The 144,179-nt window shown below is 39.7% G+C and overlaps 3 protein-coding genes, 1 long non-coding RNA gene and 1 other non-coding gene across 7 annotated transcripts; 1 reads left to right on the forward strand and 4 right to left on the reverse strand.

Annotated features, from left to right (window-relative positions):
* Positions 1 to 4,605: 4,605 nt before the first annotated feature.
* Positions 4,606 to 9,243, reverse strand: LOC133802119 (uncharacterized). Its single transcript, XR_009877147.1, has 3 exons — positions 9,048 to 9,243; positions 8,890 to 8,947; positions 4,606 to 5,001 (listed from the first exon to the last, which is right to left on the reverse strand). It is a non-coding gene; the product is annotated as an uncharacterized LOC133802119 (long non-coding RNA).
* Positions 9,244 to 13,387: 4,144 nt separating this feature from the next.
* On the reverse strand, positions 13,388 to 14,795 carry LOC133799594 (uncharacterized). Its single transcript, XM_062237596.1, has 2 exons — positions 13,968 to 14,795; positions 13,388 to 13,873 (listed from the first exon to the last, which is right to left on the reverse strand). Exons 1-2 carry the CDS (start codon positions 14,793 to 14,795, stop codon positions 13,388 to 13,390), a joined length of 1,314 nt encoding a protein of 437 aa, XP_062093580.1.
* Positions 14,796 to 50,260: 35,465 nt separating this feature from the next.
* Positions 50,261 to 50,367, reverse strand: LOC133802858 (small nucleolar RNA R71). The gene has a single exon (XR_009877605.1). It is a non-coding gene; the product is annotated as a small nucleolar RNA R71 (small nucleolar RNA).
* Positions 50,368 to 66,146: 15,779 nt separating this feature from the next.
* On the reverse strand, positions 66,147 to 88,259 carry LOC133802144 (twinkle homolog protein, chloroplastic/mitochondrial). 3 transcript variants are annotated; one of them, XM_062240415.1, is made up of 21 exons: positions 87,744 to 88,258; positions 87,426 to 87,553; positions 86,645 to 86,700; positions 86,506 to 86,560; positions 86,283 to 86,393; positions 86,044 to 86,127; positions 85,229 to 85,309; positions 84,720 to 84,785; positions 84,521 to 84,637; positions 83,206 to 83,253; positions 83,041 to 83,126; positions 82,901 to 82,961; positions 81,502 to 81,684; positions 80,745 to 80,876; positions 75,075 to 75,136; positions 68,614 to 68,697; positions 68,140 to 68,271; positions 67,501 to 67,597; positions 66,852 to 66,986; positions 66,641 to 66,708; positions 66,147 to 66,481 (listed from the first exon to the last, which is right to left on the reverse strand). In XM_062240415.1, the coding sequence occupies exons 1-21, from the start codon at positions 87,991 to 87,993 to the stop codon at positions 66,433 to 66,435; spliced, it is 2,085 nt and encodes a 694-aa protein (XP_062096399.1). In that variant the 5' UTR covers positions 87,994 to 88,258; the 3' UTR covers positions 66,147 to 66,432. The 3 variants fall into 3 exon arrangements, with proteins under 3 accessions (XP_062096399.1, XP_062096398.1, XP_062096400.1); XM_062240414.1 differs by having other exon boundaries at positions 86,506 to 86,563; XM_062240416.1 differs by lacking the exon at positions 66,852 to 66,986 and having other exon boundaries at positions 86,506 to 86,563; positions 87,744 to 88,259.
* Positions 88,260 to 90,408: 2,149 nt separating this feature from the next.
* On the forward strand, positions 90,409 to 94,951 carry LOC133799595 (uncharacterized). Its single transcript, XM_062237597.1, has 5 exons — positions 90,409 to 91,762; positions 91,875 to 93,394; positions 93,476 to 94,527; positions 94,631 to 94,699; positions 94,855 to 94,951. The coding sequence occupies exons 1-5, from the start codon at positions 90,409 to 90,411 to the stop codon at positions 94,949 to 94,951; spliced, it is 4,092 nt and encodes a 1,363-aa protein (XP_062093581.1).
* Positions 94,952 to 144,179: the final 49,228 nt, after the last annotated feature.

The raw sequence follows: 144,179 nt of genomic DNA on the forward strand, positions 1-144,179 counted from the left end.
AAACCCATTTTTTCCCACGTGGACCAGAACAGTAGGTTTACCGAGCTCCCATTATCGACCAGTACTCTCCTAACCCTCCGGTTAGCGATCTGAACGGCTACGACCAGAGGGTCGTTATGAGGGAACTGGACGTGGCTGGCATCTTCCTCGGTGAATATGATTGGTTGCCTCTCCAATTGTTGCTGTTTGGGTAGATGCTGCTCAGGGACGAACTCCACTCCATTATGAGCCTTAAGTTCGTTGACGTATCTCTTCTGGTCACCTCTGCTCGTGCCGGCCAGATGGGGGCCATCGGAGATCGTGGAGATCTCCCCTCCTATCACGGGAGGAGGACCGTCCTGATCCACCCGAGATCCGGGCTGACTTATCGGGACTTCTGGAGCTGGATGGCTGGTGGGAACTCTATTCCGTGCATACTGAGCCAAGGGTCTGGCTCTGATGAGAGTTTTGATCTCATCTTTCAGGTGCCTACAATCATCGGTGTTGTGGCCAATGTCGTTGTGGAACCGACAAAACTTGGAGGGGTCTCGCTTACCCTTCTGGTGCTTCAACGGTTTCGGCTTCTTCCAGGGGAGGCGAGCAGAGTTTGCTAGGAAAATGTTCTCCCTAGTGTGTGTGAGCTCGGTATAAGTCGCGTAGACCGGCTTAAATTTTTCTACGTTCTTGTTCTTCTTTGGGTCGTGCTGGCCACCCTCGCTGCTCCCTTTTCTCTTGCCTCCACCAAACTGGTTATTCTGTGTAACGGTTTGTGTCACTGTCATGACCTCCGTTCCCACTCCAGCGGGCTGCTCAGGAGCCTGGCTGGTCCCTGCGGCTGATGCTCGCGCCTCCTCCAGGTTTATCCATCCCTGGGCCCTATTTAGGAACTCGTTCACGATGCTGACTCCCTTTCTCTGCATCTCTTCCCAGAGTCCTCCTCCGACGAGGATCCCAGTCCTCAGGGCCATGAGCTTGGAGTTGTCATCTGCGTCTCTGGATCGAGCAGTGACATTTGCGAATCTACTCAGGTAAGCTTTCAAAGGCTCGTCGGGCTGCTGCCTTACGTTTGCCAGGGTGTCGGCCTTGACACAGGCAGCCTGAGAAGCTCGGAATGCTCTCTTGAAGTCAGCAAAGAAATTTTTCCACGAGCTGATTGATTACTTTTTACTCTGCTTGAACCATTGCCTGGCCGGCCCACTCAAGGTGGAAGGAAATATTAAACATCTCATCTCGGGACCAATGTTATGGGCCATCATCAAGGTGTTGAACATACCCAGATGATTTGACGGGTCCCCGTCTCTGTTGAATTTGGACAAGTGAGGCATACGGAAACCAGGTGGATACGCCGTAGCCGCTATGCTGGGGGTGAAGAGCTCGAGTTCATCCCCCGAGTCGTACTCATCTTTTTCTTTTTCTGACAAGAGCTTCCTCATCAGCTCTTCCATTTGAGCCAGACGCTCAAGGGTTTTGTCCTGACTTCCTTGGTTGTTCTGGGGCTGTTCAACAGCTCCAGTTCCATGGTACATGTTAGGCGGGTTATTGTCCCTCCTATCTTGAGATAGGTTATATGGGACGTTCCCGCTATCACGTACTTCGGACAGGCCTTCCCCTTGGCGAGCTCGACTGCCATTTCCAACTGGGTCTCCTCTTTGAGAGTTTAGACGATCTCGGAGGTCGCCCCTCGGGGCGGCCTGAGGGCTTTGCGCCGAGCTCAAGTGATGGCGCAGGTCTCCCCCGGAGATGTCACTTTAACGACTCCCGGTCCAGTAACTTCCATTTGAAAAGCTCGGAGCCTGCCACTGGCGGTGAGGATCTAGGACTTCCCTGGCCGCCCGGCTACGATTGGAAGGTCCAGCGGAAGGAGGATTTCTCCTGCTGCTCCCGTGTGATGGAATGTCTCGGACTGGCCAAGGTGGAGATGGGTATCTTATTGGTGAGGGAGGATGCCTAACCGGGGATGCGATCCTAGTCCCGTCAGGACGGATCAAGTTAGGTCGCGGCTGCTCCGCTCTACCATCCTCCGCGTCCTGCGCCCGGCGGTCTGAGCGGGGTGCAGGACGGCTAGCCGGGGCGGGCTGTCGTCGCGAACCCTCCCCAGATCTCCTTCGCGAGCTTCCTTGAGCCCTCCTGGGTGCGCTTGAGGGCGGAAGTGAGCTGGGAGTTGAGGTCCGAACCAATCGACTGAACTGCTGCTCGGCCCTAGGAAGTTCCTCAAATGAGGTCTCCCAATGGTGTGACGTGGGAGTAGAATTTGATGTTGGGGGTCTGACCGACCGACTGGGCCTGGACCGGTTACCCTGGCGAGACTTATGAGTCTCGCCATGCCTCTTTCCGATGTTGGCGCCGGTTGTAATAGGGGGTAGTCGGACCAAAACCTCTTGAATCTGCTGGTTCGATTTCGCCAGCTGACTCCTCAACTGTGCATTTTCCATTTCTACCGCCGTGTAGAAATTTGGGTTCGGATTGGGCGGCCGGGGAGCCGAACTTCTAGTGTCGTCTTGGCCCATTGGCTGCTTGCCCGACCGCTGCTGAACCTCAAGGTTCTGATCATCGGTCATGGCGGCATGATGGGCCTCCTGCCCATCACATTGGTTTGCCTCGTTACCATGTCTTGAGCGAGTGACTACCATGGTTGGGTATTTACGATAGCACCAATCTAACAGCTCTCAACTAAAGCACCAAACTGTTGACGCGGTTCTTCGGCAACAGATAATTATAAGAATAAGGAGAGGGATTAGTGCTAAATAATGAACTGTAATAGACGAATGATCTCAAAGGAAAATTATAACTCGAATACTTTTTTTAGGTGGTTCAAATGTTAAAATCCTTCTAGTCCACCAGCCAATATTATTGATATATCTCTGATATTCTTTACAGGGTATTTCCTTACAAAATAGAGGCCAACCCCTTGCAACTCCCCGGGTCTCCATATTTATAGGGAGAGGGCACCTAGGTGTTGGCAAAGGAGGTCATCCCGTGACCTTCTTACCCATCATGTCACTTCTGTGACATTCATGATTAATTCCTAAAACCTAACAATGAAGTGTGGTCTAATCAATAGGTAAGGGGGATAATGGGCCGCATGGCCCAACCCAGTCGTGGGTGCCTGAACACGCACGTTTATGTTGCGTGTCTGACAATTCAGGAATGGAGTAGACACGTGATGTCTGATATATGCACATTTACATTGCGTGGTTGACTTTATAAAAGGTCAGAGGTGTCATCTCCAGCTCGTACCCCGAGCTTGATATAGTCTCAGCCTGTGTCGTCCACACTGCTGACCCGACGCCTCAGTAATCTCACTAAACCTTTGGTTACCTCGAGCTAAAGAGGTAAAGCCTTGTAACAGCAGCTCCGGGTAGGTAGCTTCCACGTGGCTGATATAATTATGCCCTTTTCTAGCTCGCTAATAACCCGTGGATATTTAGGGCGTACAAAAACGATCACTATTATTATTATTATTATTATTATTATTATTATTATTATTATTATTATTATGCCTATACATTCTATATGATAGAAAATAGAAAAAGAAGTTTTTTGAAGCATCAGAAAAAATGATCACCTTTTTTTTCACAAAAGAGAAACCTTTCTCTCTAGCTTATAATCAAGAGTCTCATGTGTTGAGAATACTTTTGATTCACAAACTTGATTCTTGTTCTCTATGTGCCCACCCACATCTTGAGGTGTAGAGAATTTCTTGGAAGATCTTGGTGTGAGTACTCTAGCGATGATAAGAAAATCAAATTATATACGAAAAGATTCAAGAACTCTTGATAGGCTACAAGAGGTATATCATTTTGTATCAATTTTGCATATGCATATTTTGTTGATTAACATATTGCATATTAAATTATCCTCATATAAAGTTTTTTATATGAAAATTTGTGTTGTATACAATACTACCATAATCGCAATTTCTGTTGCGCACTAGGAACAGTTCCTCACAAAATTTTGAAACAGACTCTAGTCCTCTACTGTGGACTCGTCCCCTGAATTTTAGTTAAAGATGTCTTCCAAAATATGGAAGTAATGGGGGGCGCTAGCTATCGTTCTCAGCCTGATGCTCAATTTTGGTATGGCAAATAATGCCTCTTGATGCGCCATTTCCCCTTCTAGATCGTGTACCGTCTCAAAATGTTCCTCCAAACCTCCATCCTCATTCTTAATTAGGACCGCCTCCAATCGATGGAACTCATAGTCATCCACGAGGTCGTAGATGGTGTACTTGATAGTATCAAAATCCAAGTCATCCTGGACTACGCCATGCCATGATGCGATCAACTAGAGAAGAGCTTCGGGGTACATCGCCAGTGACTACCTCAACACCAAGTATTTCTCAATAGGCCAAAGAAGAGCTCCTCTCTTTTTGATCATTTCTTGTATACTCTCACAAACTGTTGTGGTCATCTTTATTACAGTGATCCTCCAGTCTTCGTTGTCTTCATCGAATTGAACCTTTGGTATATTCCAGATCTCTTTAAGTAGATGTTTCTTGGTGGTCCTAATAATTGGAGGTATCTTTTCTATACTGTAGTTACAAAACTAGATATTTAAGAGAATAATAATAAACAAATAACAATTAAAGCAGATACTTATGACACGGTGAGGTGAGATTTTCTCGTCTTTAGCATGTATGTGGAGGGTCCTTGGAAACATGAACGACCATCTCTGATACTATTTGTAAGAACGTCCTATTCTATTTACTTTGTAAAACTTCGCTCAGTTCATATTTATTAGAAAAAAAATTACCATCTTAGAAAAAGGTTCAATGGGGCCTTCTCAAAACATGCAATTTGAGCCCAATAGTTTAAAATAAAAATTTAGTCTTTATGCAATCTTGAAAATAAAATATAAAACCCCACTGTAGCATAATAAAAACATAAGTCATAACATAAAAGTTCATAAACTTTCTTGGTGTTCGTCTAGATCGTCAATCGCTCATGAGACACCCCGCGTCATACATGTCCAGACATCAGAACTTCCCACATCACTGTGCGTGCCAAGGAGAAACCCTATTGCCTACTTGAAAGAGGGAAAGTAAGGGTGAGCTAAAAGCCCAGTTGGGAAGTATAAAAAAAAAAATACAACAAAATTACACAAATCACAAGGGGATCTATATACATATCATAAACTCATGGCATGCCATATCATAACCACATCATAATCATTTCATAATCATATCATATTCATATCATAATCATAAGCATAATCATAATCATACATCATGCGATCATGACACCCCTATTGTCTATGTCACACATGAGGTAACCAGCAAAAGCATAAACTGGTAAAACCTCATTTGTCAGTAAATAGGAACTCTGGGACTCGAATAACTTTTGCGCGTCTGCCCTATGAGTTACATCATATTCTTAGTAACTCATTTGTTGTGTCGCGTTCAGCATGCTAACAACCTATTGCTTTTCATACAACATACAAGAAGACATACAACAACTCATATCATAACATAGAAGCCCATACTTTTTATAACACAATAGCTTACCATAGCTCATACTTTTCATAACATAATTCATAGAAAATTCTTGCTAACTTCCTTACCTCAAGTCGAAGCAAAATAAATTGTGGGGTACTTCACAACGAGCCTAGAATCACAATCAAACGTTCGTCTTAAAATCATGTAAGATTATACGTGCCCAACACACATACCCCACGTGTTCATGGGCCATGCACACGTGACACATGTTACACCACACTACAAACAATCAATAATTTCACATAAAATCATCACTACTACAAAAACACCTTTTTAGGACACATTTTTAGGACACTCACATAAATGCAAGTCCTAAAAAGGTCTCCTGGACCTTTTAGGACTCGCGTTGCGAGTCCTTAAAGACTTTGTTTTAGGACTCGCGGAACGAGTCCTAAAAACTATGTGTGTCCTAAAAGTTTGAGTTTTTTTTTAAACAAACACCTCCTGAACTTTTTTAGGACTCGCAAACTTATGTGTATCATAAAATTGTGAATTTTAAAAAACTGGGGTTTTTAGGACTCGCAAAAGAATGTTTTTAGGACTCGCGTTGCGAGTCCTAAAAACTATGTGTATCCTAAAAGTTTGAGTTTTTTTTTAAACAAACACCTCCTGAACTTTTTAGGACTCGCGAAGAATATTTTTAGGACTCGCATTGCGAGTCCTAAAAACTTATGTGTATCATAAAATTTTGAATTTTAAAAAATTTCGAATTCCCTCCAATTTTTTTTTAAAAAAGTTTTATTATTATATATTTAAAAAAAACAAAAAAATCACACAGCCCATTTTCACTCTCTCTCCTCGGTTCCCTCTCTCTCTCTCTCTCCCGAAGTGCCAACGCCGAACGCTGTCGTCCCATCTCCGGCCACCGCCACGCGCCAGACCAGTGGAAGCGCCGTCCCCTGAAACCCTCGACCCCCGGAGATGGCGACCTCACGTGCGGCCTAAGGCCCTCAACAGGGCACTTGAAGTTCGGTCGTTCATGGGTTTCTCCCAAACTTTTCGAGCATATTACGGCCACCTCGAGCCACCACGAGCTGAACCACCACCACCACCATACTCCTTGCTTCTTGGGCTTTAAAACCCAATAGTTTGTTTTCCGAACCACCACCTTTTAATGGTGGCGCCGCCACCGTCGCCGGAGCCCCGCCGCCAGATTCAAAACCCACCAATTAATTTTTTAAAAATAAAAAATAAACTTTTCAGGACTCGCATTGTTTTTAGGACTCGCAATGCTAGTCCTAAAAAACCCCAGTTTTTTAAGGCTCTCAAATAGAGGACTCGCAATGCGAGTTCTAAAAAGCCTTTTTTGTAGTAGTGCATAAAAGAATAATCTCAAGTCTGCTAGTGAATCCTTAATGTTTGCAAAACAAGAATCATACACTTAATCAAATGGTGTATATTTGAACGTAAAACTTAGCTTGCATGTAACATGCATACGTGGGATGATTCTTAAAGCTTGTTTTGAAGTTGATAATATTTATTCCTTTATTTTCATGTCAATTTCACAAAAATTCAGCGAGCATAAAATAAATAGACAATTTGATTATTGCTACTTTATTCATTCGAATCATACATTTACTATACATAAATTTTATTACAAAAAATTAATTTACTAAAATAATTCTTTAGCCCTAATTGTATAAAATAATAACCTCATTTATTATTTAATTACAAAAAAAAATATAAAGTGACCAAATTCTGTAGTTGATTATAAAATAACTAATTTGGCATGATAAATTTATTTCACAAAAGTCTCTTTTATCATGGTAAATAAAATAAATAATAAGACGTGACACATTAATTTCTTTTTAAAAAGATAATATTTCTAGATCACAAAAATTTACATTTATGTCATAAAATATATAAAAGTTGGAAAAGTCCAACTACATTCCCATTTATTAAATAAATTCTTTGGTTACCTTTTGAGAAATAATTTTTACTTAATTATTTTGTAAATAAAAACTGCATAAATATATATGAGAAAAATACCCATTAAAGTATGGAAAAATCATGTTTATCATATATAAATATGGTAAGACATATTTGACATCTTTTAATTTAAAGAGATTTTCCATGAATTTAAATAAAATCAGCAAGCATGTCATTGCACTAATTTTAAGGCATGAGTTTTCAAAACATATTTTTACTATCATTTTTTTTTAAAAAAAAAACAACATTCCATAATACTAAACAAAATTTCAGCAAATAATATATATTCATAACTCAAAATTTTCTATAAAACCATTTTAACAAATTAATATAGTATGCTTGGCAAAAGGCTTACATCATGTACATGTTTTTAAATAAATTAAACCTTAAGCATTCTTGGGTTCCAAAATTTACAACTTTTAAAATTAAAGTTTCAACACATGTCATTTAAAAAGTGCAAGAACACATATACAAGAATAATACATTTTCTCACTTTAACTTATAGCATGAACTCAAAACATAATTTATTCTCTTTTAAACCATTTTTGCAAATTAACATTTTAAATCAATAAAAAAAATCAACAAGCCTAGAAATCACTTAATATTCCAAAAATGCTCATAATTAAATAAAACAAATGAACCCTAAACCTCATATGCCATAGTCGAAATCCTATATACCATAACAACTCTATGAATCACAATTTTAACACAAGTGTTGTTTGGTAACACTTAAAAAAATAGTTTTTTATTTAATTAATTAAAAATTTGACAATTAAACATAAAACAGTATTTGGTAACTCTATTTTTATTTATTGTTTTTAAAATTTTTAATTAAAATAGAATTTTTTAACTTTAAAAAAAAATTAAACCGTTTTCGACTTTTCGTTTTTTTTTCTTCTTCTTCAAATCAACACATCATTTTATATTATTAAAAAAAAGATAAAAATAAAAGTTATCAAACGCATTTATTATTTTTTTTAAATAAAGAAACAAAAATAAAAATAATATTTCCATTTTTGTGTTTAAAAAATTCAAAAACAAAAATTTTACCAAACACAACTATAGCTTATCACCATACACCAAACTCATAAGCATGCTTATCAAAATTCAAAAAAACTTATGAAACCCTAACATGTTTCTATTTTCAAAACAATGAACATACATAAAGTCAATATTTGTGCTATACATAAAAACCCTAGATTACCCAAAATGTAAACACATGTATATAACCCTAACATGCATTAATCTATTAGTACATCATAACCATATACCCAATTTCATAAGCATGTTTATCAAATCAAAAAATTCAACAACAAGAGCCCAAAACATGTACTAGGCCGAATATACACCATCAAAACTACCCCTCAAGTTTTCCAAAATCAACATATCACATATATCATAATCATGTCTTCTCACAACAACAACAATCAAAACATAACAAGAATTAAAATAACAACAAAACAACAATAAGGCTAGAGATTCACTACCTCTTTTGATAGTAATCAAAAACCCAAAAAGTTGATCAACCTTTTGGCACTTCAAAACCTATGTTAAGAGAAAACCCAAGAAAGACATGCTATTGCTTAGAGCTTAGATGGGGAGGAAGATGAAAGAAAGAAAAATAACATCAGTACTAGAACATTACCCTAGGATTTTTTAAATCCCTTTCTTCCTCTTCCTTCCTCTCATTTCTCTCCTCTACGAGCTCTCTTTCTTCCTTCTTCCTCTAGGTTTCGGCAGCCACAATGCAAATGAGCTATCAAGCTCAAACTTTTCATTTTATTTACCCTAGTGGTCGCACCCTACTCTTCCAATGGGAATGGGAAAGTTCACAAACTCATTTCCCCTAATCTTGCCTAAAATAAATTTAAAATAAAGAAAATAATTCAATGTAAAAAAGATGTCAACAACCAAATAAGGAAACTTTGCTCCTTGCTCTTCCAAGCCTCTACAAGCCCACTCATTCTCTCTCTTCCTTCTTACTTGTTTCCTTTTCTCTATATGAACACTAGTCCTAGAATATCTCATATTTACTTACCTCAATTTCTATTTTCTTTAAATAATAAATAAAATAGAGAGGAAATACATTATGCATGGAAAACTAATGCATCCTCACCATGCAACCATGCACACACGCAAGTGTTAAGAGTGCATTTCTACTAACCATGCACACACGCAAGTGTTAAGAGTGCATTTCTACTAACCATGCACATTGGTGCATACAACCAAATCTCAAGAACTCACAAATTAAAAGAATTAAATAAAATAATTAACAATTTTAATGCACATAATTTATACCAAAAAATTCAAACAATAAAAGTAAAGTTCTAACACTTAACAAATATTAATAAAATAAATCACACAATTTAATAAAAAAAATTGGTGCGCTACAAATTTTTAATTATGATAGTGTATATTGTAGTCATTTAGAACATCCCACAAAGTTTTTCAAGAAATTCTGAATAATTTACGGAGTCGAAAACAAGGTTCAAATAGTTTGTTGCATGCTTATACTCAAAAATAGGCACGTGTGAAAAATTCAATTGTTTGAACATTGTTTTTGGCACCGTAAATTATTTGAAATTTCTTAAAAATTTGCGAGATGTTTTAAATGACTACAATATACACTGTGATAATGAAAAATTAAAATTTATAACTATTCACACTGAAACTAACTTTTGTCAACAGCGGTGTTGACAAAACACTGTCAACACCATAGTCTTTCCCTTTATATATATATAAATATAACTTAGGCCTTGGTTGACTAGGCTTCCAAAGCTTTTTTTTTTTTTAATTTTTAACCAAGAAACTATTTTGGAGGTTGGCTAGATTTCTTCTATAAATTAGTTTTTTACTTTAAAAAGTCATTTTTCAAGGAACAACAAATAGGAGCTTCTCCAAAAAGTGTTTTTAAAAATCTAAAACCTAAAAGCTAGAAATTAGAAGTTAAGTCAACCAAGGCCTTAGAGAATTGTTTTCTCCTTTTGTTGTTATTATTATTAGTTCGTAAATGGAATTAGAAGTTTTTAAAAGGAATATTATTATAAGTATCTAAAATCACGTGTTGTGTCATATAATTATTGGTGTAATTTAATATTTAAATATTAAATTATAATAATTACTTATCCAATAATGATATGTGTATTAAAATTATACACCAAAATATTACACTTAGTAATGTGTCATTATTTTTTAAAACAATAGGTCTCGTCTCAAATAAATATGATTGGTTAAAATATGTAATATTAAAGTACAATAATCATTTATGATGTTGATCGAAACATAATTCTAAGATGAATCTTAAGATCAATAGTTAAAGATGGAAGAGAAAATTATGTCAATTTTCTTAAACATTTTAGTAAAATCAAATGGGTAAAAATAGGAGACCAATAATGTAATGTACCAACTGAACTTGTTTTTTTGGCCATTGCTCTAGAAAAGAAGTTCAATGTGTGATGTGTCCCAGTTACGTAGCTAGCCCGTATAGCTGCCATGTGGCACCGTATTATTTGGGTTTGACTAAGTCATATAGTCCCACGTGAGTAGTTGGGAAAGCTACACTCCATGTGTACATTTGCTTTTGCAAGACATATCATTCTTTACAAGTCTTAATTATAATATACTGGGCGAAATTTATGAATACAGCCGTTTAGTTGTCATGGCCATGCTTTTAATGTAGTCCATTGAGGAAATTTGATTATTGCTGGTGGGTCCTTGTAATTCAGCATATTTATTACAATGCACGTGATTGAGTTGTGAGCGGTGGGAACCTCAAATACTTCAAAATTTCCTCAATTAATTGAGGTGTGATCTAATATGACAAGAATCTTGAACTTTTAGTTTTATTTTTACTAATTGAATTATTTATTGATTTCACTAAATCAAAATAGTCAACTGTTGAGGACCATGTTCTTGTTGGCAGATATAATAATTATTTTGGAGAGAACATTTGTTAAATGTAATTTAAGTCCTGTCTTTGTTAAATAAGATTTATATAAAATCAAACAAAATCAAACAAAATCTATATCTATATAAAGGTGGGTCTCAAGTAAATGGTGTCACACTTTAAGATTGCTCTAAAAAAAAAAAAAATTCATATTTTTTATTCTTTTTTTTAAAATTTATGATAAAAATACAAAAATATCTATCTAAATTTAAAGAAAAAATAATAATAAAAAATATTTTTAAATTTTATGATTATTAATTATTAATTAATGAAAAAAATATATATCCAATTTGAATTCCAATTCGACTAGATATTTAATTAAAATTATTTTTTATTTTATTTTCTCATTTTTTTCATATTTTTATTAAAAAATTATAAGAGGGGCCCAAATTATAATAAAAAAACCAAAAATATATATTTAAATTAAAAAAAAAAGCTATTAATTAATACTTAAATATCTAACTATTAAAAAAATTAAAAATAAAAACGTAAAAAGTTATTAATTAAAACAAAAAATCGATCTTATTTGAATTCCAATTTAATTAGATATTTAATTAAATAAATTTTCTCATTTTTTTTCTACATTTATAAAAATATTCTTTTATTCTACTTTATTTTCATTAACCAAATATATCAATTATCTCATATTTATAATTCAGCGAACCTCCTGTTGTTTTGATCAATTTTCTCCTTTTTTATTCTATTTATTTTAATTTATAGTTATTAATTAATTGAGAAAAAAAAAATATATTGTCTCCTATATATAATTCATTAAGATTTTTTGTTCAGTGTTTATTGGTTTGATATTTCAAATTCAAAATCAAGATATCTTAACAATTAAAAATAGCAATATATATACACATAATATTAATATGATTAAGATTAAGATTTTATTTAGCTTCATAACTTAGTTATCAATTGCTTAAGAGAGTAGTAATCAATAATAATAATTTTAAGTTCAAAGTAATATATATCTATATATATATATGAATATATATATATGTGTGTATATATATAAAATTGATAGTTTTTGTATATCATTTCCAAGTGTACCAATTTTTTCTTAAATTTTTTGTGTATCATACACAAATACATTTTATTAATTTCTTGAAATGAGAGAAAAATAAATAATTGATTAGTTATATACTTTTAATTAATACAATTTTACTATTAAAGCATAGCATTAAAAAAAAATGGAGGAATTAAAAAAGTATAAATTTCTCACTCATATTATACAAATTATAAAAATAATCAAACAAATATAGAATTATGCTAAATATATATAGTTGAATTACAAAAGGTATAAATTCAAATTATAATATTTATCAAACAAATATAAAATTATCTTAAATATATATTTAACATTATTATAAAAAAAAATTGTGAAGTGCGGTTATATTTTCTAATCTATATATTTATATAAATGAGAGTCTTAAGGGGGTGATGTAATACTTTAAAATCTCTCCAAATCACTCTATTTATTTTCTCTTTTTTATTCTATTTATCTAATTTATAAATATTTAATTAATTTATTAATAATTATATAGCCACAAAAATTATTAAATAATTAATTAATAATAAAATTAAAAATGACAAGTATCATATTTATATCTATATCAATATTTATATATTATATAAAAAAGAGCCCCAAAGAGATGATGTAACACTCTAAAATTGCTCTAAATCACTCTCTATCTATTTTCTTAGTTTTTCTCATTTTTTTATTCAACTTTTTCTAAAAAATATTTTTTTATTCTACTTTTTTTTGCCACCTTCAACTTCAGGAACCAAACGGGGGTGCCATCACAACCCTCCAACTTCCTCGGTCTATTGTTGTCAATCTCACCGAGTACCCATCGGTTAAAAGTTGCTAAAATATCTTGATCCAACACCTTTAAAGGATGGATCGTAATTGGGTCTTTGAACTTTGGTTTCTTAGCTGCTGGAGTATAGTCCTCGTACCTTACTGGTCTCTGTCTAGTGCGCTTACCTGTAACAGGAGTAATTAGTATACAATCTCTTTAAAAAAATGTAATAATTCATGGATTAGTAGTACCTAAGACCGTCTGCACTGGTTGAGGAGGTGTGGCTTCTCCAGCAGGAGGCTCGTAACATGTGGGGAGAATGTCATACTCTACATCCACTGCTGGAGTAGGTGCAGGAGTAGGTATACCACTAAGTGTTGCCAGCTTGGCCTTAGCCTTGTCCACTACACCTGATAGTCTAGCCATCTCACCCAACACAGCCTCATAAGCCCCAGGAACAGGAGCAGAAGTAGGTTCTACACTAGTATCTGAAGCAGTCTCCGTCGGGGCATCCTCCACAAATATGCCAGCCTCCACAGCTATCTCAGCCACTGCAGCAGCCTCCGCCTCAAGATCGTAAGGTCTTCCATCCTTTGGCGCAGGTTGGATCATATCCTGCAGCATCGTATACCTAGGAGCATCCCCATTTGTCCTCTGATATATGGTGTCGAAGAAGTCTCGCTCATCTGGTCGAGGCTTTAGGATATAAATGCATGACAGCTGTAATGGAAACAAAACAAGCAAATTAGAAACGACATAAGTTGATTGGTATAAGGAAAAAGTTTTTTAATTATTTAAATTTAAAATAACTTACACGTCTCCTCGCAAGTACATCCTTCACATGCGAATGCTTCAGCTGACCTGTGCTCTCCCACTGTAGCATCATAGGGAACTTGAATCCATAGGGCTTGGTGTATTCCTTCTGCAAATCAAGAATCATCTCGTATGCCCAATATTGCAAGGCTGGTGGATACCCCTTGCAGGTGTACTTTGCCTCCACCTGAACACCCTTAGAAGACTCCACCTCAGTGGTCTTCTTCACCTTCTCACCAGGAATTGTAGCACCAATCGCTTTCATATCTCTACTGAATTGTTTCACAGTTGTATCAAATGAAAGGGATCCCCATGGATACCTCTCAAAGTAATCTAAATCCTCGACCATCGACAATGAATCTCGCCAAATAGCATTGTCGTTCTCAGCGGCCAATAGTATCCCCTCCACAAAGTAAACCAAACCGAGCTTGTACAAATCATCAGGTACATCGCACATACTAAAAGCTCGTTCCAACATATTGAACTTAATGTCTTTCTCAGGTTCCACATTGAAATATGTATCGAGTAGGTGGGAGGACGTAAGGTGAGGTTGAATGTCAGCGGCAAGGGGTGGACAGGAGCAGCTCAGGCCAATCATAATGGAAAACTCGTGCACCCCAAACTTACATAATTTTGGGCCCATCAAGAAGTGTACCTCATTGCCATGCGGAGACTTCACCTTTCGCAAAATCAGTGTGTGCACCAATGCCCCAGAGAACAAAAAGGCAGGGGATGTGAACAATGATCCAAAAACAGACTCATTCACCCTTCCCAACAATCCATGCTCCTCAAACATTTTCTTTAATTTAGTTAACCTCCCGGAACCCATATAGGTCATACGACCGACATAATGATCCTCTATGGGGATCTCAAGCAAAGCAAAAAGTAAAAATAAACATATATAAGTATGCATCGAAACAATATCGAAATACTATCGATATACCATCGAAACTAATTTTACAAATCAACAAACAAACTATCGATATGCCATCAAAATGGCATCGATATACATTTAACAAATAACAACTTAACTAAGCCACCATCGAATCAGCATCGAAATAACATTGAAATTGCATTGATTATATACAAAATAAAATCAACAAACAATGTATCAACATGCCATCGAAATAGCATTGAATATCTTTCAAGAAGATAACATATAAAATCGATCGACATCGCATCGACATAGCATTGATTTAACATCGATACATCACCATTAAATTAATGTGACCGAACAACCATCGAAATATCATCGAAATAGCATCAAAATTAATAGATTTATCAAAAGAAAACAGAAACCAAGAAAGCATCAAAATATCATCGAACTAAAATCAAAATTTCATCGATGGACACTTAACAAATAACAACTAATACTAAAAAAACATCGAAATCATCATCGAAATATCATCGATTTTATACAAAAAGAAAACTGAAAACTATGCAAGCATCGAAATGGCATCGATATACCATCGATTGAGCATCGATTGACTATCACCTTTATTTAATGATCCATCAAAATACCATCGATTGAGCATCGATGATACAATATTTTTATTATTTAAAAATATACACATGCACTGAATTTCATCGATATACCATCGGAATGGCATTGAAAGAACATCGATGGACCCAAAATTTTGCAGAACTTAAACCCAATCTTCCAAAATGATGCACATAAAATCAAACCCATTTCAAGCTATATTTTTTCAAAATAGAGATTAAAATCCTATATTAGGAATAAAATCAAACTCATTTCATTGATTTTATACATATGATTCAAATTTTAAAAAAAACAAAAAATTAAGATTTGAACATCGACCTTACCGTTGCCGAAGACAGAGAAGATGGTGGCGACGGTGGTTGTGACGAGGAGAGAGAGTTTCTCCTGAGAGAGGGTTTCACCTGAGAGATAGAGTGAGAATGTGAGGGGTTGGAGATTGAGAGAAAATCGCATGAGAGAGAAAGGAGAGAGTTCGGTTGTGAGTGTTTAATGTTAGGGGTGTTTTTGTCCAAAAAATTGGAAATGTCATATGTTTGGGATAGTTAGTTATATTAGCTGTAGCGTCTCAGAATTTGACTTGGCTAGATAGTAGTAGCTTGTGTTGTAGTATTTTAGTTTTCGTGGTTATTTGTTCAAGCTGAGATTTAGTTGAAAACTCATAGAGATAGTTATGGATTTTATAAGTTTATCCATAGTTTAGAAATATTAATTTTAACATAAGGTTTGATTAATATAGCTGGTCCTATAAATGATATTTATTATAACCTAAAGTTTAGATAGAATAATTAAGAACGTGACACTTGTCACATGCATGTTTATTAAGGATTTAAGGATTTTAGATGAATAAATTAACAAAGGATAAACCTAGGAAGTGTGCTGAAAGTGTGCAAAAACGTGTTTGATATATTGGCAGCTATAGGAGCCGATATATCACCTATGTTTGATATAGAAAACACATCGAATTTGCATGAACAAAACCACGGAGGCTCGGGAATATGGGGAGGTGATATATCGCCTACAGGGGGCGATATATCAGCTCCACACACATATTTTGAAAGTCCGTGGAATCCGAGCTAAAAACAGCCCTCAATAGCTTAGACTTGCTCTTGAACATTTTTGACCGAGTTCTAGGCATCTCTTGAACAAAAAATTCAAATTTTATTCAATTATTTATTCATTTTAAAAGGAGTTAGTTTTACTCCTTGAACTCTATAAATAGGACCTTTCACTCAACCATTTGCATCATCATTCAAGCATTCTTCAGAGCCTACAAGTTGCTAAGTTCATTCTAGAGAGAAACACTAGGGTTTTGGGGTTAAAAGCTTTCCAATCTAAGCTTTTCTAAACACTTGGGAAGTAAGATAGAGTGATATTTCGGTATTGAGGTGTAGATCAAAGTTCTAATCTATCCAAGGTACTATTTATCCTCAGGTTTAGTTCAATATAGTTCCTCTTATTCTTTTCATTTTCTTCAAAATCCTAACTTGTTATAATGACTTTTGGTTAGGTGTTTCAGTTTCTTGAAACTAAAGGTTTCAGTAATTCTTATCATGATGGTTTAGATCTTCTTTTCATCTCCATCTCTTTAGAAAACTTATGATTTTTATTGTTTGGTTTTAGGAGTTTTCAATCCCGTTCTTGTCTCCAATATCCTGATTTTTGCTAAGGAAAATATGTTAGATTTTGTGTGTTATGATTATGATTATATGCTATGTAAATGTGTGTGTATATGTATATGTTTTATGTTGTAGTCGCTTGGGAAATATAGTTTCTTAGATAGCAAATAAGCAAATCCCAAGATTTTTATCATTATCGTAGACTATAGTTATGATTTTAACCACCTCGAACAGTAGCAAGAGGACCTAGATGGTTTATCATATACTATATTGTGTTTAAACCTACCTCGAATAGTATCAAGAGGAGCTAGATGGTTTCTATCACATAGTACGATAATGAGTTACTGGCCATTAATAGTGTAGTCCTATGTTTTATGATTTACGTTTTTACGTCATACGTTTTATGATTTATGATATGTGTTAGTAAATTTTCCTTGCTGTGCATTAGGCTCATTCCTTTTTATTTTAGATGGTGTAGGAAAATAAGCATGGAAGAAGGGATGGATTCATGGCACCTTTGACATGTGTATTGGGCGAGAACTGAATGAATGGACTGATGGGAAATATCGAGGATGACGTTTTGTTTCAAGTCTTTTTTATCATGTATTTATGTTTTTCCGCATTTATTATTTGAACAATTAATTGAAGGTTTTGTTTTCCTTATGATTTTATGTAATAACAATGGGTTCCCATATTTTGGATTTTTTAATAAATTTCTATTATTTTATGTATGTATTCCAAAATAGTAGTTATGTCTTAGTAGTTTTAACGGTCCGAGGACTTTGAGTTAGTCGGGTCATTACAGTTGGTACCAGAGCCACAATTCATATGCATGAAGTTCTCCTTGATACACACGCAAAAGCTCCAGATCTAATCGCCAATGTAAGTGTTTATGTTAATAGCTAACGTTTTAGTCATTATGTTTTTAGTCAAAATGAATGGAGCTTTGACCTATCATGATATCCGAGCCATTAAGGCATTGAAAAAGGGTTAGAGAGCCAAGGGATACAATAGGAGTGCTAGAAAGTATCACTCAGAGATTGATCATATTTCACAAGGATATAGTTCACCTTCAAATCACTAGGCAAATCATGATGAGAGCCATGGAATAATATGTCTTAGTAATTAAGCTTTTTAAGGATTTTCCTTCTGTAGTTTCAAAATTGGAAGAATTATGGGAGAGTTTGGATGATGAAGATGATTTACCGGTAGCCATGAGATATTATTTTCTTATACTTAGATTTTCCTATAGGTTTGAGTTTCAATTCACTAATGAACAAAAGCATAACATCCTAATGAATATTCCCCAAGGTAGTTTTGAGGCTCATGATAATGATGAAATAAATGATGATATGCTAGATGAAGGATCAGATGTAGAAGATCCTGATTCTTAGAAATTTTACCCTAGTTATTATTAGTGTAGTTTCTTTACTTTGAATTTATGATTGTAATAAGTGAAAATCTTTTTCCAAATGAATAAAGTTGTTATTTTTTTGAATGGCACGTATGAGTTTGATTTTTTTTTTACAATCATAATAAATTTAGAATAAACTCAATAAATAAATATTGAGTTCAGTGAGGGTGGATACAAATTAATGGATCGGCAACTGTATTGAGAGTTTATAGTAGTGGGAACGATTTTACTGATCCCAGCCCTCCCTCAATATGGTTAACTTTGGGACAACGACGAGTTTCGAGCATGAGAATTAAGTCATATAGGGTGATTAGAAACAGACTTAGAAAATAATAAAGGTGGTTTAATAGTCTAAGTATAGAAACACACCCTAATTTATAAAGATGGCTTACATAATTTTTCATAAGAAGTCATAACTAATAGGCCAAGTTATGTTTGCTTAGGCTAAGTTTTGCCTTAGAACCTTTTAGGGTAAGTTCTAAAGTGTTTTCTTGACTGTTAGAACTTTGCTGAAGATGTCGCTATGAAGGTTTGCACACACGAACGACAATGCTCCCAACGCCGCCAACGAGACTCAGGAAGCCCCTCCAGTCCGAAGAAGGGGAACACATGCTACTACTGTTGTTGCTAATAGGAATGCACCACCACCAGTTGACAACACTGCTGAGATTATCCGGTTACAACAACAAGGGGAAGAACTGCTGCAGCTACAACAACAATAGCCTCAGTCGCAGCCTCAGCCGCAGACTCAGCCACAGCCTCAACCAGCGGCTCAAGCACCTCAGCAAGGGAAGAACATAGGATATCCATATAGGGGATGGCCGGTGGAAAACTATGTGCCTTATCCAGCTCAGTACATAGAGCAAATCTACGAGTGTTTCCGTAAGCAGCACTCTCCAAACTTTGAAGGGATAACCGACCTTTTTGAGGCTGAAGAGTGGCTCAGGAATGTAGAGCCTATTCTAGCAAACATGAACCTCGGCAACTCGGATCGCATATCCTGCATTTCCTCTCTACTGAAAAAGGATGCTAGAATCTGGTGGGATTTGGTACAACAGACTCATGATATCACCACCATGACTTGTGCTAGATTTGTGGAGCTGTTTCACAAAAAGTACTACAACTCGGCAGTTATCTCTACGAGGGTGGAAGAGTTTGCCAGTCTAAAGTAGGGCAATTTGATGGTAGTCGAGTACGCCCGACAATTTGATCGTCTAGCCAAGTTTTCACCAGAGTTAGTCCCAACCGATTACTTGAGGGTTACCAAGTTGACCAGGGGACTCAGACCCAAGATTGAGTTAGGAGTCAAGCTTGCAAACCCTGGAACCACTTCTTACGTCGATATTCTGGCAATAACTATAGAGGTGGAAAGGCTCCAACCAAATGTTAGTAAGGAGGAGGCCAGCAAGTCTAAACCCAAGCAGCAGAATCAGACTCAGAATGGTCAAAACCACAACAACAATCAGCATAGCAATAATGGGCAAAAAAGAAAACATCCTGATAATAAGCAAGCCGATGGTGACAAAAGAGCACAGACTAACAACGGAAATAATAGGTTGGGTTATGTAGAATACCCTCAGTGCTCCAAGTGCCAGAAAAGACATCCTGGGGAGTGTCATACGAACACCAAGGGTTGTTTCAATTGTGGCCAGGAAGGTCATCAAAAAAAGGATTGTCCGCAGCTCAAACAAGAAGAAAAGAAGGACAGCAAGATTGTTCTAGCCAGAGTCTTTGCCTTGACCCAGGGAGAAACCAAAGCTAGTAACAAAGTGGTCACAAGTCAGCTTCCTATCCTTGATAATATATGTTCAGCATTGTTTGATTCGGGAGCAACACACTCATATATCTCATTAGGAATGATAGAAAAATTAGACAAACCTTGTGAAAGATTTAGAACTAGGTTTGTTATGGAATTGCCTTCAGGCGAAGTAGTTCTATCATCACGAATAGTGTGAGGAGTACCGATCAAAATCGAGGGCACGGAACTAGAAGGAGACCTAGTAGAGCTAGAGATCAAGGGCCTTGACGTAATATTGGGGATGGAGTGGCTAGCAAGGCATGGCGCAACCATCAACTGTAGACGCAAGCGAGTGATGTTAGAAACTCCTGACAGTCAAAAACTATGTTTTATGGGAAATGTTTCAGGACTACAGACACTGCTTATCTAATCTCTCAAAGCTCAGAGGATGATAGAGAAAGAATGTCACACATTCTTAGCAAGCGTCACGGATGTGGCACACGAAACACCACTAAAGGTTGGAGACGTCCGCATTATAAAGGAACTTCCAAAGATATTTCCTGACGACTTAACAAGGTTACCCCCTACTCGGGAAATTGACTTCACAATTGAACTAGTACCAGGAACCGAGCCTATCTCAAAAGCACCATACCAGATGGCACCTACCGAACTCAAGGAGTTGAAAATGCAGTTACAAGAAGTCTTAGACTTAGGTTTCATCAGACCGAGTCATTCGCCATGGGGAGCTCCGGTTCTATTTGTGAAGAAGAAGGAGTGAAGCATGTGGATGTGTATCGATTACTGCGAGCTGAACAAGGTGACAATTAAGAACAAGTACCTGCTACCTCGGATCGACGACTTATTTGATCAACTCCGAGGAGCGACTGTATTTTCAAAGATTGATCTACGGTCCAGTTATCAACAACTCAAGGTAAGGGAAGATGATATACCAAAGACAGCTTTTAGGACTCGATATGGACACTACGAGTTCCTAGTCATGTCTTTTGGTCTTACCAACTCTCGAGCCGCATTTATGGACTTAATGAATCGGGTCTTCAAGGATTACTTGGACAAATTCATTGTATTGTTCATTGACAATATTTTGGTGTACTCCAAGGATGAAGTCGAACACTAGGAACATTTAAGACTGACCATGCTGCGACTAAAGGAGCATCAACTTATGCCAAGTTCAAGAAATGCGAATTTTGGCTATCGCAAGTGGCGTTCCTCGGCCACATAGTATCCAAGGATGGAGTCACAATAGACCCAACTAAGGTAGAGGCTGTGAAGGATTGGCCAAGACCTAAGAATGCGTCAGAGGTTAGAAGTTTTCTCGGGCTAGCAGGTTATTATCAGTGATTTGTAGAAGGCTTTTCTAAGATAGACACTCCGCTTACCAACCTCACCTGAAAAAGAAAAAAAAGTTCATCTGGACAGATAAATGTCAAGAGAGCTTCTAGTTGCTAAAAGATAAATTATGCTCAGCACCAGTACTTTGTGTACCGACACCCAACGATAATTTTGTCGTATATTGTGATGTGTCCAAGCAAGGTTTGGGATGTGTGTTGATGCAAAATGACAAGGTGATAGCCTACACCTCAAGGCAGCTGAAGGAATACAAGCACTGCTATCCAACACATGATATGGAGTTGGCAGCGGTGGTCTTCGCATTGAAAATCTGGCGCCACTATCTTTATGGAGAACGATGTGAGATTTATACGGACCACAAGAGCTTAAAATATTTCTTCACGCAAAAGGAGCTCAACATGAGGTAGCGCAGGTGGTTAGAACTAGTAAAGGATTATGTCTGGGAAATCCTATACCACTCAGGAAAAGAGAATGTAGATGCAGATGCGTTAAGTCGAAAGAGTTACAGAAATCTGGCAACATTATCCGGAATAGAAAAGCCACTACAGCAAGAGCTGATTAATACCAAAATAGAACTAGTCATGGGTCAACTGGATAACTTGTCCATCCATTCGAGTTTACTAGATGATATACAGATCAAGCAAGGGCATGATGACACGTTAGTATCGCATGTGGTTGCAGTCAAAGAAGGCAAGACTACAGATTTCTCTATATCAGGACAAGGGTTCTTGAGATATAAAGGTCGAGTGTGCGTGTCGAATGACTTTGGGATTAAGATGAAGATTTTAGAAGAGTCGCACACTACTCCATACTCAGTTCACCCGGGGTCTACCAAGATGACTCACGACCTTAAGGCACTATAGGTGGCCAGAAATGAAGAAAGACGTAGCAGAATATGTGTCCAAATTCCTTATATGCCAGCAAGTGAAGGCGGAACATCAGCGACCCGCAGGCTTATTACAACCGCTTAGTATACCAGAGTGGAAGTGGGAAGACATAGCCATGGACTTCGTGCCAGGATTACCACAAACAAATAAGCAACACGACTCGGCTTGAGTTGTGGTAGATAGACTCACCAAGTCAGCTCACTTCATGTCTATCAAGACTATGTACACTGTGGACTAGTACGCAGACATCTATGTTCGAGAAATTGTATGACTGCATGGAATCCCTAAGACCATAGTATCCGATAAAGGATCGCTGTTTACATCGAGATTTTGGGGAAGCATGCAGCAAGCCATGGATACCAAGCTAAGTCTCAGTACGACATTTCATCCTCAGACCGACAGACAGTCCGAGCATACCATACAAATTTTAGAAGATATGCTGCGTGCTTGTGTACTAGACTTCGGAGGATCGTAGAGTAAGTATTTTCCACTTATAGAGTTCTTCTACAATAATAGCTACCAGGCAACGATCGGTATGACACCCTATGAGTTACTTTATGGAAGGAAGTGCCGATCATTGTTACATTAGGATGAGGTAGGAGAAAAACCACTTCTTGGACCCAAAGCTATTAGAGAGGCTCAAAACGCAGTAGAACTGATTAGAAAGCGTATGCTCACTGCTCAGAGTTGACAAAAGAGTTATGCGGATGACAAGCGACAAGATATGGAATTTAAAGTTAGAGATCAAGTCTTTTTAAGAATATCTCCTATGGAATGAGTGAAGCGGTTTGGGAAGAAAGGCAAATTTAGTCCCCAGTTTAAAGGTCCTTTTGAGATATTAGACAAGGTGGGACCAGTAGCATATAGATTAGCCCTACCGCCAACTCTAGCAGATAGCCACAATGTGTTTCACATCTCGATGCTGCGTAGATATGTGTCAGACCCATCCCACGTTCTCAAGTATGATACGTTAGCACTTCAGAAAGACCTAAGTTACGAGGAACGACCGGTTAGCATCCTAGAGAAGGGGATGAAGAAATTACGTTCTAAGAGTATTCCAATAGTCAAGGTCTTATGGAGTAATAGTACAGAACAGGAGGCAACGTGGGAGATGGAGGAAGACTCCGAGCACGGTATCTGGAATTGTTTGGTAAGTAAATTTCGAGGACAAAATTCTTTTAAGTAGGGGAGAATTGTAGCGTCTTGGAATTTGACTTAGCTAGATAGTAGTAGCTTGTGCTGAAGTATTTTAGTTTTCTTGGTTATTGGTTCAAGCCGAGATTTAGTTGGAAACTCATAGAGATAGTTATGGATTTTATAAGTTTAGCCTATAGTTTAGAAATATTAATTTTAACATCAGATTTCATTAATATAGTTGGTCCTAGAAATGATATTTATTATAACCTAAGGTTTAGATAGAATAATAAAGAATGTGACACTTGTCACAGGCATGTTTTTTAAGGATTTAAGGATTTTAGATGAATAAATTAACAAAGGATAAACCTAGGAAGTCTAGAACCTTCCCTCGGCTGTTAGGATCACATTTTACTCAGTCAAAGTTGTTTAAGCAAACTTCAAGTGTGCTGAAAGTGTGCAAAAATGTGTTTCATATATCAGCGTATGCCGATATATCGCAGCTATAGGAGTCGATATATCGCCTATGTTTAATACGAAAAAACACATCAACTTCGTACGAACGAAACCACGGAGGCTCGGGAATACGGGGGAGGCGATATATCGCCTATAGGGGGCAATATATCGAATCCACACACATATTTTGAAAGTTTGTGGAATCCGAGCTAAAAACAGCCTCAACAACTTGGACTTGCTCTTGAACGTTTTTGACCGAGTTCTGGGCATCTGTTGAACAAAAAATTCAAATTTTATTCAATTATTTGTTCATTTTAGAAGGAGTTAGTTTCACTCCTTGAACTCTATAAATAAGACATTTCACTCAACCATTTTCACCATCATTCAAGCATTCTTCAGAGCCTCCAAGCTGCTAAGTTCATTCTAGAGTGAAACACTAGGGTTTTGGGGTTAAAAGCTTTCCAATCTAGGCTTTTCTAAACACTTGAGAAGTAAGATAGAGTGATATTTCGATATTGAGGTGTAGACCAAAGTTCTAATCTATTCAATGTATTCTTTATCCTTAGGTTTAGTTCATTATAGTTCCTCTTATTCTTTTCATTTTCTTCAAAATCCTAACTTGTTATAATGAATTTTGGTTAGGTGTTTCAGTTTCTTGAAACTAAAGGTTTTCGGTAAGTTCTTATCATGATGGTTTAGATCTTCTTTTCATCTCCATCTCTTTAGAAAACTTATGATTTTTACTGTTTAGTTTTAGGAGTTTTCAATCCCTTTCTTGTCTCCAATATCCCGGTTTTTGGTAAGGAAAATAGGTTAGATTTTGTGTGTTATGATTATGATTATATGCTATGTAAATGTATGTATATATGTATATATTTTATGTTGTAGTCGCTTGGGAAATATAGTTTCTTACATAGCAAATAAGTAAATCCCAAGATTTTTATCATTATCGTAGACTATAGTTATGATTTAACCTACCTCGAATAGTAGCAAGAGGACTAGATGGTTTATCATATATTATATAGTGTTTAAACCTACCTCGAATAGTAGCAAGAGGACCTAGATGGTTTTTATTACATACTACGATAATGAATTAATGGTCATTAATATTGTAGTCTTATGTTTTATGATTTACATTTTTACGTCATACGTTTTATGATTTATGTTTTTAGACTTATGATTTATGATGTGTTAGTAGATTTTCTTTACTGGGCATTAGGCTCATTCCTTTTTATTTTAGATGGTGTAGGAAAATAAGCTTGGAAGGCGGGATGTATTCATGGTAGCTTTGGCATGTGTATTGGGCGAGATATGAATGAATGGACTAATGGGAAAGATCGAGGATGATGTTTTGTTTCAAGTCTTTTTAATTGTGTATTTATGTTTTTTCGCATTTAGTACTTGAACAATTAATTAAAGGTTTTGTTTTCCTTATGATTTTATGTAATAACAATGGGATCCTGTATTTTGGATTTTCTAATAAAGTTCTATTATTTTATGTATGTATTCCAAAATAGTAGTTATGTCTTAGTAGTTTTAGTCGGGTCATTAATTGGCATTTTAAAAAAATTGGATATGTTATAGGGCATATAGTGTAAAATTTCCCTTCTATTTTCACATTTTTTAATTCACCATTTTCAAATTTATGACTATTAATTAATAATTAAAGGAAAAAAAACTAAAATGTCTAATTGTAAAATTCATAATAGAAGTGAGCATCAAGGAGATGATGTGACACTTTGAAATTGTTTCAAAACACTCTTTCTATTTTCTCATTTTTTTCACATTTTTTAATTCATCTTTTTAAAATATATGAATATTAATTAATAATAAAAGGAAAAAAACTAAAATATCTAATTATAAAATTCACAATATAAGTAAATTAATTTTAATAATAATAATTACTATATAATGATAATTTAATACATTTTAACAACTTATATAATTTAAATTGAAATTTTATTTATTTAAACAATATTTAATTTTAATTTTAATTTGATTAAATATTTAATTACGAGAACTATTTAATTAAATTGTAAATATAAATCTACTAATAAATGTCATTTTTTTCTCTTTTTTTATTTTATTTTTCTATTTTATGGCTATTAATTAATTAAGGAAAAAAACTCAATCTATTTTTTCTTTTTTCTCATTTTTATTTTAATAATAATTATAATAGATGCCAATTAAAAATATTTGTATAATTAAATAATAATAATATATTCATTAATATTTTTTTACTTTTTGACAAAACAAATTGTCCAAATGTTAGTTTTTAACATTAATCGATCTAAACAGGTAATCAACCAAAATACATGTGGTTCAAATAATCTATCTATATATTCTTATTTTTACTCTTTTGACAAAACACAAAGTCCACATGTTAATTTTAAACAATAAAGGTTTCAAACGGATAATCAGCTAAAATATAATGTTCAAAATAGTGTGAACCCTTATAGAAAACATAAATTATATATATGTATTTATATAATTTACTTTTTATAAATATTTTTTAACATTTTGAATAAATATACGGTCCAAATGTTAATTTCTAAAATAAAGGGTCAAAACAAGTAATTTGCCAAAATATAATGTTCAAATAATTGATCTATCTATTCTTATTTTTAACTTTTTGATAAAACTTGAGGTCCACAAGTTAATTTTTAGAAATAAAGGGTCACGACGGATAATCGACTAAAATACAAGATTCAAAATGATGTGAACTCTTACAAAAAATATAAATTATACAAATATCTATATAATTTACTTTTTATAAAGTACTTAATAATCTTTTGAATATATACATGGTCCAAACGTTAATTTTTAAAAAGAAATAGTCAAAACGGGCAATCGGCCAAAATACATTGTTCAAATAATCAATCTATCTATGTCTATTTTTAACATTTTAACAAAACATAAGGTCGAAAAGTTAGTTTTTAAAAATAAAGGGTTCAAACGAGTAATCAGCCAAAATAACTCTTACACAAAACATAAATTTTCTTATACATAATTTAGACTTTTTATATAAAAAAAAACTACGCAAAACATATGATAATAATAGTAATAATAATAATAATAATAATAATAATGAATAAATAAATAAAAGCACACGTGCAACTGATAAACGAGTTTTAGGCTCGTTTATGGTCTAATTTTTAGGTTGGTTTTCGTTAGTTTAGGGTTATTTTATTGCAGAATTATGCTCGTTTGTTCATGTTTCAAGTTTTCCATGATATGTTGGTGAAAAGAGTGAAATGAAGTGAAAGTGGAAGAAAATATAGTTAATTTGGAGAAAATTGTGTTTTTCGAGGTCGATATGTATGAGCTTTGATACTGTCAATAGCACTACAGCACTATCAAAGTGGCGCCACAGTGCTAGGATATGATGGAGCCTGTTGAATCGGTAAGTAGCGGCCCAGCACTACAAAGCAAGTGCTTCAGTGCTATCAAGACCAGCAGAGCAATGCCCCAGTGCTACATCAAGGGCGCTACAGCACTAGTGAAATGGTTTTAAGTGTATTTTTTGTTCTGACTATAGCGCCACAGCGCTATCAACGCGTTTTTCAGATTTTAAACCATTTTTTGAATGGAAAAACAGTCTTTCACTTGGGAACCTTGGAAAACTATTTAAGGAACATTATTCTGCGATTTTTGAAGGGCAGTTTTGATTTTGTAAACCCTAGATCTAGAAAAGACTGCTGTATTTTTATATTGTTTTTTTCTGGTTTTAACTTTCTAGATTTTTCTTTTTCATCTGAATTCCTTAGGTTATTTTCTATGAGTAATTATTTGAATGTTATTTTCATCATGCTATCTATAAACTAATTTCTTTTATCTAGGGATTAATGTAGTCACTGGGATTTCTATTTAATTTTATTATGATATTCTATTGATACTTCTTCTCTATTCTAATCTATATGATGTTTGTTTATTGCTGGTAAATACTTGATCACTATTTACTTGATTTAATGATTTTGATTCAAAATTTGAAATATGAGAATTGAATATGCTATCATTATATAGACATAGGTTGCATATTGGACGAAAGTACCTGTATGGAATCGATTATATTAACCTGCTATTAGAATAGGATGAAGAGATTAGAATTGATTAGTAAAATTAATAGAATGAAAAGTTTATGAAATTAATTCCTAGGCTATTTATTATTGATTTTTAATTAGTTGATTCATTGTTTTGTGTATCGTTAATTAAATTCTTTTTATAATTTAGAGTATTTGTTTACCCAAAACGGCCTCTGATGACGTGGCAGGGTTAGTCTACACGTGGGAGGAACATGGATGTTTATAGTAAGTGTATCCTGCTCGGCCATCGACCAGAAGACTGTTGGTTTATCAAGCATCATACTATGTGCAACCAGCCTGGTCGCAGACATCCATTTATTTCCTTTATTTATGCAATCTTGTAATTATGCATTAATTGTAATTTCTATTATTACCTAGATACGCAAGTCTTAATTGTAATTAAGATCCATTGGCCCATGTAACCTTCCTGGAGCCTATAAATAAGAATCAAAAGGCTCAAGGGAGGGGACTTTTGGACTGGGCGAATTCAGAGAGAAGATTATAGTGTTATTATTCATCAAAATTGTAACCATCCTAAAGCTTGTGAAACTCGTGAACCCTCAGTTCATTGATCACGGTGTTGGGATCCTACATCAATAAGAACACTAAGTGGACGTAGGTCATTACCATCCAATTGGGGCCGAACCACTATAAATTATTTGTGTCGTTTACTTTTCCATAGGAATTTCTTCATGTTTTCATCTCATTTTATATCGTTTATCTGACTCCGTGTCGTTGACCAAATCGAGGGTCAACATTTTGGTGCTTTCATTGAGAGTTGAACTCAAGCCTTCCAAATAAATCAAATGGCGAAAACATCCAGAAAGGCGGGATAGACTTCTGGTGCTGCATCCACCGAACCTCCTCCACCAAATGTGGCTGAAATGAACCACAATTGGATTTTGAGGAAGAGGAGATGGATTCCAAGACCTTGAGGACAACACTGAGTGTGTTGCAAGAGGAGTTGGCCAATCTAAGGGCCAATCAGGAGAATGCAGCTGAGACGATGGCGTTGCAACAAAGGGAGATTGATTGTCAATGTCAAGAGTTGAATGAGCGGCAGGCTGGCATGGACCGCCGACAAAGAGATTCCACCGCCAGCCATCCAGTTGGCACGGGGACGACCTATCCCAACTTCTCAACCAGATCAGCCACCAAGTGCACCACCACAACAAGGCCTAGACCCAAGCCCTCCACCTCAGCCGGCAAGCCCTTATAGGCCGGAGCAACATCCTGCTGCTCAACAGGATATTCCATTTCAAAATCCTAAGCAGAAGCCACCTTCCTGTGCTGGTCGTGATAATCCCCAGCGTCAAAGGTAGAGTAGGGCCAGGTAGCCTCCCCGAAGTCCTAGACGCCAAACTGCTGAGGAACCAAATCCTCCGAGCAGGGGACAGCGCCCTTCTTCTAACAGAAGGCATGCTGAATCAGGCTCTGCGGTCAGGGCCCCCCCCCCCCCCCCCACAACATAATAATGTCCGGGGACCCACCGACCAATGCAGGCCTCCTCCTAGTGCTCGGGAGATGCCAGTAAGAGGAGGGAGTAGTGCAACCAGTCGATCGCGCCACAGTCGGTCGCATTTCAGGGACGGCCATGACTATTATGAAGCTGATTCCAGCCGAGGGAATGCTAGTCGAGGTCAAAGAGAGAGAGGTGGAGAAAATAACCCCCCACCAAGAGAAAATAGGCCTGTGAGCCTAGGCAGCCTAACATTTTTGATCGGTTGGACGCTAGCGAGCAAAGGCACAGAGATGACGACTTGAGGGATGTGCTCAACGACAGGCGCGAAAGGCACGATGAGTACGCTCCTCCGGCACCAGTCGCCCCAGCGATCCCAGACGTCGTGCAGGCTCAGATCGATGCACCAAACCAGGCCGTCCAGCAGCTGGTGGGGAGCTGGACATCCCACATCAAGTATGTTTGGAGAAGTGGCACTCCATTCATACAAAGAATAGTCGTGGCAGAATCCCCCAGCAAATTAAAGATAGCAGTACTGCCCAACTTCGATGGATATGGGGACCCAGTATCTCACGTGAATAAGTTCGAGATACAGATGGACATCCAGAAGGTGTCAGATGATGCTCGCTGCGGAATCTTTCCGGCCACCCTATCTGACACCGTTCATGAGTGGTTTTTTAAATTCCCTCCTGTTAGCATAGTGTCATCGGAGATGTTCGTGAAGGAATTCTATGGGCAGTTCTATGCTGGTCGTGTGCACCCAACTGAAGCCAACCAACTGGTTGAGATACGCCAGAAGGAGGGAGAATCCTTAAAGGAGTATTTCCAGCGTTTTATGCGAGCAGTAGCTGGAGCTAAAATAGTTGGCGATGAAGGGAAAATGATGGCCCTTACTGCTGGAGTAAGGCGCCACTCTCCCCTCTGGAATAGTTTAAGGAAGAATGGGGTGAAAAGTACCCAGGATTTCCTTGATCGAGCAAACCGGTACATTAAGCTCAAAGAGGCGATTGCCAACGAAGGGAAGTTGCCAGCGAAAGACAAGGGACCAAAGGAAGACCCCGCTAAAGCCGCCAACGGTTCGGGTAAACCCAATGGCAATAGCGAAGGCAACGGGAATGGTAAAAATGGTGGAAAGAGGGCAAATAATGAGTCGTCTACATCTAAGAATAAGCGCCCTAAGGGCAACAGGTACGAGCCAAGATTCACCAACTATACGACCCTTGTCAAAAGTAGGGCGGAGGTGTACCAGGCGACCAGCTCCAATGTCCCTTACAAGCGACCAACGCCTATAAGGAAGGATATCTCCAAGAGAGATACAATAAAGTTTTGTTGTTTCCACAACGACTATGGTCATGACACTAATGAGTGTAACCAGCTGAAAGATGAGATTGTCTCCTTATCAGACAAGGACACCTGAGGAGATACATATGAGCCACTGGAGGTTCTCAATGAGAGGCTCAAGGAGGCAACGAGCAGGCACCTGTACGCCAACGCTCACCACCTTTACAGCCAGCTCCTATGGCTGGTACGCTGCTAACCATCTGTGGCAGCCCACACCTTGAAGGAGATAGTGGGAAGGCAAGGGAGCGAAACGCCATGACCAGGACATCGAAATGCTGAATGTGGAGGAGTAAACTCCCAAAAAATCTTGAACAGAGGAAGAGCTAATAACTTTCTCTGAGCTTGATGCTTAGCATGTCTGATTCCCTCATTCAAACCCTCTCGTCGTGGACGTCCAGATAGCCAACATGATGGTTAAGAGGGTGTTAGTTGACACAGGGAGCTCAGTAAACATCTTGTACAAGTCTTCACTGGAAAGAATGAAGTTGTCAGTGAAGGACCTAGAGCCATGCAACCAAACCATTTATGGTTTTTCTGGCGAAGGGCTCGCGCCAACATGGTCGATTAGGCTGCCAGTTACAACAGGAACTGCACCTGCGAACAGGACATTACTCACTTCTTTTATAGTAGTTAATGATTCTTGTATTCAATCCCCAAAGCGAGGGAGTGCAATAATTCCCCGATTACTAAGGTGAAGAGGGATGGATCGAGGGAAGTCGCCGGAAAAGAGTTGCAGTTGGCCGATGAAATACAAGCCCAATCAGGTGAGCGCGTCACCAAATAGGGTGTTGCCCAAAGTGAGGATAGGGATTTAGATCCTTGCTTTGGGGATTGTGATGAGGAAGTAGGACCAGTCAAGGACCTTGAAGAGGTCCAACTCAATGAGGCAAATCCGACCAGGGTTGTGAAGGTCGGTAAAAACTTAGAGACAACAACAAACAAAAGCTGGTGGAATATTTTAAGAAGAACCAGGAATTCTTTGCCTGGTCGCATAAAGATATGGTTGGGATTGACCCAACAGTTATCATCCACGTCCTGAACATAGATAAAAGTTTTCCACCAGTACAACAAAAAAGAAGGCTGCTCAACAAAGACAGATCTAAGGCTTTAAAGGAAGAAGTCGAGAAGCTAAAGGAGAACAGATTCATTAGGGTAGCGTTTTATCCATTGTGGGTCTCTAATCCCATACTAGTTCCCAAGCCGAATGAAAAATGGAGAACATGTGTGGATTTCACAGACCTTAATAAAGCCTACCCTAAAGATTGTTTCCCGCTCCCAAGAATCGACCAGCTGGTCGATGCCACTGCAGGGCATGAGATCCTATCATTCATGTATGCGTACTCTGGATATAATCAGATGAGTATGCACCCACCTGATGAGGATCACACTAGCTTTCGAACCGATACAGGACTTTACTTTTACAAAGTAATGCCTTTCGGTTTAAAAAATGATGGTGCGATTTACCAGCGATTGGTCAACCACATGTTTAAAGAGTTGATCGGTGTAAACATGGAGGTGTATGTTGAAGATATGCTGGTTAATTAGAAGAAGGCAGAAGAACACATAGGGGACTTGCAAGAGTGCTTCAACGTCTTGAATAAATATCAAATGAAGCTATATCCCCTTAAGTGTTCCTTCGGAGTTGGATCAGGGAAGTTTTTGGGATTTATAGTAAACTCACGAGGTATCGAGGCTAATCCCGAAAAGATCAAAGCCCTGGTCGATATGAAATAGCCAACAAAGATAAAAGATGTTCAAAGTTTAACCGGGAGAATTGCCACTCTAAGTAGATTTATTTCTAAATCTACAGACAAGTGCGTCCCATTTTTCAATCTACTTAGGGGCAATAAAAAATTCGAGTGGACAGAAGAGTGTGAGCAGGCTTTCCAAGCTCTAAAGTCTCATATGTTGCAGCCATCGATCCTATCTAAGCCAATTGAAAAGGAAACTTTGTTCATCTATTTGGCGGTCACAGAATATGTTGCTAGCGCTGTCTTGGTAAAAGAGGAAGAACATGTGCAAAAAGTTGTATATTATATAAGCAAAAGGCTAATAGGAGCAGAATTATGGTATCTGCCCATTGAGAAATTAGCCTACTGCTTGATTTTAGCCTCCAGAAAGCTGCGACCATACTTCCAAGCTCACCCCATTGCAGTACTCACCGACCAGCCCCTACAGCAAGTCCTACGTAAACCAGAAGTCGCTAGTCGATTATTGAAATGGGCGGTTGAGCTTGGACAGTTTGATATTTATTATTCGTCGCAAGCAGCAGTAAAGGGACAAGCTCTAGCAGACTTTGTCGCAGAGCTCACTGGGCTTCCAGACAATGAACAGATAAAAGAGCCTGAGCCTCAAAGCCAAACTCCCTCTTGGAAGTTGTTCATAGACGGATCTTCTAACGAGCACCACGCTGGAGCAGGTGTGATTTTGGTAACCCCTGAAGGACATCGATTCCACTGTGTAATCAGATTTGACTTCACAACATCCAATAATGAAGTCGAGTACGAAGCGCTGCTCGTAGGTTTAAGATTAGCTAGGGACATGAACATAAAGTCACTTGAAATCTATAGTGACTCCCAGTTGGTGGTTAATCAAATTACTGGAGATTATCAAGCCCGGGGTCTGAAGATGGTCGCTTACTTGAACAAAGCAAAGGATTTGCTAGCGCAATTTGAAAAATATACTCTCCAGCAAGTACCTCGCGACCAGAACTCAAACGTTGATGCTTTGGCCAAATTAGCAAGTTCAAAGGATGTTGACACCTTGAATATAGTGCCTGTTTAACAGCTGTCTGCACCAAGCATCAAAGCAGAAGAAACCTCTCTAGTAATTCAGGCAGCAAACACATGGATGGCACCCTTCATTAAGCACTTGACGCATGGAGTACCGCCAACAGATAGAAACAAAGCAAGAGCCCTCCAGAGGCAATCTGCTCGATTTATCCTGGTCGACGAAATTCTATACAGAAGGGGGTACTCAATGCCACTCCTAAGGTGTGTTTCAAAAGAAAAGGCCAAAGAATTAATGTGAGAATTCCTTGAAGGTTTCTGCGGGGATCACATTGGGGGGAAAATTTTATCAAAAAAGATCCTAAGATAAGGATACTTCTGGCCAAAAATGAATGAAGACTCTGTGGAATTTGTTCAAAAATGCGACAAGTGTCAAAGATTCTCCAAGATTCCACGAGCAGCCCCTAATGAGTTAAAGCAGATGCAAAGCCCGTGGCCATTCGTAGTGTGGGGAATAGATTTGATTGGTTCTTTACCCACAGGAAAAGGCAACGTCAAGTATGTTGTGGTTGCTGTTGACTACTTCACAAAGTGGGTCAAAGCTGAGCCACTTGCAACCATAACAACCAAAAAAGTGATGGATTTTGTGGTCAAGAACATAGTGTCTCACTATGGATTGCCAAGAAAATTTGTCTCAGACAACGGCACACAGTTTGATAGTGATTTGTTCATGAATTTTCACAACGGCATGGGATTATCAAAAGCTTTTCTTCAGTAGCTCATCCGCAGGCAAATGGACAAGTTGAGGCTGTCAACAAGACACTAAAGGATACTTTGAAGAAAAGGCTTGAAGAGGCAAAGGGGGCATGGCCAGAGCAGTTTCTTGAAGTCCTCTGGTCATATAGAACATCCCATCAAACAGCAACATCTCATACTCCATTTTCCTTGCCTTATGGATATGAAGCTATGTTGCCTGTTGAATTAGATCGGCCATCGCATCGAAGGATGGCATACGATCAAGACTCCAATAATCAGTTATTGATGGAATCTTTGGATTTGGTCGATGAAAGGCACGAGCAAGCCCAACTCCGAGTAGCAGCTTACCAGCAAAAGGTCGCCCAGTATTTCAACTCTAAAGTACGTGAAAGAAAGTTTAATGTGGGAGATCTGGTACTTAGAAGAGTTTTTCTTAACACCCGCGATCAAGCTACTGGAGTGCTTGGACCTAACTGGGAAGGACCATACCAAATTGAAGAAGTCCTTTAACTAGGCACTTATAAACTTGCTCGCTTAAATGGAGATCTCATTCCTCACTATTGGAATGGAGAACAAATGCGCAAGTATTACCAATAAACAATTATTCTTAAAGAATTGGCTTGTGTTAATTTTCCTTGTTACAAGTTTATGAATAAGGGTTAGTCAATCATGTGACTGATCGCTTATAAGTGTAAGATCAAATTTTTGATCACTCGTATAGACATGATTGTCCATTTATTACGAGAAATAAAAAGGAATGGGCGCAGCCAGTCAATCTTTCCAATTATTGTATTTATTACAAGTATTTGCTCATTACGTGTGTTTTTTTGCTATATTATCATTTTTTATAAATCCCTATTACGAGCAGTAATCTTCGAACAGGTCTTGGTCAAGGTAAGTGACCGAGGACCTAAAGCTCCTCAATCACTTGGGGGGCATATAAGGTACCTAGTAAGCAAAGCATATCCACAAGTATATGTAAACACACGAGAAAAATAAGTGAAAGCATACTACGGTAGTTAGAGTATTTTTCAAAATTTTGTTTAAATTTTGTTAAATCAAAACAAAGTGTTATGCTAAGTTCGGTCATGCGAACAGATGTTATAATAAAATGCAGATATTATAATATCAAAAGAGAAATCCTTTACACCACGAGAATTTTCTGCTCAGATGTAATTGTTAGTTAAAAGGAAAAGATGCCCGTGCAGCAAAAAATATATTGTCTTGACACTACGAACAGAGGTCCGTGTGTCCCAAAATACAATTTTAAATAAAAAAACAAAAGGAGTTAGGAAGCAAGAGGATCTTGAGGAATTTGCGGTCGACGGAGGCCCAATTTCTTCATCTGCGCCATTAATGCCCGTAGCCAAAGAGATTTTAGGGGAGGCTGGAACTTTCGCTCTTTCCTTCTCTTCAAGGCGAGCCAGACACCTGTTTATCTCAGATTTCCTCATACGCTCTGATAGATAGTTGAAGTCCGCCCCGCGGTTATGCTTCCAGAACATATAAAAGCATCTAAAGGTGGCTCCCTTATACCTCTCCAAGTTACTGGCATTGGTCTCCTATAGCTCTATGATGTGTTCCTCCAATCCCATAGTCTCATTTTTGCTGATGACCAGATCATCTTGAAGCTTAGAGGCTTAAGCAAAGAAGCCTCCTTGTACTTATCTTTAGTTTTGATGGCTTTGATCAAAGTAGCCTGGTGTTGTTTCAGCTCTTCGGCCAGCTTGGTCTTCTGTTCGAGCAGTTCAGCATTTTTCTTTTCGGCTCCCTTGAGCTGCTCGGTGTATTTCGCCTCAGCCATCTTAAGCTCCTCGACATGTCTCTTCTCGTATTGAGCATTCAGGGCCACCGAGCGGTGCTAGCCAGCGCCCATGGTCAGAACTCCCTACGATCAGCAAGAAGGTAAAACTATTAGTAGGAATAAAATGACAAGATAAACAAATAAAGCTCAGCAAAAAGCATCAACTTACACTGAGCACTTCGTTCAACGTGTGGTTGATGATCTGATCGACCTCCATGGAATCGGTACCGATGATGGTCTCTCAGCTGCATCGGTGCTTCGATAGCTTAGTCAGCCTATCTATGGCCGAACTAAGCACAATGTTTGTCAAAGCCTCTCATGTCTGATCAGGAGGTGTCGAGCTGGAGGAGGCGGGTTAACAAGCGCTGGAGGACTTGTCTGGTTGGCAGGGGCTGGTGGAGATGTATGGTCGATGGGAGCTGGAGGAGGTGTTGTTTCCTTGGAAGAAACTGGTATTGGAGGATTCGCAGTCCGGGTCTTTTTTGTCAGAGGGTTGTTGTTGCTCTCTCCGCGATGTTGCCTGCTCCCCTTTTTCTTGCTCGAATGAGCAGCGGGTTCAGGTTCGTTGTACAGGTCGAATAGATCTTCAGCTGACATGACTGAAAAATAGAAGTGAACGGTCAGACAATACAGATGGAGATACCTACTAAATCAAGGAAATAAGGTCAAAGAAATTACAAGTAAAATACCTAAGCTACAACTACTGGTCACTACATTATTTATTGTACTACTGCTACACTCACTCACTGCCTTGAAGAAGTCTGAATTTAAATTAGGCGTGTATTTAAAGTTGTAATCCCAGTCAAATAAATGACGGGGAATGGGCAAACTGTCTAGGAGTGAGAAGTCAGTACTGTTCTCATCTGAAGATTCAATAATAGGCTCGGGGTGTTCAGAAGGCTTCTGCCATCCCTTCTCTGGTAGACCAGGGGCAACAGCTGCTCGTGGGGTGCTGGAGGGTTCCCTGATGGTCACTCCCGTTGTCCTCCTCCTCGGAGGTTGTGACACATCTTGGTGCTGCTCGGGAACTTCTCCACCGGTAGCACTCCCCGCAGTTGATTCCCTCACGTCCTGGTGAGGTGCCAGAAGACCAACCAGCCTTAGATTATTCTATGTGACCAGCTCTTTGTCGCTTTTTTTCTATATTGGTCATGCTGGCCAGGGATGCTGCTCATATCTCCATTTCTGGAGTAGGAGCTAGTTGACGTCATGGACCTGAATGACACCAAATTTCTAAGGAATGTGCATAAAAGATAAAGGGAATTGAACGACCAGTGAATAAATAATTTACCTCCTTCATTGAAGGCCAGATTGCTTGCAACCAGATCTGGCGTCAAAAAGCACTCCTGAAAGTACTTTCCCATGTTAGACTTATGGGTAATGTCACTCAAGAAGGTGCGAGCAGATTCCTGGTGGTAGAAATGGAAGAACCCCGTGTTGTTGTGGTTGGGGTTAGACTTGAGATCGAACAAATAATTGATCTCGTGTGGCGCAAGAACAGGCCACTTCTTGTGGTTGTACAGGATATAGAGAGCAGAGAGCACTCTATATCTGTTTAGGATGATTTGGAAGGAAGCGACCTCGAAATAGTTGGCCACCCCCTGGAAGAATGGATGAAGAGGCAAGGTTGCCCATGCCTTAATGTGATATCTCGACCAGGAGTTGAAGGCGCCCCTCGATAGGTTTGCCCGCTGGTCAATTGTAGGCTTGATTAGGGTTATCCCAAGAAGACCGTACTTCTTGAGATAATTCCCTACCATCCTAGCTGTAATGTTGCTAGGAGGTACTACGTACCATTCGACCTCTGGTTGAAGGACGTCCCGAGGTTGGTGTAGCGTCCCAAATTTGCTAATAAGGCTTAGGGCCTTGATTAGCGTCCCTAGAGGGCAATAATTGATTTATTTTGCTAATATGTGAATTTGATAAAATGTGATTAGAAATGCATGTTTAGGTGAATTAAATATGCATGTGGGCCCCATTTGGTTGCTAGGGGCATATTTGTAATTTTAGCCCGTTGAGGGCATAAATGTAATATTTGTATATATTGTGATTGACACCACGTGTGAGTGGTGATATATTTGTGATGCACGATCCGAGACGGTCCTAGGGATTTGTTTAGCTAGAAAGTCACAACGGGGTCAAATACCCGGCTCGAGAGGAGCCTAGGGGTATTTTGGGAATATAAATTGTGTTCGAGAATTATTGGGTAATGGTTAGTAGCTTATCAATAATTTGATATGTCAGGATTAAATGTGGATTTATAGGAATACTTGAGGACTTAGCGGGATTTAGGTAAAATGACGAAATTGCCCTTGAGGTTAGTATAAGAATTTTATTAAGGGAAAGGGCAAAGTGGTAATTTGGCCTTAGGAGAAGATAACCTTGGCTGAGGAGAAGTCATTCACATTATTTTACACTTAGGCTTATTCAAGAGTTTTTTGCTGGAAGTCTAGAGAGAACCAAAAGCTAGAAGGAAGGAAAATAAGAGCTAGTTTTCTTTGAGATCAAGGAAGGAATTCAGGGATGAAGTTGGGGCAACTAGAGTCAAGCATAGGTCAAGAGTAATTCAGAGGTAAGGCTTCATCTATGATTTTGAGTCTCCTTGCATGTTTCAAGAGTTTGGGTTGAATGCTGAAAATTGGATTTGTGGCTTAGTGATTGTGAGGATTCAACTTGGGAAGCAAAGAATATAAGCTTGGAGTTGGACTTGAAAGTAGCTCAAGGTCGAATCCCTGCTTGAGGTAAGAATTTCATGTATCTCTGAAGTTTATTTGCTGGTGTGGTTTAATATTTCTGAAAGGTAGTTTAAATATTGTAAAGTGTGGTTTAAGTTTGTGGAGTTTTAAACCACTAGGTGATTCTTGGGTTTGACTGTTGTGTTTGGGCTTGTTTTTGTTGTTTCTGGGTTGCCATACTGTTTATCTGGGATTTTAGGTCGAATTGGGACTTGGGTGTACCTTGGTATTGATTTGGAAGAGTTTTGGCTCGGGAAAAATCCAGCTTTCTGGGTTCACGTATGAGCGTTGCGGCCCTGTTCTTCCATGCTGCGGCGCTAGGTTGAATCAGGACAGGGGAAGCTTGCTGAGTGTCGCGGCCCCTGTAGGGGCGCTAGGCCAATTCCAGGAGATGGGATTTTGGGTTTTTAGGGTTTTGGTTCAGGGGGCTAAAGGGACGCTTTCACTACCTTGTGTGGGGAAACGGGAGGTCCCGAGAGCACGGGATTGGTTCCAGGGGATGATTATGAATTGGTTAGTAACGAGAGTACTATGTATGTGTTGTGACTAGGCTTGGGCTAAAGGACTGTGCTTGGGATTTCGGTGCTCAAGAAGCTCAGGACACAGGTAAGAAAACGGTTGTACCTGTATAGAAGGGCGAGGCCCCATAGTTGTGTTGTAGGGCACGGCCCTATATGATTGTGTGCAGGGCGTAGCCCCATTTATTATGTTAATACATGTTTAAGTATTTGTTTAATTATGCTTTGTGTGCATATATGTGAATGAACGGCAAGAGCCGGGAATGGTGAAGGCCGAGAACGGCAAAGGCTGGGAACGGCAAAGGCCGAAAACGGCAAGGGGCCGGGAGCAGCGTTTAGCACACAGAGTGCGAGTTACCAGGGTGAGACCCTAAAGGATACCTGGGATATCCTCACGGTGCAGACCGCGAACCCAGGGCCTGGTAAAGAGCCTGGGACGGCGTGGCCGTATGTGTTTAGCCTGTTGGCGGATTTGTTATATGTTGAATGATTGATATGCATATGTTATTTATTTGTGTGGAGTTTTCTTGCTGGGCTTCAGCTCACGGGTGCTCTGTGGTGTAGGTAAGGGCAAGGGGAAAATCGACCAACCATGAGTACGGAGAGCGTGAAGCGACGCATACATGTCTGGTCTACCTGGCTGCCAAGGCCAGGGATATTTTTGGGAGATGTTTTGTACTAAATCTTATTTTGTTGTGTAGTCGACTTTAATCATATTTTGAGTTGTAAATATTTATAAACAGTATTTTGGGATCCCGAATGTTAAACGTTTTATAATTTTCAATGAATGACTACATTCTCAAATTATGTGATTGTAATACAGTTTAGTTACACTGTTGACCTAAATTCTTGATTAGCAAGTTAAATGCACATTTTAAACTCACTTAGTAATGGCTCTAAGGTAGTAGGGTGTTACAACTTGGTATTAGAGCGAGCCGAGGTTTATGGTTCCTGGAGATTGACCGAATATGTACGCTCGCTGTCAGTGACAAGCTCGACTCAGGGTTGGTTGGTAGTAATTGACTTATATTCTTGAATATGTGCGTAAATGCCTTGTTTGCCTGCTTATTTTATATAGAGCTTGATGAATGAGTTAACATATGCATGATGCCAGGGCATGGTCCGTTAAGTGTTATATTCTATTTGTGTTATGTAGATTGTCGTTATGGTTGGCTAATGTGAATTGGGAGGTGGTTTTGGATGCTGTTATCATGCCCGATGAGATGTGTCGTTGATTACAGGCATATTGTTGAGATGCCTCGACAATCATCTAGACTCCGCGGCAGTAGGGCCGAGGATGACAACCAGAGTCAGGACCCTCCACCTGCTCCACAGAATTGGCAACAGATGTTTGCTGAAATGGAAGCAAGACTGCAATGAACAGAGGAAGAACTTCGACAGTTGAGGCAGCAAACCCCTCCTCAGGCCACTGGGTTGCCAGTTCAGTAGGCTATGGCGCCAGTGCCGATTTAGCCTGTTATGGAGAACAGGTGGGAACCTTTGCATGAAAGGTTCAGGAAGCAGCATCCTCCCACCTTCGAGGGTGGACCAGACCCACTGCGGGCAGAGCAGTGGATGAATATGATTTCCTCCATCTTGGATGTTATGAGGGTGGAAGGGAACAAGAGGGTAGTTTGTGCCAGCTACATGTTCAGAGAAGATGCTCGCATCTGGTGGGATGTAGTGACTCAGAGGAGGAATGTGGCAGTTATGACTTGGGAAGAGTTTAGAAATATCTTCAATGAGAAATACTACAGTGTTGCAGTCCGAGCTACGAAGGTTGGCGAGTTCATCAACCTGACTCAGAACCGATTGACCGTTACAGAGTACGCCTTGAGATTTGACCGGGTGGCGAAGTTTGCGCCGAATTTGGTGCCGACTGATGCGGCAAGAAGAGATAGATTTGTACGGGGGTTCAATGTTATGATCGCATGTGATGTTAAGATTACCTTGGATCCAGAGACTTCTACTTATGCTCAGGCAGTGGACAAGGCCCTTACTACTGAGGGGGCCGAGGATCAGATTTGGAGAAAGGCGCTGCTAGGCGCAATGTCAGGAGGACGGTGCCTCCTTCTATTGGATCTAGTCGGGGTAGCGGCCCCAGGGAACAGAAGAGAAAGGCCCCCGATTATTTTATTCCTCATAGCTCGGATAGGAGGGCATGGGGTGCTTTTGGCGGCCGTCAGGGTGGAGGTGACAACTGGAGGAATTTTCCAGTATGCCCTCAGTGCAGACGACGACATCAGGGGGAGTGCAGGATCAGGGCCTGCTTTATCTGTTGGAGTGCCAATCATCTGAAGAAGGATTGCCCACAAGCCAGGAAAGAGGAGCCAAAGCAGGGCGACAGTCTCGCTCCTGCCAGGGTGTCACCTTGACTCAGATTGAGGCGGAGGCTAGCCCCTCGGTCATGACAGGTCAGATTTCTAGTGCTGGTTCATCTTTTACTGCGTTGATTGATTCGGGAGCTACCCATTCGTTTGTGTATGCAAGATTGATAGATCAGCTAGGTAGACCTAGTGATTTGTATGCTAGGGGTTTTCAGACTTTGTTTCCAACTGGGGAACTGGTAGTCTCTAGGAGATGGATTAGAGCATTGCCAGTAGAGATAGACGATAGGGAATTTTCGGTGGATCTGATTGAGTTTGTGATGGATGACTTCGATATGATTCTAGGGATGGATTGGTTATCAAAGTATGGGGCGACGATTGACTGCAAGCACAGAATGGTGACTTGTGAACCAGAAGGGGAGGTACCCTTTGTATTTATGGGGACAGTTAGTGGATCGTGGGTACCTATGATCTCAGCACTGAAGGCTAGAGACCTGATGCAGGAAGGTTGAATAGGATTCCTAGCGAATATTGTGGATACTTCTAGGGTGGTGTTGGTTGGACCGGGTGAGACCCGATTGGTATGTGAGTTTCCAAACTTATTTCCAGCAGACCTGCCAAGGTTGCCGCCGCAGTGAGAGATTGAGTTTGTATAGAGTTTGCGCCAGGGGCAGAGCCAGTATCTAGGACACCTTACAGAATGGCTCTGGCAGAGTTGAAGTAGTTGAAGATTGAGTTGCAGGAGTTACTAGATTTGGGGTTTATTAGACCGAGTTTCTCACCATGGGGTGCTTCAGTGTTGTTTGTCAAGAAGAAGGATGGATCTCTTAGGATGTGTATTGACTACAGGGAGCTGAACAAGTTGACCATTAAGAACAAGTACCCATTACCTAGGATTGACGACTTGTTTGACCAGTTACAGGGGAAAACAGTGTTCTCTAAGATTGATCTCCAGTCAGGTTACCATCAGTTAAGGATTAAAGAGGAGGACATACCAAAGACCGCTTTCCGCACGAGGTATGGACACTATGAATTCCTGGTTATGTCCTTTGGATTAACCAATGCCCCAGCGGCTTTTATGGACATGATGAACAGGGTTTTCAAGGACTACTTGGACAAGTTTGTGATTGTGTGTATCGACGACATTTTGGTATATTCTTAGTCAGAGTCAAAGCATGAACAACATTTGCGTTTGGTGTTGCAGAGGTTGAGAGAGCATAAGCTATATGCTAAGTTCAACAAGTGCAAGTTTTGGCTACCGCAAGTCATGTTTCTGGGCCATATTGTCAGTAAGGAGGGGATTCTGGTTGACCCAAGTAAGATTGAGGCAGTGAAAGATTGGCCTAGACCGAGCAGTGTTCCGGAAGTTAGGAGTTTTCTGGGATTAGCAGGGTATTATCGGTAGTTTGTTGAGGGATTCTCCAGGATAGCTACACCGTTGACTGAATTGACGAGGAAGAAGACTAAGTATGTTTGGACAGACAGGTGTGAGAACAGTTTTAAGGAATTGAAGTGGCGACTGATCACCACGCCAGTGTTGAGTCTGCCGACAGACAATTAGAAGTTTGTGGTTTATTGTGATGCTTCCAGACAGGGTTTAGGGCGTGTGCTGATGCAAGCTGGAAAGGTGATAGCCTATGCATCAAGACAGTTAAAGGAATATGAGCAGAGATATCCTACGCATGATCTGGAGTTGGCAGCGGTGGTATTTGCACTTAGGGTTTGGAGACATTATCTGTATGGTGAGAAGTGTGAAATATACACCGACCATAAGAGCTTAAAGTACTTCTTTACTCAGAAGGATCTGAATATGCGCCAGAGATGGTGGCTGGAGTTGGTAAAGGATTATGATTGTGATATCCTATACCATCCTGGGAAGGCTAATGTAGTGGATGATGCATTGAGTCGGAAGGGCCCAGGACTATTGTTTAATTCGAGGCAGATATATGATAAGTTAGATGAGGAGATGACTAGAGCTGGTATAGAGTTGGTGGTTGGTCGGTTAGCCAACATCACTCTTCAGTCTACACTACTTGAGAGGATCAAGGAGGCGCAGGGGAAAGATTCCCAGTTGAGAGGGCACAGAGAGAGTGTCTTAGTCGGAGCGACTAAGGACTTTTCTATCTCGGAGATGGGGTTACTAAAGTACAAGGGTCGGATCTGTGTTCCGATGGATTATGATATTCGGCGAGAGATCTTGGACGAATTGCATACCACTCCCCACTCTTTACATCCGGGTTCGACGAAGATGTACCCAGATTTGAGAACCTTGTATTGTTGGTAGGGAATGAAGAGGGACGTGTTGGATTATGTGGCTAAGTGCTTAACTTGTCAGCAAGTAAAGGCTAAACATCAGAGGCCAACAGGGTTATTGTAGCCTCTAGCGATTCCAGAGTGGAAGTGGGAAGATATCACCATGGACTTCGTGGTTGGTTTGCCGAAGACTGTGGGACAGCATGATTCGGTGTGGGTGATCGTGGATAGGTATACCAAGTCTGACCACTTTTTACCTATCAGGACGACTTATACTATGGAGCAGTATGTCGAGTTATATGTGAAGGAAATCGTTCGACTTCATGGGGCTCTGAGGTCGATAGTATCTGATAGGGACCCCACCTTCACCTCCAAGTTTTAGGAGAGTCTGCAGAAGGCTATGGGCACGCGGTTGCGGTTTAGTACCGCTTATCATCCTCAGACAGATGGATAGTCTGAGAGGATGATTCAGATATTGGAAGATATGCTACGAGCCTGTGTGCTAGATTTTGGGGGATCTTGGAGTAAGTATCTCCCTTTGATTGAGTTCTCGTACAATAACAGCTATTAGGCAACTATAGGAGTGGCTCCATATGAACTGTTGTACCAGAGGAAGTGTAGATCACCTATCCATTGGGATGAGACGGGTAAGAGAAGGTACTTAGGTCTTGAGATAGTTCAGAGGACCAATGAGGCGATTGAAAAGATTAGAGCTCGAATGCTCGCCTCCCAGAGTCGCTAGAAGAGTTACTCAGACCTGAAACACAGGAGCGTAGAATTTCAGGTCAGTGACCATGTGTTCCTTAGGGTTTCACCTTTGAGATGAGTGAAATGGTTTGGTGTTCGGGGCAAAATGAGCCCTAGGTTTGTTGGCCCCTTTGAGATTCTGGAATGGGTTGGAGAGGTAGCTTACATATTAGCAATGCCTCCAGCTCTATCGGGGGTTCATGATGTGTTTCACGTGTCCATGCTCCGGAAGTATGTATCAGATTCTACACACGTGTTGAGTTATGAGAACTTGGAGCTAGATCAGAATTTGTCATATGAGGAGAAGCCAGTTCAGATTCTCGACCGGAAGGATAAAGTCTTGCGGAAGATCATCACCTTGGTGAAAGTGCTATGGAGGAACAGCAAAGTAGAGGAGGCGACGTGAGAACTTGAATCAGATATGCGGGAGCGGTATCCTGAGTTGTTCAGGTAATTTCGAGGATGAAATTTCTATAAGGAGGGGATAGTTGTAGGATCCCAAATTTCTATAAGGCTTAGGGCCTTGATTAGCGTGCCCGGAGGGCAATAATTGATTTATTTTGTTAATATGTGGATTTTATAAATATGTGATTAGAAATGCATGTTTAGGTGAATTAAATATGCATGTGGGCCCCATTTGGTTGCTAGGGGCATATTTGTAATTTTAGCCCGTTGAGGGCATAAATGTAATATTTGTATATATTGTGATTGACACCACGTGTGAGTGGTGATATATTTGTGATGCACGATCCGAGACGGTCCTAGGGAGTTGTTTAGCTAGAAAGTCACACCGGGGTCAAATACCCGGCTCGAGAGGAGCCTAGGGGTATTTTGGGAATATAACTTGTGTTCGAGAATTATTGGGTAATGGTTAGTAGCTTATCAATAATTTGGTATGTCATGATTAAATGTGGAATTATAGGAATACTTTAGGACTTAGCGGGATTTGGGTAAAATGACGGAATTGCCCTTGAGGTTAGTATAAGAATTTTATTAAGGGAAAAGGAAAAGTGGTAATTTGGCCTTAGGAGAAGATAACCTTGGCTGAGGAGAAGTCATTCACATTATTTTACACTTAGGCTTATTCAAAAGTTTTCTGCTGGAAGTCTAGAGAGAACCAAAAGCTAGAAGGAAGGAGAAGAAGAGTTAGTTTTCTTTGAGATCAAGGAAGGAATTCAGGGCTGAAGTTGGGGCAACTAGAGTCAAGCATAGGTCAAGATTAATTTAGAGGTAAGGCTTCATCTTTGATTTTGAGTCTCCTTGCATGTTTCAAGAGTTTGGGTTGAATGCTGAAAATTGGATTTGTGGCTTAGTGATTGTGAGGATTCAACTTGGGAAGCAAAGAATTTAAGCTTAAAGTTGGACTTGAAAGTAGCTCAAGGTCGAATCCCTACTTGAGGTAAGAATTTCATGTATCTCTGAAGTTTATTTGCTAGTGTGGTTTAAGATGTCTGAAAGGTGGTTTAAATATTGTAAAGTGTGGTTTAAGTTTGTGGAGTTTTGAATCACTAGGTGATTCTTGGGTTTGATTGTTGTGTTTGGGCTTCTTGTTGTTGTTTCTGGGTTACCATACTGTTTATCTGGGGTTTTAGGTCGAATTGGGACTTGGTTGTACCTTGGTATTGATTCGAAAGAGTTTTGGCTCGGGAAAAATGTTGGGAAAAACCCAGTTTTCTGGGTTCGCGTATGAGCGCTGCGGCGCTAGGTTGAATCAAGACAGGTGAAGCTTGTTGGGTGTCGCGGCCCCTATAGGGCTGTGCCGCGGCGCTAGGCCAATTCCAGGAGATGGGATTTGGGGTTTTTAGGGTTTTGGTTCAGGGGGCTAAAGGGATGCTTTCGGTACGTTGTGTTGAGAAACGGGAGGTCCTGAGAGCACGGGATTGGTTATGGGGGATGATTATGAATTGGTTAGTAACGAGAGTGCTATGTATGTGTTGTGACTAGGTTTTCAGCGAGGCTCGGGTTAGAGGACTATGCTTGGGATTTCGGTGCTCAAGAAGCTCGGGACACAGGTAAGAAAACTGTTGTACCCGTAGAGCTGGGCGAGGCCCCATAGTTGTGTTGCAGGGCACGGCCCTATATGATTGTGTGCAGGGCGTAGCCCCATTTATTATGTTAATACATGTTTAAGTATTTGTTTAATTATGCTTTGTGTGCATATATGTGAATGAACAGCAAGAGTCGGGAATGGTGAAGGCCGAGAACGGCAAGGGCTGGGAACGGCGAAGGCCGAGAACGGCAAGGGGCCGGGAGCAGCGTTTAGCACACAGAGTGTGAGTTGCCAGGGTGAGACCCTAAAGGATACCTGGGTTCGTCACGGTGCAGACCAAAGCCTGGTAAAGTGCCTGGGACGGCGTGGCCGTATGTGTTTAGCCTGTTGGCGGATTTGTTATATGTTGAATGATTGATATGCATATGTTATTTATTTGTGTGGAGTTTTCTTGCTGGGCTTCAGCTCACGGGTGCTCTGTGGTGCAGGTAAGGGCAAGGGGAAAATCGACCAACCATGAGTACGAAGAGCGTGAAGCGACACATACATGTCTGGTCTACCTAGTTGCCATGGCCAGGGGTATTTTGGGAGATTTTGGTACTAAATCTTATTTTGTCATGTAGTCGACTTTAATCGTATTTTGAGTTGTAAATATTTATAAACAGTATTTTGGGATCCCGAATGTTAAACATTATATAATTTTCAATGAATGACTACATTTTCAAATTATGTGATTTAAAACAGTTTAGTTACACTGTTGACCTAAATTCTTGATTAGCAAGTTAAATGCACATTTTAAACTCACTTAGTAACGGCTCTAAGGTAGTAGGGCGTTACAGTTGGGCTTTTGTTTGGATTTCGGGCTGGGAAGTGTTTTCAGGTTGAGGGCTAGTCGAAGGATTTTCAGCCCAAGGAGCAGGCTGTTTGACAGGATGAGTGGTTGTTTTCTTTTTCTTTTAAGCAATGGATTTTACGCGACCCATGTTGGTTGGGCTGGTCGAAGATCTATTTGAAGGGTTATGAGAAAAGGAATTTCTGGGATTAGCAGCGACGACTGTTCTTGATCTTCGAGTAACTGCGTGAGCAAGTCGTCGTCGATCGGCCTCTCACCTCCCCACGGGTCGTGCATAAAAATCTGCGAACAGAGAACGGGAGATGAGAATCTACGGCCAAAAGACCAAGAACGTGGAAAAAGTTGGAATAACATCGCTCGTGTATAAAAGTTAAGCTTTTATACGACCAGCAGCATTCTAACAAAAACACTAAATTCTATGCGAACAGTTTGGAAAATGGATTAAAAAGCAGAAGTGAAAAGTTTTTCAGGAAAAACTTTTTGACTCTGTGAAAGGGCGGGAAAAACCTAGTTTTTTTCTAAATGCTTAAAAATCAAATTCTTACAATCAATGATCCTAACTCCCAAACCGATTCCTAAGTCTCATTTAGTGTTTTTCTCCTTATCCTACCATGTTCGTACCTACATGCCCGACTACCCCAAATTATTTCTTCAAGAACATTCGAGAACCCAAAATCTGAAACAAGCTAGAAACTAAATATTGCATGACATCTCAACGACGGAGAAGTTTGAGAAATTTACTTGGATGAAAATGAATGCAAATTCCCGAGACGTAGAATGGCTGGACAGAAACTTCGTGGATCGTTGGAATCGTTTGGGTCGTCTAGGTTCTGAGTGCTCTGTTCTTCAGTGTTCTTGAGGAAAGATAGAAAGTAAAAGGTAAAAAGTAAATTTCAAGAGTTATATATATATTGGTCGAAGCACGGTTAGTGAGGTGGTGATGGGGGGTTATTTCTCGAGGCTTGGAAAACTGTGATAGTCGTTAAACCACTTCTTTGAAAACTGCAATGATATGATTGGTTGCCTTTTTCAAGAAGGCATGGACGGTTCTGACAGATTTTACAGGGCATACGAAAGGTATGTTGTTTAAGTTTACTTTATGCTGGTCGCAGTAAAATAAACTTGGGGGCAAATGTTTACCCAAAAATGGCCTCTGATGATGTGGCAGGGTTGGTCTACACGTGGGAGGCACGTGGCTATTTTTAGTAAGTGTATTCTACTCGGCCATCGACCAGAAGACTGTTTGTTTATCAAGCATCATACTTATGTGCAACCAGCTTGGTCGCAGACATCCATTTATTTCCTTTATTTATGCAATCTTGTAATTATGCATTAATTGTAATTTCTATTATTACCTAGATATGCAAGTCTTAATTGTAATTAAGGCCCATTGGCCCATGTAACCTTCCTGGAGCCTATAAATAAGAATCAAAAGGCTCAAGGGAGGGGACTTTTGGACTGGGCAAATTCAAAGAGAAGATTATAGTGTTGTTACTCACCGAAATTGTAATCATCCTAAAGCTTGTGAAACTCGTGAACCCTCAGTTCATTGATCACAGTGTTGGGATCCTACATCAATAAGAATACTAAGTGGACGTAGGTCATTACCATCCACTTGGGGCCGAACCACTATAAATCGTTTGTGTCGTTTACTTTTCCATAGGAATTTCTTCTTGTTTTCATCTCATTTTATATTGTTTATCTGACTCCGTATCGTTGACCAAATCGAGGGTCAACAGTATTCATTTTAATTTTAATTATTCTTTTAAGTTTAAATTCACCAAATAGAAAGTTAAAGAACAATTAGTGGTATTTGGAAAACAGTCTTCGTGGGATCGATACTCTACTTATCATATATTACTTGAATTGACCACGTATACTTGCGTGCTAATTTTAACAGATCAAGTTTTTGGCGCCGTTGCCGGGGACTTAAATTCCAATATCACAGTTAATTTTTATTTGTTCTAATTTGGTTATTTTATTTTATTTTATTTTTGTTTAACATTTATTTGGATCAAGGTTCTATTGTGTTTTAGGAATTGCTGGTATATGCGAAGCAATAAACAAAACGAGATTATACCAATAGATCTAGAAATTGAAAGAACGTGCAGACAAAACTGGAAAACAAAGAGGAGATTGGAGTTTACCATGGCTGACAATTTGGGAAACGATGCTAATAATGGTCAAGGGGTTTCAGAGGTTCCAAGGGAGCAAGGACTAAGAACATTGAGAGACTATGTACTTCCTACTATTACAGGTGTGCATTCATGCATCAGACCTCCAACCATTGCTGCAAACAATTTTGAGATTAAGCTAGCAATCCTTCAAATGGTCCAATCAACTGTTCAGTTTGGAGGTATGCCAACGGAGGACCCCAATTTACACATAGCTAATTTTCTGGAGTTATGTGCTACGTTCAAGATGAATGAGGTGAGTGATGATGCTATAAGATTGATGCTATTCCCATTTTCACTAAGGGATAGGGCGAAGAGTTGGTTGATATCCTTATAGGCGAATTCTATCACTACATGGGAGGAGTTAGCTCAGAAGTTCCTTGCCAAGTTCTTTCCTCCAGCGAAGGCTGCAAAACTAAGGGGAGAGATCAATAATTTCTACCAGATGGAAGGAGAGTCATTGTATGATTCTTGGGAGCGATTTAAGGAGTTGTTAAGGAAGTGTCCACATCATGGAATAGAAAAAGGGATGTTGGTGCATAATTTTTATAATGGATTGAATGGAACAACTAGAAAAATTATAGATGCTGCGGCGGGAGGTGCTTTTATGAGTAAGAATGCTAATGAGGCGTATGAGCTATTAGAAGAGATGGTGATGAATAATTATCAATGGCCAACTGAAAGGGGACAACCAAAGAAGGTGGCTGGAATGATGGAATTGGGCGCTATATCAATGCTTACAACTCAAGTAGCAGCCTTGACCAAGCAACTCCAAAAGGCTGCACTCCCATCTCAAGCTATGCAAGTTCAAAACCTATGTGAATTGTGTGGTACAACCCATCCACCCAACCAATGCCCTACTCTAGATATGAATAACATGCCCATGGAAGAAGTACAAGCTATAGGGAATTACTAGAGACAACCCAATAATCCCAATTCCATGTCCTACCACCCAGGTTGTAAAAACCATCCTAATTTTTCCTGGTCCAAGAATCAAAACACTCTACAACCTTACCCTCCACCTCAGCCACAATATCAACCTGCCCAAAATAAACAACCATATCAACAGCAACATGCATACCAACACCCTCCACCTGGATATTATCAACCACAAAATAGACCACCACACCCAATGTAAATGAAAATAGTTGAACCTCAACCTGATGCACTTAACCAATTTATGACTGAAACCAGGGCATCCATAAGGATTTTGGAGACTCAAATAGGGCAGTTGGCTACTTTAATGTCTAATAGAGCTCAAGGAAATTTTCCTAGCACTACAGAAGTTAATCCTAAAGAACAGTGTCGAGCTATTACTTTGAGGAGTGGAACAAGGTATGAAGGGCCAAAGAAGAATCATTCAAAAGAAGAAGGTCAGAAGGGAAATACACAAGGCATAGAAGAAGAGAAGTCTAATACAAAAGGTTACTGAAGACCTTAGCAAGGAAGAAGAGGTACCACCTGTGAGTATTGAGCATCATGTTAGAATTCCATATCCACAAAGGCTTCACAAGCATAATTTGGATACGCAGTTTGCAAAGTTCTTAGAAGTGTTCAAGAAGCTACATATTAAAATACCATTCGCAGAAGCATTAGAACAGATGCCCAGCTATGTGAAGTTTATGAAGGAGATTCTGTCTAACAAGAGAAAGATGGGTGATTATGAAATAGTAGCGTTAACAGAAGAGTGTAGAGTAATTTTGCAAAGGAAACTTCCTCAAAATTTACGAGATCCTAGTAGTTTTACTATTCCATGCACGATTGGGGAGTTTGAATGTAAGCATGCACTTTATGATTTGGGGGCAAGTATTAATTTAATGCATTTGTCAGTATTTCGTAGACTTGGTTTGGGTGAAGCTAGGCCAACCACAGTAACATTGCAGCCGGCTGATAGATCTGTGAAGCATCCACGTGGTATTATAGAAGATGTGTTGGTGAAGGTGGATAAGTTTATATTTTCAGCTGATTTTATAGTTCTTGATATGGAGGAGGATGAGAATTTCCTATTATTTTGGGGAGGCCATTTTTAGCAACTGGGAAAGCATTGATAGATGTGAAAAAATGAGAGTTAAGGCTAAGAGTACAAGGGGAAGAAGTAGTATTTAATGTGTTCAAGGCTATGACTTATCCTAAAGCAACTGATAATTGTTTTTTCAGTGGATGTGGTAGAAGAGGTAGTAGGGAGAAGAAAGTTAATTGAAGATCCTCTTGAAATTAGTCTTATAGTTGATGATGTAGATGGTGAGGATAGTGAAGAGTCGTTGAGTTATTTGAAGTGGATATAATCATATGAGCCGTGGAAGCATAAAATTTTGAAGAATTGGGTGAGGGACCAGAAAGACCATTACCATCAATTTTGAAGCCACTTGTGTTAGAACTGAAGGCTTTACTAGAACATCTACGCTATGCTCATCTTGGAGAGAAAGAGACTGTTCCGGTCATAGTTTCATCATTTCTTTCGGAAGTAGAGGAGGAGAAGTTGTTAAGGGTGTTAAGGGCTCATAAAACTGCTATAGGGTGGACTCTTGTTGATATAAGAGGAATAAGCCCATCGACAGTTATGCATAGAATTCTTATGGAAGATGATGCTAGACCGACTATTGATGCTCAATGAAGACTTAATCCTACAATGAAAGAAGTGGTGAGGAAAGAGATCATGAAATGGTTAGATGCAGGAGTGATTTACCCTATTTCTGATAGTGCTTGGGTAAGTCCAGTACAAGTAGTACCTAAAAAGGGTGGCATGACTGTAGTGAAGAATGAGAGTAATGAACTGATTCCAACAAGGACTGTGACGGGTTAGAGGATATGTATAGATTATCGGAAGTTGAATAAAGCAACTAGGAAAGATCATTTTCCTTTTCCTTTTATTGATCAGATGTTGGATAGGTTGGCGGGGCATAACTACTATTGTTTTCTAGACAGGTACTCAGGATATCATCAGATTGTAATTGCACCGGAGGATCAAGAGAAGACAATGTTTACATGTCCTTATGGTACTTTTGCTTTTAGAAGGATGCCATTCGGGCTATGTAATGCACCAGTCACATTTCAACGGTGTATGATGGCGATATTCTTTGATATGGTTGAGGAAGGGATTGAGATTTTTATGGATGATTTTTCGGTTTATGGGTCTTCTTTTGAAAAGTGTTTGACTAACTTGGAGTTAGTTTTGAGGAGATGTGAAGAGTTGCATTTAGTACTTAATTGGGAGAAGTGCCACTTTATGGTGAATGAAGGAATTGTATTGGGGCACAAGATTTCTAAGAAAGGCATTGAAGTGGATCTGGCCAAGATTTCTACGATAGAGAATTTTCCACCTCCATTTTCAGTTAAAGGGGTGAGGAGTTTCTTGGGCCATGCGGGATTTTATCGGAGATTTATCAAAGATTTCTCCAAGGTCTCGAAGTCGCTGTCCACCTTGCTAATGAATGGAGTTTCTTTTGATTTTGATGAAAAGTGTCACCAAGCTTTTAAGATACTTAAGGAGAAATTGATTTCAACACCTATAGTTGTAGCACCTCAATGGGATTTGCCATTTGAATTGATGTGTGACGCCAGTGATTTTGCAGTTGGGGAAGTGTTGGGACAAAGAGTTGACAAGGTATTTAGAACGATTTATTATGCAAGTCGTACCTTGAATGATGCTCAAATTAATTATGCAACTATGGAGAAGGAGTTGTTGGCCATAGTGTTTGCCTTTGATAAGTTTAGGCCATACTTGATTGGGAATAAGGTGGTTGTTTACACAGATCATTCTGCGATAAAATGTCTTATGACCAAGAAAGATTCCAAGCCTGTCTTATTTGGTGGATTTTGTTGTTACAAGAATTTGATGTGGAAATTAAAGATAAGAAAGGCACAGAGAATTTGGTGGTTGATCACTTGTCTAAATTGGAGGTTGATGAGGAGTCTCTTGATAAAGAAATTCAGATTAATGATGATTTTCCTGATGAGCAGTTGGTTGAAGTAAGTGTTTGTAAAGATGTTCCATGGTTTGCAGACTATGTTAATTTTTTTTGCTGCAAAGGTTATACCTCCTGAGATGACAAGGCAACAATTGAAGAAATTCTATTCGGAGGTGAAGCACTATTACTGGGAGGAGCCTATTCTGAATAAACATTTTCCTGATCAAGTTATTAGAAGATGTGTGCCCGAAGAGGAGATGTTGTCAATCTTGACTCACTGTCATACTTTGCATTGCGGGGGTCATTTCGGAGGAACAAGAACAGCAGCAAAAGTTTTGCAGAGTGGCCTACATTATTTAAAGATGCTAATGTCTTTGTCAAAAGTTTTGATCGTTGTCAACGGAATAGGAATATATCAAGAAGAGATCAAATGCCAATGATTGGTATTTTGGAAGTTGAGTTGTTTGACGTATGGGGAATAGACTTTAAGGGACCTTTCTCGTCATCGTATAATAACAAGTACATTTTGCTTGCGGTGGACTATGTTTCTAAATGGGTAGAAGCTGCAGAAACTCCTACTTGTGATGGGAAAGAGGTACTTAGATTCCTTCACAAAAATATCTTCACTCGGTTTGGCACCCCAGAGCAATTATTAGTGATCGGGGAATTCCTTTTTGCAACAAGTCGTTCACTGCTCTTTGTGCTCGCTATGGTGTTCATCATCGAATGGCATTGTTTTATCATCCAATTGCGAATGGCCAAGCTGAGGTCTCAAATAGGGAGATTAAAGGTATCTTGGAAAAGACTGTAAATATGTCAAGGAAGGATTAGTCGAAGAAGCTCGATGATTCACTTTGGGCTTATCGCACTGCATTTAAAACTCTTATTGGTATGTCACCATATCGATTGGTGTTTGGTAAGGCATGCCACTTACTGGTGGAACTTGAGCATAGAGCTTACTGGGCTGTGAAAAAGTTGAACATTGATCTCTTTATGGCAGGACAAAATAGGCTTATGGAGTTAAACAAGCTTGATGAATTTCGAAATGAAGCTTATGAGAATGCGAGGATTTATAAAGAGTATGATGAAACTAGGTTTATAAATTTTCAAGCTCAAGAGAGGTATGAATAGTTTGTGCGAAAAACCTTGATTCCGGAAAGAGAAGTAGAATATCAATCTGACCCTTTTGATCATCAGATTTTTTAATTAGTTAGAGCTAATCTCGCGGCTCGGAAGTGGGACAATTTTGTTACAAAACTGGCACAGGCAAATGTATCATTGGTTTATGAGTTCTATGCGAATTTAAGAGCTAAACACAATGATAAAGTTTTTGTTAGAGGTAAGCAAGTCCCTTTCACTGTCGAATCCATTAAGAAGGTTTTCAATGTCCTGCATATAAAAGAGCAAGAGGAGGAATATACAAGATTTGTTAAGGGATATATAGATTATAATGTTGTGGCTGAAAAGTTATGCTTTGGGGGTGCTCATTGGAACTTATCTGGCTCTTTACCTAAGAGTATCGTGTCATGTCAATTGAATATTGAAGCTAGATTTTGGGCTTTCTTTGTTTGTGCTCGGTTCATGCCAGTAAGTCATGTGTCTGACATGACTAAGGATCGAGTACTCCTAATGTATGCATTGATGACAGGGATGACTATTAATATGGGTTCATGGATTAAAGAAAATATAGAGTTCATTGAAAAGGGCCATACCACTGCAGGTTTGGGCCATGGATCTATCATCACAATGTTATGCTATAAGGCTGGAGTTCCTGAGTTAGTTACTGATATTTATCAGTCGTTGCAGCAACTTTTGTCGATTACTTTGATGAAGGATTATCCCGAACCTGCTCTATATGTGCCACAGGCTAGGAAAAAGGGTAAACGTCGTGTGGAAACGGAGGTGGAAGAAGAGGCTGATCCGGTGTTGCTGGGGGGTACTAGTGACCATAACATGAAGAACGTCAGTGATAAGTTGGATTATCTTATCCAACAAAATCAGTATATGGTTCAGCAGCAGCATATGATGAATCAATACATGGGCCAACGATACGAATACGAGGTGAACCATGTGGCTCGCTTAAACAACTTGGTGAGTCGGTGGTCTTTAAACGAGGCAGATCAAACTTATTTTGCTCCACCACCACCATATCCACCGTATTCTCCGTTTTACTCTCTGCCTCCGCCACAGCCATTTGCTGGATTTCCAGAACCACAGCCTCTGCCGTCTCAACCTTTTGGAGACCTTCGTCCCAGCTGCCACAACCACCATATTGATATGGTTGGTCAGGTAAGTCTCTGTTCTCATTCTTTTTGCATTATAACATTGGGGACAATGTTAGGTTTTAAGTTTGGGGGAGAGATTTATTTCTGGTGTTCTTTGATGCGTTTGCGTTTTATGGTTTGTTTGTTTTTATTTTCGTTAGTTGTTTTGAGTCATGTTTTAGAGTGTAAATTAAGTTGATGATAATTGCCATTTTGATATGATTGACTGTTTTGTAGTATAATTTGAAGGAAAAGTTGATGTGCTTATGAAAACAATCTGTGTGCTTGGTTAGATTACTTTGTTTTTTTTTTACTGTGATTTGTTGACATTAGAGATCTATTGCTCATACATTGCAAATTTTATAATTGAGTTATTTTATGCATGTCAAATTTGGATTGTGATTTGAAAAGATTGAAATAAATTCTAAAACCTGTTTGCTTACTATTTGAGATGAAATTTGAAACAATGCACATTTTGGGGAAAGGATATAGGCAATTTTTTTTACTGGTTGTGCCTTTCAAGCTAACCCTATTAAATTTTATCCTTAGTTAACCCTTTTGAGCCTTACAATTGTTTTTCTTGTTAACACATTCTTTTGAGCATACATGTGAATTGGATTACCATTTACTCTTTTTGACCCATACTGTTGACGGTGAGAACTTGTCAACTAAGTTAAGTTAGAAAAATTGCAATGTGGAGATTATCAAAAGAAAAGCTTTAGAAATCTAAGTAGGAACTCCAAGAATAATTGCAGAAGAAAAATGGTGAAATCAGTTTGTATTGATTATGGTGCAATGCTACAGTAATTTTTCCAACCCCCTTCAATGTTGAAGAGGGGTTCCCTTTATAGGGGGCTCTTATGGCCCCTGATACATTGTGGTCCAGGGGACTAGATTGTACACAAGTACACCATCAGGAGAGTGGTATCAGATGTAGTGGTGTTGGCTCTAGTACATGGTCAGAGCTTGTGGGAACACCTCAGCTTTTGTACTCGATTATGCCTCCACTACTTTCCTTGTACGGGTGTCAGAGATGGGCTGGTGAGGATCACAACAGATACCTCATTTGTACGACCACTACCTATCTGGCATGAATATTATGTCCGTACTCTGACTCCTTCTAACTTTGCATGAACCACTATGAGGCTCCCCCACTTCGTTCTTAAGGGTGCATTAAAGATGTCCTTGATCTTACCTCATGTTAGACCCACAATAAGAGTGGTATCCCGTCACCAGCACCTATCTCAAGGGGAGAGACTAGGCCCCTCCAACGAGGCCCACTATGTAGGCAACCCCTAGTGGCACAGATATGACGTGCTGAGGTGGGGGCGTCTCTCGCGAGGCCCCTGGCGCGGCCGGTGCGTGGGCGAGGCGTCGGTCTCGCGAGGCCCCAGGCACGGCTGGTGTGCGGGCGAGGCGACGGTCTCGCGAGCCCCTGGCGCAGCTGGTGTGCGGGCGAGGCGACGGTCTCACGAGCCCCTGTGCTCTGGTAGACTCTTCTTCTTGATTCTTATAAATAGGCCCCCATGCCAGGTCTATTAGTTACACTCAATCTTCCTAGCCTAGTGGTATTTAGTCTTTTGCTCCTTTCAAGAGGTAAGGGGTACAATCCCCCACAACCTCACTTTTATTATAGTTTCCCCTTTCGTCTGCAAAAATAATCAGAAAAGATGTGTTAGCATTCAAATATATGAAGGGACATAAACATACCAAAAATTAGCCCAAATATATATATATATATAAAGGGGGAAACTATAATAAAAGTGAGGTTTTGGGGGATTGAACCCCTTACCTCTTGAAAGGAGCAAAAGACTAAATACCACTAGACTAGGAAGATTGAGTGTAACTAATAGACCTGGCATGGGGGCCTATTTATAAGAATCAAGGAGAAGAGTCTACCAGAGCACCTAAAGGTCCTCTCCTAGACTGGGGGGCAAGTGTGGATGCTCAATATTCCATGCTTGTAAAAGATCTAACGCAACAATGTTTGGAACCCTTTTTATCCCTCGAAAGGATGCCTGAACCAACCGTGCTCCAAATGACCACCTCGCCTTGGGCACCCACGAGCGCCCCAGACATCTTGAAGTAATGCCATGCTCATGGGAGAAAAATGCGAGACGCCCCCATCTCATGCACATGCCTCCAATCCGCATCCCCCCACGTGATGCCTCCGTCTCGCATGAATGGCTCCTAGTCATGCCCCTCGCGAGATGCCTCGCAAGTGTGCTCCCAGCTGCATCGCACCCGCGCGGAGTCATGGTACAAGCCTCGCGAGACCCCCTGTCTCGTGCATGCGCACCCAGCTGCGTCACGCTTCGCCTCGTGCCTCAGCGAGGCCATCTCTCCTCGTGCCTCCGTGAGGCCACCTCACCTCGTACCTCAGCGAGGTTATCTCGCCGCGTGCCATCACCTCGCCCCTCGCCTCGCCCACGCACCAGCCGCGCCAAGGGCCTCGCGAGACCGTCGCCTCACCAGCGCCTCGCCCCTCGCCTCGCCCGCGCACCAGCCGCGCCTGGGGCTCGCGAGGCCGTCACCCCGCCAGCGCCTCTCCCCTCGCCTCGCTCGCACACCAGCCGCACTAGGGGCTCACGAGACCGTCGCCTCGCTCGCACACCAGTCGCGCCAGGGGCTCGCGAGACCGTCGCCTCACCCGCACACCAGCCGCGCCTGGGGCCTCGCGAGACCGACGCCTCGCCCACGCACCGGCCGCGCCAGGGGCCTCGCGAGAGACAACCCCACCTCAGCACGTCATATCTGTGCCACTAGGGGTTGCCTACATAGTGGGCCTCGTTGGAGGGGCCTAGTCTCTCCCCTTGAGATAGGTGCTGGTGACAGGACACCACTCTTACTGTGGGTCTAACATGAGGTAAGATAAAGGACATCTTTAACGCACCCTTAAGAACGAAGTGGGGGAGCCTCATAGTGGTTCATGCAAAGTTAGAAGGAGTCAGAGTACGGACATAATATTCGTGCCAGACAGGTAGTGGTCGTACAAATGAGGTACCTGTTGTGATCCTCACCAGCCCATCTCTGACACCCGTACAAGGCAAGTAGTGGAGGCATAATCGAGTACAAAAGCTGAGGTGTTCCCACAAGCTCTGACCATGTACTAGAGCCAACACCACTACATCTGATACCACTCTCCTGATGGTGTACTTGTGTACAATCTAGTCCCCTAGACCACAATGTATCAGGGGCCATAAGAGCCCCCTATAAAGGGAACCCCTCTTCAACATTGAAGGGGGTTGGAAAAATTACTGTAGCATTGCACCATAATCAATACAAACTGATTTCACCATTTTTCTTCTGCAATTAATCTTGGAGTTCCTACTTAGATTTCTAGAGCTTTTCTTTTGATAATCTCTACGTTGCAATTTTTCTAACTTAACTTAGTTGACGAGTTCTCACCGTCAACACATACCATGAGCGTGAAAATTATTATATGAGGGGAGTGAATGTGTAATGGGATGTTTGTATTATGTGTTATTCAAAAAATTACTTGTGATTGAGAAAAAAATTAAAGAAAGAAAAAGAAAAGAAAGTGAAAAATGATTATTCTCCCAAACAATTATCTATTGAAAAAGCAAAGTTTGGGGCATTGTATTAAAATATATATATATATTCTCAATCATTGCACAGAAAAAGGGGTAACAAGGGATGAGTGGTGTACAATTGCTGGGAAAGTTTGCTTGTGGTATAATTAAGCCTAAAAATGTCTCTTTATCTACCTATACATAAGCCTTTTATTACAACCCTTATAAAGTCCTATTGATTCTTGTTTGTGCATTTGTTTATATTAATGGAGAATAGTAAGTAATGCAGGCATATGGAAATATTTGGTTATGTGGTTAGTTGGTGAGAATTTGATGTGCATAAAGTGGTTCAATTATTTATTTGCGAGTTATGAGTAAATGAGCTTTGGTGTTGATAGATTGCAGTGAAAGGGTGAAGTAATTTTGACTGAAAATCTAGATTAATGTTTTAAATAGCATGATTGTTTTTCCTGAGAATTATATGTGCATAGCAGTCTTGAGTGTTGGAATTGGTTAGTTATGTCAATTTGGTTTGTTTAGGTTTGAGTCTAGTTAGATTCTTTACTTGAGGGCGAGTAAAGGTTTAGTTTGGGGGAGTTTGATAAACGAGTTTTACGCTCGTTTACGGTCTAGTTTTTAGGTTGGTTTTCGTTATTTTAGGGTTATTTTATTGCAGAATTATGCCTGTTTGTTCATGTTTCGGGTTTTCCATGCTAAGTTGGTGAAAAGAGTGAAATGAAGTGAAAGTGGAAGAAAATATAGTTAATTTGGAGAAAATTGTGTTGTTCGGGGTCGATGTGTACGAGATTTGATACTGTCAATAGCGCTACAGCACTATCAAAGTGGCACCACAGCGCTAGGAAGGATATGATGGAGCTTGTTGAATCTGTAAGTAGCGCCCCAGGCTATAAAGCAAGTGCTACAGCGCTATCAAGACCAGCAGAGCAGCGCCCCAGCACTACATCAAGGGCGCTATAGCGCTAGAGAAACTGTTTTTAGTGCATTTTTGGTTCTGATTATAGCGCTACAACACTCAATACATAGCGCCACAGCACTATCAACGCGTTTTTCAAATTTTAAACCACTTTTTGAAGGGCAAAATGGTCTTTTCACTTGGGAACCTTGGAAAACTATTTAAGGAACATTATTCTGCGATTTTTGAAGGGCGGTTCTGATTTTGTAAACCCTAGATCTAGAAAAGAATGATGTATTTTTCGATTGTTTTTTTTTATTCTCGTTTTAACTTTCTAGATTTTTCTTTTTCATCTGAATTCCTTAGGTTATTTTCTATGAGTAATTATTTGAATGTTATTTTCATCATGTTATCTATGAACTAATTTCTTTTATCTAGGGATTAATGTAGTCATTGAGATTTCTATTTAATTTTATGATGATATTCTTTTGATACTTCTTCTCTATTCTAATCTATATGATGTTTGTCTAATGCTTGTAAATACTTGATCACTATTTACTTGATTTAATAATTTTGATTCAAAATTCAAAAGATGAGAATTGAATATGCTATCATTATATAGACATAGGTTGCATATTGGACGAAAGTACCTGTATGACTTGTGTAGTAATTAGGTTTTCATGCTTAATGCCTTCTATATGTTCAAGTTTATCATAGAAATGTAGAAAACCTTCATATAGACTGAGATCTTATATCTTGAAAAAGAATAGGAATCGATTATATTAACCTACTATTAGAATAGGAAGAAGAGATTGTTGACCACGATTTTGGCCAACGACGACTAGACGTCAAAACTACAATGAACCTTCAAGAGAAAAATACGACACAGATAATTTTATAGTGGTTCAGCCCCAATTTATTGGTAATAGCCTAATCCACTTGGAGTTGTGATATATATATATATCCTACACTTAAGATTAGATGAGCTTGAGTCAACTAAGTTTCTTAAGTGTAAGTAGAAGAATACATAGTTTCTCTCTCTAAACTCTCTCAGAAAATGCCCCAAGTAACAGTCCCAAAGTCTCAAAACTAGAGAGTTTTTCTCAGTCCAAAAAGATCAGATCCCCCAAATGATGCCATGAGCCATTTATTTATAGGATCATGGATCGTACATCAGATATTCCCTTTGATCGGGTCCTTTCTGTTACTCTCACAATATTTAATTAATAATAACATTTTGTACGCCCTGATTTTCCCACGGGCTGATTAGCAAGCCGAGCTACGGACTAATCATGATTATCTCATGGACTCCCCTAGGACCGGAGCTTCTATCGTTAGCTCGAGGAAGCCCCAAGGGCTCGCCTCCATTGTCCAAGACTGGAGCAGGCCCCCTGAAGGCCGAAGGTCGAGTCCAGTATGCAGCTCGCGGTACGAGCTGCATATGGAGCTATGACCCTTTGAGAAGTCAACACACGCAAGGTAAACGTGCATATATCAAGCGTCACGTGTCTGATATCCCCCTGACTTCTCGGACACGCAGCAGGAACGTGCGTGTTCAGACACCCACGATTGGGTTGGGCCGTGCGGCCCATTACTTCCTTACCTATTGATTTGACCACACTTATGTGTCAGGTTTAGGAATTAATCATGAATGTCGCAGAATTGATATGACAAGTAAGAAGGTCACGGGATGACCTCCCTACCAACTTCCAGGTGCCTTCTCCTATAAATATGGAGACCCTGGGAGTTGATAGGGGTTGGAAAAATAATCTCTTGTAAGAAATACTCTGTAATCAAATACTCAGTATAGATCAATAATATTGACTAGTGGAGTAGAAGGATTTTAACCTTCGAACCACTTAAAAACCATGTCTTGAGTCACCTCTTTCATCCTATAAGATCATATATCTATTTCGGTTCACCTTTAGCACTAATCCCTTTCTCTTCTCCTCTGAATTACCTGTTGGCGAAGAACCGCGTCAATACATTTAAAATACAACAATATGCGACTTCTTTGGGATAAACTGAGAGATTCCCGTGTGGGTACGACTAATTCTAGCTGAAGTCGTTACTATAATTTCGCTTGCATAACAATAATTTGTTCAGTAAGTCAACGTCACTTCTTGGAGATAAACTGGTTGGCCAAAACACTTGATCGGTTGGCCAAACACTTCACTGGTCAGCCATGCACTCCACCAGTCAGCCAAATACTTCACCGGTCGATCATGCACTCCACCGGTCGGCCAAACACCTCACCGGTCGACCATGCACTCCACTGGTCGGCCAAACACCTCACTGGTCGGCCAAAACACTTGACCGGTCGGCCAAATACTTCACCGGTCGGCCATGCACTCCATCAGTCGGCCAAACACCTCACCGGTCGGCCATGCACTCCACCGGTCGGCCAAATACTTCACTGGTCGGTCATGCACTCCACCGGTCGGCCAAACACCTCACCGGTCGGCCATGCACTCCACCGGTCGGCCAAACACCTCACCGGTCGGCCATGCACTCCACCGGTCTAACATGACACTTCTCTGGTCTAACATGGCACATCTCTGGTCTAGCATGACACATCTCTGGTCTAACATGGCACATCTCTGGTCTAGCATGACACATCTCTGGTCTAACATGGCACATCTCTAGTCTAGCATGACACGTCTCTGGTCAGTTAAAAATCTTCACCGGTCGGACAGAAATTCTATCAGATCGGTCAGATCACTTTATCACAACTTCGAAGAGCCAACACATTTATTGACTATTAATGTGTCATTCACTGACCATAAATTGTCACTTGTCACTTCTGATTGCCATGTCATCGAATTGAAATTTTGGGGATAACAGAGATTAGAATTGATTAGTAAAATTAATAGAATGAAAAGTTTATAAAATTAATTCCTAGGCTTTTTATTAGTGATTTTTAATTAGTTGATTCATTGTTTTGTGTACAGTTATTTAAATTATATTTATAATTTAGAGTATTCATTTTAATTTTAATTATTCATTTAAGTTTAAATTCACCAAATAGAAAGTTAAAGAACAATTAGTGGTATTTGGAAAACAGTCTTTGTGGGATCGATACTCTACTTATCATATATTACTTGAATTGATCATGTATACTTGTGTGCTAATTTTAACAGATCAGATCAGCAACAAGCTTTTTGAACTTTTTTTTCAATGCTTTAATTATTCAAAATTTTTGGAAAACCCGCAGGAGGTTCGCTATACAATGAACACCATCATGAAAAAAAAAATTGTGGTCAAGACGCTCTCACATGTCCATATAAAAAGTATGTTGTACGACTAGCGTGAAAATGAATCCCTACCACACAATCTCCCAAAAAATATTAAAACATAAATATTTTTTAATAATTACAAAAAACTGCGAAAAGTGTGGTTATGTTTTCTAGTATTTATATAGAGGAGAGCCCCAAGGAGATGATGTGGCAATCTAAAATTGCTCTAAATCATTCTATTCATTTTCTTAATTTTTCTCATTTTTTTATTCAACTTTTTCTAAAAAAAATTATTTACTTTTTAAAAATATATATATATAATAATAAAAGTAATTAATTTTATTTTATTTTAGTTTAGTTTCATTTATATAAACGAGTCTCAAAAAGATGACGTGACACTCTAAAATTGCTCTAAATCGCTCTATTTCTTTTCTTAATTTTCTCAATTTTTTATTTTTTATTCAACTTTTCTAAAAAAATATACTTTTATTCTAATTTTTTTTAAATATAATAATAATAGTAATTAACTCTATTTTATTTTAGTTTCTAAATATCTTTCTATATATTTTTATACAGTGATCAAATAACTAATCTATCTATTCTTATTTTTAAACTTTTGAAAAATAGGAGCTCTAAAAATTAATTTTTAAATAAAAAGTCAAGATAGGTAATCAGCCAAAATAACTCTTACACAAAACATAAATTTTCCAAACGAGTAATTGACCAAAATAACTCTTACGCAAAACATAAATTTTCCAAACGAATAATCGACCAAAATAACCCAAACACAAAACATAAATTTCTTTATACATAATTTAGATTTTTTATAAAAAAAAAAACTACACAAAGTGTATAATAATAAATAAATAAAAGCACACGTACAACAAGTTGTTTGAACTTTGTTTTCGGCACTTTAATTATTTGTTATACAATGAACACTATCATAAAAAATAATTTGGGTCAAGACACTTCAACGTGTCCATATAAGGAGCATATTGTACGAGTAGAGTGAAAAAGACTCCTTACTACACAATCTTTCAAAAAACTTAAAACTATATTTTTTTAATTATTAAAAAAGACTGCGCAATTATGTTTTCTAGTTATTGTATAAATTAAGTCAAATGCGTTTTAGAAATTTGCTAATAGAAGTTGTTTTACTTGAAACAAAAAATGACAAACACAATAAACAAAGTGTATCAAATATAAAAATTTGGAATGAATTTATAATCTCTATTTAATAATATAAAAGTATTTTTTTAAAGCAACAAAGTAAATTCGATAAATTAGAATATATATATATATATGTTCAAAGGACCTCCTCAATATATAATTAATAATTTCCTAATAATAGAATTATGAAAAAACATATGTCGACCCAAGGCCTTTGTAAAATGTTTAATTATTATTGTTTTTTTTTTCTAATCGATATTGAATTGAATCTAAACTTTAATTTTGTGCATAACTTTTTGTTACACGGTAAGAATATATGGTGTACTACCTTCCTATTGCAACAAAAATGTAGTGTTGCATTTTGTGAGACATAAATAATGTTGGAGAAAAATAACTATTCTTAATATCAATTTTGCCAAACCTTTTTATATACAAACTGAAACGACGATGTTAATTGTATGTAAAAACTCAATTCAATATGTAGTGAATAATTTTAAGTAGCGAGACATGGAAGGAAAATAGGAATAGAAAATTTTAAATCCACTTAAATTATGATGTCAATAACATGTACACTTTTGAAAGAGGAGGTTCTTTTTACAAACTTGGTTAGAACTTCCATTTTCCATTGTCGTTTAAAAATTTATTTTAAGCTCTCAATTTTAATCTAATGATTTTAGTAAATCAATATTGTTGCTATAATAATATTAATAATAGTAAATACAACCGTTCAAACAAAATATCAGTCCGGACTAATATGAAGCAAAAATACATATATATACATATTAAACTGAATTGAACCTTCAACCTATTGCCAACTATGCAATTACTTCATCTGTTTTAATGGGGTGAAAGTAAAATTTTGATTCAAAACAAATGTCTTGATCGAAATTTCGATTAGTACATTTAATTTCTTGGTTACAACGAAGAACATTGCATGAAAAAGAAGCAAAACAAATAGAGCATGAAAATATCACAAAAGGAGCTTAGTTACAAACAATAGCGTTTGCTGTTTGCTAATCATGGTCATCTTGGAGCTAGCTAATATGTCTTAACATTTAATTGTTTTCACTCAAGAGAGAAAAGAGTTTGGTAGATGATAATGACATGAATGGGCACATCTTAAACAAAACTTTCGAACCTTCACCATGTATGAATCCTATGATAGTTAGATCATGCAAGATTCAAATAACGTGTCAAACGAGTTAGTCACGAGCACGACTCTAACAATGTATGCATAGAATGTGCCATCATAAGTAATAGGAGGGACAGTAGAAGAAAATAACTAGAGCATAATATGAATATCTTCAAACTCAATTCATCATGTTGACGAGTACAAGACAACATGAAAAAATCATAGAGAATAACAAAATCCAAAAAAAATCAAAAACAATATTTTAACCTCCCTCGCCTCCTAGCACGAAATCATACCTTTCGATCCTCTCATGACCAAAAATATGTGCTAAGTCAGACCGATCATGGGAATAACTAGAAACTCGCTATATATCGTCAATGGTTGGAAGACGCCACTGTACAAGGCTGCCCTAAGTTTCATGAAATTTCCTATAAACTCTGTGATGGGTCATTGACATCAATATATAGACCAGTTACCCTGCAAAGCCCAAGAACAAATTTTCATCGCTTTCAAACCATAATCCTTTTGTTCTTTTTCCCCCCTCGAGAGCAAGAACAGGCAAGCAGTTAAATAGAAAATGTTTACAAATACTCTACACACGAATCAAACATGATCATAATGCTAGGTTTAACACACCTGTCATACGACAGGCAGGCTTCACCTATGGTTCCTGCAACCTTATTTCGTACCTTTCTCACCAAAATCTGCAAGTCAATAGAATACATATATAGATTTCAACAGATGTTTCTTAAGGAGCAAATGATTTTGATGTTTAATAACAACAATGGAAAAAAAATGATAACTGTGAAAATTTATGCACTTGATAAAATTTTGGCTCGATACTCACTTGTACTTGATCAATTGGTCCAGATTCTGGATCCCGATTACGATGTACTACAATACCATTGTCACACTTATTTATAAAGTGTGCACTTCCACTTATATCGTAGAGATTTGGTGGACTCCCTACCCAATTTTGTAACTGTAAAGTAACAATAAATTATGTATTTCTTTATTGTAGTGTGGCCAGAGAACTACTCAGAGTATGCTTGGATGTTCAAAGAAAAATGTGAAGTGTTAATCATTTGGAAGACTTGGTTTTTGCAAGCCCATGATGGCATCAGTTATGTGGAATTGTGTGGTGATAGAAACTTTAAGGATCATTTGATTGAAAAGAAATAAGCATATCTTTAAAAGATGTGGCATATTTGCAGAAAACAATTAAGTTTCTAGCTTCTCTTTGAGCTTCAGTGACAAAAGAATTGAAGGACTATCTGCTTTCCTCAATTACTCTTGGTTGGGAAGACACTAGTTTATTAGTGCTTAGTTTCAATTTTGTTCTTTTCTTTCTAGAGTTTGTATTTGCTTCTCTTGAGATATCTAAATTTTTGGATCCTAATAAAAGTTCTGTTTTCTTTTTTTTTTTCTTTTATATATATATATATATATATATATAATGTGGTAGAAAATAATACAATGTAGTAGAGGAAGCGAACCTGTCGAGGATGTGCTACAAACCAGACGTGGCAAGAGTGATGTTGAGCAAATCTCTTAACCTTGGTAAGCATCTGACTTACATACTCTGTTTCTGTTCTGTTATAAGTTAAAAATAAAAATTACAAATCAGCAATATACAGTCAGAAGTGACAAGAAAAAAGTTGAGCAGTACAGCAACCATGAAAAAATATTGTTGGGAACAGGTTGCAGTCAGGTGCGGGATTGGCAGGGTTGCTAGCAGGGGTATTTGGGTTGTTAGAATATTATATAAATGTGGGGTGGATTAGAAAAAAGGGTATGAGAAGTGTGACTGAATTGTGGTGAGCTTCGAGCTCTTGGGAGGTTTCCAGGTCCCTTGAAGAAACTGGGTTATCACTAGCTGTATTTTCTTCTTTGTATTTCCTTTCAATTTCAGCAATTGCAATCTTGCTTTCAACGCAGTTCATTTCTACAAGAAGTCTAGAGTTGGTGATGACAATAGAGGATTAGAGGAAGTTGGCTTTTTTATGGTTTGTGTAACTTTAAAAGTATGATATTCCAGAGACTTCAAAAGTAAATAAATATATAAAAACATTACAATCACACCCATAAAAAAGATGATGAGGATTTAAAATAATAATAATAAATAAATAACTCACTGGTTTGGGGGACGCTGATGATCAAGCTCATTGTAAGGGTCAATTACTAGACCACGCACCCCATGTCTCAGAACTGCTGCTTTTGCAAGATCAAGAACCCACTTAATATTTGGAAGGGAATCATCCTCACACCTAATACACACAGGAAGAAAAGACGAAAAACCATGTTCAGACTTTTCGTAAATTTTCAATAAGATACGATTACAGAATCAACTGATTCTTAAAACATTGACATGCATCCCACCCAAGGCTATGACCTCCAAACTAACTTTAAATAATTTTGTGCCATAACAGCTAAATTTTAGCGTAGGTTCAATAAACATAAACAATGAATGCAATCCAGAAAACTGCAATGTAACCTATAGAAAAATAGGCACCAAGTATGGGTTGAACAGCGTAATTAACAAAGACTAAATATAAATTGTTACAGTACAGTTTGCAGCTGAAACAGGTGAATTGATGCTTCATGCTCACCTTATGAGATAAAATGTGTCCTTTAGCCATTCCTTTCCATGCTCAAACTCTTCAGCATTCATTCTTTCAGCACTTTCACCATATCTTTGGCCAGAACAGAGAGCAATACAAATTTAATGTCACTAACAGGCAAAATTTAACAGAAAAATTTCTAAAATCAGGAATTTAAGAGCCAAAAAAAATGTAATAGGTAACAATATCTCCAACAATCAATCAAATCATTCCTTATAACGCAATAACACAGATCTATTTGTGATTATTAGATATTGTTATCTGAGGTGAAAAGAATTGTATTCACTTACTTTTCATTGAAAAATGATACATATTTATATACAAACTAGTATAGCTATCTTAGGAAACTATGTCAATTAGGATCTTTACAATTAATCTAACTGATAACTAATTGACAACTATATACATGCTGTAACACTCCCCTCAAGCTGGAGCATAAATATTAATCATGCCCAGCTTGTTACAAAGATAATCAACCCGAACCCCATTCAACGCTTTTGTGAAAAGATCCCTAATTGTTCTCCTATCTTCACATACCCAGTAGAAATCAAACCTTGCTGAATTTTCTCACGGACAAAATGACAATTAATTTCAATATGCTTAGTTCGCTCGTGGATTACAGGATTGGATGCAATATGAAAGGCAGCTTGATTATCACACCATAATTTTGCGGGTACTGAAGTTTTAAGACCTACTTCAATCAAGAGCTGATAAATCCATATTATCTCGCACACAAAATGGGCCATAGCCCTATATTCTGATTCTGCACTGGATCTTGACACAACATTCTGCTTCTTACTCTTTCAAAAAACCAAATTTCCGCCAACGAAAACACAATAACCTGAAGTGGATCTTCTATCCATTTTGGAACCTGCCCAATCTGCATCTGAAAAACATCCAATATGAGAGTGATCATGATTTGCATATAAGATACCTCGTCCTGGTGCTCCCTTCAAATAACACAAAATTTGCTCTAACGCTGCCCAATGATGAATTGTTGGGGATGTCATAAACTGACTGACAAAATATGCAATATCTGGACTAGTCACAGTAAGGTAATTCAGCTTTCCAACCAACCTTCTATATCTCTCAGAATCCTCAAATAGTTCTCCATCTTTTGTAAGGTGCATGTTCGGTGTCATTGGAGCACTACAAGACTTTGCTCCCAATTTTCCTATCTCAGTTAACAAGTCAACATACTTTCTCTAAGATAGAAAAATACCTTTCTTACTCCTTCTGACTTCAACACCCAAGAAATACTTTAGCATCCCCAAGTCCTTTGTATGAAACTGAGTATGAAGAAAAGACTTCAAGAGATAAGATTCCCACAGTGTCACTTCCAGTAATCACAATATCATCCACATACACAACTAACAAAATGATACCAAATTCTGATTGTTTGTGGAACACAGAATGATCTAACTTACTTTTCATCATGCCAAAATTTTCAACAGCCCGACTAAATTTACCAAACCAAGCCCGGGGACTCTATTTCAAACCATACAAAGACTTTCGAAGACAACAAACTCGGCCATACTCCCCCTGAACAACAAAACCAGGAGGCTGCTCCATATACACCTCCTGAAGATCACCATGAAGAAACGCATTCTTTATATCAAGTTGATGCAAAGGCCAGTGATGAGTTGCTGCCATTGAAATGAACAATCGAACAGATGTCAATTTTGCAACCGGGAAAAAAGTGTCAGAATAATCCACTCCATAAGTTTGAGCATAGCCCTTGTGCGACAAGACGAGCTTTCAATCGAGCAACTGACCTATCCGGATTAACCTTAATGGCAAATACCCATTTGCATTCAATAGTCTATTTCCCTGAAGGTAAATCGACCAAATCCCAAGTACTATTGTCATCTAAAGCATTCATCTCTTCTATCATAGCATTATGCCAACCAGGATGAGATATGGCTTCACGAACCGTTTTAGGAATAGGGACAGAATCAAGGGAAGCAATAAAAGAACAAGATAAAGATGACAAGTGATTATAAGAAACAAAAGAAGAAATAGGGTAAGTGCACTGACGTTTACCCTTGCGCAAGGCAATAGGAAGATCATCATTTTGGACCAGATCTGATGACGAAGGAGCAGGTGCAGGACATGAATCAGGAGGTGGACGCCTGGAGTAGACTTGCGTAATAGGAGGCCTGATTGGAGCTGTGTTTGTGGCTGGAGTACACTTGCGTAATAGGAGGCCTGATTGGAGCTGTGTTTGTGGCTGAGACAGGATCAGAAGATGTGATAGAGTATACCAACAAATCATCATCCTCCCCCTCACTAGTAGAAATAGGTGTGGATGGAAAGTAAGGTGTGAATTCCATGAAGGTAACATCAATTGAGACGAGATATTTGTTAAGACTGGGACAATAACACCTATACCTTTCTGAAGACGAGAATAACCAAGGAATACACATTTTAATGACTTTGGATCTAATTTAGTGACTTGCGGACGAACATCTTGAACGAAACAAGTACTACCAAATATCTTAAAATTAAATGGAAACAATGACTTATTAGGAAAAAGGACCTTATAAGGAATCTCACCACTAAGAACAGAAGATGGCATGCGATTAATGAGAAAACATGCTGTAGAAACGGCATCGGCCCAAAAAAGTTTAGGAACATTCATTTGAAATAAGAGGGCTCGTGCAGTTTCAAGAAGATGTCTATTTTTACGTTCTGCGGCGCCATTTTGAGATGCAGTATCAACACAAGAAGTTTCATGAAGCTTACCATTTTGAACCATATACGAGTGAAATAAATGTGATGTATATTCTTTGGCATTATCACTTCGCAAAGTACGAATAGAAACATTGAATTGAGTTTTGATCTCAGCACAAAATGCACAAAATATAGAAAACAACTCAGAACGATTTTTCATTAAGAATAACCAAGTTACACGAGAATAATCATCCACAAAAGTAGCAAAATATCTGAATCCAGGTTTAGACAAAATAGGTGAAGGACCCCAAACATCAGAATGAACTAATTCAAAAAGGACACTAGCACGTTTATTAATTCTAGGACTCGAACTAAGACGATGGTGTTTGGCAAATTGACACGACTCACAATCTAACGAAGACACCTTACTATACTGAGGACAAAGCTTCTTGAGCAAAGGAAGAGATGGGTGACCCAATCGACAATGAGCCTCGAAAGCGGAAGTGACACTAGAGCAAGCAATAGAAGTTGATGGCAGTGGGTCAAGAACATAGAAGCCTCCAGACTCGTGTCTTTTATCAATAATCTTCTTCGTCATAAGATCTTGAAATAAACAATAATCGGGAAAAAATGAGATGCAACAATTAAGATTACGAGTGAGTTGGCTGACAGAAAACAAATTAAAGGATAAATTAGGTAAATGTAAAACAGAGGACAAAGAAAGCAAAGGGGTAGGATTGATAGTGCCAGATCCACGAACACAAGATGACGACCTGTCAGCTAAAGTAACGGTATGAGTGGAAGCATGTGATTGAAAAGTGGAAAAGAGATTAGAATTACCTGTCATATGATCTGTGGCCCCAGAATCAATGATCCATTTGGAGGATGAGGAAAGAAGACACGCATTGGATTTACCTGAGTCGGCAATAGCAGTGACAGAAGAAGATGAAGGCTTGAGTGATTCCTGATACTGTGAGAACTTGGCAAATTCATCGGCAGAAATAAGGAGTGATTTTTCAAAAGTATCATCAGTAGAGGCAACGTTGGCCAAGTGTTTTTGCTGATTTTTGTACTGAAGCTTTCGACACTCAAACTCCGTATGGCCTGGCTTTTTACCGTAGTTGCACATAATGGTTCCAGAGTCCGACATTCGAGTTTCAAATTCGTGCGAGCCACCTCTCTTGTTGCCAGTATGATTATTTGATCTCCCAAGAGCATAAGTATTATTCCGACCGACTAAAGCACCACTAACTGGAACATGTGGAGGACTTTCTGTGCGTAAAAGGCGACTAAAGACATCTTGGAGAGAGGAGATCTCAGAACCAGAGAGGATTTGTGACTTGGCAGACTCAAAATCAGACGAAAGGCCTGCCAAAAAACTCATAATACCCATCTTCTCCCGTTGGCTTTGTTGAACCTTCACATCAAGACTAAAAGGCAGCAACATATTAAGCTCCTCATACGTCTTCTTGAACGTCATAAATAGTTTATGAGGGACTGGTCTTGTTTCTCCACATGGTAAAAGGCTTTGCAAACTTCATACATGCAGGAGAGATTCCCTTTTCCAGAATACAAAAATTCTAAATAATCCATTAGTTCTTTAACATACTCACAATGATTGATCAAGCCAATTACCTCACCATCAATGGAATTTCGAATCTGAAGTAAAAAGCGAGCATCCTCCCTGAGCCATGCCCGTCTCTAATCACCTTTGTCTTTAGGAGGATCATCAGTCAAATGGTCATCTTTGTTGATACTTCGTAAATAAAGTCGAATAGTCTTACTCCAGTCCAAATAATTCGAACCATTCAGTTTATGGTCCGTGATTTTAGACATCACAGGAACCACATCAGATACCACGGATTTTGTCTCAGCCATAACCTCAAAAGCAAATATGGAGATAACAAGTAAACAAAGCCAAGAAAGGGAACTTTCTAAACACAAGATCTGAACAAAAAAAGATATGAAAATGACCGGAGAAGAACACAAATTGGGCAGAAAAGTACCGAGAAGGACGTGGGGACCAACCGGAGTCGAAAGCACGGCGGCTGAACGGCGCACGCACGTGGGGGACTGGGCAGCGGGCTACGGCGGCGCGTGGGCTCCACTCGCAGCGTTTCTGGACCTCAGAAGGCGGGGTATGGTTGGTCAGCGGCTGGGCAGTCCTTTTGTGCCGGTGGTGAGAACAAAAGAACACTCTAAATAGGGTTTCCGAAATAGGAACCCTAAAAATGAAAGAAAATTAAACCCTAATTGCAAACCCCAATTTGTGATGAACTCTAATTTCGAATCTCAAACCCAGAACCTGGCTCTGCTCTTATACCATGTTATCTGAGGTGAAATGAATTGTATTCACTTACTTTTCATTGAAAAATGATACATATTTATATACAAACTAGTATAGCTATCTTAGGAAACTATGTCAATTAGGATCTCTACAATTAATCTAATTGATAACTAATTGACAACTATATACATGCTGTAACAGATATTAATTACCAAGAAAACCAAATTCAATTGCAAGCCGGTTGGTAGTAATTTTCATCCCTATCAGTATCAAGTCCAGGTCTACTTATTGAGATTTACATATTACAACCTATGCAATCTATCCATAGTCCCACATATGAAGTGATATTGTCTTACCTCCATTTTTTAAAGTAATCATGTTCAGGATCGATTTGATAAGGCCACAAATAAGCCACCTAAACCAGAAGAGGTGGATGATAGGAGAATGAAAGGGAAGAGAGATTCAGCTGTATGCCAGCTAGGAGATTTGTTGACAAAGGGCAATAATATAAATAAAAAAAAGATTGCTGGAGAGTAGCAATACAAGGGACTGGGCCTGTTTAATTGCTTCCTACTTTTATTGTTTCTTATTCAGTTAATTCCCATTGTATTTAAACTTTTAAAGGTCTGCAAGGAAGGACTAGGCAGGATATGACCTGTTCATGGTTGTAGTCTGATTGGGATAGAACTAAGCTCTTGAATAATTGAATTCCAGGGATATATAACAAAAACCACCCTGTTTCCTTTTACTCAGCCACAGCTCTTATCAGTGGACCAACTGCAGCCTCGCTGATTGTGTGTTGTTGTGACAAACAACTCATGAGTTAGTTAGAACGGGAATGGAGAAGAAGAGAACATGTGGGGGAATAGAATATTCTGTGGGGGGGTTAGGTGTTTTCTGTTTTAGGAAATAAAGAGAGTAGAGCAGGAATTCATTCTGTACCGTGATGATTTGGTGGGGAGGGTATTGAGTATCCACTAGGAGGTTTAAGCCCCTCAAAGTGCCTATTATCCTTGTATGGTGTACTTCCTTTGCTAACAATACATACCAATTTTAATCTCATTTCCCTCTGAATTTTAGTTGTGTTTTGTTTCTGTTACCATATCTATCACGATTTTCTTACTCCATTATAATCTCTCTGCTAGGAACTCCTTTGTTTTCCTCTTATTTTACTTGTTTTCCTTTTAATAAATCAACTAGATTAAGTTTTTTTTTTCTGTTTCTACATTTCTATTTTCATTATTATTCATTTTCCTAGCATCTCATTCGTGAATGAGAATTTGCTAGAATCAAGATACAGAATTCAGATTTGGGTATCCTAATAGATAAAGATAAGAGACAAAAAACTTTAGCAGACGACAATGTGTTTAATTAATGGCATCTGTGCATTAGATTTAGCATGAAATAAACGAAAAACAATAAGTTTACAGCTTAAGAGAAAAAAAAATTAATGCAACAATAAAAAGAATACACTGCCTCTTGAACTCACCGTACAGTAAAGAAAGGCTTTTTTATGTGTTTCTCCAATAGTTTTCTTGCATGCTCCCTGACCTGTAAATAATTAAATGAACAGGGTATGGGTATTAAGAAGACAAGAGTAGAATGGGCACAAAGCGGGGGTACACTAATTTGTCATAGGATATAAACCCCATAAAAAAATTCCATCAAAGTACATATAATTTTCAACAAGAGAAGCACTTTTCCTTAGAAAAGTTTTACCATGACTAGACTATGAATAAGACTAGAAACAGAAAACAAAGTATAAAGATCATAATCAGTTAGGCCCCAAGTGAGATTCACGTATTCTAGACGTAGGGGCAAATCTGGTATTGTGAATTAAAGCATAGGCTGACTGTTAATGTGTGAGGTGGTGTATTGGGGAGTGGAATTCGGGTAGTGGAATCCTGTTAGTGGTGTATATATGTGAGATGCTTTTTGTGAGAGGTCATAGGAAATATTTTGCACTGAGCTTTGCTCTTGTGGAGAGTACCAACCCTCTCAAATGCTTGGAGTGACTGTATTTTGGCCTCACAGTGGATAAATAACAATATTCAGCATATTTTCTACTCTATATCAGTTTGTGTGTACTTTTACCCATCAAATTGGGTGGCTTCGCCTTCGTGACAGGATAGCAAGTTCAGGCTCGAATGGATTCCATGAATTAGCGCTGTTCGGGAGAAGCTGCACCGTGAAGTGGGTTCCATCAGAAGGAGATGCAGACAATTAATCAAAAGTTTGATCAACTCTTCAAAACTCAATCGGAACTTCACCGTTCCTCATCATTGGCTAATGACTAGAAGAAAAAAGGGTCAATGATGTCTTCGACCATGGCAACTTCGATGGGGTCTAACAATAATACTCCATTCATGGAGCTAAAATGAGATTTTCGTTTTTGAAAGATCCTATTTTTGAATGGACCAATTTGAATGAGTGGATTCTTAAAGTGGAACGCTATTTTGCTCTGGGTTTACTAATGACAAGAAATTAGAAGCAGTTATTGGGTTCGAAGGGGATGCGTTATTATGGTGTCAATGGGAACATAGAAAGCAACCCATGGTTCCCTTCACGAGCAATTTCATTGCACTCAAAAGGATTCCCTTCGCGAGCAATTTCTTGCTCTTCACCAGGAGACGACAGTGAGAGAATATCGCTAGCGGACAGCGGTTCATTGAATGTCACACCATTGGAGCACTTATCGAACGAGGTCACTTTAAGCCACTTCATCAATGGGCTTTAACATGACATAAGAAATGAAGTCAGAATTCTTGGGCCCATTAACTTGGGTCTAGCTATGGATTTGGCCTAGAAGGTGGAGGCAAAGTTGTTGGCACCTACTTCGTCTAGGTCGACTACACACTAGACGGGTTGTTTCACCTCTTTGCCTCTACAGCGACAGCAAGCCCAACACAATCTTTGGGCCGCTCGTCAACCACAGCACTGTATGTTGGCCCTTACTGTTGCCTTACTAATTCAGAGATGTAGGCTAAGAAAGATTGGGAAGTTTATTATCATTGTCACTGAAAATGGCAGCGAGGCCTCCAATGTCGAAGGAGCTTAGTGTTTTGCTCACATATGATGACAATGTCAACCATGCATACGAAACCGTGACGAAAGAGAAGTTGTCGGAGTTAGATTCTACCGAAATTTCAAAAGCGATCAAGGTGTCATTGAATTCATTTGTAGGGTTCACTACCCCTAGGACGATGAAGATGATTGGGTTCGTTGGTGAACAAAAGGTGGTAACGATTATCGATCTGAGAGCAACTCATAATTTCATCTCCTATCTTTTGATTCAGAAACTCCACCTTCCAGTCTTATGGTGTAACTATGGGTATGGGCGAGTCTGTTCCGGGGCAAGGAATTTGTAAAGGGAACCTCCTGACATTTATAAGGCATCAACATTGTGGAGGATTTCTTACCTTTGGGTCTTGGCAGTTCAAATGTTATTTTGGGAAACCAGCGGTTGGCCACTTTGGGTAGAACTCATACTAAATGGGGATTGCAGCTCATGAAATTTTAGTTGGGCAATGAGACCGTTACACTTTGAGGAGATCCTTCATTGGGCAAGTCGGTGTCCCTCAAAGCCATGCTGCAAACGTTTCAACACAAAAGGTTGAGGTTATTGATTGAACTCAACCAGGTTGAGGGGTAAAGCACAAAACCCTTGCGAGTTCCCATTTTTGTTCAAGAAACATTGAACACTTTAGGAATGTGTTTGACATGCCATCGATGTTGACACCCAACTGTCCGAGCGCGGGCATGAGCATTTTTTTGTGTTCAAAGAAGTTACTACTCCTATCATTGTTTGTCCTAACTGTTATCCTCAATTTAAAAAAAAAAAGAGATTGAGAGACTCATTTAGAAGATGCTCATAGCAACATCATTTAGGCGAGTACTAGTCCTTTCCTTTCTCGAGCCCGATTCTTTTGGTGAAGAAGGATGGTTCATGGCGCTTTTTGTGTGGACTACAGTGCTTTAAAAAAAAACCATTGTCCTCAACAAGCTTCCAATTCCTGTCATTGATGAATTTATGGATGAGCTCCATGATGCTAGGGTCTTTTCCCGGCTTGATTTAAATCCAGATTCATCTCAATTCTTCCGATATCCCTAAAACTGCTTTTCGCACCCACGATGGTCATTACAAGTTTCTCATCATGCCATTCGAGCTTACAAATGCCCTTGCCACATTCTAGTCTCTCTTGAACGATATTTTCTGACCATTCCTTCATACATTTGTCTTGGGTTTTTTCAATGATATCCTTATATACAGCTCTAGAGAGGAGTCTCATCAGGACCACTTAGCCATTGTTTTAGACACTTTACAGCATCATCAACTGTATGCTAATTTGAAAAGGTGGGTTTGGGCAAACTCAAATTGCTTACTTGGGACATCTCATCTCGGGTGCAGATGTGTTCGCCCCAACAAAAGCAATTGTGCAATGGCCTACTTCCTCCACATGTGAACTCCATGGGTTCTTGGGGTTAACAGGTATTAGCGTAAGTTTGTCAGAGGATTGCTCATATTGCTTTGCCTTTAACTGAGCAGTTAAAACACAAAAAAATTTGGCTGGAATGCAGATGTTGATCGTGCCTTTCAAGAACTGAAGCATGCTATGACCATGATATTGACTCTAGCCTTGCCTAATTTTTCTAGGCCTTTTGTTATTGAAATCAATGCTTCAAGGTATGGTCTCAGGGCATTTTTGTTACAAGAGCAGCAACCCATTGCATTCTAGAGCCACACTTTGGGATCCCAAGTGCATTTAAATCCATTAACAAAAAGAAACTCATGGCCATTGTCTTCATAGCTACAAAGCAGAGTCCTTATCTCTTGGGTTGTCGTTTCATAGTGCGCACCAACCAACAAAGTTTGAAGATTTTGTTGGAACAATGAATGGTTGGTACTGAGTATCAACAGTGAATTATGAAGCTTATGGTACGACTGTAACAAAGTGGTTGATGCTTTATCCCATATTTCCAAGGCAATGGAGTGTGCCACTATGGTTGATCCTCAGTGGAAATTTTGGGACCAATTGCAAATCAAGAAGGAAGAGGATGCTTTCATTAAACAACTATGAGATGACATAACTACAGGCCCCTAGCTGCATTATTGGTTTTCAGTGGAGCAAGGCATGCTATATTATAGAAACAAGTTGGTCTTTCCGAAAGTATGCAAGTTCATACCCCAAATTTTGGAAGAATTTCATACTTCACCCATGGGGGTCATTCAGGTGAGTGAGGTTAAAATATATCAAAGGATACATTCTAAGTTATTTTGGGTGGGAATGAAGAAGGATGTGCACCAACTTGTTCAGCGTTGTTCTACTTGCCAACAAAATAAACACTTCCCCACTACTCCAGCAGGACTTCTTCAGCCTATCGCCGTACCTGCTCAAGTTTGGGATGAAGTTTCTACGGATTTTATCGAAGGATTACCTCATTCAGAGGGTTGGGACACTATCTTTGTGGTGGTGGACAAGCTCAGCACGTATGCTCATCTTGTTCCCTTCAAACACCTTTTTTTCGCTTCCACTATAGCTATTGTTTTAGTGCAAGAAGTGGTTTGTTTACATGGTGTAGCAAGCCATTATTTTTTATCAGGATCGCATTTTCCCCAATAATGTTTGGAAAGAGCTTTTTGAGTTTCAAGGTACCACGCTCAAGAGGAGAATAGCCTACCACCTCAGATCGAAGATCAAATTGAGGTGGCCAATCGTTGCTTAGAAACTTACCTTCATTTTTATCATCTTTGAGAAACCATGTTGTTTGTTGGCATGGGTTGAATATTGGTATAATACATCATTTCATTCCACCACTCGCTGCACTCAATCTAAGGCTTTATTTGTCGTAATCTTGCAACTATTCTTTGTTACGATCGTGATTCTTGTTTTGTACCAGTCGTACACTCCTTGTTGGATGATCGTGAAGCAATCTTGGATGAGATCTGCATTTACTACATGCCCAATAGAAAATGAAGCTGCAAGCGGACAAGTGCCATCACAAGGAGTTTGAAGTTGGCAACATGGTCTTTCTGAAGCTACATCCTTATTGCAGAAGTCCCTTGCCTATTTGTCGTTATGAGATGTTGGATGCACGTTTTTACGATCCTTTTCGAGTGCTCACTCGCATTGGTAAGGTAGCCTACAAGCTCAAGCTTCCTTCCTCAACAACCATTCATCCCGTCTTTCATGTCTCAACTTTGTTGAGCCCATGGTATGTCTATCTCATCTTCCACTCTGCCTCCACAGCTCACTTTTGACTTAGGTTGGTTGTTCAGCCTGAGCAACTTCTTGGTGTTCGCCCTAAACCACATGGCAGTCTGGGGGATCTTGAAGTCCTCAAATGGAAGTCTTTGCCTAATTTTGAGCCACTAGGGAAGATTACAATATGATTCGCAATCAATTCCATGATTTCACCTTGAAGACAGGGTGAATGTTTGGGCGGTGGGTCATGTTAGGCCCCAAGTGAGATTCACGTCTTCTAGACGTAGGGGCAAATCTGGTATTGTGAATTAAAGCATAGGCTGATTGCGTTGGTGTGTGAGGTGGTGTATTGGGGAGTGGAATTCTGTCAGTGTTGGTTTTGCTGAATATATATATATATATATATATATATGTGAGAGAGGTCATGTGAAATATTTTGTGATGAGCTTTGCTCTTGTGGAAAGTTCCAAGCCTCTCTGGAGTGACTACATTTTGGCATCAGAGTGGATAAATAACAATATTCAGCATATTTTTTACTCTATATCAGTTTGTGTACTTTTACCTATCATAATAATAAAAAAGGAATTCAACTAGGATGCAAGGGAGAAAGAAGAGATAAAATCTAGAAGCATACACTGCTCAATTATTTTGGATTTTCAAGAGTAAAAAATTTAAGGATTTGCATTATATGGGGTTTAGGTTGCAATTTAGCATACTCGCATTTTAGGTTGTCATGTTATATCAATATCTCATGTTTATTATAGTTATACCCAAAAAAAAGTATCTAAATTTGTATTTTATGCAAAACTGACAAGAAACAACGGAAATCCAAAGAGTTTTCCTATCAAATTTGCTTCCTTTGAGCAGATTCCACATAATGCCAAGAAAAAGAATGAGATCAGAAATATCTACAAAGAGGACTAGCAAATTTGGATTTTCTCATGAATTAGCTTTACCTTGTTCTCCATCGAGCAAAGAGCGAATTTCCAACCCACATTATGATTAAGATTGCACAAGAGAGCATCAATCCACTCGCTCTTCCCCGAATTAGGGACCCCAGTTACTATAGTTAATTCACCCGGCACAACCTATTTAAAATTAAATAAATAAATAAGAAGAATAACATCATTTTAAGATAGTGTTTTAGATGTCGGAATAATACTGGAGTTGGAATTCATCTATAGTGTTTTGTGTGTTGAAATAAAATATTATTACTAACCAAAATAAGGCCACCTCAACTCTCAGTCTTTTCCTCACCGGCTGAACTCTCATTTTAGTATCCTTTAACTCTATTCACTTTCAGTTTCTTCCTTTCTTCCTTCCCTCCTTTCTATTTTCCTAAAGGTATTAACGTTCGTTTCTCAGAAGAAAAAAAATAGTTTGGGCAATGACAACAAATTCTAACACACATTGTCAATGAGCGGGAATGAAAAATTATAGTATCAAATTTAAATTATTTGGTAAAAGAAAATATAACCTTAGGAATAGCCATGTGTAAATCATTTTATAATCTATATATGCAAAAAAGAACTAGATACTGCTGCCCAGTCCCTTACCAAACAAATGACAAAACTAGCATAATCATAGTTTGATTCAACTGTAAGGATATCCCCTTATTAATTAATGTCAAAATGATGTGCACCTAAATCAGCTTAAGGTATTTCCTATTGCAGTTTTTTTTTAAACAGCAAACATGGCAACTAATATGCTTACATTGTATAACTCATTCAGAGCCTTCCACCCAGTTGAGGCACCAAACCCATATCCAGCAGTGCCATAATAATATGCATCTATTTCGTCAAAGTAATCACTGAACTTGAACAATCCACGTATGGGGTATAATTCAGCATTCTCAATAACCTCTTTCAATACATCAGGACCCATATACATGAGAACCTGTAAAAGCATTTTGTACATAATTGTAAGCTTCCCTATAGAGAGGCAATGTAAATCCCAATAAAAAAATAAAAGTAATCTTCAGAACCAACCATGTGGCCACAAAAAAGTTGTCTTCTTGATTAACAAAAAAACAATGCATTTACTTTGTACAACTTTTTTAAACGTGCAAATATAAAATATACTTAGCGAGACTGTCCTTCCATATATTAAATAGGGTAAATACTCATTTGGTACCCTGTGTTTTATCGAAATACACACTTGGTACCCTATGCTTTTAATAATGATCATTTAATACCTTCTGTTTACAATTCGTACTAGTTTGGTACCTCCGCTGAAATGTTGTCAACCCATATTTCAAATATGACCATATTGCCTATCTTTTTAATGATTTATTTGAAATTCTTTTGTTATTGTTATTTCAAAATGATTTAAAAATATTTTTTCAATTAATAAAATAAAAATTGTTTTATAAAATTAATCAATTAAATGTAAATTATTGAATAAAAAATAATATAAATTAATTTTAAAATAAAAATATTTAATAAAACTATTATAATTAATTAAATAAACATAAATGTATTTAATTCCAAATATAAATAAAAAAACTAAAACTAATATTTTTAAATTAATTAAAGTAAACTAAAAACCTAATAATTTTTTTTAAGTTTTAATTAAACTATTTTGTTTGAATTTAGTTTAAATTTTGGCCTTCCAATTTAGGGTGTTGATTTTAATATTTTAGTTTAAGTTTAGAGGTTAGATTTAATTTTTTATTTTTGTTTATTTAAATTATTTCAAAGTTTTAATTATACGTTTTTTTTTGTTTTATTAATTTAGAAAATATTTTTAAAACATTTTAAAATAACAAAAAGAAAAAGAAAATCAAATAAATCATTAAAAAAAGGAGCAATATGGTCAAATTTGAAATATGAGTCAGATTGTAGCGGAGGGTACCAAACTGGTACGAATTGCAAGTAGTGGGTGCTAAATGATCATTATTATAAAATAAGGTACCAAGTGTATATTTCGATAAAACACAGGGTACCAAATACATATTTATCCTATTAAATAAACAAAATTCATTAGTAAACATATTTGTTACTAATTGAAGTCGGTTTTGGGAAATTATTTGCAAAAATTACAGGTGCAAAATCTTTGCAGTTGATAATTAATTATATCCTTGGTAAAATATTTGCCTGAATAGTTGACTGACCTCATTTGCATCTTTGAAATAGGTATCCTCAGTTTTCTTCGGCCACTTGACTCGCCAACATCTGCAACATCAGTTACATAGTTATTCTTACAAGTGCCAGATAAAAATTGTTACAACACTACACTATCAAATCAAGGAACCTTTCTCGTCCAAGCCGACGTGCTAGCTCTTCGGCCAAGGCTTGACCAGGTTTATCTCCATCAGTGGCCAGTATAATGCGTGATGCCTAAAAAAATTAGAAAATTTAGTAAAAGCCTAACAACTCCAATAATGGCATGTCTTATGCAAAAGAATAATTTACGAACCTTCTTTAAGTACTCTTTACAGTTCCACAAGTATGAATACTTTGTGTCCTAGCTTTACAGAACACAGAAAAAAAGCATCAGAACCATTCTGAAGGACTAAGAATACAAGAAAAAATAACAAAGAAAATAAATAAGAACAGTGGTAAGTAGAAACTAGACAAGATAAGTTGGCAATGGTAAAATGAACATAATGCAGGGAGTGCTATAGCCAGTACTTAAGTACTGAATTCATACCATATTCATAAAATACTTGATTTAAAGACTGAACAGAAGACAACTACATGTCAAAGAGTGTGTGCATAGTTATTACAGTATCAAAATAATATCCCTTTGAGCTATTTTTCAGTTAAAGTTTTAGAGGCAGATGAGGATAAAATGAGATGTCGGTTGTCTACAAAGTTACAAACCTTGACTTTCAAAAGAATATCCCAAAAATTAAGTGATCAAGTAGAAAGACATGGATCCATGAATTCAGGAAGCAACGAAAGACAATGAGGAATATAAAATGCGAGAAAAGTACAGAAGGATCATATAAATATCTTCTTGGACCAAGCTTTGCAAATTAACATCAATTGAAGAGTAAGAACAGGGAAAATAGTTCAGCCAATATTGTTGAGGGAAAGAGAAATGATATATACCCATCAAAAAAATCATCAATTACTCTATAGACAAACCTTTAGTGAACAAAAAAAATGTGAATAAAAACTGTTTTTTGCTGTTTCCATATAACAAATGCAAGAAAATGTTAGCTGATAAAAATTTTAGAGAATTAAAAGCAAAGAACTTAGCTGGAAAATTGAAAGAAGAAAAAAGGCAAGCTACTTTCTGTTTTTTTTTTCTATCTTTCATTTTTTGGTTAGAAGCTAGTTCATTTTAGTTACCAAAAAAAGATTTCTATCTCGCTTGAATAATTTTGTAATAAACTTTTATTTTATAGAAAGAAATAAAGAATAAGGAGACATTGATGGGAAAATGAAGATAGAACATCATGAAAGCAAGTAACAAGAGAGAAGTAGAAAATGAAAATCATACTCGCTAGAGAACGTTAGTTAATATCCCTGAGATTTCTATTTTCTCATAGAACAGTTTTCTAATTATAAAAACATTTTTTTCAGTTACAATGCCAAATACACCTTTATACACGCGCGCGCACACACAAAAAAAAAGTAAGTAATAGAGACTAATGATAGATGAAGAATTCCAAAGTATAAAGGTAGGCAATATAAACGCACTCATTTATACATAAATGAAATGATGCTCATTGTCAATAAATACAGAGTAAGAAGTCATTGATAAATCTCTAATAATGACACACCATTTCTTCAGGTGGCAAATCCTTTGTGGAAGCAGAAGGAGGTGCACCATCAGGGACACTAACACAATTACGAAATCCAGCTTCTTCCATTGCAAGCTTATCCATTTCACCCTCTACCTATAAAATAAAATTGGAATAAGCATCAGGTAATGTAATGATTTTGGGGGACATCAGTTGCCAACAATGGTAGATGACGTACAATAATAATATCGTTAATATCCTTTATATCATCCAGCCCATAGAAAATCTTTTCAGTATCTGCTTCCTGGAAAAGAGAACAAGAAAAAAGATAAGATGTAAAATCTAAATAATAGCAAGAAATTCCCCTTGGCAAATATAATAATAAAAATAAAAACAAGGAAACGTATTTCTAATTGTAGTATTCTCATTTCAATTGAATGTGATTTATAAATTAAGATTATTTCAATCAAGAGCATAAGCATGTCGAATTGAACTGCAAGAAACTTTTAAAGTATTCATTTCAAGAAGTAAATTTACAACAATACACGCATGTTTGTACTTATGAATGCAGCTATATTGGTGAATACATATAAATGTAACAAACATTTAATCTTATACATAATTCCTATATAAATATTCCTTCTTCTTTTTTTTTTTTTTTTTGAAAAGAGATAGAGGTCACAATGCCTATATAAATATTCAATTTCTTGTCGATCACAAAGTTTAGACAAGGATGATTAAAAGAACCTGCCAAAACTTCTTGTTGATGTCTCGATACTTGCAACTGATAAGCGCTCCTTCTCGCCAATATGTAAATGCAATGGCAATCTGTCAATAAATTTCAGAAGATTATAAGGCAAAGAAATAGCCATAAATGAAACTTAAATGAAACAATGTTACCCAAAAGATGTGGACCACCATTTAGATAGATCTACCCTAGCTGCTTCCCTTAGAAACTTATAAGACATGACATAAGTGAGGGCCTTTAATACACTTGGGAGGAGGTCATTCATGGACATATGACCTTTGTCTCTTTTTCATATGACTTATCTTTTCCATATGTATGGCTCTGATTCATAACAATATCTTATTTCAAAGGTGATTGTTAAATTGGCAGACCCTTTTTCTTTTTCTTTTATTCTCTTCGGTGTTTTCTTTTCCTATAGACTTTACTAGGAAAGAAATTGATGTGTAGTTCTGGGGGCATCTCAGTGATTGATAACACTGCTTCTAATGTTGTGTTGAAACAAAGAGTTGACTCTAGTAACAAAAAACAATATGTAATATAATTTTTGTACATGTGTGCTATTGTTTAATGATAGTTTAGTTACACTTGGAACGATTTTACAAAGTCTTACTCTATGAGAAGTCTTTCAAGTGTTAAATATAAGTAACTGGTGTAAACTTAGTTGGCTTGCCTGTTTGATTCTGGTTGGTTTTGACTGCTAAATATGAAAACATATATACTATACTGTTCTAATATACAAATATAATTCAAAAACATCTTATTTTAAAGAAGAACATGCATTGATCTTTTTCCTTAAGTCAGCATTGGAGTGCACCTGATCACCATAACATCTCTGCATTACTGCATTTCTTTTTAGTGTTTCCTTTGATATCATTCTCTCTGCAAAATAAGAGACTAGCTGAAACAAAAGAAAGAATAAGAATTAGGAGAGAAACTAGGCATTAAAAAGTCACGCACTTCACAGCTCAGACCATCCAGTAATTGAAAATCAAATTGGTATAAACTAAGAGGTTTAAGAAAAAAATGATGTAGAAAATATTAAAATGTAACTACCTCGTCGCAAGGTGGCTCCAGTTGCAAGCCCTCCACTGTTATTTCTCTTTTTATCTTTATTTTGGTGGTTTTGTTGGAAGTTTGATACGATGACTTACTATTTGCGAAAGGCTGCAACAAAACAATATGACTTGGCTGGCTTTTAATCCACATTAATTTTCAAAACAATATTGTAAGAAATATTCTTAAAAGCAGCTCAGGGGAGAAGGGAATGCCAACTTACTCTTGTGTTGCCTGTCCAACCACATTTTGCCCGAAAGCACGTCCACACTGCAGCACTTCTAAAAACCAAGTATACCCAAAATTAAGATTTGGAATTTTTTTAAGGAATAAAACTTTATAATGACAGAGTAGAAGCATACCCATCTGGTTCGATAAAAAGTGATAAGCTCTTTTCCCCTGAATCACCACCTGAGCACTACATAAAATATGGGGTTAAAGTCACCACATTAAAGTACATAAAAATATCTCAAACAGACTACAGAATTTCATAAAAAGATATTTCTTTTATACAAATTTAGAATCCCAAACCAATCACATCACATGAATACAACAAGATTGCTCTAAGCCAGATCTACAGATTGCCAGAACCCAGTATTATTTAGTGCAGATCCCAAACAACACCAAAATAATAATAATTGAAAAAATATGTTTATTTGCTAAAACTAGGCTCTCTGTCTAACCTTACAATATTTGGGAATTAGGAAAATATAGTACTTGCTAAGTATCCAGAGAAGACTCGAACTTTAGAGTTTAGACTTTGTGTGAGCAAATCACAGACCATTTGAGCTATCTTTGAAAATATATATAAACACATTTTACTTACCATGAAAACAAAAACCTTTATTTTTCAACTAACCCCTCTTAATCTGTCTAAATTTGATACTATAGCGCAAGCTCACAGTCCCAGCAATGCGTACCAAAAATCCCTACACTTTTCATTTGCAGCTCAGTTTTCTAGAGTTTAAACTTCATACAATCTAAATGGCATCGAAACATGGACTGAAAAACTAAAACCAGCTACTAACAAATTACAACTAGACTTGGAATACTAAAGAAAATGTCAAATAAAGCATAAAATCCCATAATTTCAAATCTAAACAGCCCAATATAAAACTAAATACAGGGCAGAAGTGAAACTACCATTGGACAAAGCAAATGGTTGAACTGCCCCGGTATAGATATGTCACAGTCCACACCAAGGTTGCTCAGTTTACTCTTCAAAATCTCGATTTTAAGAGAAGTGGCCTCGTCTGTGTTCTCCAAAAAGACTACATGGGAATAAAACCTAGTTAACTTTCCACATAAACATCAACATGGACAGACAAACAAGCTTCTACCTCCTTCACTCTACTTTCTCAAAATAAATTTTAAAAAACAAGCACATGATTATTTTTATGATAATAATAATAATAAAACCCTCAAAACAGATAAAGCAAACATGGGTTTAAAGGGTCATACCGGTTGGCGGGTCATTGACTTGAGAGACATTAGAATACCCATTAGTCTTAAGACAAAACGGCTGAATTCTGGAGTTGGGTTTTAGAGGAAAAGCAGAGAAAGGGTGTGTGAAAGTGTGGAAGAGCTGTCTACGTGAAGAAGGGGTTAAGGGGTTTGAGAAAAATGTAGGCTTGAGCAAATGGTTTGAGGCCATGAACACACTGCTAGAGGATAGAGAGAGCTTGTGAAGTGGACGATAAAGAAGACGCATGTCTATGCCAAACCAGCCAGGTTTTTGAATAGTGTATAAGCGTTTCTATGACTATGGATATAGCTATGGCTGTGGCTTCTTTTCGTTACAAGCTTTCAAGAGCTTGATACCTTGGGTTCTCAGAAGAGAAGATAAAAAGGGAGAGTGGGGGTAAAGGGCGGCTCTTTTTGTTCCCTGCTCTCTTTCCTCACTTTGTGGTCTCTCTTAGGGGAAGACGATGACCAGTTGAGCGCGCTTTTGTTCTTCCAACTCGACCCAATGCCCAACTCGAACGCACCAAATGGGTCCTTTTCTTATTTAGTATCATTTTTAGATAATAACAAATACATCCCTCAATTTAAACTAAATTAGAGAACCCCGCTACTTTTTATAACGAAATTCTCTCCTAAGATTTCACTTTATAAACAAACTCATATTTCCCTTATTATATGTTTAAATCTATACAAATAATAAATATAATAATACCATTTAATATGGCTAGGCACACACTCATTTTACACCAAATACACAATAAATAGTATACACCTTAAACGCACATAAAAATAATGAGTCTCACCTCAAAAAAAAAATGAATAGTTTAAGATTCTTGCCACATTTTGATTGTATAAAATGAGTGTATACTTAACGTTATTATTTATATTGAATAATGACAGAGACACTCATTTTATATACTCAAAATACATATAATGATGCGATATGCATATTAAAATACCACACATAAAAATAGTGAGTTCCACTTGAAAAAAAAAAATGAATGGCTTAAAATGCATACCACATTATTGCATGTATTTTGAGTGTGTATTTATCATTATTCAATGTAAATAATAATGTTGGGCACACACTTATTTTACACAACCAAAATGCACATAATGATGTGACATACATCTTAAATTACACATAAAATAATGAGTCTCACTCAAAAAAAATGAGAAAAAGTTATTTCTTCAAAAAATAGTGAGTCACACTAAAAAAGGTCATTATGATAAAATACCATTTTACCTTTTTAGTACTGGTCTTGGCTTTATGATGACAAACCATGTTCAAGCTCGAATGGATTCCATAGAATATGTGTTTGGCGCGATCAAAGAAGAGCTTCACCGTGAGGTAGGCTACATTAAGACAAAAATTCATACGATGTAAAAGATGTTCGATCAACTCATCAAGGTTTTTAAAGGGGCAAACCACTATCAACATTGGCACTTGACAAGGCAACAAAGACAGTAAAGCTGAGTCTCAAGGTGGTTGACTTGGCAAGGCCAAATGCAAATCCCATTTCTTTGAGCTCGAACATGATTTTTCGTTTTTGAAAACTTGAGATGCTCGTATTTGATGGCACAAACCTAAAGAGATGGATTTTAAAGGCTTAACAGTATTTTTCTCTTTGATGGTTACCATCAATGAGGAGAAATTAGTTGTGGTTCTCATCGGGTTTAAGAGTGATGCCTTATTATGGTACTAATGAGAGCACAAGAAAAGACCCATGGTATTGTGGGAAGATATGAAACTCTTGATTTTGATGCAATTTCGCTGCACACATAAAGGCTCCTTACATGAACAATTATTGGCTCTACATCAAGAAATGATGATCAAAGAATATAAACAACGTTTTATCAAATTGTAAAATACTAAATTGACATCTCTTTAAAATAATAATTTATGTCAAAAGTAATTTGTCAAATTGGTAAGCTGATGGATCAGATCGGAAAGCACAATTTTTGTGTCATTTACAATTTTATTACTTTAAATAATATTTGTGATAAAATAAAATTGCAAGGATGTTTTTTATTGTATTTGTCTTTTGAATAAAAAAAGTTTTTGAAATAGATATTTATTTTTTGGGTAAGTGCACAAAAGGAACTTTTTGTTTTCTTATTTGGTTCATTGTGATCTCTATCAAAACTTGATATTCAAGCAATCTTTTTAGGTCACAATTAGCTTCAAACTCAAGCCATTATGAAATCAATTTAGTAATATTCTATTATATAAATTGATTTTAAAAATATATTTGTTTCTCCTTTTATGTTTGCTCTTTATGTATAAAATGAAATGTGAAGATCTTATTCCTCTATTTGATGGAGTGCATTAACAAAAGTATATTTACAGGTTAAGAAGAGTGAAATGAACCTAGTCTCAAGTGCTAGGTTTTCTGTCAATCTAACCTATCATTTAAATTGGAATGTTAGATTAGTGTGTACGAGCTAACTAAATCCTTTTCAAAATTGGAAAGATTTTTTATTTTAATCTTCTATGTGCAGGATCACAACCCTTATTAGTTGGAGTACACCTTCAGCTATAAAGAAGAGACTCTCAAGCATTTGAAGATACACCTATTGCAATACTTTACTTGTAATATGTGTAATCAAAAGAGTGAATTTTCAAAAAACAAAAATGCGGTAGGTGCTCTCTGGTTTCTCCATGGCGAGACGCAAGAAGAACAACCCAAAGCCTGATACAAGAGCTAAGGTGACTGAATCTCCATTGCTCCATGCGACGTATGAGGGTCAGAGGTCTGAGGTCGATGAAGCTGTTCCGGAGGAGATGGAAGAAGTGTTTACAGATTCGATGGTGGATTTTCCAGAAATTGGAATTCAAGGACCAATTGAATTTGATGGAGATTCATCTGGAGGTAAGAAAATAGGCAAGACAGAGGAGGAGCTGGCTGCAGATGTAGGTGATTTTCAAAGCCAGGCGATGGATAAATGGTCCCAGTTCCGAGCCTTGCTTCCAAATCAAGGAGGGGCCAAACTCAGCTTTGAGGAACCAATTATTCGCGAGGGCCAACGAATAGCTCAAGTCGACTTGGAGGAGATCCAAGTTGAAATCTCTTTTTGGAATTCAGCGGTGGTATGTCAGGAACTTGGGGCTAACCCTCTGTTTGTTGTGTTTGAAGGATTTATTAAGAGGATTTGGGGTAAACTTGGTATTGAGAGAATTGCTAGGCTGAATAATGGTTTTACACTTGTGAAATTTCGCGATGAAGTCACTAGAGATCTGGTTTTGGAAGCTGGGGTGCTACATTTTGATAGAAAACCAGTGATAGTGAAGCCTTGGTCTGCTGATTTAGACACACTTAAGGCAGTGAAATCTGTTCCTGTTTGGGTAAGATTGCCAGGGCTTGGGCTGCAATATTGGGGCACTAAGTGTTTGAGTGCTCTTATGAGCACGATTAGGGTACCAATTTTGGTCGATAAAGTTATTAAGGACAGGTCTATGATGCAATTTGCTAGAGTTTTAGTGGATATAGAACTCTCGGAGGATCTCCCTAAATCTGTTCAGTTTCTCAATGAGAAAGGACAACTAATGGAACAGCTTCTGGAATTTGAGTGGCTTCCTACTCAATGTAGAGGCTGCAAAGTGTATGGCCATACAGAAAGAATGTGTAATAAGAAGCAAAATGAGACTTGGAGGCAGAAAAACCGGAATGGAGAGGAAGAGGCTAGACAAGGTCCAGTGGATCAGACGCTATTATCAGAGGATAAAGATGCTTTGAATGGGAGTATAGATGCTGGTTCTCAGAAATCGGTTACTAAGGATTTGGCTAAGCCCCAGGAGATGTCAAAGCAACTGGAGCCTGTGACATCTGCAGTAAAGCATGATGTTACACCAGATACGAATTCCAGTGACAGAGGTACTTTGGATTGGGTTACCCCAAAACGGGTTGGAGGAAATAAGAAGGCTACTCATAAGGCAAAGAACACGTTGACGAATTCCTATAGTGCTTTGCAAGATAAGGTATTGGAGGTTACAAACTTGGGACTAACAACAACAAGTTTATTTCATGGAAACTCACAACATTCTTAGCTGGAATGTTAGAGGTATTAATAAAAGAGAGAAACATAAATCTCTGAGTTCTTTTTGTTTTGTGAATAAAATTGGTCTAGGTGCCTTGTTGGAGACTAAACTTCGTGGTGATAAAATTGAGAAAATGATGCAATCTTTTTTCATTGGCTGGAACTATTTCACTGGTGCAGCTTCAGAAGGTCGATTGCTTCTTATTTGGCAGCAAAATTTGGTGTCTGTTGAAGTTTTAAAGGAGACTGATCAGTTACTTCATGTCTGTGTTAAAGGCTTAAGGACTAATAAGTTGTTTTGTGTTACATTTGTGTATGGTAGAAATTCGATTGAGGAAAGAGTGCCTCTTTGGAGTGATCTGTCCGGTCTTTGTTTCCCAGCTACCCCTTGGCTGTTGGCTGGGGACTTTAATGCAGTTTTTGAGGGTACAGACAGAATTGGTGGACGCACCATTTCTTCCCATGAGTTAGTTGATGCTCAACATTGGAGGGCCTTGGGTTTAGTTGATGAGTTGCGCGCTAGAGGGTCTCATTATACTTGGACAAATAAACAGGCCAATGAAGATAGAATCTTTTCGAAATTGGACAGAGTCTTTAAAAATGAAGAATGGTTGGACCTTTTTCCTCAAGCTGAGGCTGTGTTCAACTGGGAATTGCTCTCTGACCACTGTTACTGCATTATCAAACCAGAAGCTACTGTTAACTGTGGTATTAAGCTATTTAGATTCTTCAATATGTGGACTGAACATGAAAAATTTAAACATACTGTCTTGCAAAGCTGGTGCAAGCCTAGCAAAGGGTTTGGGCTGGATCGAATTTGTAGGAAACTAAGCAGACTTCAGATAGTTCTTCGCAAGTTCAATAAGCATGTTATGGGAGATGTTGCTCAGAATTATGTTTTGGCTAAGGAGAAGTTTCAGGCTGCCCAAATGTCTCTTCAGAGTAATCCTCACTCGACAGAACTTCAAAGAGTAGAAGGTGCAGCAAGTGATAATTTTGCTTATCATGCTAGAACTTATGAGAGCTTCCTGAGACAGAAAAGCAAAGTGGATTGGCTTCGTTATGGTGATGACAACACGACATATTTTCACGCATGTTTAAAACAAAGAAGAGCCTCTAATTGTATCACTTCAGTAGTGAAAGAATCTGGTCAGATAATTGAGAAATTTTATGATGTTGTGGAACACTTTGTGCTTCATTTTCAGAAAATCATGGGAAGCAAAAGCAATGCCTCGAGTTCCATTCAGAGTTCCTGTTTTAATCTTGGTCATAAACTGACTTTGGACCAGCAGATCAGTTTAGTGAGGCCTTTCACTACTAAGGAAGTTAAAGACGCTTTGTTTAGTATTAACTCTATTAAAAGTCCAGGGCCGGATGGGTATGGCTCAGGTTTTTTCAAAGCAATGTGGAGCGATTTAGAAGTTGAAATCTCAGAAGCCATATTTGATTTCTTTGAGCGCGGTATTCTGCCAGAGGAGGTGAATAAGGCTACTATTTCCTTGATTCCTAAGATTGATACACCTACTCGGGCAGCGGATTATAGGCCTATTACGTGTTGCAATTCTATCTACAAGTGTATATCTAAAATGCTTTGTGGTAGATTGGCGATGGTGCTTCCTAGTCTTGTCCATCAAAATCAAGGAGCGTTTGTTAAAAATAGATTATTGGCGCATAATATTCTTATTCTTTAGGATATTATTAAAGGTTATAAGAGGAAAAACATTTCCCCTAGGTGTGTGATGAAAATTGACCTGAGTAAAGCCTATGATATGCTTGATTGGAATTTTTTGGAGGACATTCTCACTGAATTCTGCTTTCTGATTAAATTCATCAAATGGGTAATGGCCTGCTTGAAGGATCCTACTTATATGATTCTAATGAATGGTAGGGTTCAAGGGAAGTTTAGAGGCCGGAAGGGTCTTAGGCAAGGGGACCCGATTTCTCCTTTGTTGTTTGTTCTAGCAATGGAGTATTGTACCCGGTTGTTATGTCAAGCTTCCTTGGATAAGGGATTCCGCTATCATCCTAAGTGTAAGCAGCTAAAGATTGTCAATCTTTGTTTTGCAGACGATTTGGTCATATTTTGCAAGGGAGTAACTAGCTCAGCTCAGATAATGAGGGACGATTTTAATGAGTTCTGCTTGGCTTCAGGTTTGTCTACTAATATGGACAAATCTCAGGTCTATTTTGGAGGTGTGGCTGAAAGAGAAACTCGTCATATGCTAGAGAGGCTCCGATTTTCAAAAGGAAACTTTCCTCTAAAATATTTGGGAGTTCCTCTTCGAACAACAAGATGGAAGGCTGGAGATTGTGCTATCATTATCAAAAAGATACAGCTGAAATTACATACTTGGGCGAGTCGTCACCTATCTTTTGCTGGGAGGGTGCAATTAATTAACTCTGTGCTTCTGAGTATCAGATCTTTTTGGATGAGCACTTTTATTCTCCCTAAGAGTGTCACTAAGGAAGTGGATCGGTTATGCAGGAAATTCCTTTGGGGAGTTAAGGACAGCAATAAGCAGCGTAGTAAATTGCATCTTACTGCCTGGGATCAGGTGTGCCTGCCAAAATGCATGGGTGGTCTTGGTTTCAAGGAAGGTTGTAACTGGAATAGAGTGCTTCTTGCTAAGTTTGTTTGGGCTGTTTCAACTAAGCAAGATATTCTTTGGGTGAAATGGGTGGATTCTATATATCTGAAGGGCCAGGACTTCTGGAATTATATTGTTCCCCAGGATATGAGTTGGTATTGGAGGAGATTGGTAAAGATGAGAGTTATTTTCCCTACGCAAAAGTCTAGATGAGGCAGTCAAGCATAACAAATTATGTTTGAAAGTGTTGTATCACAGGTTACTTAACAAGGATAGAGTTGATTTTGATAATGTGGTCTGGAACTCTTTGGTTGTGCCTAAGCACAGGTTCATCCTTTGGCAAGCTACACTTGGCCATCTGCTCACGCTTGATAACCTTAGTTTCTTTCATCTGGATCTGCCCACTGTGCTATGCCCGGTCTGTGAAGAGGAGCAGGAGTCCCACTCTCATCTTTTTTTTTGCTTGTCCTTTCTCTCGGCAGGTTAGATCTCGATTGGAGAATTGGCTGGGTAGAGGTATTTGGCCGAGTTTGTATGATGAGTGGTGTTCTTGGATGGTTGGTAAGCCGAAGGGGCTGAAGCAGATTGTTGCTGCTGCTGTCTACATGATTTGGAGGAATAGGAACAAATGTATTTTTGAGTTGAGTTCGCTTTCTGTTGGCTTTGTAATTCAAATGATCAAGTACTTTGTGAGGGGTAGGCTGACTAGGCTTCCTAAGAAGAATATTAGGAAAAATGACTTAGTTTTTTTTTAGAGTGTTGTTCAGTTATAAGGTTGTGTAATTGGGTTCGGTTTAGTTTGTTTGTACTTGGTTTGTTTGTTCTCAATATAAGTTCCTTTTCATCAAAAAAAAAAAGAGTGAATTTTCTCGATAGTATTATTTTGTGTGAGACTAAGTAGTATCTTAGTCTAGTATTTCCATAGGCGACTTTTGCGCTGGGTGCAATTTGTGTTATTGTTCTTTGGGAAAATAATGAAAGACTTATTTTGGGAGGAAGCAAGCAACAACTTTGGGAGAAGTTTCAACACCCAAGCATTGAATGGATTTCAAATGTGAAGTTGCAAGAGGAAATAGTGATTAGAAGACGATACTCAACCTTGCGGCATTAGAGTAGAGGGAGTATACCTTTATAAAAGTTAATTATATTATGTATAATTGGTCTCTTACTAATTATGTTCATTCTCTGGGTGTGGTCCCATGGACTAGGGAAACCGAACAATGTAAAAATTTCATGTCCTTTAAATTTATAGTCATTTACATTTTAGCATTCAAAACTTTGTGAGCAATCTGATGTAACATCTTGTACGTCTAACATATCAGATTGCTAAACTGAATAATCAACTTTTTATACTTTTGCTGTTAAGTAAAAAATTGTATGCTTGATCACTTGATAATAATTTAAAAACGGAAATTTCACAAATCATTGGCTCCACTAGATATTATTTATAACAACGTGACTCTTAGTCACTTTATTAAAGGCCTTCAATGTGACATCAAAAATAAAGGAAATATTTACACATCATGTTATTTTTCAAACTTTATTTATAAAAGCCACTTAGGAAATTTTGTTGACAAATATATCTTTCAACATCATCATATTTGAATTCAAAATAATGCTACCTAAAACTGGAAAATGGGAATTTGGCTAGCTCAGCACTGAAAAGAGGCATCGATCTCGCTGCCTGATTTTTTTTTTTATTTCTTTAGGTTTTGAAAAGTCACATTTTGGTTGGTTACGATACTGATAAGATACTGATTGGTTATCTTTTCATAAAAAGCTTCATTTTTAGATTATATTATTTCATATACATTTTGGTTACCTCCAAAACCTATTTGGAAAACTAGTTATCTTAAGATACTGGCTAGTTACCTTAAAAAACATGGCTTCATTTTTAGGTTATATTATAATATAGTGTCTTATTATTTAAGATAATTTTACGTTATCGAAAACCTATTTGTAGAAAAGTAGTTATCTTAAGACACTGATTAGTTACCTTTAAAAAAATTGACTTCATTTTAATTACAATTCAAAACTAACTTCTAAATTTCTTTTTTATTTGGTTAATAAAAAAACTACTATTACTCATATGTAAATTATATGAGTGACCAAAAAGTTTATTAAAACTTTTCATTTAAAAGTTACTATGTAGTAACTAAAGTAAATTTTGTTAATAAGGTATGCGGTAACTTGTCATACTATATGACAATACATTAGTTTTTAATATAAACTTGAAAGTAATCAAAAAGTATATTAAATAATAAGACACCATCATAAAACCTAAAAATTATTATTCGGTGTCTTAAGATAAAAAAATTTCTACAAATAAGTTTTGGAGGTAACTAAAATGTATATGAAATAATATGGTCTTAAAATTAATATTTTTATGAAAAATTAACCAATCAGTATCTTATCAGCATCGTAAGTAACCAAAATGTTACTTTTGAAAACCCATAATAATGGAAAATTTGGAATTCCATGTATTGTTCGTCTTTTCACCAACTAACATGTGCAATCATTAGAGAGTAATTGAGCTCCACGAAAGCTAAGTCCTGGTGAGCTCGCCCAGAGCTCCTCGAAAGGTAAGCCATTCCCCACCTGTTGTGATCCACCTCCGGAGAAGAATATCCTCATGTGAGTTATGCCTCGAGGACTATCATCGGGGTCTTCCCATCTCCTTTTCTCATCCAGCCCTCCGGGTTTGGAGAGTTGTCCTCGGGGCCTGGAATAAAGTGTCAGATGTCATGCACAGCAACCCTGGACCACAAACAGTCATATGACATGTTACCGTTCCCTCAAGTCGTGATGTCGAGTTCGTAAATGCGACAACCAGTATGTTTCACTACGCCGCTTGACATGGGAAAATGTGCAGCTACTCCCTTACACTGTCAAGGACGAGTTATCCCAAAAAGTTGTGGGATGTAACCTCGTAAATGGGCCTCATGTATTACGCATGGGCCCACCACCTCCTTAATTACGGGAATGTGTATTTATTAGCTTTTATGCCCCAATAAGTGGGAATGTTTTGTAATAAATCCCCATCAAGGGAGTTAATTGTCCTCAACCTCTATAAATAGGGCTAGGGCACATATTGTAAATGATCTGCACTTTGGTATTCAGAACATTGCCAAGAGCTGCCTAAACTCCATTGAAGCTTGAGACCCTCAAGCTTCCTCAAATCCTAATACAATATACTCATGGACTAGGGTTAATTAACAACTTGAATCACGTAACTTTTTTCTTCTTCTTGCATTTTCTTTGAGTTTTTGTTAATTAGTTGATAGCAAAAAAAGAAGTCAACATTTTGGTGCTTTCATTGAGAGCTTGAAGAAAGCTTTGAAGATTCAGCAATGGTGACCACCAGAACAGACACAACTAACGATATCTCTCCTCCCACCGTCGTTGAGGAAGGAGAACCCAGCCGACCACCTCCACCAGCTAACCCGGAGGTGGCCCATGAGGATGGTTATGATGAAAATGCCAAGTACGACGGCAAGGACAGAGGCGATTATTATGGGAGTGACTACTCTCAGTCCTTTTACAAGGAGCCACCAGAAGTGGTGGCCCTCAAGGGTCAAATCGCCTCCCAATAACAAAAAATTGAGGCCCGGGAGGGGAATATCGCCGCCTTACAGGAGGTGGTTAACGCCATGAATGTAACACCCTGGTTACCCTAAGACAATTACTGTAAACTTTGAACCGTGCTTAACTCGCTAATTGAGTTCTTTGGTTAAAAATGTGCGTCTAGGTGTTATTAAATAGGTTAAGGTGGAAAACCACTCAAAAGGAAAGGATATATTTTATTTAAAAACATAAAACTATTCATGGGCCCATAAAAATGTTTACAAGTTGTTTACGATACAAAACGGTCATTACAGTGTAAAATTTACAACCTGCCGACCTAAGCGGCAAAAATAGGGTAAACCCCCTAGTTCCTCTGAGAAACTCATTGGCCATGGTGGTCAAGCGGTTGCATATGTACACATCGTCACCTAAGCTCTCCACTAAAGGCTGGGTGAGCTTTTCTTTCCCTTTACCTGCACCACATAGCACCCATGAGCCAAAGCCCAGCAAGAAAACTCAATACTGCATGTATATAATATTAAACAATGATCATGATAATCACCCCAAGACTTATAGTCCTAAACTGATGAGTGACAGATGTCTATGTCACTAATGTGGGATTCCGCACCCTTTACAAATAAGTGATCAAGTCACTAGCTTAAACAGGATAAGTGACTGATGAGCGAGTCACCAAAGTAAACCAAATGAGTGACCATGGAGTCACCAGTGTGGGTTCTGTACCCTTAGCCATGTGACAGTACGGTCACTTGGGCCTTCTGGCCTTGGCTTTGAGTAACTAGTCATGGAACTAGGCAAGCGCTTTTAGTTTTCATCGAACTTGGGGTCGGTCCGGCATTAATGCTCATGATGAGTCATTCAATGTAGATGTCGATTAGATCTAATCTTTCATCGGATCTGCATTCATGACGCTTATGCCGCTCCTGACTCTTAGGTCAGTAACATACGACCAATGCTCAAAACTACTGTCGAACTTGACTAATAAGTCACAGCTTCACAACTAGTTCTGACATCATTGCCGATTCTGACTAGTAAGTCAGTGCCATTCACAGGTAAGCAAGATTTGCTAAGAATTTGATAAGCAATCCATGTCCACATTTTAACACTCAACATGCCTCAATAATAACCATGCATGTCACATATGGGGTGCATTTTTCTTACCTCGGGTTCGAGCGAGAATTAGAAAAAGAACGACCCTTGAGAACGATCTGCCTTTTAGTTCCTTAGCGGTCACCTAGTCATAACCAATTGGAATCCATCAATAAAGTAAATCAATAAAAGGTTCATAATCTAAAACCTCACTCTCGGGATCAATCCCGCACTCTCGGGACTCCTAATCCACCAAACGGGGTAAAGGAACCAATCCCCGAGCCCCCAAAGTCATCCCGAGCCCTAAAAATAGGACTTGCTGAAGCTTACCTAGAGTTGGGGCGCTGCCCCAAGTTAGAGAGACCCATCTCCCTGCTCTGCCTAGCGCTGGGGCGCCACCTGCAGGACCAGATTTTTTTGGTCTTCTCCTCTGCGACTTCCCCTAAAAACCATGCTTCCAAACCTACCCCAAACATCATTCAAACATGCCATTTAACCCCAAAACTTCATCCATACCACAACCTCACCAAAACCCTAGTAAACTTACTCAAAAACTTCCATTGATTCCCAACTAATCACTTCAAATTTCTCAACTGAAAACCATTAGAAAAACAGAGTATAACTAAATTTTCATGGCTGAATTCTTACCTCAAGCTGGATTTGAGTCCTCTTCAATGGATGAACTAAAGTTCTAAGCTCCAAACTTTGATTCCCTAGCTTGGTTCTTCAAATTGGGGTTCAAAAATTGAAAAAGAAAAGGAGGAGGAATGATGATCGAATGAGGGAGAAGAGGTGCTCTGCTTTGGTAAGCTTCTGCAGCCCAAATGGTTGATATATATCCTAGGGGTGAAAAGACTATTTTTCCCCTAGGTCAATTAAAGTCTTCTAAAGGCTCCCGAGGGTAAAACCGTCCTTTCCTGCCTATTTTGTTAATCATAATTAACACCCTCCGATTCCCGTTATTCTCGATATTCTCAAATACCAATAATTCATATCCCGTTACCCTTTAATTCCCGGCAACGCTCTAATCACCACATTACCCTGAGACTCGCATCGAGTCCCGAACTTAAACCCGTTATGACCAAACCGCTAACCTGCACCCAAAGATCATCTCATGCCGAATAGCTCGAACAAATCTACATTATAATGTGGCATCAACAATAGATGACCGACATGCATACAAATATACAATTACGCCCTCAACGGGCCAAATTACCGAAATACCCCTGTGATGAAATGTGGACTCACATGCATGTATTTAACATCATATTATAATATAATTCACATAAACATGCATATAATAGTTTAATGGGATAATAAAACAATTATGGCCTTCCCGGCCTACTAATCCAACCATTAAACTGCATTAAGGATTTTAGGGCATTACAACTATCCCCTCCTTACAGAAATTTCATCTTCGAAATTTACCTGAACAACTCGGGATGCTGACTCCGCATATCTGACTCCAACTCCCAGGTCGCTTCCTTGACCTTGCTGTTCCTCCATAGTACCTTAACCAAAGGTATCATCTTATTCCTGAGGACCTTGTCCTTCCTGTCAAGTATCTGGACTGGATGTTCCTCATAGGAGAGATCTGCTTCAAGCTCCAAATCTTCATAGCTCAAAACATGAGTCACATCAGATACATACCTCCGAAGAGCTGAAACGTGAAACACGTTGTGCACGATCGACAATGCCGGAGGTAAGGCCAACCTGTAAGCCACCTAACCAATCCTCTCCAGGATCTCAAATGGACCTACAAATCTAGGGCTCAACTTGCCCTTCTTCCCAAACCTTCTCACCCATTTCCATGGCGAGACTCTAAGGAAGACATAGTCTCCCACTTGGAATTCCACGTTCCTGCGCTTGGGATCTGCTTAAATTTTCTGTCTACTTTGAGAAGTGAGCATCCGAGCTCTAATCTTCTCAATGGCCTCACTAGTGCTCTGAACTGCCTCAGGATCCAAGTATCTTCTTTCACCTGTCTCATCCCAATGAATGAGAGATCTGCACTTCCTACCATACAGCATCTCATAAGGTGCATCTCCAATGGTAGACTGATAACTGTTGTTGTAGGAAAACTCTATCAAAGGTAGATACTTACTCCAAGATCCACCAAAGTCCAGCACACATGCCCGCAGGATGTCTTCCAATATCTGGATTATCCTCTTAGATTGTTCATCTGTTTGAGGATGATAAGCAACTGAATTTCAATTGAGTTCCCATGGCCTTCTGTAAACTCCCCCAGAACTTGGAAGTAAAAGTGGGGTCCCGATCTGACACAATCGACCTCGGCGCTCCATGGAGGTGCACGACGTCTCTCACATAGAGATTTGCATACTGGTCAACTGTATAAGTAGTTCTCATTGGCAAGAAGTAAGCTGATTTGGTATAGCCATCCACTATAACCCAAATAGAATCATGCTGACCAATAGTCCTGGGTAATCCCACCACGAAATCCATCGTGATGTCTTCCCATTTCCACTATGGGATATCCAGAGGCTGCAATAACCCTACCGGCCTCTGATGCTCAGCCTTGACCTGTTGACATGTCAAGCACTTAGCCACATATTCCACTACATCCCTCTTCATCCCCGACCACCAATACAACGATCTCACATCCTGATACATCTTCGTGGTGCCTGGATGCAAAGAGTAAGGTGTAGTATGAGATTCATCCAGAATGTCTCGCCTCATAGCAGTGTCTAACGAAACACAAATCTGCCCCTTGTATCGTAGCAAGCCTAAATTAGACACTGTATAATCTCTGGATGCTCTAGCCAAAACATCCTCTCTGATCTTGATCAGCTGTGGATCACTCAACTGACCTCCTTGAGTCTCTCCAACAGCATAGACTGTAGCGTAATATTGGCCAACTTGCCCACCAGCAACTCTATACCAGCTCTGGTCATATCATCTGATAACTCTCTGGCTATCAGCCTCGCAACATAAATGTGTCCCGGACCCTTCCGGCTTAAAGCATCAGCTATCACATTGGCTTTTCTTGGATGATACAAAATCTCACAGTCATAATCTTTCACTAACTCCAGCCAACGCCTTTGTCTCATATTCAAGTCCTTCTACGTGAAGAAGTATTTCAGGCTCTTGTGGTATGTATAGATCTCACACTTCTTCCCATAAAGATAATGCCTCCATATCTTTAAAGCAAAGACCACAGCCGCCAATTCTAAATCATGAGTGGGATATCTCTTTTCATACTCCTTCAGCTGACATGAAGCATAAGCAATTACCTTCTCTGACTGCATCAGAACACAACCCAAGCCCTGATGAGAAGCATCGCAGTAAATCACAAACTTCTCTTGATCTATTGGAAGACTCAGAATCAGAGCTATAATCAATCTCTGCTTCAGTTCCTGGAAGTTGTTCTCATACTTATCTGACCACACAAATTTCTGGTTCCTGCGTGTCAGCTCAGTCAATGAAGTAGCAATCTTTGAGAACCCTTCCTTGAAATGCCTATAATAACCTGCCAATCCAAGGAAACTTCTAACCTCAGAAGCATTCTTTGGCCTTGGCCAGTCTCTGACTGCTTCAATCTTCGCTGGATCTACCTTAATCCCCTCCTTATTGACAATGTGCCCAAGAAAGGATACATGAGATAACCAGAACTCACATTTCTTGAACATTGCAAACAATCTGTATTCCCCCACTCTCTGTAGAATCAACCTCAAATGCTGCTCATGCTCTGACTTAGACTGAGAATAGACTAAGATGTTATTGATGAAGACAATCACAAACTAATCCAAATAATCCTTGAACAGTCTGTTCACCAGATCCATAAAAGCAGCAGGGGCATTAGTCAATCCAAAAGACATAACTAAGAACTCGTAATGCCCATACCTGGTACCAAAATTAGTCTTCGGTATATCTCCCTCCTTGACCCTCAACTGATGATAACCAGAACGAAGGTCGATCTTTGAGAATACCTTCTTACCTTGCAACTGATCAAACAAATCATCTATCCTTGGCAAAGGATACTTATTCTTGATTGTTAGCTTATTCAGTTCTTTGTAATCAATACACATTCTTAGAGAACCATCCTTCTTCTTGACAAACAGAACTAGCGCACCCCAAGGTGAGAAACTAGGTCTAATAAAACCCAAATCCAACAGCTCTTGCAACTGTACTTTCAATTCTTTCAACTCAGCTGGGCCCATTCTGTAAGGTGCTCTAGACACTGGCTCAGTTCCTGGTGCCAGTTCTATAATGAACTCAATCTCTCTGTGTGGTGGCAACCCTGGCAAATCTTCAGAAAACACATCCGGGAACAAACTAATCTGGTCTCTTCTGGTCTCACTGGCATGACCTGAGTGGTGTCAACCACACTGGCTAAGAATCCAATGCAACCTCCTTGCATAAGATCTCTAGCCCTCAAAACAGAAATCAAAGGTATACGAGGTCCATGCATAGTACCAACAAACACAAAAGGATCCTCACCTTCAGGCTCAAAGGTGACCATCTTCCTTCTGCAATCAATGGTTGCCCCATACTTCACCAACCAGTCCATACCCAATATCATGTTGAAGTCAGTCATAACTAACTCTATCAAATCCACTGATAACTCTCTGCCCTCCACTGTCACTGACAAAGATCTGACCCATCTCTTGGATACCACTAATTCCCCAGTGGGTAACAAAGTTCCAAACCCCACAGCATAAAAATCATAGGGTCTACACAGTCTATCAATAATTCTACTAGCAACAAAAGAATGTATAGCACCAGAATTAATCAAAACATTATAAGGGGTTCCAACACTAAGAAGCTGACCTGTAACTACTGAGGGAGAAGCCTCAGCTTCTGCTTGGGTCAATGCAAACACTCGAGCTGGGGCTGAGCTATCCGCTTTCTTGGGTTCTTCTTTTCTTGCCTTAGGGCAGTCCTTTCTAATATGACCCACTGCTCCACATGAGAAGCAGGCCCTTGCCCTACACTCTCCCAAATGATGCCTATTGCATCTAGGGCATTCAAGATAAGACTTCTAGGGCTCATTACCACCTAGGCGACCCATTGAAATACCACGGGGTCGCCTATCAGATTCTGGAACTGGGAAGGTGTCAAGAACCTTCCTTTTCTGCTCACTGGGGCCTCCACCCCTACCAAAACCCACAAATGGAGGACTTGTCCTCCTGAACTCCTTTCTGGCTGCATTATATCGCCAGATCTTGTTCTCTGAACTCTTAGCTGTGAGTGCCTTCTCAACCACCTGTGCATAGGTAGTAACCCCTGCCATAGTGGTATATGAACATCACGGGCTAATCTATGTTGTAGCCCCGGGAGAAATCTCTCCTTCCTGGTCCCATAAGTGGGCACCAACTCCATGGCAAACTTTGCCAACCGATCAAACTTCAAGGCATACTCAGTCACTAACGAACCTCCCTGAAGTAGCCTGATTGTGACAGTCAGAATCCTGTGATCCGTAAGGGGAAAGACCGGGTAAAGCTGTGCAATCCCACACCGCCTGGGGAAGGTCAAGTGTGATGATTCTAAGACTGTGTAGGTATGGGACTACACAGTTGAAGATGGCTAAAATGGATTGATGGATACTACCTATATCAACAAGATGCATCTTCTTTTCGGTAGCCCATCACTTGGGAACTCTAAAGTTAAGCGTGCTTGACTTGGAGTAGTCTCAAGATGGGTGACCTCTTGGGAAGTTTTCCTAGGAAGCGTGCGAGTGAGGACAAAGCACGTTGTAAAGACTCGTGTTGGTTTGTAGGGCCAGTCGTCATTCCAGGAAGCAGCCATAGTGACGTGGGGCGTTACAACTTTTGTATCAGAGCGAGCCAAGGTTTATTGTTTCTGAAGACAAGCTAGGCATGTACGCTCGTCACTAAAGATAGCTTCACTCAGGGAATGGTAACTATTTTTGTAGTTATGTGCTTAACTGCTTAAATAGAATGTAAATGCTTTACCTGCACATTGTATTAGGGAGCATGAGATTCTGATAGAGTCTGGCTCCTGACTATATGATTATATGCTCCATGAATATATATATATATGATTGTGATCATATGATTACCTGCTCTGTGAATATATAATTGTGATAACTGCATGCTAGAGTTAGAGGCATGGTTTGAATGTTGGAAGAGCAGGGATTATAGTTGATGTATGAATGCCATGGGCATGTTTTTAGCACTGCAAGTGGTTTGTAAATGTGGTGTGGTAAGATTGATTCCGTGGGGGAAAGCTCTTGATATGCTCATCATGATTAATGGGTCAAGTTATTGACTGCAGATTCAATCAACAGGTTTATATCCAAGGCAGATAATGAGGCCTGGTGGTGGTTATATAGAGGTTAGGAATTACAGCCAGGGTTTCAGTTCTTCATCTGCTCCTATGAATTTTCAATAGATGTTCACAGACTTGCAATCAAGATTGCAGAGGCATGAGAAAGAGATCAGGTGTCTGAAGCAACAATGGAATCTGTTAGGGAGCACTTCTTCCTTGGTTATACCAGGAGTGGCATTAGCTTTGGCTCAGCCTAAGGTTGAGAATAGGTGGGAATTTCTCTGTGGAATATTCCAAGAGTATTACCCTCCAGTCTTCGAGGGAGGCCTAGATCCATTCGGAGCTGAGCAATGGATGGCCATGATCAGTTCCATTCTTGACAGTATGGGGCTGGTAGGTCACGACAGGGTGGCTTGTGCGACATATGTCTTGCGGGATGATGCCCGGACGTGGTGGGAAGTAGTATCCCAGACACGAGACACAGTTGTGATGGACTGGAAAGAGTTTAGGCAGCTATTCAACGAAAGATATTACTATGATGCAGCTAAGACTGCTAAGATGAATGAGTTTGTGAATCTCGTTCAAGGAAAGGCAACAATAACCGAGTAAGTTAGCATATTTGATGGGTTGGATAAGTTTTCTTTAGACATGGTACCCAAAGATATGGCTCGGAAGGAAAAGTTTGTTCAGGGATTGAATCTTGGAATAGCTCAGGGCATTAGAGTTGCCCCAGTGTATGAAGTCTCTACCTATGCTCAGGTGGTAGAGAAGGCTCTTGCTGTTGAGAGCATAAGAGATGAGAAGAAGAGTGATAGGGAGCACGGAGCTCAGATAGTGGTACCTCCACTTATTGGATTAAGCAAGAGTGAAAGCTGGAAGACTCGTCCAATATGCACTCGGTGCAAGAGGCGTCATCTGGGAGAATACCGAGCAAGGGCATGTTATGCATGTGATATGGTTGGGAATATCATGAAGAATTGCCCAAGGCTAAGAGAGGATGAGCAAAAGGGGATAGACGTCTCGATTCCAACTCGAGTGTTTATTCCGAGGCAGTTAGAGTGTGAGACCGAGACTAGTTCCTCAGGGGCGGCAGGTTAGCTTTTTGGTCCTGATCTTTATTTTGTGCTGACTGACTTGGTGCCATGCTGTTCTTTATTTGTTCCGTATAGAGAGGCATAAAGTTGATATGCAAGCCATATGTTTATGTTATGATGAAAAGTGATACTATATTGGTAATTTAAGAGATCAGGTGAATTATGATGAAAATGACTCCTCAGTGGTTCTGATAAAGCTGGTTATGACTGGCTTTGGTTTGATCTGGGATATGGATTAGTTAAGTAAGTGTGGGGCAATTTTAAATGGCAAGGAAAGAATAGTATTTCTTGGGCTTAAGAGCGGAAAGCCTTGTGGCAGTTGGCACTGTGCATAGATTTGGTATGCTGATGACATCTATATTGAGAGCTAGAGTTTTATGGCAGAGAGATGCATGGAACTCCTAGCTAGTGTGGTGGATACCATATAGATTGTGCCAACGGGATCAAAACAAACTGGGTTAGTCTGTGAGTTGTGGATGGGCTTCCAGGGGGTTTTCCAGGGTTCCTTTTATATGGAGAGATAATATGGTGATTGGATTGGTGTCAGGAATGGATTAAGGTTTTAGGGCACTGTTTTGAATGGCTCAGCAGAGTTGTAAGAATTAAAGGCTCAGTTAGTGAGTAAGATGGTATTCTCTAAGGTAAATCTTGGATCTGGTTTGTACCAGCTAGAGACCAAGAAAGAGAATATGCAGAAGTCAGCTATTATAACAGATAAGGGCATTGGGAGTGCTAAGTTATTTAAGAGGGTAACTAATGTTGAGTTGTCTTGTTAAGTCAGATGGATAGAGCATTCAAAGGTTTATTTGAATGGGATTTGTGATCGTCTTGGATGATGGTATTGTGGTGTTTTCTCTGCGGAGATTTTCCAAGGTCAAGGAACACCTCGATAGGCAGAAATTTTGTTGGATGAGCAGGATATTATATGTGCCATGAGAAAGAGTTCTGAGTCTTCTTGCAGATCATAACTAGTTTAGAAATGGTTATGACACCTCAGTAGTAGAGAAAAGTGATTGCCTATGCAACATGTTGGTTAGAGGTTCTGACCAGAACTAGGGTAGAGTTTTTGGTGGGCCAGGTGGTCAGGTTCGTGCTTGAGATGACTATCTCAGAAATATTTGAAAAAGAGGAAAACAATTAAGTGAACCGCAGATAGAAAAGATTGAGGGGAATATCTTAACTAGATTAGCTAAGGATTAAGCAGTGCCAGATATGGGTTTATTATGGTATAGAGATCGGATTTGGAATCCGATGGACACTGGGATTAAATGGGAGATTCTAGATGAATCTCAGGTTATTCTCCTATTCTCTTCATTAAGGCATTGTGATAGTACATCAAAGGTTGAAAGCTTTATAGTGGTGGCCTGAGATGGAGAGGGGCATAATGGAATGTGTGATAAAGTTCTTAACCTGTTAACAAGCCAAGACAGAGTATCAGAGATCAGTAAGGCCATTGTAGCCTTTGAGTATCTTATAATGGAAATAAGAAAGCATCGCGATGGGTTTCGCGGTGGGATTGCCAAGGTTAGTGGGTCAGCGTGAATTGGTTTGGATCATTATGGACCAGTTGTTTCCAAGTGAGTTCACTTCTATCAGTAAGGACAAGTAGTGCAGCTGATTAGTATTCAGATCTCTTTGTGAGAGAGGTAGTGCGCCTTCATGAAATTCAAGGTCTATCTTATCAGATGGAGACTCTATTGTTACTTCCAGGTCATGGAAGGGTTAAGGAAGGCGATGAATACATATAGATGGAATTCAGTACAGTTTATTCTTCTCGGACTGATGGTAAATTAGAGAGAGAAAGAGAGCTATCCAGTATTGGAAAGATACCTTATGAGATGAGGTATGTTGAGAATGCTTAGCACTAGTTTATTGGAATGAGATGGATGTGGAGTTGATTCTGGATCATGTGATGGTTCAGAGGACCATTGAGATTATTAAAGGTTAGAGCGTGAATGCTCACTTCTCAGAGTAAATGGAAAATTTTTACTAAAATGAAAAGTAGGAACATGGAGTTCCAAGTAGAAGAATGTATCTTCCTTAAAGTATCACCATGGAATGAGGTGAGGAGTTAAGGGCAAGCTAAGACCTAGATTATCTTGGCAGTTGGGTTCTGAATAGGACTGGTTAGATTGACTTTGGATCAGCCTTGTCTTTAGCACTGTCAGTTGTATACAGTGTTATGTATTTCCATGTAGGGGACATGGGTTAAAGTAACTCATGAGTTGAGTCCTAAGAATCTGAAGGTTAAGGTTAGGTCAACTTGTAAGGAATAGCCAGTTCAGATTGTAACAGAAGAAATAAGGTTCTGAGGAACAGGGTGTACCTTGAGTTAAGGTATGTTACAGAAACAGTGAGGTCGAGGGAGCGACCTGGGGAAACTGGAATCAATTGTGCGGAATTCTTATTTCGGGCTGTTTAGGTAAATTTTGAGGACGAAATTTCTATAAGGAGGGGATAGTTGTAATGCCCCAAATTTCCTAATAAGGTTGAGGACCTTGATTAGGAGGCCGGGAGGGCCATAATTTATTTATTATGTTATTAAATGATCATATGCATGTTTATGTGAATTATATTATAATATGATGATAAATGCATGCATATGGGTGGATTTTTAATTATAAGGGCATTTTGGTAATTTGGCCGTTGAGGGCATAATTGTGTATTTTCGTGCATGTGGGTGAGTTATGAATGGCACCACATTATATGTGGACTTGTTCGAGCCTTTCGGCATGAGACAATCATGAAATGCAAGTGTTCGGTCTAGTCATAACGGGTTTAAGTTTGGGGCTCGGGGTGAGTCTCGGGGTGATTTTAATAATTAGAACATTACCGGGAGTTAAAGGGTAATGGGATATCATTTATTGGTATTTGAGAATATTGAGAATAGCGGGAATTGGAGGGTGTTAATTATGATTAACAAATTAGGTGCAAAAGGACGATTTTGCCCTTGGTGGCTATTAAGGTTTTATTTTAAACTTGAGGGCATTTAGGTCTTTTCACCCTTAAGGATTTGTATCAGCCATTAAGGCTGTAGAAGCTTACCAAAAACAGAGTGTTGCTTCCCTTCTCTCCCGATGGTCATTTCTCCTCTATTCCTCCTTGAATTTTCAAGCTCTTTTGAACCAAGCCAAGGAACCAAGCCGTGATAAGCTAGGGTTATGCTCCACCATTGAAGAGGGTGTGTTGCTGAGATTGAGGTGAGTTTTTAGCCATTAGAACTCTTGTTTTTTCTCTGTTTTCCTAGTTGAGTTTCAGCTGGTTTTTGGGTTGGAAAGTTGGGAATTGATTGGAGTTTTGGCTAGAGTTCTTGGGGTTGTGGTGCCTAGGACATGTGGAGGTGGTATTTGGGTTCATTTGGGACTTAATTTAATGTTTGGAAGCTTTTGGTTTGGGTTGGAAATGGTGGAATCGAAGGAAGAGGTTTCTGGGCATTTTCTGGCTGAAGGTAGCGCTACAGCGCCCAATATGGGGCGCTACAGTGCTACCTGAAGGGGTGCTGGGGCGGTTTGGTTATGTGAAGAGCGCTGGGGCACTAGGAGGGTAGCACTACAGCGCTACCCTGTTTCTTCAGAACCCTGTTTTAAGTGTTTTTAAGGGTTTTTGGTTCGGGGTTTCAATCCTTAAGACCCGGGATCGAATCTACTCACCGTGTGGGTACATTTCGGGGTCCCGAGAGTGGGGTTTAGATCAAGACCTTATCTTTGTTGATTTTCATTAATCAGAGATTGTATTTGGTTATGACTAGGTGACCGCTAAAGGATTAAGGATCGATCGTTCTCAAGGGTCGTTCTTGTTCTAATTCTTGCTCAAACCAGAGGTAAGAAAACTGCACCCTGTGTATATGTGACATTCATGGTTATTCTTGATGCATGTTGGATGTTTAAATGCGATGCATGTAATGCACGAGAAACATGTGATTAGGGCATGCTGTGAATATTGAATATGATACTGTTCAGAGCTTGAGTCTCTGTGTTTATGCATGATCCTATTTGTGCTAGCAATTGTTAAGTAAGCATGTTGAATGTCCTGTATTCGGATATTTGACATATGATATATGTTTGGTAGCATTGCTTACTTGTGTATGGCACTGACTAGTTAGGGTCGACACTGGTTGCGTACTACAGACCTAAGAGCCAAGGACAGCATAAGCGACATGAACGCAGGGCCGATTAAAGATTAGATCTAATCGACATCAGCATTGAATGACTCTAGGGCATTAATGTTGGATCGACTCCAAGGTCGATGAAAATTATAAGCGCTTGACTAGCTAGGCTAGTTACTCAGAGCCAGGGCCAAAGGCCTAGGTGACGGCTTGTCACATGGCTAGGGAGCGGAATCCCACGGTTGTGACTCTATGGTCATGCGATAGGTTATATTGGTGACTAGTTCATCGAGCACCTATCTTGTTTAAGCTAGTGAAATGATCACTTATCTATAAAGCCCCAGTGGCCCTATCATCACATGGTTATTGGGAACGGAACCCACCTCAGTGACTATTACAATTGTCACTCTTCTATTTGGGGCAAAAAGCCCTAGATGATTATTATGATCATCGATTGATGTGTTATACTCAACATTATGTGAACTCATTTGCCTGCTTGAATAGGGCTATCTCTGCTAGGCGTGTGCCTTATGATTTGATGTCGTGATATGACTGTTCATGAGCATATTGAGTTTTCTTGCTGGGCTTCGACTCACGGGTGCTATGTGGTGCAGGCAAAGGCAAAAGAAAGCTGGATCATCCTTGAGTTGGAGAGCTTAGGTGACGATGTGTACATATGCGGCTGCTCGACCGCCACAGCTGAGGGTTGAAAGAGAAATTAGGGTTAAACCCTGTTTTGCTGCTTAGATCGGTCTGTTGTAAATATTTTCTTGTAATAGACCTCTAAATTATATTTTTGGGATCCCAATGTAAACAGTAAACGTTCTAATGAAACATTACATCTTAGCCAAAAAATTTAATCCCTAAACCGCTAATCATACTTAGTTACACAATTTTGGCCAAATGACTCGATTAGCGAGTTTAGCGCTGGTTATAAGGCACACGGTAACGGTCCCTGGAGTTTAGGGCGTTACACTGATGAACTCCTCAACTTTTGCCGCCCCGATGGCACCATTATAGTGTTTCTCATTGAACAGAGTCTGAAACTCTTCCCAACTCAGGGCATTGACATTTCTGGTCTGGGTTACAACCTCCCACCAAACTCGGGCATCCTCCCGAAACATATATGTGGCACAAGCCACCCTCTCATTACCAGTCACCCTCATGAAGTCCAGGATGGTGGTAATCATGCTCATCCACTACTCAGCTTTAGCAGGATCTGCACTACCTTCAAAAACCAGAGGTTGCTGCTTTCTGAACCTTTCATAGAGAGGCTCCAATTTATTACCAACCTCAGGCAGCTGCCTAGCTGCTGGCACCGATACAGGAGGTGCCTCAGATACACTGGCCACTGCAGGAACCTGTTGTTGTCTCAAGAGGCGGAGTTCTTCTCCCTGCTCAACACTATAGCCTGCAGATCATTAAATAACTGTTGCCAGTTTACAGGAGCTGGTTATGGAATCTATCCCTGGTCATTCTCTTGACCCTGATTATTATTATTCTGGCCTTGATTACTCTGGCCAGCTAATGTATCTGTATGTCATGAATTCATTCTTATCAACTTATACCTTGCTGAAATAATAGTCAATACGGTCAGTCAGGTAGTGATAACTAAACCTCTTGCCACCTTACAGTCCAAGAACAAGCAGATAGCTATCATATTCCACACTTATACAAATATGCAAATAGATACATGATTATAGCATTTAGCACTTAGCATGTATCAGATAATAGTTCACAATCAACAATACTAATAAGTATGTTCCAGCAATTTCAGTACTATTTAACACACGGTTGCTGAAGATGTAGTATTCAGGGCACATGTTTAACAAGGTGTCTCATGTAAACAGGTAAAGCATTTATACTATATTTAAGCAGTTATATATATAACTACATAAATAGTTACCAAACCATGAGTCGAGCTTGTCTTCAGTAGTGAGTGTACATGCCCAACCAGTCTACAGGAACCCTAAATCTTGGCACGCTCTGATACCAAGTTATAACGCTCTGGTTATCCCAAGACCGTTACAGTGAACGTTGAACCGTGAATTTAGCTCGTTACGCGAGTTCTTTGGTTAAAAACGTGCTTCTAGGTGTTATTAATAGGTTAAGGTGGAAACCAATCAAAAGGAAATGATATATTTTATTTAAAACATAAAACTGTTCATGGGCCCATAAAAAACATTTACAAGTTATTTACAACTCAAAATGGTCATTACAGTTTAAATTTACAACCCGTCGACCTAAGCGACAAAAATAGGGTAAGCTCTCTAATTCCTCTGAGAACTCCTTGGCCGTGGTGGTCAAGCGGTCGCATATGTACACAACACCACCTAAGCTCTCCACTCAAGGCTGGGTGAGCTTTTCTTTCCCTTTACCTACACCACATAGTACCCATGAGCCAAAGCCCAGCAAGAAAACACAATATTGCATGAATATAATATCAACAATGATCGTAATAATCATTCAGGACTTTCAGTCCAAAATAAAGGAGTGACAGTTGGAAAAGTCACTAAAGTGGGTTCCGTTCCCATTAGCCATGTGACGATAGGGTCACCTGGGCTTTACAAATAAGTGATCCTTCCACTAGCTTATCAAGATAGGTGTTTGAGGAACTGGTCACCAACATAACCTACCGCATGACCATAGAGTCACAACCATGGGATTCCTCTCCCTAGCCACATGAGAAGCAGTCACCTAGGCCTTTGGCCCTGGCTCTGAGTAACAAGTCTTAGACTAGTCAAGCGCTTATAATTTTCATCGACCTTAGGCTCGGTCCAACATTAATGCTCCTAGAGTCATTCAACGCTAATATCGATTAGATCTAATCTTTTATCGGCTCTGCGTTCATGATGCTTATGTCGTTCCTGACTCTTAGGTTAGTAATACGCGACCAGTGCCGATTCTGAATAGTCAGTGCCATACACAAGTAAGCAAGATTTGCTAAGCATTTAATATGCAATCAATGTCCACATTTAACAATCAACATGCCTCAACAATAACCACGCATGTCACATATAGGGTGCAGTTTTCTTACCTCTGGTTCGAGCGAGAATTAGTATAAGAACGACCCTTGAGAACGATCAACCTTTTAATTCCTTAACGGTCACCTGTTCATAACCAATTATGGTATTCCATCAATAAAATGAATAACAAAGGTTCCCGAACCAAAACCTAGCCTCTGAGACATCAAATCCTACTAAATCGGGTAGTAGGATCGATCCCAAGGCCTAAGGCTTGAATCCCCATGCCAAAAACCTATTTCTGGCCAAAATACCACTAAGGGTCGCGGCCCTCCCTGGCCATGCCATGGCCCGCCCCTCAACCAGAGGCAGCCTGCATTTAGCTCCCAGCACGGGCCGCGACCCTCCTTGGCCATGTCGCCGCCCTTCAGCCTCTTCCTCCCATTTTCTTAAGCTTGGGCCGCGATGCTCTAGAACAGAGTTGCGACCCCACTTGAAAATCAGCCAAAAACCCTGTTTTCCTCCCTTAGAACTCAATATAAAACCTCATTAAAACTCCCCCAACATCACCAATCAAAGCCCCTAATTGCTACCACAACTTACCCACCATACAAGCATCAAAACCCAAGTAAATTTCCTCCAAAAACTTCCATTAATTCCCAACTAACCACATCAAAATCTCTTGACTAAAAACCATAAGAAAAACAGAGTATAGCTTAAATTCATGGATGAATTCTTACCTCAAGCTGGGTTTGTGTCCTCTTCAATGGATGAACTAAGTTTATAACCTCAAATCCTTGATTTCCTAGCTTGTTCTTCAAATTGAGGTCAAGAATTCCTAAGGAAAATGAAAGAGAAGGGATGTACAGGAGAAGGGGAGAACTTGCTATGTTTTGGTAAGCCTCTACAATCTACAAAGCTGATATATATCTTAGGGGTGAAATGACTATTTTGTCCCTAGGTCATTTAAAGGTTTCTAAAGACTCCCAAGGGTAAAACCGTCATTTTCTACCTATTTCGTTAATCATAATTAACACCCTTCAATTCCCGCTATTCTTGATATTCTCAAATACCAATAATTCATATCCCGTTACCCTTTAATTCCCGGTAACACTTTAATCACCAAAACACCCCGAGACTTATCCCGAGCCCCGAGCTTAAGCCTGTTATGACCAAACCGATAGTTTATATTCAAATATCGTCTCATGCTGAATAGCTCGAACAAATCCACATTATAATGTGGCCTAAACAATTAATCACAAGCATGCACCAAAATATACAAATATGCCCTCAATGGCCAAATTACCAAAATACCCTTATAATCAAATGTGGACCCACATGCATGCATTTAACATCATATTATAATATAATTCACATAAACATGCATATAATCATTTAATGGTTCAATAAAACAATTATGGCCCACCTGGCCTACTAATCCAGCCATTAAACCGCATTAGGGATTTTGGGGCATTACACAGAATATTTACTTAGACAGAAGTAGTAGTAGCAGTAGCAGTAGCAGGAGTAGCAGTAGGAGTAGGAGTAGGAGCAGTAGGAGCAGTAGTAGGAGTAGGAGTAGGAGTAGGAGTAGGAGCAGCAGTAGCAGTAGCAGCAGTAGGAGTAGGAGTAGGAGTAGGAGCAGGAGCAGGAGTAGGAGTAGAAGTAGGAGTAGGAGCAGCAGCAGCAGTAGCAGTAGTAGGAGTAGGAGTAAGAGCAGCAGTAGTAGCAGCAGCAGCAGTAGCAGTAGCAGTAGCAGTAGCAGTAGCAGTAGCAGTAGCAGTAGTAGGAGTAGGAGTAGGAGGAGCAGCAGCAGTAGCAGTAGTAGGAGTAGGAGTAGGAGCAGCAGCAGCAGCAGTAGCAGTGGCAGTAGGTAGCAGTAGCAGTAGTAGTAGTAGTAGCAGTAACAGTAGTAGTAGTAGGAGTAGGAGTCGGAGTAGTAGTAGGAGTAGCAGTAGCAGTAGGAGCAACAGCAGCAGCAGCAGCGACAACAGTAGTAGGAGTAGCAGTAGCAGTAGCAGTAGCAGCAGCAGGAGTAGTAGTAGTAGCAGCAGCAGCAGGAGTAGCAGCAGCAGCATAAGCAGCAGCAGCAGGAGCAGTAGCATCAGCAGTAGTAGTAGCATGAGTAGTAGTAGTAGCAGGAGCAAGAGCAGGAGCAGGAGCAGGAGCAGGAGCAGGAGTAGGAGCAGAAGCAGTAGTAGAATATTTACTTAGCTAGTTAGATAGCAGCAGCAGCAGTAGTAGTAGCAGCAGCAGCAGCAGCAGTAGTAGTAGTAGTAGTAGTAGTAGTACTTGGTAGTATGTTAGTTACCGTGGGTTTTGGTTCAAGTCGGGACTTAGTTGGAAACTCATAGCAAAAGTTATGGATTTTTATAAGTTTAACCTATAGTTTAAGAATATTAATTATAACATAAGGTTTGATTAATATTGTTGGTCCTCGATATATTATTTATTATAACCTAAGGTTTAGATAGAGCCAATAAGAGCATGACACTTGTCATAATCATGATTATTAAGGAATTAAGTATTTTGATGAATAGTTTAAATAAAAGAAAGATGTAGAAGTTCTAGAACCTTCCAGCAACTGTTATACCTCAGTCAAAGCTATTTATCCAATTCAAATTATGCTGAAAAAGTGCAAATACGTGTTTAATAAATCTACGTATGCCGATATATCGCAGCATTGGGGCCGATATATCGCCTAAGGAAGATACGAAAAACACGTCGACTTTGCACGAACGATCGAACAAACCTCGGGAATACAGGGGGAGGCGATATATCGCCTCCATGAGTATATTTTTGAAAGTTTGACTTTTTGAATTTTAAAAATACCCTTAACCACTTAGACCTGCCTTTGAATGTTTTTGATCGAGTTCTGGGCGTCAATTGAACGAAAATTCAAATCTTTTTTCATTTTATAATCATTTATTTATTCAAATTAAAAAGGGGTTAGTTTCACTCCTTGAACTTTATAAATAGGACCTAGTACTCAGCCATTTACTTCATTCTTCAAGCATTTGATCACTCAGAGCCTCCAAGGTGCTAGTGTTACTATAGAGAGATACACTTGGGTTTTGGGTTAAAGCTTTATCATTCTAAGCTTTTATAAACACTTGGGAAGTGAGAAAAAGTGTGATTTCGGTATTAAGGTTTAGACCAATCCATAAGGTTATTCAAAGTATTCCTATTCCTTAAGTCCAGTTCTTTTTAATTGTTTAGTTTCTTTTATTAAGATCCTAACTCTTGTTATTGGTTCTTGATTAGGTATTTAAGTTCTTGAAACTTAAGGTCTTTCTTGGTAAGTTTCTTCTTGATGTTTTAGTTCCCATATTCATCTTTATTCTTGAAGATTCTCACCCTTTTTTATTGTTGGTTTATAGGAGTTTCTAAATCCCGTTCTTGTTCCCAAATATCCTGGCTTTTGGTAAGGAAAATATGATAGAATTTATATGCTTATATGTTATGATATGTTTATGTTATGATATATATGAATATGTCTTGTAGTCCTTGGGGCTTATAGTTGCTTAACTAGCAAACCTCAATGCTTTTATGTCGCTTGAGGCTTATAGTTGCTTAGCTAGCAAACCCCAATGTTTTTTTTTATGTTGCTTGGGGCTTATAGTTGCTTAAATAGAAAACCCCAAGATTACCATTTTCATGGGTTAGAGTATGTGGTTATGATATAGTGTTATGCTTTTGATTTATGATGTATTTCGTTAGTAGATTTTCCTTGCTGGGCATTAGGCTCACTCCTTTACTTTTAGTGTGATGCAGGAAAATGATTATGGAGGCGGAAGGATTCTTGGTAGCTTGGCTTGTGTGTTGAGGATGAATGGAATGAATGGACTGCGTGTCAATCGAGGACGAAGTTATTTATTTTTAGTCTTTTAAATTATGTTTTCTTAATGTAATTCTGCAATTAGTATTTAAAATTATGTTTTATGTTTTGTAAACAATGGGATCCCATACCCTATCATATTTTATTTTATACTTTTATGATTATTTTAGAGTTTTAATAAAGTTATGATTATTTCTTATGTATGTTTTCTCCAAAAATAGTAGCTATGTCTAGTAGTTTTAATAGTCCAAAGTCTTAGAAATAGTTGGGTCATTACAGACTTTGATGTCCTTGTTCCCCTCGTTGATACGAGCGTTGAAGTATTCAACCACCCGCTTGTGCTTCTCCAGCTCCTCCCCTTCAAAGTGTTCGGGGAAGATAATGAGGCGAGGTGTTCTGGCTGGAGGACTGCCAGACACCTCAGAAGAAGGGATTTCCTTTCCCTTCCTACCCTCATCATGTGCAGGGGATCCCTCTATGTCAATGATCTTTCCAGACACCATTGGTCCTGAGGGGTGGACCAATGGAGCAGTCGCTGAGGATGCAGGGGTCTCCGAGGGTTCCATAGGCACCGAGGGCGCAGAGGCTGCCAGGGCTGCATGAGCCACCATGACTGGATGATCAATTGCCGGGAGCGAAGGGTCAACTCATGGTGTGTTCAGGACATCAATTTGAGAGGGCCCCGATACCCTCTGGTGTTTGTCCCGGATGAAGTTAGACATGCCCATGCTGTCTGCGAAAGAAAGAACCTTGTTAGTACTTGGAAGGAAGGGAATATGGATTAATAAAGCATAAAATGACAAATGAATGAAAGTTATTAGAATATCCTCGGGAGCCCCACTGCTATAAGGCTCCCCCAAGTGAAGAATGGAGTGGGAAAACTCATGGATTAGTTGACTCATCTTCTACGTGGTGTTGGTCTCGTACTGGAAAAACCACCCCGCATTCATGGACATCACCTCATTCAGAGGCACGAATCCTCAGAGGGGGGGGGGGGGGGGGAGCTTCCTCTTCGGGTGACAAAGGAAAACGTCGATCATGTCTTGACAATCTTGGAACTCCTCCTCCATCCATTGATGCTCCGAGACTTGCCCGCACTCAAGGAGTGATGGGGAAACCCAGGTGTGGTCGGGACTAACTCCCTCCCCTACATGCTTAGCATGGTAAAGGGTTATGAGGATTTACCTTGAGGCATGGAAGACTATCCCTGCCTTGAGCTCCTCATCCTCTTGGGCCTCGGCAAAGGTCTGGACAGCGAGCATTACCTCGACATGCTCCTCGCGCATCCTATGGTTGTGCTGAAGGAGCACTTGCCCCGCCACATACTCCATATGAATCCTGGCCTCCTCCAATGATTTCTTCGAGTCACGAAAGCTGGAAAAGCTCACGGAGCTATGCGCTAACCCTCATGAAGAAGCCCATACTAGCGCAGGTGAACCTCGTGATGAGGAATGCGGGCTCATCTCCTAGTTGGGGAGGGTTTCCATCTTTTGGAACCTCGTGTAGTCGGCGTCCATGTGAGGGGTGCGGCGGAAAGGACCTACAAAAAACTCAGCTCCTATGAACCAGCCACAATGGAAGGAGAACTTATCGAAGACAATTTGAGATAAAACTTACCAACCCTGGCGAAGTCCAGAAGTAAGGTGGGATTGGTTTGTGGAAGCCACTTGTCCAAAAGAAGTAATCTTTGTAGTCCTGCGTGTGGCTCTCGTTGTCGGTAGGAGCCTTGTAGGATAAACTCGGGTACGTATAATTCATCAAAGTATAGTACCTGTCCCGATCCTCCATCTTTGAACAGGGCTGGAAACTGTAGACATAAAAAATCTCTACCAGAGAAGGGGCGGGCCAGTTTTACCTCTTGTACAGAACGAACAGTCGTGATAACACTCGATATCCATTTGGGGACAGTTTAAAGGGACCTATGCCGACGAACTTCAAGAAGTTGGCATAATACTACTGGAGCGGTAATATTGCTCCCATGTGAGAAGTGCTCCACTCTCCGAGGTCATGGACGCTCTCATGTGCCCTCTCATTCTCCCAGGACAAGCGCACCAGCATGTCCTGTGTGTCCACTCTGAAGTGGAAGATGATCCTATTAAGAGCTCCCCGGTGCCTAAGTTTGCTTGGGAGCTCCTCCGCCTCGAAACTGACAGTGGTGCATGTTTCGTCCCCTGGCAGGGGACCCATATTGGTCTCTTCCTCTGAGATTCCAACTAGGACAGACCTCTGTGCCATCGGAGCATTGTCTTCCCTCGTTACGAGGGCTCTACTCCTCAGCCTTCTGCTTTCTCTTCTCAGGGAGTCGTCTTGCATCCCAAGCAGTCTTCAAGATCCCATGGTCGAAGTAGTAAAATCCTTGTCGGTGGAGGTGATGTAGCTCCTCGGACATCTGAAACAAAACCAAGTAGTTAGCGCCTTGACTAGAAGGAAAACAAGGCAAAAAGAGAGACCCTAAGACTACTACTCGGGTAATGGAAGAGAAAGAATGCTAAGGGACTAGAGTGTCCTTGGTACCAATAGATTGGTGTCGAAAAACACCACCAGAGTTCATGAACCTCGCCCAGAGGCACGAAAAGAAAAAAATGCATAAAGCACGGAACATGCCATTGCGACCAGTTTTAATGCCAAATGTGCCTAAAATGACTAAAAAGGGTCCAGAAAGACCTCTAAATGCCAAAAACATCAAAGCCAAAAGCTTGCGACCACACACTCGACAAACTAGAACTTAAAAACAAGAACATGCCAAAGTTACTCGATATGAAGCGCCTGTAGATTTTGTGTCGTGTACAAACCTGGAAGTGCTTCTTGTTGTTCAACTAGAAGAACGAGGATTCTCTCCAACTGTCTAGGTTGTTGAAGACACAGGTGCTAGTGAGGGTTTCAGGTTCTGGAAGTGTTAAAACGGTGGAATGAGTTTGAGAGCTCTGATGCTTTTCGAATTTCAAATGGCCAAGGTGGGTATGTGAGGGCAGTTCTTGAGTTTTATACTTGAAGAACTTGGGGTGGAAGCAACTCCACCCTGACCATTGATCACCTACGGGGTAGGCACTCGAGCATGATCAAACGGTCACAATTATCAAGTGATTATTAGCATGGGAAAAGGTAGCCTCGGATACAGGGCGAAATGACGCTTCGAGTACGGATTGGACGTCTTGGGAGTAGAAAGAACTCCTCATTAATTGAACTGATTAATGGGCACAACAATGGGGATGCAACACATGGTTTTTGCGTCTTTCGAATATGATGTTATGAAGAGCTCAAGAGTCACCTCTCGAGGACCCTTGAAATTACTCTTCTCAGATTAAGTCTCCACTGTCCAAAGACAAGTGAAGACTTGGGTACAAATGTTGTCTGTAATTTCATCATTGGACATGTGGTAGTCATTAGAGAAGTAATTAAGCTCCTTGTGAGTTGATGAAGTTCTGCAGAGCTCTCCTAGAGCTCCTCAGAGTGTAGTATAAGCCCTAGTAGGTCGAGTTTCTCTCGGGCATGGATGTTTGTAAATGAGGCCACATTCCGAGGACCACCCCGAAGGTCCTCCCGTCTTCTTGATTTGTTAGTCCTCCAGGTCTAGGAGCTTTGTCCTCGAGCTTGGAGGGAACGCCAAGTGTCACTCACTGTAGCCTTGGGCCACCACAAGATTGTCTGATAGAGTAGTGACGTCGAGTTCGTACTCTTGACAATTGGTATTTCCCACAACTCCGCCTGACATGGGATAATGTGCAGCAACTCTGTGACAGTGCCAGGGGCATGTCTCCTGTAAAGTTGATGGGCTACAACGACAAATTGGGCCCCCTGTGATGCGCACGAGCCCACAGTCTTTATCGGAATATTCAGAGGGGTTAAATGGAAATTAACTCCCCCAAATAATTGGGGAATATTTATAATTAATGATATTAATGACCTTTAACCCCTATAAATAGGGCTGGGATACTATTTTAAAAAGGTTCACAACTTTTGTACTCAGAGCAATATATACACTGCCTGAGAACACCTCCATTGAAGCTTTCCAACTCAAGCTTCAAGAAATTTAATACTATAGACTCGTGGACTAGGGTTATTTTATAACCTGAACCACATAAAACCTTGGTGTTTATATTCATTATTTTCTTTGAAATTCTTTTATTAAATTGATAGCAAATAAGACAGTCAACAAATATATTTATCCTAAAATAAATATCAGTTAATTCAAAATTAACTTTATCTTAAAATATCACTTTTAAATAAATAAATATCTTATTATAAGATAATAATTAAACTCTCTCTATATTAATCCAAACATGATTAATATTTATTTTAACATAAATTTTTTTCTAGAATAAAAACTATATAGTTAAATAATTAATTAGTTCACAATTAATCAATTGTCCATAATTATCACATAATTATTCCATTGCCCCAAAAAATTAATTCATTTGAAATTCAGTCATTCTCTCTACAAATCTTCCATACGACATCCTTACCCTTGACAGTGTAGGACAGAGGTGAGTTGGGGACCATAGACCTATAATACGAAACTCCAATAAACCCAATTGTTAATTAAACTCTCTAATATGGTAATTTTATTTATTAATTCCATGATTACTCCACTATAAATATGGAATTGCACTATAAGTATTTATAGAAGTATATCTACAGAGTTTTCTCTTGTAGTCCATTGATATAATCTAAAACCTCGCTCCCGGGACCTCGAATCCTACTAAAGCGGTTAGTAGATTCAATTCCGAGCCTTAGGAAATGAAACCCCGAGCCTAAACCCTTGAAAAACTCCTCCCTGGCACAAAAGGAAGGGGCGAGTCGCAACTTGGCCTAGTGAGTCGTGGCGCGCCCCCAAAACAGAGAGTAATCTGTCTGGGGTACCAAGGGCGGGTCGCGACTTGGCCTAGCAAGTCGCGGCGCGCCTGCTTCACAAAGCTCAGGGGAGGCTCTGACTTGGGTCCAAGTCACGACTTGCATGAACCAGGTCGTGACTTAACACAGCGAACCCAGCTCCCCTGCCCATTTTCTCAATTCTAACCTCAATCAAACCTCCATCAAACCATCCAAAAATCAAAACCAATCATCAACACATCATATCCACTAGTTTAACCACAAAACCCAAGCTTTGAATCATTTAAAACCACACCAAATAACCACTTCTAAGATCAAAACTCTCAAGCTCAAAAACTAACTCAAAACAAAGCAAAACCAGAAAATAAAGCTTAGAATTCTTACCCCTGACTTGAATTGAACCCCTTCCAATGATTGAACCAATAACCTAAGCTCACAAGCCTTGATACCCTAGCTTGAATCCTCAATCTTGCCTAAATAATTCCAAGAGAAAGAGATGATCGTGGAAGGTATAAGGAAAAGGCTCTGTTTTGGCTGCTGAAATCTTCTACAGCCAGCCACCTAGTTTAAATATAACCCTTGGTCAAAAGATCAAAATGCCCATATGTCCATTTAATCCATTTTTAAGCCACCAAAGGCAAAAGCATCATTTCCCACTTATCCCGCTAATTATAATTAACATACTCCAATTCCCATTATTCACAATATTCTCAATTAATAATTAAATCATATCCCATCACCCGTTCATTCCTTGTAATGTATTAAACATCAAATTACCACTAGGCTCACTCCGAGCCCGGAAATTAACCCGTTATGACCAAACCGCTAATTTACATTCTAAGATCGTCTCATGCTGAATAGCTCAAACATATCCACATTATAAGTGGTCTCACCCATAAATCATAAACATGCACATAAATATACAGATATGCCCTCAACAGGCCAAATTATGAAAATGCCCTTCTAATGATAAATGAACCCACATGCATGCAATTATTATCATATAATCATGCATTTAATCACATAATGGCATAATAAATCAATTATGGCCCTCATGGCCCCCTAATCCAAGCATTAAGCTACATTAGGGATTTTGGGACATTACAACTATCCCCTCCTTACAGAAATTTCATCCTCGAAATTTACTTGAACAACTCGGGATATTGACTCTGCATATCTGACTCCAGCTCCCAGGTTACTTCCTTGACCTTGCTATTCCTCCATAATATCTTAACCAAAGGTATAGTATTATTCCTTAGGAGCTTTTCCTTTTTGTCTAGTATATGGATTGGTCGTTCCTCATAGGAGAGATCTGCCTCAAGCTCCAGATCTTCGTAACTCAAGACATGAGTCACATTTGATACATACCTCCAAAGAGCTGAAACATGAAATACGTTATGCATAACTGACAATGCCGGTGGTAAGGCTAACCTATAGGCTCAACTTTCCCTTCTTCCCAAATCTTCTCACCACTTTCCATGGCGAGACTCTAAGGAAAACATAGTCTCCTACCTGGGAACTCCACGTTCCTGCGTTTGGGATCTGCATAATTTTTCTGTCTACTTTGAGAAGCAAGCATCCAAGCTCTAATCTTCTCACTGGTCCTCTTAACTGCCTCAGGACCCAAGTATCTCCTTTCTCCTGTCTCATCCCAAAGAATGAGAGACCTGCATTTCATACCGTACAACATCTCATAAGGTGCCACCCCAATGGTAGACTGATAACTGTTGTTGTAGGAAAACTCTATCAAAGGTAGATACTTACTCCAGGATCCACCAAAGTCCAGTACACATGCTCGCAACATGTCTTCTAATATCTGAATTGTCCTCTCAGAGTGTCCATCTATCTGAGGATGATAAGCAGTACTGAACTTTAACTGTGTTCTCATGGCCTTCTGGAAACTTCCCCAGAACTTGGAAGTTAAAGTGGGGTCCCGATCTGACACGATTGACCTCGGTGCTCCATGGAGGCGCACGATCTCTCTCACATAGAGATCTGCGTATTGGTCAACTGTATAAGTAGTCCTCACTGGAAGAAAGTGAGCTGACTTGGTATATCGATCCACAATAACCCATATTGACAAATGTTGACCTATAGTCCTGGGTAACCCCACAACGAAATCCATCGTGACATCTTCCCATTTCCACTCTGGGATATCCAGAGGCTGTAATATCCCTGCTGGCCTTTGATGCTTAGCCTTGACCTGTAGACATGTCAAGCACTTAGCCACATACTCTACTACATCCCTCTTCATCCCAGGCCACCAATATAGCGATCTCACATCCTGATACATCTTCGTGGTCCTGAATGCAAAGAGTAAGGAGTATTATGAGATTCATCCAGAATCTCTCGCCTCAAAGCAATGTCTAACGGAACACATATCCGAGCTTTGTATCTCAGCAAACCCATGTCTGACACTGAATAATCTTTGGACACTCCAGCCAAAACATCCTCTCTGATCTTAGTCAGTTGTGGATCACCCAACTGACTTTCCCTGATTCTCTCCAACAACGTAGACTGTAGCGTAATGTTGGCTTACTGGCCCACCAATAATTCTATACCAACTCTGATCATATCCTCTGCTGATTCCCTGGATATCAGCTCACACTAAAAATCTATCCCGGACCCTTCTGGCTTAAAGCATCTGCTACCACGTTGGCCTTTCTTGGATGATACAAGATCTCACATTCATAATCTTTTACTAACTCCAACCAACACCTTTGTCTCATGTTCAGGTCCTTCTATGTGAAGAAGTACTTCAGGCTCTTGTGGTCGGTATAAATCTCACACTTCTCCCCATAAAGGTAATGTCTCCATACCTTTAATGCAAAGACCACAACCGCCAACTCTAAATCATGAGTAGGATATCTCTGTTCATACTCCTTTAGTTAACGTGAGGCATAAGCAATCACCTTCCCTGATTGCATCAAAACACAACCCAAAACCTAATGTGAGGCATCACAGTATATCACAAACTTCTCCTGATCTGTAGGAAGACTCAGAACTGGAGCTGTAATTAACCTTTGCTTTAGTTCCTGAAAGTTGTTCTCACATTGCTCTGACCATACAAACTTCTGATTCTTGCGTGTCAACTCAGTCAATGAAGTGGAAATCTTTGAGAACCCTTCCACAAAACGTCTGTAATAACCTGCCAATCCAAGGAAACTCCTAACTTCAGAAGCATTCTTTGGTCTTGGCCAATCTCTGACCGCCTTAATTTTGGCTGGATCTACTTTATTCCCTCCTCACTGACAATGTGCCCAAGGAAAGTTACCTGAGATAACCAGAACTCACACTTCTTGAACTTTGCAAATAGTCTGTGTTTCCTCAGTCTCTGTAGAACCAACCTCAGATGTTGCTCATGCTCTAACTCTGACTAAGAATAAAATAGAATATCATCGATGAAGACGATCATAAACTGGTCCAAATAATCCTTGAACACTCTGTTCATCTAGTCCATGAAAGCAGCTAGGGCATTAGTTAATCCAAAAGACATGTCTAAGAACTCATAATGCCCATATCTAGTGCGAAAAGCAGTCTTCAGTTTATCTCCTTCCTTGACCCTCAGCTGATGATAACCATATCGAAGGTCTATCTTTGAGAATACCCTTTTACCTTACAACTGATCAAACAAATCATCTATCCTTGGCAGAGGATACTTGTTCTTAATTGTTAACTTATTCAGTTCTCTGTAATCAATACACATCCTCAGAGAACCATCTTTCTTTTTCACAAATAGAACTGGTGCACCCCAAGGTGAGAAACTAGGTCTGATAAAACCCAAATCTAACAGCTCCTGTAGTTGTACTTTCAATTCTTTTAACTCTACTGGGGCCATTCTGTAAGGTGCTCTAGACACTGGCTCTGTCCCTGGTGCCAGTTCTATCACAAATTCAATCTCTCTATATGGTGGCAACCCTGGTATATCTTTTGGAAACACATCCAAAAACTCACACACTAATTTGGTCTCCTTTGGTCTCACTGGCATGGCCTGAGTGGTATCAATCACACTGGCTAAGAATCCTATGCAACCTCCTTGCAATAGATCTCTAGCCTTCAAAATAGATATCATAGTTATACGAGGTCCATGCACAATGCCAACAAATACAAAAGGATCCTCACTTTCAGGCTCAAAGGTTACCATCTTCCTTCTACAATCTATGGTTGCCCCATACTTCACTAACCAATCCATACTCAGAATCATATCAAAATCAGTCATCACCAACTCTATCAAATCAACTGACAACACTCTACCCCCTACTGTCACTGGCAGTGATCTGACCCATCTCCTGGATACTACCAACTCCCTAGTGGGAAATAAGGTCCCGAACCCCACAGCATAATAATCACATGGTCTACACAATCTATCAATAATTCTACTAGCAACAAAAGAATGTGTAGCACCAGAATCAATCAAAATAGTATAAGGGGTTCCAGCACTAAAAATCTGACCTGTAACTACTGAGGGTGAAGCCTCAGCTTCTGCCTGAGTCAATGCGAACACTCGAGCTGGGGCTGAGCTGTCCGCCTTCCTGGGTTCCTTTCTTGCTTTTGGGAAATCTTTCTTGAAATATCCCGCTGCCCCACATAGGAAGCAAGCCTTTGCCCTACACTCCCCCAAATGGCGTCTTTTGCACCTAGGGCACTCTGGATAAGTCATCCAGGCCTCACTACCACCCTGGCAGCCCATTGGAATACCATGTGGTCACCTATCAGGGCCTGGAGCTAGGAAGGTATCAGGAGCCTTCGTCTTCTGATCACTGGGGCCTCCGCCCCTACCTGGACCACAAATGGAGGACCTATCTTCTTAAACTCTCTTCTGGCTGCATTGTCCCACAAGATCTTGTTCTCTGCATTCTCAGCTGTGAGTGCCTTCTCAACCACCTTTGCATAAGTAGTAACTCCAGCCACAGTGGTGATACGAACATCCCGGGCTATTCTTGTTGGTTTTTATAGATCAAATAAGAGATTATACGCAGCGAAACAACAATCAAAATTGTTAATTTAACCCCACACGATTTCTATATCTACTTCTTCACATACATAAATATATATATTGCATCAAAGATATGAACAGAAAATTACCTCAAGTCCTTCCTTGCTGCTATCTTTTTGTATGGCAAAAATCCTTGAGATTTCACACCAAGATCTTCCAAAATGTTCTCAGCACACAAAGAACGAGTGTGGGCTCACTATACAAAATAATAGGCAAAATCTATTTATCAGATGTTCTCAACACATGAGATCTGATAAAGTTTGGACCTATGTTTGTGAAGAACAGTGACCTATGCTTGTATGACTGTTCTCTTTCCCTCAAAGAGATTTCACAATATCTTTTCTATCCCTGAAAAAAGTATCGTTGTGAAAAACTGATATCCTATATTAATAAATCCAATATATTAAAAATAAAATATTAGTTATTTTAAACAATTTGAAAAATAACTAATCAGTTATCAGATTATGTTTAAATAATAATATTTTAATCATATTACAATATCTCATTATTTATTTAATATTTAAATAACTAAAATTGTGGAACCAAGAAACTACCAAGAGCTTCTTATGCGTGTAGCATAGTGACTGTGCACTGTGCTACACGTGTACCACATGCTAGGGAAAGCATGTGATTTTTCCCAATTTTTTCTTAGTATTTAAATCCCAAAAATAAATTAATTCAAAATTAATTATATTTTTGTTAAATCAAATAATTAATTAATTACACATAATTATAGAATAATTATGTTTGGTGGATAGAAAAATATTTTACTTATCAAATAAGTCATTTTGCCCATTTTTGTATTTACCTTTGTCAGTGTTTGTTTGAGCCATTTCAGGGACCATGGATCTATAACATTAAGCTCCAATAAATTGAAACTAAATGATTAAACTCTTTAATCATTATAGTTAATTTATTAATTCTGATATTTCTCCACTATAAATTCAGAATTGCACTCTTTATGTTATAGATATACTTTTATAGAAATCTTATCTTAAGTCGTCCATTGATATAACCATCTTACAATAGTTCAACCATCTAATTAATTAGTTCATAAATTAGAATAGAACAATTACTATTTTACCTTTCTAATTTACTTCTTATTCCTTAAGTATCATTAATTCACTAGTGAATAATTAATCTATAATCTAATTATAGATTTGAGCTCAAAATCATTCAGTTCCAGAATTAACCCTTACAGGAACTAATATATGATCCATTAGGAAAGATTAGATTCTGTATTGTTGATACATGTTCCTAGCCATCCATGATATTAAATCTCCAAAACAAAAGTCATTAGCCTCATTCTATGAAGAGACCTTAATGAATGAATCAAAAGATTTAATAAACATGAACAAGAGTTCATGAACCCTCAGGATTTACGTTGATCTATAAATGATCATCAGTTATGATATGAATTACAAGTCTTTATTGTTAAATGGTTTTCGGATAAGGACTTTTATTCATATCGGTCCATGTCATATGTAATCATATTATGTAAAGCACATTTACCGAGATGTCTTACCACATCAATAATTCGAATCTAGATTATTTGTATCATCATGATACTCAGCAAACCATACTTACAACCCCAATTAAAGAATTCCATAACTTTAATTTGTTGTTGTTGACTAGTTTTATTCATTCATGTGATCTTAATTCTCTCGTACTAATACAAGATCACATCCTTAATAATGAATATGGAATTTTTCTGATATTTACAAAATTATTCAAACAATAATTTAATAATCTAAATATAATAATAATAGACCATTGTATTTATTTATTCATCAAAATAATAAATGTCTTTTACATGCTTTTTGGACACTCTCCTAACAATTCTAGTTGTATCCCTTGGAGAAACCTCTCCCTTCTGGTCCCATCAGTGGGCACCAGCTCCATGGCAAACTTTTCCAATCTGTCAAATTTCAGAGCATATTCAGTCATTGACAGAATCCCCTGAAGTAATCTGCTGAACTCTTCAGCTTTTCCAGCCCTGATGGCATCATTATAGTACTTCTCATTGAACAGAGTCTGAAACTCTTCCCAACTCATTGAACAGAGTCTGAAACTCTTCCCAACTCAGGGCATTGATATTTCTGGTCTAGGATATCACTTCCCACCAAATTCGGGCATCCTCCCAAAACATGTATGTGGCACAGGCCACCCTCTCATTACCAGACACCCTCATAAAGTCAAGGATGGTGGTAATCATGCTCATCCATTGCTCAGCCTTAGCTGGATCTGCACTACCCTAAAAAACTAGAGGTTGCTATTTCCTGAACCTTTCATAAAAATGTTCCCATTTTCTTCCAGCCTCTGGCAGCTGCTCAACTATTGGCACCGCTGCAGGTGGTGCCTCAGGTAAAACATTCCCTGCAGGAACCTGTTGTTGTCTCAGGAGGCAGATTTCTTCTTCCTGCCTCATAACTCTGGCCTGTAAATCAGTAAACAGCTGCTGCCAGTTATCAAGAGCTAGCTGAGTAATCTGATTCTGGTCATTCTCTTGACCCTGTTTGTCATTATGGCCCTGCTCAACCTAGCCAACTGATGAATCTGTCTGCCTTGGAATCATATTATCAACTTAAACCTTGCTACAATAGTCAATGCGACCAGTTAGGCAGTAATAACTAAACCTCTTGTCGCATCACGGTCCAAGATCAAGCAGATATTCATCCATGTTCCACAATCATACAAATAAATATGTTGAGACATGATCATAACATTTTACATTTAGCATTTAGCAATTAACCATTATCAGTGAACAATGCAAATGAGCATGTTCTAGCAATATCAGTACTAATAAGCATGTTCTTGCTTATGATGCAGCATTCAAGGCCCAGCCTTATTAATGTATCTCATGTAGACAGGTAAACCAGTTATATTCTATTTAAGCAGTTAAACACATAACCACATAAATAGTTACCGAACCATGAGTCGAGCTTGTCTTTAGTGGCGAGTGTACATGCCCAGCCAGTCTAGAGGAACCCTAAACCTTGACATGCTTTGATACCAAGTTGTAACGCCCTGGGTACTCCAAGATCGTTATTATAGACTTTAAACAATGCTTAACTTGTTAAACGAGTTATTTGGTTATAAATGTGCATCTAGGTGTCATTAATAGGCTAAGGTGAAAAATCTCGATCAAAAGGAATGGATCTATTTTATTTAAAACATAAAACTATACATGGGCCTATAAAAGTGTTTACAAAGTTATTTACAATGCAAAATGGTCATTACTGTGTAAAAATTTACAACCCGTCGACCTAAGCGGCAAAAATAGGGTTAACTCCTAGTTCCTCTGAGAAACACCTTGGACATGGTGGTCAAGCGGCCGCATATGTACACATTGCATGTTACATACTGGGTGCAATTTTATTACCTCTGGTTCGAGCGAGAAATAATAAAAGAACGACCTTTGAGAACGATCAGTCCTTAAGCTCCTTAGTGGTCACCTCGTCATAACCAATATGAAATCCCATCAATAAAAATATATAATAAAATGTTCATAATCTAAAACCTCGCTCCCGGGACCTCGAATCCTACTAAAACGATTAATAGATTTGATCTCGAGCCTTAGGAAATGAAACCCCGAGCCTAAACCCTTGAAAAACTCCTCCCTGGCATAAAAGGAAGGGGCGGGTCGCAACTTGGCCTAGTGAGTCATGGCGCGCCCCAAAAATAGAGAGCAATTTGTCTGAGGTACTAGGGGCGGGGCACGACTTGGCCTAGCAAGTTGCGGTGCGCCTGCTACACAGAGCCCAAGGGAGGCTCTGACTTGGGTCCAAGTCACGACTTGCATGAACCAAGTCGCGACTTGACCCAGCGAACCCAATCCATTGCCCATTTTCTCAATTCTAACCTCAGTCAAACCTCCATCAAACCATCCCAAAATCAAAACTAATCATCAACACAACATATCCACTAGTTTAACCACAAAACCCAAGCTTTGAATCATTTAAAACCACACCAAATAACCACTTCTAAGATCAAAACTCTCAAGCTAAAAAACTAACTCAAAACAGAGCAAAACCAGAAAATAAAGCTTAGAATTCTTACCCCTAACTTGAATTGAACCCCTTCCAATGACTGAACCAATAACCTAAGCTCACAAGCCTTGATTCCCTAGCTTGAATCCTCAATCTTGCTTAAAAAATTCCAAGAGAAAGAGATGATCGTGGAAGGTATAAGGAAAAGGCTTTGTTTTGGCTGATGAAATCTTCTACAACCAGCGACCTTGTTTAAATATAACCCTTGGTCAAAAGACCAAAATGCCCCTATGTCCATTTAATCCCCTTTTAAGCCACCAAGGGAAAAAGTATCATTTCCCATTTAATTATAATTAACGTACTCCAATTCCCATTATTTACAATATTCCCATTAAATCATATCCCATTACCTGTTCATTCCTGGTAATGTACTAAATATCAAATTACCACTAGGCTCACCACGAGCCCGGAAATTAACCCGTTATGACCTAACCGCTAATTTACATTCTAAGATCGTCTCATGCTGAATAGCTCAAACATATCCACATTATAATGTGGTCTCACCCATAAATCATAAACATGCACATAAATATACAGATTTGCCCTCAACATGCCAAATTACAAAAATGCCCTTCTAATGATAGATGAACCCACATGCATGCAATTATCATCATATAATCATGCATTTAATCACATAATGGCATAATAATTCAATTATGGCCATCCTAATCCAAGCATTAGGCCACATTAGGGATTTTGGGACATTACAGTGGGATATCTCGAGGATGGTGGTCACCACCACACACAACTCGACCTGCGAGATGACCTGAATACTCGTAGGCACAGAGCTGCTCTTGAGGACTATCTTGGAAGACGAAAGCAACTAGACCTCCGAGACGATCTTAATGATTAGAGGAGAGAAAACCTAACATAAAGTGTCAAAAAAAATTATGACCCTCCCCGAGAAGAGTTTGAGAGTTTGAAAAGGATAATGCTTAGAATGGCTTGGAGACAAGGCCATGACTCCGACTCGAAGGATGAAGATGGGGAGCCTTGTGCTCCCCACTTTATAGAAGCCCGATTGCCTTGTGGATTCAAGATGCCAGACATCACTCCGTACAATAGAGGAATAAATCCCACTGACCATCTCTCGAAGTTCAACCGATTGATGTCGGTTCACCGCATCTCCGAGGATGCCAAATGCCACATTTTCCCTTTGACCTTAACAAGACTAGCAGATGAATGGTTTAAGAAGCACCGACCAGGATCCATATATTCCTAGAAACAACTCTCCACCTCCCTCCGAAGACAATTTATATTAGCTCAGAAGGTGAATTTTGAGGTCAATGCTTTGGCCAATATAAAGCAAGGACCTCTCAAGGCCCTTAAAGCTTACATGAAGCGCTTTAAGGAGGAAGCAGCCAAGACCAAGAGGGTCAATGATGGCCAAAACCTGATGGCCTTATGAGCTGGCATCCGAGCAGGCTCTCCGCTATGGGATGACCTCCAACGGAGAGGATGTCACAGGCTCGAAGACTTCATACATCGAGCCCAAGAGTATATCAATTGGGAAGATGCCCAAATTCAAACATTCATAGAACCAATTTCCCTCCCTACTCTATCAGTCCCGAATGTCATTGTTTCGGGACCCCAATTCTTGCCATACACTCCCGTGTAAACAAGTGTCATGAGCGCACCACAGTACAGCCCAGCTGTTCCACAGGGTGGTTTTAGTTCTACTCCTTCCGACTATGGAGTAGCTCCCAGTGGATACAGTGCTTTTTCAGCTTGCATTTAGTGTTGGAGCAGTGACTCTGGCCCAATCAACAACACCCAGCGAGACCTCCAGCGGGAGCAAATGCGGAGGGAAAGGCAAGGGCAAGAAGCCCAAGAGAACTGGTACTCCTGACGAGAAATACACTCCTCAATACTCCGAGTACATCGACTTGGTTGACACTTAAGAAAACATCTTCCATGCCACGAAACATCAGATCAACTACCGGAAGCCCCAACCTATCTGGAGGGATCAGGAGAGAGGATTCCATGAAGTTTTGTCGATTTCACACTGACGTTGGGCACCACACCAACAAATGTAGACAACTTCGTGATGAGATCGAGAATCTCATAAAACTGGGCCTCTTCACCAGCATGCCTGGGCCAAAGCACACCTTGCCCAAGCTCTGGCTGCGGTCATGCCTCCTTTGCAACAGGTGGCGCTTCCTTAGGCCCCAAGCCAAGTGCTTGTGGCACCACAACAACAGGTAGCCCATGGACCTCCCCTGTTGAACGAGAGAGTATGGACTATCTCTAGAGGTAACAAATTTTGGAGGTATCTTAAGATAACAAATTTTCTACAAATAAGTTTTGGAGGTAACTATTGACCAACGCTTTGGTCAATGACATTGAGTCACTTTATACGACAGAAATAGATTTAGAGAACTGAAATCAAGTAATTGACATAAATAATTATAGTGGTTCGACCCCAAGAGTTTGTAATGACCTACGTCCACTTGCACTTTTATTAATTAAAAGAAGTCTCAGACCAAAGATCAAGAAGAAACAGGGTTCAACTGAGTTTTTTAAGCCTGAGAGAGAATACAATTCAATAGGGTTTTGTATGTCAAGTGTGCACTAATTCAACTTAGAGATAATGACTGAGAGAGATCTCTATTTATAGAATCCCTTATTGGGCGATGGGCCCTTACAAATTAATCTAGGCCCTACACTTGTGGTGTGAGATTGTTACAATTGATTACAAATTCAAATAATACGGGAAAAATACAATCAAATATCAGTTACAGAAATACCTTGGGATCCTTTGGTGAAATTGTCTTGTATATCAAGCAGGGTCTATCTTCGAACAACTTTAATGGATAACACCTACTTGCTCCTTCTCGAGCAGGATACTTGGACCAAGTAGATTATGACTCCTTGTTCTGATATGACTACCTCGAGCAATTATCTCATTTTGACCAACTCCCAATGTTTGATGTCGTTTTATTGCCACATGAATTCTTCAAATTCCACATCACCGAGTTCGAAATTGGGTTAAACATTTGCCCCCCAAGCTTATCCTATTGTGACCAATGATGGATAAACTTGCATGCTACGACCAGGTTGGCGCTTCTTCAAATTCTGACACTTTTAAAATTCATAGCATCTTTATAGGTCATGATCACACTTCCTAGGAGAGGCGATTGACGACTTTTGGGCTCCCAACAAAATCTCACACCACGTTTCGAGGCAGCAGTGATGGTACTTTTTGGAAAAAAGGAGGTAAATTTCTCTCTCCCACGCGTCTGACGTCATATCAACTAGAAACTAATGAAGAAAAGTTTTTATGACATCAGTTGCTCGCATGCGAACCATGGCGTATAAATAGCCCTGCCTTTTCCTTTCTCATTCTTTATGCTTTCAGAAAAATTCTCAAGCTTCCTCTCTCTGTAATCCTCTCAAACTGAAGCCTTGTTCTTCATTCTTCAAACCCCAAGTTCGATTTTTACTCAAGACCCTTTTCTCAATCTTCAATACAGTAAGTTTCTTGATATTACGATCGCATTTGCTTTACTTTCTAATTTCATGCTCTGATTTAACTGCTTTCTTAAGGATTTTGAACTTATGGATTTTTTGTGTTCTTGGTGTTCTTGAGCAAACATCAGAAAAAAAATTCATTTTTCCTTGCAAAAATCATTGATTTTCTAGGAAAATATATGTTTGGAAAGTAAGAAAATGGCTTAGGCTTTGAGATATACTTGATCATGTTGATACATTGAGAAAATTATGAAAAATTGAGGAGATAGCGCTTGTTCTTTTCTAGAAAAATAGTGGGGGTTTTTTCTCCAAAAGGTAAGTGGAAAGTTTTTGCAAAATACTTTTTAACTACCATTTGTATCCAACCTAGCTTCTGCTCGAGCTTAGAATCGTGTTTCTCTAGCAACTCACATTTATTACGCACACACACAAACTCATCGAATAACTCACTTCCCCTTTACTTGTTATCAAATGTATGCACACGATCACTGGGGAAGTGATTATTCAATTGACTCGGATTTGCTACAAATGTTGGTTGATGACGTGGAACGAACTCAACTAGACATTGATCTCAATCGCGATATTCCGGAACCTACTGATGAATCTAGTGAGCATTCTCATTTTGATTTTCATTTTGTTCCCAATTAGGAATATTGCCGAATGATTAAGGAATTAAACTAGGGAATAAGGAAATTCCTTCCTACTGATTGTCCTTTTGTTATCTATCCTGACTCTATTGATTCACTCCCGGTCAGAATTTCAACCAGTGGGAGGGCAACAAGTAGGTCTACATTTGTTGAAGAGGCTGTAACAAGATCAAATGTGGATCCCCAGGTCGTAAGGCATGCGAGCAATGAATAACAACAATAGCAGCAACAACAACTTCAGAAACAAGCTCCACAACAACAACAAAAATAGCGTCCAGAATCGCAACAACAACAGCCACCGCAAGAACTAGAGCAGGTGACCAACACCATAGTGCTCTATGCCAAGTAGGGGCCTTGTAAGAGGAAGAATGTGCGTCGGTACATAATTCCTACCAGTACCCTCACAAGTAGCTCTCTTGGAGAGTACCCCAGAAGTATGGAGTTAGAGGGATAAACATGGTTGTTCCCCAGGACGACCAGCATACTATCCTTCCTGGTGGCGCATTTAGCGCCTGGTCGCGTTACAATATTCAAGCAGGCACAACTCTCCCCCTTCATGACTACTTTAGGGGCATTGCTAACTACTTTGACATTGCCCTATTTCAAATAACACCAAATGGATATCTAATGCTTTCAACATTATATATCATTTACCGCATCCAAGAGTGGGATGCTCCTACTCCTCATGAGGTTCATTACCTATTTGAATTGAAGTCTGTACGCCATGATTTTCCCACGGGCTGATTATCAAGCCGAGCTGCGGACTAATCATGATTATCTCATGGATGCCCCCAAGACCGGAGCTTCTGTTATAAGGTCGTACCTTCTTAGCTCGAGGAAGCCCTAAGGGCTCGCCTTCATTGCCCAAGATTGGAGCAAGGACTCTGAAGGCCGAAGGTTGAGTCAAGTATGTAGATCGTGGTACGAGCTAGATATGGAGGCTATGACCCTTTGTAAAGTCAACACACGCAAGGTAAACGTGCATATATCAGACACACGTGTCTGATATGCCCCTGACTTCTCGGACACGCAGCAGGAACGTGTGTATTCAGACACCCACAACTGGGTTGGGCCGTGCGACCCATTATCTCCTTACCTATTGATTTGACCACACTTATGTGTCAGGTTTAGGAATTAATCATGAATGTCACAGAATTGACATGATGGGTAAGAAGGTCACGGGATGACCTTCTTACCAACTTCCAGGTGCCTTCTCCTATAAATATGGAGACCCTGGGAGTTGAGAAGGGGTTGGTTGGATTCTATCTTGTAAGAAATATCCTGTAAACATATACCCAGAATAGAGCAATAATATTGACTAGTGGAGTAGAAGGATTTTAACCTTTGAACCACTTAAAAACCGTGTCTTGAGTCACCTTTCCATTTCCTAAGATCATATATCTTTTTCGGTTCATTATTAGCACTAATCTCTTTCTCTTCTTCTTTTAATTACCTGTTGGCGAAGAACCGCGTCAACAATTTGGTGCTTTCATTGAGAGCAAGTTCGATTAGTGTTGTTGCAAACATCCAACTATGGTGACAACTCGATCCAGGCACGGTAACGAGACAGAACAACATGATGGGCAGGAGGCTCATCATATTTCCATCCCTGGTGAACAAGTTCCTGAAGTCCAGCAGCGGCCAGGAAAATAGCCGGTGGGCCAAGATGATACTGGTAGTTCGGCGCCCCGGCCGCCTAATACGAACCCATGTTATTATACTGCGGTGGAGATGGAGAACGCTCAGCTGAGGAGCCAGTTAGCAACAGCTAGCCAACAAATCCAGGATATGCTGGCCCGACTACCCCCTCTCACAACTGACGCTAACGTCGGAGAGAGGCAAGGTGAGGCTCCTAAGTCTCGCCGGGGTAACCGGTCCAGGCATAGCCGTTCTGATAGACTTCCAGCAGCCAACTCCACCCCTTCATCACACCATCAAGAGGCAAACTTCGAGGAAATGCCTCGGGCCGGACAACATCAATACAGCTGTTCGGTCAGGACGTCGACTCCTAGCTCCCAACCATCCTCGAGAACGCCCAGAGGAGCTCGAGGAAATTCCCGAAGGAGATCCGGGGAGGGCTCGCGACGTCAGCCCATCCCCAACGACCGTCCTGCGCCTTGTCTAGATTGCCCGGCGCGGGACCAGCAGGTTGGCAGGGCCGAAAGGCCCCCACCAAACTTGATCCGTCCAGATGGAACTAGGATCGCCTCCCCAGTCAGGCATCCTCCTTCTCCAATCAGATATCTGTCTCCTCCTCAGCCCGTCCGAGACATCCCAGCCTATGGAAGTAGTAGGAGAAACCCGCCATCAGCCGGACCTTCCCGGCGTAGCAGGGCGCTAGGGGAAAGCTCAGATCCTCACCACCAAAGGCGGACTCCAAGCCTATGCAGCAGGAGCCACTAGACCGGCAGTCGCAGGAGTGATCTCTCTGGGGGAGACCTGCGTCAGCGTTTAAGTTCGGCACAAAGTCACCAAACCACCCAGGGAGGCGACCTGCGAGATTTCCTCAACTCTCATAGAGGGGACCGAGCAGGAGGAGATGGTCAGGCTCGCTCAGGGGGGCTCTGTCTGAAGTACGTAACAGAGGGAATGTCCTAAATAACCTATCTCAAGATAGGAGGGACAATAACCCACCAAATATGTACAATGGATTCGGAGCTGTTGAACAACCCGGGAATAACCAAGGACATCAGGACCAAACCCTCGAGCGCCTGACTCAGATTGAGGAGCTGATGAGGAAGCTCCTGTCAGAAAAAGAAAAAGACGAATATGATTCAGGGGACGAGATGGAACTCTTCGCCCCCAGTATAGCAGCAATGGCATACCCATCTGGTTTCCGTATGCCTCACTTGTCAAAGTTCAATGGGGACGGAGACCCATCGGACCATTTAGGGATGTTCAACACCCTAATGATGGCCCATAACGTTGGCCCCGAGCTGAGATGCTTAATCTTCCCTTCCACACTGATTGGACCTGCCAGGAAGTGGTTCAAGCAAAGTAAAAGACAGTCAATCAGTTCCTGGAAGACCTTCTCAGCTGACTTCAAAAGGGCATTCCGAGCCTCCCAGGCCGCCCGTGTTCAGGCCGACTCCCTGGCTAACGTGAGACAGCAGCCCGGTGAGACTCTGAAGGCCTACCTGAGCAGATTCGCGAACGTTGCTGCCCGAGCTAGGGACGCAGATGATAGCTCCAAGTTCATGGCCATGAGAACCAGAATCCTTGTTGGAGGAGACCTCTGGAAGGATATACAAAGGAAGGGAGTCAACTCGGTTAACAAATTCCTTAACAGGGCCCAAGAATGGATAAACTTGGAAGAAGCTGAAGCCTTAGCTGCGGGAACCAGCCAGGTCCCCGAGCAGCCCGCTGGAGTGGGGACGGAGGTCGTGGCAGCGACCCAAAACGTCACACAGAACAACCAGCCCGGTGGAGGCAAAAGAAAGGGAAATGGCAAAAACAGTCAGCACGGCCAAAAGAAGAATAAGTCCGTAGACAAGTTTAAGCCCGTTTTCACGACGTATACTGAGCTCACCCAGTCCAGGGAGATTATTTTCCTGGCCAACTCTACTCGAGTCCCCTGGAAGCGGCCGGAGCCATTGAAGCACCACAAGGGAAAGAGAGACACTTCCAAGTTTTGTCGTTTTCATAACGATGTTGGCCACAATACCGACGATTGTAGGCATTTAAAAGATGAGATCGAGACTCTCATCCGAGCCGGCCCCTTGGCTCAATACTCATGGAACAGGGTTCCAGTGAGTCGACCTGCTCCAGATGTCCCAGCCAGTCAGCTCAGGTCTCGGGTAAATCAGGATGTCCCTCCTCCCGTGGTCGGAGGAGAGATATCCACCATCTCTGGAGGTCTGCATATGGCCGGCACGAGCAGAGGCACCCAGAAGAGATACGTTAATGAACTAAAGGCTCATAACGGAGTGGAGTTCGTTCCGGAACAGCGTCAGTCTAAGCAGCAGCGATTGGAGAGGCAACCAATCATTTTTACGGAGGAAGATGCGGGCCATGTCCAGTTCCCTCACAATGATCCTCTGGTCGTGGAAGTTCAGCTCGCCAATCGGAGGGTGAGGAGGGTACTGATAGACAACGGAAGTTCGGTGAACCTGCTATTCCGATCCACCTTAGAGAAGATGGGTTTGACTGTCGCTGAGCTTAAGGAAACCTCCATGATGTTGTATGGTTTTTCAGGAGAAGGATCAGCAGCGATAGGGACGATCGAGCTGGTGATCACCCTAGGTGAAGGACCTCGGACAGTCTCCAAACTACTCGAGTTCGTGGTTATTGACTGCTCCGCTGCCTACAACGCCATTTTGGGCCGACCTACGCTCATAGCCTTCGAGGCCGTCTCGTCCATTCGACACCTCGCAATGAAGTTCCCTACTTCAACAGGAATCTGCACTATCCAGGGCGATCAGCTCGCTGCCAGGGAATGCTACAGCATTTCCATGAAGGGAAAATCTAAACCCGGGCAGCTGGCAATGGCCATTCAGAGTGAAGAGGAATCTCAGGAACCCTTAGCTGATCCTGAGATTGAAAAACCTCATAGCGCCGAGGGGGAAAATGTCGTCTTAAGTGAGGACATTGACCCCCGAATAGGCGAGGACAGATCTGAGCTCCAGGCTATTGAGGAGCTCGAGGAGGTGAGCGTTGATCCGCAGAGTTCGCCGCGGATGGTCAAGCTCGGGAAAAACCTCTGTAGCAAGAGGAAGGTGGAGCTGACTACGTTTCTGCGGGATAACCTGGACGTGTTTGCCTGGTCCCACGAGGACATGGTGGGAATCAGCCCGAGTGTCATCATGCATACACTTCATCTGGATAAAAGCATTCCTGCCAAGTCTCAGAAGCAAAGGCGTTTAGGAACAACTCGGGCTGAAGCCCTAGAAGAAGTAGCCCGACTCAAAAAATGTGGCTTTATTCGTGAAGCCAAGTTTCCAGTCTGGGTCGCCAACCCCGTGCTAGTTCCAAAGCCTAACAGGAAATGGCAGACTTGTATCGATTTCTCCGACCTGAATAAAGCCTGCCCCAAGGATTGTTTTCCATTACCAAGGATTGACCAGTTGGTGGATGCCACGGCGGGGCACGAGCTCATGTCCTTTATGGACGCGTACTCAGGCTACAATCAGAACGCGATGAATCCAGCGGACCAGGAACACACCAGCTTCATGACCCCGACTAATGTCTATTGCTACAAGGTCATGCCGTTCGATTTGAAGAACGTCAGAGCTACCTACCAAAGGCTAGTAAATAGAATGTTCCCGGACCAGATCAGAAAAAACATGGAAGTGTACGTTGATGACATGCTAGTCAAGTCAAAGACTGCCGATAACCATGTTTCCGACCTGGAAGAATGTTTTAAGATACTACGGGAATATGGCATGAGGCTCAATCCACAGAAATGCACTTTTGGAGTCGCGTCAGGGAAATTCCTGGGGTTCATAGTCAATACCCGAGGAATCGAGGCAAACCCCGACAAGATCAGATCATTGCTCGAGCTTCCTTCGCCCAGGTCGATCAAAGATGTCCAAGGCCTGACAGGAAGAGTGGCAGCCCTCAACCAGTTTATTTCCAAGTCCACCGATAAGTGTTTGCCCTTCTACAACCTGCTCCGAGGAAACAAGAAATTTGAATGGACAGTAGAATGCGAAAGCGCATTCCTCGACCTGAAGGCGCATCTGGCTGAGCTGCCCGTGCTATCCAAACCTAAGGCAGGAGAGCCTCTTTTTCTCTACCTGGCTGTCACTGAGGATGCAGCTAGTGCCGTACTAGTACGAGAAGAGGATCAAGTTCAGAAGCCAGTCTACTACATCAGTAAGAGACTTCTCGGGGCGGAATCCCGATACCCACTGATGGAAAAATTGGCGTTCTGCCTTATCACGGCATCAAGAAAGCTCAGGTCGTACTTCCAGTCCCACTCAGTACACGTCATGACCGATCAGCCTCTAAGGTAGGTTTTGCAAAAACCTGAAGCATCGGGACGTTTGTTAAAATGGGCGGTCGAACTCAGTCAGTTCGAGATTTTCTACACTCCGCGAACTGCTATAAAAATTCAGGCCCTGGCCGATTTTGTGGCAGAGTGCACGGGATTCTAGGAGGATCCAACAGAGGACTCACCACAGGTCACCTCGCCCCAATCGTTGTGGAGGATCTTTGTGGATGGCTCCTCCAACGAGAGCGGCTCCGGGGCTGGAATCATTTTGATATCCCCCGAGGGACATAGATTCCACTCGGCGCTGAGGTTCGGGTTCAAGGCCTCCAACAACGAGGCCGAATACAAAGCTTTGTTAGCAGGGTTGAGGATAGCCCAGGAGTTGAAGGCGAGCTCCGTCTAGTGTTTCAGTGACTCCCAGCTCGTGGTAAACCAGGTTCTGGACGAATATCAAGCGCGGGGACCCAAGATGGCCGCCTATCTGGTAAAGGTAAAAGCTGAGCTGTCCGTATTTGAGCGAGGATCGATCGAACAGATACCTCGGGAGCAGAACGCTAATGCAGATGCTCTTGCCAAACTCGCCACCTCCGAAGAGACGGAGACCTTGGGGTTGGTACCGATAGAATTCCTGGAAAAACCAAGTATAGAAGGAGACAGGACAGAGGTCGAGATGATCGACGCCAGGCCGACCTGGATAACCCCCATCCTCGAATATCTCGTCGAGGGCAAGCTTCCTGAAGGACGTAACGATGCACGACGAGTCCTGTATCAAGCTCCTAGGTATACGATAGTCGATGGGGTGTTGTACCGACGTGGGCACTCCTTACCTCTCCTCCGGTGCGTTCTTCCAAGTGAAGCAAAGGCCATCCTGCAGGAAGTGCACGAAGGATTTTGCGGAGACCACACTGGGGGGCAGAGCTTGGCCGTAAAGGTTCTCAGGCAAGGATATTACTGGCCAACTCTGTCCAAAGACTCGATCTCATACGTGAAGAAGTACGACAAGTGCCAGCGATTCGCCGTAGTTGCCCGAGCTCCTCCAGTCGAGCTGAAGAGGATCTCATCCCCATGGCCATTTGCCGTTTGGGGGATAGATTTGGTTGGTGCCCTCCCCACTGGAAAAGGCGGGGTCCATTACGCTGTGGTAGCCATCGACTACTTTACTAAGTGGGCTGAGGCGGAACCTTTGGCAACGATAACATCCAAAAAGGTGCTTGACTTCGTGGTTAAAAGAATCATCTGTTGATTCGGCCTGCCCAAGAAGGTCGTCTCCGATAATGGCACTCAGTTCGACAGCGACCTGTTCACCGAGTTTTGTGAAAGGCATGGGATTGTGAAAAGTTTCTCCTCCGTGGCCTATCCTCAGGCTAATGGCCAGGTTGAAGCTGTCAACAAGACCCTGAAGGCGAGCCTCAAGAAGAGATTAGATGAAGCGAAGGGGGTCTGGCCAGAACAACTCCCCCAGGTCCTATGGGCTTACCGGACCTCGCACCGGACTCCTACGGGTCATACTCCCTTTTCCCTAACCTTTGGGAGTGAGGCAGTCCTCCCCGTGGAAATTAAGGTTCTTTCGCATAGAGTCCAGTCTTACGACCAAGATCGAAACCACGAGCTCCTGCGCAATTCCCTCGATCTAGTTGATGAAAGGCGAGAGGATTCGCAACTCCAGCTCGCCCATTATCAGCAGAAAATCACTCGCTACTTCAACACCAAAGTCAAAAAACGCGCCTTTAGCGTGGGCGACTTGGTCCTAAGGAGAGTTTTCCTAGCCGGTAAAGATCCTAAAGATGGAGTTTTAGGACCAAACTGGGAAGGACCATACCAGGTCATCGAAGTCATCAAGGAGGGAACTTATAAGCTAGCTCTACTTGATGGAGGGGCGGTCCCGCGAACTTGGAACGCCATCCACTTAAAGAAATATTATCAATGATTCACTTGTAAGGCTTGGAAGGCCACTTTTTATGTATTAATGAAAATCAACTTTTTATGCATGTTTGCAAGTGTAATATAAAGTAACCACGAAAGACCCTTTCCTAGTTACTTGGGGGGCATATGGTACCTGGAAATAACTAGGTCTCCTTAACGACTTAGAAGTTGATTCATATCGATTGACCGTTGTTTTCTTAAAAACGTGGGATATTGATAAGGGTTAACGATAACTAAGTCCTATCCTGGTCCTAACCGGGTCATAAAACTTAGAAGTTGATTTAAATCTATTGATCGTTGTTCTTCTTAAAGAGCTCGAGATATGGATAAAAGTTAACGCGAACTAAGTTTTCAAATTAAGTTCCTGGTCCTAACCAGGTCATAAAACTTAGAAGTTGATTTAAATCTATTGATCGTTGTTCTTCTTAAAGAGCTCGAGATATGGATAAAAGTTAACGCGAACTAAGTTTTCAAATTAAGTTCCTGGTCCTAACCAGGTCATAAAACTTAGAAGTTGATTTAAATCTATTGATCGTTGTTCTTCTTAAAGAGCTCGAGATATGGATAAAAGTTAACGCGAACTAAGTTTTCAAAGTAAGTTCCTGGTCCTAACTGGGTCATAAAACTTAGAAGTTGATTTAAATCTATTGATCGTTGTTCTTCTTAAAGAGCTCGAGATATAGATAAAATTTAACGCGAACTAAGTTTTCAAATTAAGTTCCTAGTCCTAACCGGATCATAAAACTTAGAAGTTGATTTAAATCTATCGATCATTGTTCTTCTTAAAGAGGTCGAGATATGGATAAAGATCAGCATAAACTAAGTTTTTCAAAAGATTGTAACCGAAATACGTAAAGGCAAAAAAGAGAAGATCAATTAAAAGCGTTAAAGCAAATTGTCTCGAGGTGAAAGCACCTCATGCAAAGGTTACATAAAAAAAAGAGTATTATATTGGGGGGGCACAAGAAAAGAAACGCTCTAAGCTCCGCCAGGTGGTCCCTTGGAGGTCGCCGTCTCGCCTTGCTCAGCTGCGCCAGAA

The sequence above is a fragment of the Humulus lupulus genome, chromosome 9 (assembly GCF_963169125.1).
Source record: "Humulus lupulus chromosome 9, drHumLupu1.1, whole genome shotgun sequence".
Taxonomy (NCBI): Eukaryota; Viridiplantae; Streptophyta; class Magnoliopsida; order Rosales; family Cannabaceae; genus Humulus; species Humulus lupulus.

Coding starts and splice junctions, on each gene's coding strand:
- LOC133799594 (XM_062237596.1), bottom strand. CDS start 14,795: ATGGGTTCCGGGAGGTTAACTAAATTAAAGAAAATGTTTGAGGAGCAT. Junction 13,874..13,967: donor ATGTACTTGCGAGGAGACGT/GTAAGTTATTTT, acceptor TTTCCATTACAG/CTGTCATGCATTTATATCCT.
- LOC133802144 (XM_062240414.1), bottom strand. CDS start 87,993: ATGCGTCTTCTTTATCGTCCACTTCACAAGCTCTCTCTATCCTCTAGC. Junction 83,254..84,520: donor ATTTGCCACCTGAAGAAATG/GTGTGTCATTAT, acceptor CTGTAAAGCTAG/GACACAAAGTATTCATACTT. Junction 80,877..81,501: donor CTCTGAATGAGTTATACAAT/GTAAGCATATTA, acceptor AATTTTAAATAG/GTTGTGCCGGGTGAATTAAC.
- LOC133799595 (XM_062237597.1), top strand. CDS start 90,409: ATGGCGAGACGCAAGAAGAACAACCCAAAGCCTGATACAAGAGCTAAG. Junction 93,395..93,475: donor TTTGTGGTAGATTGGCGATG/GTGCTTCCTAGT, acceptor CTTATTCTTTAG/GATATTATTAAAGGTTATAA. Junction 94,528..94,630: donor GTTCCCCAGGATATGAGTTG/GTATTGGAGGAG, acceptor GTTGTATCACAG/GTTACTTAACAAGGATAGAG.